Below are 144,179 nucleotides of genomic sequence, written 5' to 3'. Positions count from 1 at the left end.
TTCATCCCGCAAGCCTTCTGGAGCAGTACACAGGATTAAGCATGGGACTACACTCACTGAAAAGGTAGGCGATTCAAAACCCTCCTGAGGTGTCTCTAAAGCCTGAGGTCTGGGGATGTACCCCATTGAGGTCTCAGATTCGAAACCCCTCAAAAGCAGTTCTCCTCTGCACCCATTGAGCTGTCCTGGCTTGGGACACACTAACAGAAGCTTTCTGAGCCACTGAACTCCTCCCTCTCGGGATTCTCAGGGCCACCTCCAGACAACAACTCCCCAGATGATGTCATTTGGGGGTACCACATCATTTCTCTCTGCTACACACCGCCTAGATGATTTATGGGCAGAAGATATCAAGACGACTTCAAAAAGCAGCTGGCGAGACGTCTCAGCCTTGCTGGTCTCCGTGTAACATCGGTCTCCCAGTTGGTCCTTGTCCGCTCCTGTGCCTGCCACAAACCACAGCCACCCACTGCTGTTGAGCGCCCCTGACGGGGTGCTCGGAAGTTCCCGAGACTGTCCATCTGTAAGGGAGCAGACAGTCCCATCATTCTCCCACGGAGCCCTGGGGGGGTTGAACTACCAGCCTGTGGTCAGCAGACCAACGCTTAACCTGCTGTTCTACCCGGCTTCTCCTTTTATATCTATCTCAGAAGGGGTTAGTTTAAGAAATATCCGGCACTGACGTTTGGCCTCATTAACATAGCAAGGAACATTCCGTACCCAGGTGGGATTATAGCCACACATACAAGGGTTAGTATATACAATATATATTTTTGGAGAACCGATCTGGACTGACTGAATTAACGGTCTGTAACTTATCTCTAGGTTCTAATATCCATTGTGGGGTCTTCACGGAAACTCACACACAAACACATGATTCAAGGGTTTCTTAAGGGCGTTCACAACTTATCATGCCAGTGAGAAATTCTCAGGGTGGGTAAACACCTACAAAGTTTCAGATCTGCGCATAAATGCCCAAGGGGTTTCAGCTCAAGGTCCGTGGCTCAGCAAACTCAGCTCCATGAATTAAGTGCCCAGAGACACCCCACTCCAATAAGCCTCAGCCTAAAGACACTCAGCTCCACTTCCGTAAATCAGCAAGCTCAAATTCTACAGTCAAGTGCCCAAAGGCACCCCCCTCTCCTTACACTAGCCTCAGGCACACAAGCCTCATCTGAACTTGCTCTGTGGGTTGGGAAGTCCAGAACTCTGTTCCATGCTTGGGTTCCTGGTCCTGCCAGCACTCCTCTCATGCTAGAGATGCCATCTGGATTCAGGAGGTTTGCTGCACTGAGATCTTGCGTCCATATGACGCGCTCCGGTCCTGGTTCTTGCTGGCAATGAGGTCCCTCCTGTTTCTCAGGGCGCTCGTTTTGCACAGAGCAGGTTGGCACTCAACGGAATCCCCTTCACAATGACTCGCAAGTGTAGCCTCTCGGTATCTTCTCTTACCTTGTTACCAGATCCATACAGGGAAAGGTTGTTTGGTGGGAACTAGAGATTTTAGCTGGAGGGGCCATATTAAATAAGCTGCTGCCCCTTGGAAATTCAAATCATGAAGAGCGTTCCCAGACTGAAAACTTTTCTCTGCTCTGCACCAACTCCATTACCCTTGGTATATTTTAGCCCATTGCTGAGGCCATTGTGTTGGTCCATATAAATAAGGATTTTTCTGTTTGTGTTGGTTTATTTTTGCTCTTTCTGTCCTCCACCTCAAGAATCATGGTTTTTCTCCCCAGCGATCAGTCCCCACTGTGTCAATCCGTGCCCATCTTGCTGAGGATTTTGGTTTTCTTCATGTTGAGCTGCAATGCATGCTGAAGCCTTTGATCGTCACCAGCAAGCGCTTCAAATCTCCTGAGTTTTCAGCAAAGTTGGGTCGTCTGCACAGTGCAGCTTGTTGATAAGCCCTGCTCTAATCCTGATGTCGTGGTGCCTGCATGTAGTCCAGTTTCAGAGTCTTTGCTCGGCAGACAGAGTGGGTAAGGGTGGTGAAAGGATGTAACCGTTGGGCATTCTTTTCCTGGTTTGAAGCCATGCAGTAGCCCCTGTCCTGTCGAAAGGCCTGTACAAGTACAGACTCGGCAGGAACTCAAAGAAGGCTTCTGGAATCCCATGCTCCTCAAGGTTAACCATAATTTGTTTTGTCCCACACTCAAATGCTGTTGTGCAGTCAATGAAAGACAAGACAACATTTTTCTGGTATTCTCTGCCTTCAGCCAATGTGATGGGTACGTTTTATGCCAACTTGCTAACTCTGGGAAGGAAGGGGGTGGAGTCCAATTTATCAATCAGGTAACAGCTTGTTAACATCACTTTGGGGTGTGGCCTACTTGTGATAAACACAGAGGAGAACTGGTCTCCGCCTCTCTCAGCCTTTTCTTCTTGCTTGACTGGGGCCTGTGTCTTGTCTGGGGCTGGCAACCCATAGGGCCCACTGACCTTGGGAACTGTTGGCAGCCTGCCATGTTTCTGCAGGCAGTGGATCGATGCAACTTTTCACCCACCAGCCTGTGATCTCCCAACTTCCCACTTCATCCTCAGCAGCTTGACGAGCCAGAGGCTACCAGTTAGCATCTGACCCATGGATTTGAGTAGAACGGGGCTTGGCTGCCTTCTTGATATCAAATTCTTTCATGATATAAAGTTCTCTCTTACACATGTGAATGTCACCGGTCCATCTCAGCTTCCTAATGCCCGGGATATGGACTTTTATGCATTCCATTTCATGTTTGATGACTTCCAATTTTACTGTGCATTGCATGCTCTGATTATTAATGGGTTTATGCAGCTATTCCTCTTCATTTGGAGTCATGAACCTTCAACAAATGAAGGTCCCCAAAACATTACTCCATCAGCATCATTACGCTCAACTCTGTTTTGAGGAGGCCCCTTCTCTTCCGTCTTCCGTCTTCCGACCTAGGGGGCCATCTTCTGACACTTTTGGAGGGCAATGTTCACTCCTGTTAGGAAGTTCATAAATGACTTCTTCATAGTCTGTTCCTATTCTGGAAACTCTACTCAAGCTGTTCACCTTGGGTGACCTCGGTCTCGTTTGAAATATCAGTGACTTCGCTTCAACATCTCAGCAACATGTAAGTCACCACAGTAAGACAAACTGACAGAAAAAAACGGTGCATGTTTTATGTGTCCCAGATTATTCCTATTTGGAAAATCTCACTAAAGTCCACTTTGAAACTGTCTCCTTGGGGGAGCCCTGATGGCATAGTGGTTATGCATTGGGCTGCTAACTGAAACGTCAGCAGTTCAAGTCTACCAGCTTCTTAGGAGAAAAATGAGGTTTTCTACTCCCATAAAGAATCTCAAAAACCCACAGAGGTAGAAACCTACCCTGTCCTATGAGTCAGAATCAACTAAATGTCAATGAACTTTTTATTTTTCATTCACCTTGATAAAATGATACATTTACTCCCCCCTCTGAATATTGTAATGCTGACTTAATATGTCAGATGTATGACATTTTATATTTACATATGTATTGAGACTAAGAACATGCAATTTAAAGCCAGGAATCTGTGTGATTCTATATAAATATTACATTAGGAAGCACTCCATTCTCTAATTCCATTTTATCACAGATTAAACTAAACATATGTAGTGGTGCTATTTTAGTAGACTATTAGTCACAGTTTTCTCTCATTTTTTTCACTAAAAATTATTCTTACCACAAACTAAATTTAAAGGCACAATCAGACATCTCCAAGTTAAATATCTTGTAATAGTAGTATATTTTTCCACAACACAGATGACAAATCTACCACATTTTTCACATTGTCGGAAAGAATAATGCAAGCAGAGACCTTGTTATGATAGGGATCTCATATCGGGGAATTCATTATTGGACCAGGCTAAGTAATCTTTATTAATTAGAAGTTTCTTTTCATTGTATATGCTGGAGAACGCACACACTTAAAATTGAATTTTCATTTGGAAGACTGTGAACTGGCCGCGCAGGGAAGTTCTCACCATTCTCTCAGGAGCAACACAAGTCAAGCAAGAGAGAAACTCCTCACAGCCCTCCCATTTTCACTGGACCCTTTCTGCCTACTTGTTGACCCTCCTTGTGCATACATGTGTGCGCGCGATCCTGCAATCACACACTAGCACAGGCATTTCTATACAAGTGATTCATAAAAGAAGGGCAGCTCTGGGATCAGAAGGAAACCAGACTTGGTGCCATCTCAGGCAAACATTCCAAGGTCCAAAATTCCTGAGCTCCGGAGTATACTTTATTGTGTAGAGTTGTCCACAAATTAAGCAAATTACTGGACACTGCAATCCTAGACTCATTGCCTACAGAGGCCTCAGTGAGCCCAGTCGTCCAAAGGGGATGGCTTTGAAAGCACACCAAAGGGATGTGGGTACATAGAAATTGTGGAAGAGGATCCAAGTGGACCTGGCCAGAGAACATTGTCTGCTACTGGATCTCCTTCCAATACCAGAGATAGAAGCACAACCTGGCTTCAGATCTGTTTTCCTTGGTACCAATTAAGATTATTTTGCAAGTTACACAATAAAGAAACATAATAGATCTCTCTCCCTTCAGATGTAGCTTGGTATCCATGAAATAACACCAGGTTCTATTTCTCGGTTCTGCCTCCTCTGGTCGTGTTGCTTCTGGATTCAGTAAACTCAAGCCTCCAACTCAAATCTCTCCCCTCACAATCACATTGTCCAAGCCTTAAACTACCAAGCACAAGTAGAGAAGGAGTCCATATTTTTAATCTCCAGGTGAAACTGCTAGATTATTAAATTGAACCAGTTTAGTCCACAAGTCCAGTTCTATTCCAATCGGTACATAGAATTACATGCTACTCTGGTTTAAGTCTATGTTACATTCTCATCCCTGAATCTGGCTTAAGTCAGGAGTGGAGCCAACATACCTCATGCATCATGGCTTGAAAATTCAAGGTCATATTAGAAAGGAAACACAAGAAAGTGCATGCTCAAAAAGAAATTAATAACTCCATTTCTCTTTTCCTTATTATATATTTGGGTAAACTGTATTCTGAACTAATTTTCCTCTGTGGTCTTGAGCCAAATGGTGAACCAAATCTGAATTAGCGTCATTGGTTTTGACTGGAAAGAGTGATAAGGAAATCCAAGTAGTTATGCTAAAATATGTGAAACAGAGTGTATCACCACCATCGTCAGAATTTGATGACTGAGAAATTTTCTATGACCACATTCTGGGGCACATCAGAAGAGTGAGCATTGCTTTATTCATTCAGTAAATATTATGCATTTAAGAGATACCAGGTCATTGCAGTAGGTAAGTCTGCTGCAAAAGACCTCTTTGAAGTGTCGAAAAGCAAGGATGTTGTTTTGAGGACTAAGGTAGACCTTATGCAAGCCATGGCATTTTCAATCGCCTCATATGTACATGAAAGTTGGACATTGAGCAAGAAGACAGACAAAAAAATTGATGCATTTAAACTATGATGCGGGCAAAGAAAGTCCCACAGACTGCCAAAAGAACAAAGAGATCTGTCTTGGAAGTAGTTTAGCCAGAATGCCCCTTAGAGGCAAGGATGACTAGAATCCATCTCATGTACTTTGGGAATGTTCCCAGTCCTGGAAAAGGCCACCATTCTCGGTAAGTAGCGGGTCAGTTACAAGGGGGGAGATCCTTAACAAAATGGAGTGACACAGTGGCTGAAACAAAGGGTCAAACAGAAATGGTTGTGGAGATGGTGCATGGTCAGGCGGTGTTTGGCTCTGTGGTACAGAGAGTAGCTGTGAGTTGGAACTGCCTGGATAAGACCTAACAACAATTCAAACCAACTTCTCTGCCATCGACTCAATTCCAGATCATAGTGACCTGATCAGAGAGGCTAGAATTGCCCATGTGGGTTTCCAAGACTAACTCTTGATAGGAGTAGAAAGCCTCCTCTTTCTTCCGTAGAGTGGCTGGTGGTTCTGAACTTGCTAACCTTTTGGTTAGCAGCCCAACAGGTAGCCACTGTGCCACCAGGGTTCCTAACAGCAACACAGAGTGATACATAGATGAAGAAGTGTTTCTCTGAAGAGGAGACTTGGTTGAGAACAAGCCAGCCAGCTTTGCTAAGATCTACCAGAAGAGCATTTAGGGCAGTAGAAACAGCAATGACAGATGCAGGAAACTGGGATGAACTCGGTGCATTAGAAGAACAAAAGAACAAATCCAGCTTTTTGTGGGATGAGGGGAAAGGTTGGTACAGACAGAGAGGACACAAGGGCAGAGCCCATGAGCCCATGGACCCATGCACGAGGCCTCCATGTCTGTCTCTAGTGGATGGACATGAGCTGCAGGTGAACTTGACATTCCTCTTGTCTTCATTCTCCAACTCTCAAGGCGGATACTAGGATTCATTAAGCCACTGGAGCATTCTACCAGCCCTGCAGAAAACTAGTCAGGTGTTCTGAACACTGATTCTTTACCTTTTGTATTAGCATATCCATACTTTTTTCTGACTTTAGAATCAGTACAAGCTTATAATATTTAGGACTTTCATTTCTTTTAACAACAAAAATCTATTTTGCCGATACTATTTTATATCGCCCTCCCCCTCAATACAAATTCAAGGGGTATTGTTCCATGTCATCAAATGCAGTTTCCCTTTGTTATTTTTCAGCTCTGTAGGATGTTTCATTGATGAGTGCACCGTAATTTATTTAATCAATTATCTTTTGATAAACAGCAATGTGACTTAAAATCTCTGCTATTATAAACTGCTATTTCCACAGTCAAGCATGCTTGCACAAATGTCTTTGATTCTTGTGCATCTACTATGTAGGATAAATTATCCATGCTGTATTTATTCGGTGAGATGATACGAGAATGAAGATAAATATTGCCACCATGCCCTTTGAAGACATTCCCACGCTCTCACACTCAGCCCAGAGTGGTGTCATCCTTGTTGTTGGCTGCCATCAAGCCAGTCCTGCTCACAGCAGCCCCTATGCACAAAAGACCAGAACCCTGCCCAGTGCTGTGCCATCTGCACAATTGTCCTGCTTAAGCGCCTTCTTACAGCCACTGTGCCAATCAGTCGCACAAAGGGGATTCTTATTTTTCTCTGACCCCCTTTTTACCAAGCACGATTTTCTATTCCAGAGACTGTTCTCTCCTGAGAACACGCCCCAAATAAAGAAAGGACGTCTTGAGACCCTTGCTTCTAATGAGCATTCTGGCTGTATTTCTGCCAAGACAAGATATGTTCATTCTTTTTTTATATATCATTTTATTGGGGGCTCATACAGCTGTGCTCACAATCCATCCATCCATCCATCCATCCATTGTGTCAAGCACATTTGTGCATAGGTTGCCATCATCATTTTCAAAACATTTCCTTTCAACTTGAGCCCTTGGTATCAACTCCTCATTTTTCACATCCCTCCCCCACCTTCCCTGCCTCATGAACCCTTGGTAATTTATGAATTATTATTTTTTCATATCTTACACTGACCGATGTCTCCCTTCACCCACTTTTCTGTTGTCCATCCTCCTGGGAGGGGGTTATAGGTAGACCATTATGATCTGATTCCCCTTTCTTCCCCCACCTTCCCCTTAACTTACTGGTATATCTACTCTCATTATCGGGCCTGAGGGGTTTATCTGTTCTGGATTTCCAGCTCTTATCTGTACCATTGTACGTGCTCTGGTCTGGCCAGATTTGTAAGGTAGAATTGGGGTCATGATACTGGGGGGGGGGGAAGAAGCATCTAGGAACTAGAGAAATGATGTATGTTTCACCAGTGCTATACTGCACCCTGACTGGCTCATCTCTTCCTTGTGACCCTTCTGTAAAGGGATGTCCAATGGTCTACAGATGGGCTTTGGGTCTCCACTCCACACTCCCCTTCATTCACATTGATATGATTTTTTGTTCTGAGTCTTTGATACCCAATTCTGATCCCATCAAGACCTTGTATGCACATTGGTGGTATTCTTCTTCCATGTGGGATTTGTTGCTTCTCAGCTAGATGGCCACTTGTTTATCTTCACGTCTTGAAGGCTCCAGACGCTATATCTTTTGAGAGCCAGGCACCATCAACTTTCTTTACCACATTTGCATATGTACCCATTTTGTCTTCAGCAATCCTGTCAGGAAAGATGATCATCACGGAATGTCAGGTTATTAGAACAAAGTGTTCTTGTGTTGAGAGAGGACTTGAGTAGAGGACCAATGTCCATCTGCTACCTTAATTCTTAACATGTAAATATGTGTACATAGATCTATTTCCCTATCTTTATATAAAATATATTTATTTTTATTTATTTAGACCTGTATTTAGACATCTATAAATGTCCTTTGCCTCCTAGTTCTGTCCTCTACTTCCTTTTACTTTCCTCTTGTCCCACTCTCATGTTCAGCCTTCATTCGGGATTCAGTAATTCCTCTCAGCTACATTGCCCTTGATCAAGCCCCACCAGGCATCTTATACCCTCCTTGCCATCAATTTTAGATCATTATTGTTCCCTGTTCCCTGGGTTGGTTGACACCCCCTCTTCCTTTCCCCTACCTCCTCTCTCCCATGTCCCCCAGGAAATGTTGGTAGCATTATTTTCTCCTCCAGATTGTTTATCCAGCCTATCTTACCTAGATAGACTTGCAGAGAAAATAATAGGCACAAAAACAAGACAGAGCAAAAGAAAATAAAAAAACCAAAACAACAAAAACCAATGACAAAAAAGAAAAGCCTATAAATAGTTCCAGGTCTGTTTGTTGACCTTTAGGAGTGTTTTCCAGTTGCATCTGATGGGATGCCACACCGTGACCCCAAAGTCTATCTTTGGTATTCCCTGGGGACTTCATTACTCTGCTCTCCTTGCTGCTCTGTTGCACACCCTTAGTGTTTCACCCCAGTGTGGTGGGGTCAGATTGGGCACTGTGTCTCCAGTGTTGTCTTCTGTAGCAATGGCTCAGTGAGGGACATAATATCTCGTGGTGGGGTCAGCCCTATGGTCCTCTCTGTTCATTGGCTGCTCTGAGCAGGAATATCATCCTAGGGGCTTGGTGGACCAGGATGTGTCCCACTGTCTCTTTCTCTCTCCATCCTCTTTGTTTGCTCCTGTGTGCACTGATCAGATGCATCCCTCTCCTTGAGCTGTAGCTCCAGTGCTGTCCTCGATAGTGCATTCTTGGAGGCAGGGGGTCAGGGGGTGGAGGTGGGGGCACATCCATGTAGCTAAGATTGGGGCCAGCCCCACAAACTTCTCTATTAGGTCGCTGCTTCATGCCAGTATATAGCATTCATATCTTGGTACACCAGGTTGAATTCTGGACTCTCTCTCTCCCTCTCCTGTGGAGATATAAACAATGCCCTCCCATTGGGTGGGTTAGTGCCATGTTCCCCTGCTACCCATGTCTTTTTACCCCCTCCTTTTTAGTTGACTTCCTTATGTATCCCTGGATTGGGTCTGGCACCTGGAGCTCACCCCAGGAATGTATGCATATAGCAGCTTTTCCCCTATACCCCTTTTGATTGTTAAGCTTACCTCAGTGGACTCATGTTGTACTTGTCCTTATGCTTGGCTTACTTCACTTAGCATAATTTCCTCCACTTCTTCCCATTGGCAATATGTTTCATGCATTCTTTGCCGCTTTTTTGGGGATATATAGTACTTCATTGTGCGTATGTACCACAGTTTTTTAATCCATTTATCCGTTGATGGAAATTTGGGTTGTTTCCATCTCCTTGTGATTGTGAACTGCATCATGATGAATATTGGAGCACAGATGTCTGGCCATGGTTCATTTCTTGCCTTTTCTAGGTGTATGACCAGTAGGGGGTTTGCTGGGTCATATGATAGCTTGATTTCCATCTGTTTTAGATATCACCAAATTATTTCCATAATGGCTTTACATACCCAGAGGTCCACCAGCAGTGGACAAGAGGCTGACCTCTTTTTTAAAATTCTCTCATACTTGGCTATTATTCAAATCTATCAATCTTTGCAAATCTGATAGTGGGAAAATGCTGCAGAAGCTCTTATCGTAATCGCCTACCAATTTATGTGGTGTCACTTCATTTCTTGAATATCGGACTCCCATGTTTTCTGCTAATTTTTGGTAATGACATTGTCCTTCCACGGTAGGCAGCTCTACTTTACTCTAGCCATAGACCACAGCCCACAAGACCACACACTGAATGTTGGGATAAACCATACCAGACATCCCTCAGGGATCCCATCTCAAGCATCTCACTCTCTGAGTGCCACCTCTTATTTTTCCAGGTCACTCTCTGAGGTACTCTGATTCCAGTAGGATCTGTAGTGATTAATCTGCTTGTCTTTTAATACTTCTTAGCCTTCTCTTCTCGATTTCTTCATTTCCCAGGCTTTCCTGAAATTGCTATCATTTTTAACACTCTATGCATTGATTTTCATCTGTCTTGCCCATATCACCTAACTGAACACTTAGTACTACCCTAGCAATAAATTTTCTAATCTTTTTATTCTCTGGCACTTCTTAATGATAAGTTCACAATTTCCCTCAAATCCCACACCTCTAACACCTCTTTCTTCCTTTTGACTCTAGGATGATGACCTTAATTCCCTGAGATAATGGAAGCAATCAGATGAAATCTTCTGTACCCTCCCCCTCCATATTTAATATTCTACCTACATTGGCCTTCCTCCTGTTACTGCAGATGAACTGTCTTTGCACATATCTAAGGCCAATTTTGACACAAGGCAACATGAAGTTGCAAATAGAGATTCTGAAAAGACTAGAAGTCAATCGTTACATATGAGCAAGGCAAGGTGCAAGAGTTTGGCTGTTAGTTCTCATTACATGTAGCTCTCGTTCCCCCAAGCACATGGAAGAGAGGTTATAAACCATTTGGTCTATACCACCATTTTACAAGCTATGATCCAAAAAAGCAGAACGACTTGCATGGGGATGAGGGGCCCATTTAGGAATGATGGCAGGCAACATAAGGATGGGTTCACGGCCGTTTTCTTTTTATTTAGAACTTATCACAAATAAATAAGAAGAAGTTTTAAACATGTGATAGGTGTGACAAATAGGAAAGGGTCAAAATGCACTACCTCAATATGGAACCTTTTAATCCAAATTGAAATAAGATGATAGGAATCTACCCAGAATTCCTCTTCTTGAGAGTAATGTATTGGGGGACAAAATGTAAATGAATTTTTTGAAGTGAAAAAAAAATATTAGTATTTTTTCAATTGCATCATTAAATAGAAGGGGAGGAAATTAGAAGAAAGAAAAACTGTTGATGATTCCATTTGGGAGCATCAGTCCTTTCTGTCTCAAGAATCACCTGGAGCCGAGACTGGAAGAACTCCCAAGCTCGATCATTTCTACGCGGACCCAGAAGGAAACAGTCTCTATAAATCACAGCCAACAAAGTCAGGGGACGAGAACTTGACCAAACCATCTAGAACACACAGGAAGATACCTAGGTTCCACTGAAGAAAACAAACAAGATGAAGAACATGGTGGCATCAGACCCTAACTCCACTGATGCCTCTAGAAGTAGAAGGAATATCAAAACCAGAAGTTCTCGACACGCCCTTTGACAGCTATGAGATAAAATAACTCATACTCAACACTGGCATATCCCCACTGTGTATGTTCTTAACTGAGAACTCATTGAGTTCCCAGGCACTCAGAATAGATATCAAGCAGAATATAACCAAGTATTGTAGAGCATAGAAAGACTTGGAATAAACAAACCTTGAGAAATTAGACTGATCAAATAGATCTCATTCCAAAAAGAAAACAAGGAACAAAGAAAGAGAACATTGAAAATTCAAACAAGAGACAACTTTGAAAGAAACTACACTTCAAAAATGCTATAAAATATTTGCAACGGCTTTGGACTCTCAGTGAAATTAGAGGACTTGGATTTTATAAAAATAACAGATCAAATATGGTATATGTCAAGGAATAAGATGAAAATTAAGCTGGAGAATGAGAGAAATTAATTGAGAGGAAAATAAGCCCGGTGGGGAGGGGTTGGGGTGGGAATGTAATGTATTAGATGAAGTAGACTCAGCAGTGTGGAAAAGGCAGGCAGTGTGGCAGGAGAGGATTGCGATAGAGGGTCGACACAATAGAAATAGGTCAGAAGGAGCCAAGAGAACATAAAGAGCAAACCAGAGGCTAGGAACAGTGGATATTTAACATATGGGCACTGTCTGCTGAATGATGAAAACAGAGTCAATGAAGCCCACAAAGATTCAAAGAAAACTCTCCAGGTACCAAAATCGACCAAGATCCATAGATCAAAAATGTTGCTTGTTTCAGGAATGTATTTATGAAGAATGAACTATGAAGACATATCTTTAAGTTATTCAAACATACGGATAAATAAAGCATTTGGGGGAAAAGAAGATAATGTAGATGAAGGTGAAATGTATAGGGTCATTTTTTGCACATTACAGATATGAGCACAATGGACTATTATAGAATTTTCAGGTGAAAATCACAGATGGAAACCAATCTGGCACACAGGAAGGAAAAAAGATCTTAGATGCATAAGGACTCAGCAGATATATCGCCCCTTCGATGATTTCTCAAAATCTTATTTAAAATGGAGTTCAGATTTCCATTCCCAACAACGTGATGCATTCGATGCTAGGGTTGCAGAATTTACCAGATAAGAACACAGGACAATCAGTGAGATATTAATTTCAGATAAATAATGGACAATCTTTTAGTCTAAATATACCCATGCAATATCTGGAATATACTTACACTAAATAATTATTCCTGGTTTATCTGAAATCCACGCTTAACCAGGCACTTTGTATTTCTAATAGCATTCGGTAGTTTGAAGAATATCCCAAAACATACATGCAGACCTATTGGATTTTAAAAATGAAAACCAAAGCAAAAGAAACCTTTAGGTAAATAAATAGAGAGGAAATTGGTAAACCAAGGTCGAAACTCTGGAAATTATTGATTAATCACCATAACCAAAATATTTGTGTGTGATTATTTAAGGACAACAGCAATGGGGCGGGACGCTGCATGAAGTGGAGCATACGATCTGAGTCCTGTATTAAAGTCTCTGTGAAAGGACTCTTGATGCACTTCAATCTCTCCAGGATAGAGTAAGAATATATGCTCACCAGCAAAAGAATACAACCCAGAGCACATCTGTCTGGCCCACCTCTCTGGGTGAAAATAAAAACAAAGTCGTGCAAACACACAGATTTGTCTTCACATTTGGAGCTGAAATTCACATCTCCAATGTAATCTTGGAATCTCTAAGCAGGTAACTTCAAATACCTTCCTCCATCACCACTCCAAATTAGTGACTGTCGCCTGGTATCCTGGTTTCATGCCTGCAGAGGGGAAATGCAAGATGACACTAGAGTCTTGTAGCATTCTAAAGAAATGAACTGTCCCAGAGTCAAGAAGATGAAGCTCTATCCAACTAACAGAAGAGTCATCCTAAAAAAATCTTTCGATGGCCAAAGGTGGAACAAGGTTAGCAACAAAATCCCCAAATAAAATAAATATACATGAGTCTCTGCTGGCATAAATAATCATCTTCCCCTCATAGCTGAACTGGATTTAGTGGCTTCTTTCTAAGGAACAGAATATGGAAAGGGGAGAATATTCTCTTTATAATTAAGAACCATGCTGGACACGACTTCAATCAGAGGGTCATAGTGAATGTCACCAGAGGTGAGTCATAATTATTGCATGAAAAGGACATATGATGAGAAGGACACTTTTTATCTGTGGCATCCTTCCCCAAGACCCACGGGCCCAATCTTATTTTAAGAATATAGTTGATAAAGCTAAATTGAGTGATGTTCTGCAAAATACCTGACCAACATACTTCAAAATTGCCAAGGTCCTGGGAAACAAGGAAAGGCAGAGAATCTATCACAGGTCAGAGTCATAATGAATGAATGAGTGCATTGTAGGATCCTGGAACAAAGGGGGATATTCTTGGGAAGTCTGATAAAATCTGGAATTCAGTTACTAGCAGTGTCTCGATGTTCATATCTTAGTTTTGCAAGCTATACCATTAGCATTTAAGTTGTTAGCAGGAAAAGACTGGGTGAAAGATACATGGGAATAATTCCATGTTCTCTGAAATTTTCTGTAAAGTTTAAACTAATTCAAAATTAACTACTTTAAAAATAAATTAGTCATCCAAATCTTCTTCTTATTTTGCTAAGTGAAAGCTATGTGCTATAGCCAAGGACAGTACAATGCTACGATTGTTCTTTGTAAAATGTTTACTACTTTGTTTTGTTACAAATACTTCCTAAAATATGAGAAAGAAGTCACTGTGGCTAATATTAGGAGAGAGCTTAGCTTAGTAAAGTCTAGAGGAGTCTGTGGGATTTTGTTCTGCCTCCATTGTGGATTTCCTACATGAATCTGTGCAAAAAATATCATTTGCATTAACTCCCTGAATTACAAACTAATCTACCTTATGAAACCGATCAGACCTAGCTTCAGGGCCCAGCATCAAGGTAAAGTTATCTTATGGTGTCTGAAATATGAGATGGTAGCTGTGTGTCCTTCCTTCAGCAGAGGACACCTAGAAATGCCTGTTATCTTTCAAACAATACTCACGACACAGTGGCAGAATCAGAACAACTACTGGACCCGGTCAATGGTTTTTCTCATGTTTGAGCATGGCTTATTCACCATCCCAAATCATAATTTCATGTGGCTCACCATCTGACAATAACTCCGGTGTTGAGTGGTGCCGATTTCTCATTATAAATCTTAAATACGTAGAATTTGTTTGTTCTGTTTTCAGTCACTACAGTGTGTTAGAACAGTGTGTTAAAAATAGTATGACATTTGCATATTTATCGGTATTAAAAATCTCATAAACAGTTATGGGAGATACACAGCTGTTGTTTTTAAAGCATTTTTAAAGAAACCATATCTCCTCTTGTATATTAAAAAAATATCTTTTCAAATGTATCATCTGAGCCAAAACAGTTGCAAACCTTTAAACAGGAAGGAGATTCAGAGAGGAGATGAATTGGAAATTTTCAGTCATTGTGTCCAAATGATAAATTTTTAACCTAACACGATAAGCTTCCTCCTTTACCAAGTCAGATATACATTGTAAGCAAAAAGCAATCAGAAGACTCCTACAAATTATGACTGCATTTCCACAGAGACTGTTTGCTTAGTCTACTGAACACATTAAAGAATGATGATTTGTATCGGCAAAGCTACAAAAGAGAAAACTCCACTTTCTGTCCCAACGTGACAATTTTCCTTATAAAGAACCTTGCCTTTGCAGAGTCTTCCCATAGATTCTTGAAAACCAATAGTAACATCTTACCTTTTAGTTAACAAGGAAACTGTATGGCCTTGGCGTGCTAACTACCATCAGAATAGTTGCCGAAAGAGAGAGAGACCAAAATTGAAAAACAATGGTATTGCATTGACTTGTTTTCTCTAGAATTTTAATATAGACTTTTTTGTTTGAAGAAGAAATATATTTTCAAATCTATGCTCACATTGTGTTCAGTTGGTTAGAATTCAAATTCAGACTATCAAATTCTCATCTCATTCGGTATTTGTTTGTTGAAAGCTTTTAAACATGGGTAGTTGAAGCAAAGATTTCACATTTCATAGTTCAATTTCATCACATTAGCTAACTAAATCAGAGGGTCCTAAGGAAAAGGGGTTACCATATATTAAATTAAAAGTTTGCACTTTGCAGCTCTAATCCTGTTAGAAAAAGATGATTTGTGTCTAACTTAATCAGCGATAGGTCTTTATTGCCTTAAATCTTAATTGATCAGGTTCTCATCAAGGTCAAAGGTACACTCCACTGACCAGAGGCAGCCAATTAAGCCCATTGTCAGCCACGCTTACTTCCATTGACTGAACATAACGGTAGTTATTTGTCTGCCCAAGTCAGAAGGTCACAGAATCTTTTGTGCAATCCGTCCTCCAAAAAGGGCAGCAGTCATTCAGACCCCAGAATGCATTCCGAACAAAGACTTTTGTTTATTACTTATTGACTTAAGTCACTCTTAGAAACAGGTGTTTTCGCCCTCGCTGGACAAACGGCTGGAGGTCAGGTTGAAGCGCTGTGGCTGATTGTGTGTGAGGATTTCTGTTCAGCAAGCAGCTTGCACTTAAAACTCTAAATGGCGTTTTATAGAGCAGACTGAGCCAATGACTGTAACCCTTTGCAATACAGACATTGCGCCGCCTGCGACGGTGGCTTTGTTGTCATTGCAGCAAGCTGGGGGACACAGGTGCCGAAAGCCTCTGGCACCACTGGCAACATCGAGGGTTAAAGTCACATTTGAGCCTCACCTTAATGAGGACATTGGCATGCCTTCTAAATACATTACTGCTGACACGGAAGATTGTATATTTGCTGCAAAGCAGAAAGGAAATGAAAATTCAAAGGTTGTTCATAAACGGGTCATCTTGATTTTCTACCTACACGCGCAAAAATGTTTTATCATCGTAAAGCTGTGCACGGAATTTGTATGGTGCTGACGTAACTAGTTGCATTAGCTAGCATTTAATTATATTCTACTTTTCCTACGTAGCCTCTTCGACTTAAAGGCATCATCATTATTCCTTACATTTTCCGTGATCAATTCCAGGAGCTAGATTATAAGGCGAAAATACCTCGTTTAGTACAGAAAATCTGTACCTCCAGAGCAGAGAGGAAGCCAAGAGGCGGCCAAGTCTCTCCTTTACATTAATTTCAGTTAAATAAGTCATTGGCTTTTCATCTTCCCCTAAACTACATTCTGCCTTGCCCAAATGTGTCCTCATCCAGCAAACCTTTCCACCAACCCCTTGTTAACACTCACAAATACAGACATAGTGCCCTCCGCGACTTGGATCTGCTCCAACAGCTGGGGCTCTTCATTGGATCGCTACCTTTGCTGGCTTCTCCCTGGCCCCTCAAATGACCTACTGGCTCTCGGTGACACAGCTTACACTCGGACTCCATCAGGTCTTTCTCCCTAGGGTGACACGCCGCTGAACTCTGCTCTGCACTGGAGCTGTACACAGACCTCTACCGGTAGACAGGTCATAACTGCACCTGGGGGCCTCGTGGGGTTGATGAGCTCTCCACGTGGCGCCAGGACTACTGTGTGCGGAGCAAGCCATTCCTGGTCCCTCGTGATTCCTGCTGCTCCAACAAGCCATAAAGGACAGTCGCGTCTCTAGTGAACCGCAATGCTAACTGTTGCTAGGGTTGTTTAAGGCTCAAGCCACAGAGTTTTCCTATTCCGGCACCGAGTTCCCGGATCCTTTCCTGCCCCCGAGACGCTGTCCTCATTGTTACGATCATCAGGTTGGCCCAGACTCACGATGACCGATGTGGAACAGTAAGAAAAATGCCTGATCCCACACTAGTTTTGTGTTGAGGGCCAATTCTGTGGCTCTCGTCATCAATCGGTATCCTGGTGGGGCTGCTCTTTGGCTTTGAGCTGCTGCCTGACCACACACGATGTGCTCATCTACTAGTGATTCTTTCCTGGGAACCGGTCCCCACCTGAAGCCTGGTCTTCCTCCCTTCTAAGGAACATTCTGCTTGGATTTCCTCTAAGACGGGGTTGTGTGTCCTTCTGGCAGACCACAGTATTGTCGCTATTCTTTCCCCACACAACTCAATCCATCCATTCTTCTTCCGTCTTCCTTGACCAGCTTCTGTGCGCCTAGGAGGCGGCAGAGTTATGAGGATGCTTATGCATAACTGAAAAGATCTATTGGAACAAGTTCTTTGATGTCAACCTTGGGTCACTTCAGTTTCATTTCCCACCTCCACTGCAGTCAAAAGGGAGGAGGGTTCCTCATCTTCTCCACCTGGTCTGAGGCTCATTCTGATTAGATAACTTAGGGGGGGAAATGATCATTTTGTTAAATTATATATATGGATTAGAAAGCTTTCGCTGTTTTATTTCTTTCACTTATACACAAGACGGACTGATAAATCACACGCTTTTATTGCTTTTGACTCTCACTGAGATTCTGTCAGAGACTCTATAGCCAGACAAGAGAAGAAGGGAGTTCATCACACTGAAAGTCCATTAACGTGGCGCAGCTTCTACTCCCAAGCATTTAGTGAGTGCTTGCTATGTGCTTATCACTTAGACCAGTGGTTCTGAACCGTCCTAATGCCACAACCCTTTAGTACAATTCTTCATGTTGTGGTGACCCCCCAAAATTATTTTTGCTGCTACTTCATAACTGTAATTTTGCTACTGTTTAGAATTGGGTGACCCCTGTGAAAGGGACAGGTTGAGAATTGGCTTAGACTCTATCCTAGGTGTTGAGAATTGTGATCGGTAGGTTTATTGTGCCAACCTGGCCGATAAACACATGTGGGACTAGTAAGGTTGCAGTTTAATTGAAGGGCAAAGAGCTAAATGGCTAGGCCAGTCTCGCCTTTCTGTCTCTTGCTCTCTGGTGATCAGACCAGTGTGCGTTGTCTTAGCTAGTTCTCTGCCTCAACTTGTGAGTTATACTGCCTTTGGGACACCCAACCCGTGGACCGTGTCACTATAGTTTGAGGTTCCTTCAAGACCTGCTTCGCCACACTGCCGGTGTATACATCACTTGAGCTGGGGGCTGTCGGACCCTGTCATCTGGCTGACTGTTGGTGACCTGCCCTGTTGTTTGCTGCCTGTGGCTGGACTGCCTGTATTGTACTACAGAAGACTCAGCTGTCTGCTTCCTTGACTTGCACCCAGCAGCCCTCGTGAGTTGAAGGACTACCAGTATATTAACTGTCTCGTGGAAGTGAGTTGAACTGAGCCCTCTGTACTGCTCTGTGGACTAATTAGCTGTTTATTTCTTCATGGGTGTGTGTGTGTATTCCTAAGTGTCCTGGTTGATTCACAGCAACCCCATGACAGAGTAGAGTTGCCTCCCTAGGATTCTCGTCTAAATGGTAATCTGGTCAACAGATCTTTTCTACTATGAAGCAGCTGGTGGTTTACAATCACCAACTTTCTTGTTAGCAGCCTAGCAACCATTGCACCCTCAGGCACCTTAGGTGTTGAGGGTGCTCTCCCTGATTGCCCTCAACTCACTTTCACTCATCCTTAAGTACAAATGTGATACTGGTTTACACTCTTATTTTAGATAAAATACAGTGAATCATGCCTATTGCCAACTTAAGCTCTTGCTCAGGCATGTTCACACTTGATCACACTTCATACTAGGTATGTGATCTTAAAGGAATAAACCGCTTATATTTTACTGCTTTTAGCATGCTCAGAAGAGCCTTCTGTTGTGTCTCTCTATTGGGTTAGATGACTAACATTTTCTATCACTTTTACTCTATAATAACCAACCTTCTGATTAGCATCTGATCACATCAACCACCTGCACTGCTCAAGGGCTCCCGTGGCATTGAAGACTGCATTATTTTGAATGACCTTCGCCTTTGGCCCTGGCGTCATGAAGAGCACTCTAGTCTCTCACCGTTGGGACACACCGCACCCACTTTTATGTCCTCCGTCTCAGAGCATCAGGCCACCGTGCTGGACCACACACATTTGATGTTCACTCTTTCCTCTCCTCAAAGTGACCGCTGGCAAAATTCTGACGGCTTTTCTTTCCATTCATCTTGGAGGAGAGTTTTCATTTTAAACTTCCAACTTAACAGAAGTAAAAAAGGTTAAAGAGAAATTCAACCTCCCCTCTCCAAAAGAGGAGGGAAAAAGTCCACATTTCCCACTGAATTCGAGCCAAAAGCTCTGCCAATTTTGCTCTCATCTCTCCGAGCTGTAGCCTGACCCTCTATCTGACCAGTGGGGCTTGTTGCATAAGATCTCTCTGGGCGCCTTTCTAAAAGTGATATCTTTGTCCATATTTCAAAACACTCACAGATATTTTATCATTAATTAGTATTCATATTATGTCTCAAACAATCTGTTCAAGAATCAGGGAAGTGAACTAGCTGAACAGCCCTTCAGCTTATCTAGTAATTAACACGGATGCTGTATGGAGCACAGAGGCCTGATAAGGGGAGGAGGTGGACAAATATTGGGGAGGTAACTACTGGGTCACTTAGAAGCTTACCTTTCTCCAGGCTGGGCTTCTCCAGAAAACTGTACTTGGCACACAGGGTGGGGAGACACAGGTCTCTTTAAAAATAGACCCATGCCTCTTGGAATCACAGCCGCCTGGATTTGCTATTCATCATGTGAACATGCCACTTGGGAGCTGGCTGGACTCCCTGGTGCTATGACATAGATTTCATAGTAGATTGGTTGTTTTTTTTAAACCATTTGTTCTTTCAACTACAACACACTTTGCATTTCTCTTTCACATGTGAGGGTGTATATATAGATTGATCAAAACACTCTGTTTAACAATCCCAAACAATTTAGAAAGATAGTGGATGGGTGTCAGTTAATCTATTATGTTCCCCTCCTCCCCCTCCCCCTCTTCAGCTGCTAATCTTAGAACATGTGTGCCAAATTGTGTAAGATATTCTTCCAATAGCTACATGTGTGACTCTTTTGTGAGCTCTACCGACAGTTACGAGGACAGATTTGGAGTTGCATATGGGACTGTCACATGGTTTGATTGCCTTGTCTTCCAGGCACTGAGATTTCTTTCCCCAGAGCTTTAATATTGAGGAAATTTTCGTTGTGATAAAGTTCAGAAAAGTCTCTAGGAGAGAATAAGAACATCGCAGGAATAGGGAAGGGCTTGTTTGTTTGTTTGTTTGTTTGGGATTTTACTTTTTAAGTTCACCAGCATTCTGTATTTGTGTTTGTACTTCCTACACGGTGCAGATGTTCACTCGTTCACAGTGGCAGGAAAACTCAGGGACCATTTGGCACGCTAGAAGGGGAGGGTAGGCGCTTTATTGTCCTCCTTGCTCTTTTAGAGCAAGGTCTAGTGGGTGTCTCAACAGGAAAGGAAAGCAGATGCTTCGTTAAAAGATCCCGTAACTCCTGTCCAATTATTGAGGAAGATTTGCAGGAAAAAAAATGTGATCTATCAAATGGTAGGAGCCCCAAATGTCCTATCGCTCGTCTCTGAAATGAATAAGGTGAAAATCCACTTTCAACTTCACATAGACACTTTCTGAAATTCCCCTGAACTCCCTAATATCCCAGAACTCCCTAATATCCCTGGACTACCAGGGTTTGTTTGTTTTTTTAGTTAGTTAGTTAATTAGTTAGTTTGGGTGGGGGCATAAATACATAGCCACAAACCAAAGTCTTGATCCTAATCTCATCTCATAGGCTTAATGGATATTTTAAGAATGAATAAGACCCTCATTCTACATGTGTCCAATATATTCGAACCTAGACTAATGCATAAATACTAATTACATATACTCACAGATCGTTATTTTAAGGTCCAGTGTAGGTGTCTATTTGTCCTCAGATTGGTGTTACCCTGTAAAACATAGTGGTCATGTTTTCAGATCTGTGTTCCTGAGCCATGGGCAATCCCAGACATTGTGGTTGCTCAAAGGGCCAGGCTTCATTCAGAGGTGATAATGATGCATCTCATGCGCCGATCGTCTGCTCTTAACCGATGTTTTCTGTGCATTGTTTCTCAGTGTAGGCATTGGCCTCTCCATTTCCCAGCAGCACAAGAACTCAAGAAATGACTTGACTGAAGAGAGAAATGCGCTTTCTTATTTGGGGGGTGGTTCATCTTCTTTTTCTGTTTTAGGTTGGAGAAGTGCGGTGTCTTGCTGAGGAAGTGGGACTAGGACCTTCCACGATGAAGACTGTGCATGGGGGCTGCATGCAGAAGCTACATTAAGCCACACTCTGAAATATCTGGAGACCACACCTGCATGGCTCACTGCTGCGTGTCCTGCCGCAAGTCCACTGCCACTGCTCTGGCTAGTTGGCCGAAGAACACAAGGACTCAGACAAAGGTACCTGTGCTATCCATTCTGTGTCTCATAAGCAAAAGAGCAATTTATGGAAAGCTTCTCTTCAGGTAGTATCAAGCCTTTCTCAGCACATTTCACAGGGGGTTGAAGTGAAGCTGGCATAATAAGGTTTGATTGAGCTGTTATGTTCTGCCTCGTAAGTGGCGGTGCACAATGAGAAAGAAAATTGCTTAATAGAAAGTTACAGTCATCACTAACTTTATCTTAATTCCCCAAAGCAATAAGTTAAGAATTCTTTAAGCACAATCTTAGCGCTCTTAGCAAATGTTGAAAAGTACTCTGTTCAGAAGTATTTCTGCCCATATGTCACTCTGGGCTTTCTGGGAACAGGAAGACATCCTTCTCGTCTTCTGGTCACTTGGGGTAAATATTACCTTATTCCTCCAAGGCCCTTTTAGAAGGGCCTCCTCTTCCCATCCTTCTAAAATATTTAACAGAGATTCTGTTTTTTTCACTTGAGGTCTGGCTTAGAGTTATAATTCTTAGGGGTCCCGCAGATAAAAACGGAAATAGTTTGAAATTTGGTCCTATAATAACTCATATTATTGATTATGACATCAGAAAGGAATAGATTATAAAAATATGTTAAATTGATGATAGGAATTTATTCTGGGAATAACTCACAGTCATCTCCGTTAATATCAAAGCTACATTGATGCTGCAAGGATTATTTACAAATGGTCATATTAGCCACCCTGTGAACTGCACCTGAGTAAACATTAGAACTAGTAGGGGCTTTTAGTTAGATTCCTAGATACAGCGGCCACATGCAAATGATCACTTGCCTTCTAAATATCAGCAGTCACCAATTAGGAATGCTCCTGAAGAGTGGGTGCTGGGCATGGAGGGAGGAACCCGTGCATAAGAGCATTCACAACTGTAAAAAATTTTAGGAAATTTAGGATCTCTCTGAAGAAAACGGTAAAGCTTCAAAGCAGGGTGAAGAAATCACATCATGTTTCTGAATGGAAAATATGTATAAAGATCTCTCCCAGCCACGATTTCATTTTTTAGATCAATTTAATTTAATCAACATCAAGTCTGCTAGGGAATACACTTAGAATAGTAAGTCAATGGTAGGTGTGGAAGGAAAGAGCAGACCCAAATAGCCGCCTGCAAATTTTGAACCCAATGAAGAAGACTAGGAAGAGGGAAAGAAAGAAGAGAAGGAGGGAGAAAGAAATAGATAGCAAAGATAGAATTAAAGTCATGTAGTGTTGGCACAGTAGCAGATAATAACTATGGGCTCAAATTAATATTTCTAAGTTCTTCGAGGTCATAGGAATGCCTCTCCTGACCAAATAGAAAAACAGAAGTCTGACTGCCTAGCTCTTATTTCACAAACCTTCCTTGCTTTCTATGAATGAGCTCTCTCATCACCACATTTGCCAACAAGGTGCTTTGCAAGAAGTCAGCCTTAACTGCCTCCTACTGCAGTGTTTTGGGGTTTTTTTATTTCTTTGTTTGGATTTTTATATTTCTGAAACCGGTGGGGACCCAGCTTGGTCTCTCAGAGTGCCTGTTCCTCTTCCCTGGCTCTCTAGAATTCTCCTGAAGGGGCTTTCTTTAACTCTTGGGGAAAGCACTTCCTAGATTTGTACTCGTTTTAATTTATTTTTGCTGTGCCTGACACATTTAAATTTTAGCTATTTCACAGATTTTTTCCCACAGGCTTCATTTGGTATTCAATGAAAGCTAAAAATAAGATGATATCAAATGTGAAATTATTTAAGCAAGACTTAAGTTTTAATAGAACAAACATTTGTTCCTAATGTATTTCTTCACACTTATCCAAGAATGTGGGTACCAATTTGGAAAGAGTCTCATCAAGGAAACAATTTGGACAATGTCTTTCAGAGAGGCTGGTGAGCAATGTAAGTGCTGGTCATCTTTACAGATTTTGCTAAATGAAAGCAGTTTCTAGACATCCCAACCAAAAATCACCTTATAACTAAATGTAATGCAATTACCACATCAACTAGAACACTTGACCAATCCAGTTACTTGTATGAGTTTCCTGCCTAGTTAATGCAAGTTGAGGTATCATTTATAGTAATTTGGAGCATAGTGGTTTACTTATTGGGGTGCTAACCACAGGTCTGCAGTTCAAACCCACCAGCTGCTCTGTGGGAGAAAGATGAGGCTTTCTATTCCCGTCAGAGTTACAGTCTCAATCAAGCAGCCATCTAACTCAGAAGCAACAAAGCCCACATGGAAGAAGCACAGCAGTCTGTGTGATCACAAGGTGTGATCAGGTATCAGGCATCAAAGAACAAAAAAATCATATCATTGTGAATGAGGGGGAGTGTGGAGTGGAGACCCAAAGCCCATCGGTAGGCAACTGGACACCCCCTTACTGAAGGGTCGCGGGGAGGGGATGAGCCAGTCAGGGTGTACTGTAGCAACCATGAAACATACAACTTTCCTCTAGTTCCTAAATGCTTCCTCCCCTTCCACTATCATGATCCCAACTCTACCTTACAAATCTACCTAGACCAAAGGATGTACACTGGGACAGATAGGAACTGAAAACACAGGGAATCCAGGGCAGATGATCCAGGACCAGTGGTGAGAGTGGCGATACCGGAGGGTGGAAGAAGGGTGGGATGGAAAGGGGGCACCGATTACAAGGATCTACATGTGACCTCCTCCCTGGGGGGTGGACAACAAAAAAGTGAGCAAAGAGAGACATCGGACAGTGTAAGATATGACAAAATAATAATTTATAAATTATCAAAGGTTCATGAGGGAGGGGGCAGCGAGGAGGGAGGGAGGGGAAAATGAGGAGCTGATGGCAGGGGCTTAGGTGGAGAGCAAATGTTTTGAGAATGATGAGGTCAATGAATGTACAGATGTGCTTTACACAATGGATATATGTATGGATTGTGATAGAGTTGCATGTGCCCCTAATAAAATGATTCAAAATAAATAAATAAATATTTTTAAAAGTTACAGTCTCGAAACTCAAAGGGCAGTTCTGATCTGTGCTATAGGGTCACCATGAGTCAGAAGTGACTCAATGGCAGTGAGTTTATTGGTTTTGTTTTGTTTACGGTGTGTAGTTGTCAATGCGCTCAAAAAGATCCGCATTTTGAACCCAGCAGTCATTCTGCAGCACAAGATGTGGCAGTGTCTTCCATGAAGTTTTACAGTCTGGGAAACCCAATGAGGCATTTCTACTCTGTCCTAGAGGGTCACTGGGAATCTGGATCAACTTGATATCAAGATATCATGCCTGGGGTTTATAGTGCTTTGTAACCCTAAACCTATGTAATTTTGACATTGTAAGAGTACAGACGTAAGAAGAAAATTGGATGGGGGGGAACCATTTTGCTCACTTGAAATTTATAGCCAATATTGTAAGAATGACTTTAGTGTTACTTTAAAAAATAGCATGCTATCAGAAGTTCAGTGAGTTTCTTTAAAGTAAAAGTGTTTTTAATTTACTGTATTTTTGCAAATAGCATACCATGAAAATAATACACACACAATTAGCTAAAATGATGAATTTGTGTTACAATCATGCTTACCACCCATTGCCTACACCACACACATCTCTTAATATTTCCAGAAGACAGCTTCAGCCTCATTGACAGCAGGGCTTCAAATGGTTCAAAATGGCATCATAATCGCCATCATCGACCATGGCGGTATACAGGCTGCATGGTAATGAACTCTGTATTTTAATCCAAGTTGCAAACACACAGCTCTGCCCTGTCCAGCGGTGGCAGTCACTCACTCACTGCTTCGTATGCTTCTCTTCAGAGTCCAGTCGACACTGCTGTTCTCCAAGAGTCCTGCTGTAGTCCATCCTTTGAACATTTTAGGAACATGGTCAGGAGATGCAGACACAGGCAGGACTTAGGAGAGCTACGCATATTCAAAGCAGTGTGGTCTGTGACCATCTGGGCAGTTCTACCCTTTCCTGTTGGGCCACTGTCTGGGAGTGGGTCATAGGGGTTTGTCTCCTACTGGGGTCAAAATAACCACGGGCAGTGGGTTGGTGCTTTGCAATGCATACCTGGCCCTTGTTTATAATAGCCCTTGTTGGCGATGGCAATGTCCTTATTTTCAACCAGTTAGAAGCTCTGGTTCACTCACCTTTGATCATACTAAAATGTTTCTTTTGATCATATCTGTATAATAAAGTTATAAGCCTCGCTCAAGAAGCTTTGGTCACGAAGTCCTGGGTTTTGATAGTGACCTGGTAATTGGAAAATAAACAATGGAAGCTATCTCGTCCTAGTGAGAAAACCACAGCCCTGGCGTGGCTGAATCCCTCAGACCACTCCTTAGCATCCACACCAGCCAGATACACAAAGGACCTTGCGTGCAGCCAGCAGACTGAGGAAGCAGGATGCACATGTGTAGCACTGGACTCGCCTGCATGAGCGGCCTTCCTGACCCATGTGTGTAGACTGTGCACCTCCAGGCAGGAGCCAGCTATGTTGCCAAGGGCTGTTTCCAGGATGAAAAATGCTTTCTCCCTGCAGTTTGCAGAGCAGGGAAGGCGTTCTGCCCAGAGAGGGGCTATTTGAGAAACTTTAGGGGTATGCTGATAAGGCTCGGCTGCCAGGAACCAAATTTTTGAATCAGCAGGTACCAAGATGAACCTTATTGTTACATTCCTTGGACAAAAGAAAAATAGGTGGAAATTGATGTAAGCAACATGGGAAAGTTATTGGTATAGGGCACATGAAAACGTGCATGCGGTTATATGGCATGCAAAAACATAATATTCACATATGAATTAAAATGTGATAATTCCCCATGTCTAAACATATTTGACTATATCTTTATTGGCATAATTAGGCATCAAAACATATAATATGCTATTATTCTCTTTCCAGATTTTTATTATTATCATTATTCCGTTTTCTTTGAAGGTACCGGGCTGACACAATATTATTCAACTTGCTGATACTTTGTAGAATCATAATGTTGGTTGTTAAAACCTGACTAAATCAACTTGACAGTTTCAAATTAAGTATCATCTTGTGTTTTTCCTTTCTCTGTATCTTTTTTAATGACAGCGTCATAGAAAGTGATGGTTTTATGAGTGGTTTTGCTACCTCATTCATCAGCGTAATCAATGGGGAAAGGAGCCATATGGGTAGTAGTCAATTTGTATTGGAGAGGACAGATGGCATTATTGATAGATGGAAAGATTCCAAATATTTATTGTATAATGGTATCGCAGGGACTTTGACTTCTGAATTTTAATATTTTAGTTTCGACAGTCACTGGCAAATTAAGTAACTTATTCAATCACTATGAGTCCATTTAATCATACCAATGTGTAGGTTTTAGCATGCCTTGCTTTGTCATGAATAATTTACTATTGTTGTGTTTTACATAATGGGTATTTCTATTTCTAAGACTTTGTGTTTATTTATCTGATTTCGTATCAAGTTATCCCTTTGATCTTACGGATTTTAAGCTGAAAACAATATTTGGAGCAAGCAATGAAAGTTAAAAGACGGGATCCCGGCAGTTCTCCACCAATATCACCTGTATCTCATGAGAATTAGCGAAAGAACAGATCATCTTTACATTTGCCCATTGTTGAAGATTCTACCCTCAAGATCTTTCCTAAGGTCATTTTGATGCATAATTGCACAAAAGTGCATAATAATGTGATTTAGGGTTTAATTCTATTTTACTTTTTCAGTTTTAAAAGGGATCATTCAAGGAATCATGAATGCACTCCCCTACCAAATGTTTTGCTTGGTTCTAAAACTGTTACCATTGACCAAAATAAATGAAGTCCAGTGTGAATGAGGACTTCATTCTTTACAGTATTTACTTTCATACTGTCTAATTGTTTAACGAAGCACATAGTCATGCCTTACTTTTACAACTACAAAATCTTTAAATGATAGACTGAATCATTTCAAAAGCTCTACTGCTATTTTTTTTATTGCTAACATGCTATTGACCTTCACTTGGGAAGTCCTTAGAAGCCCAGGGGGCATAGAAACCAAAAAGTCAGTGGTTTATACCCACCAGTCACTCGGGAGAAAGACTAGACTTTCAGTTCCCATCAAGAGCACACAGCCTGAGAAACCTACCAGAGCAATTCTGCCGGGTCCTAGGTAGCAGCGAGTTCTTGTTCCTTTAAGCAATGCTGGACAGCTCTGGCAGAACCTGCATGCTGTTTGCTATTTTACTTAGAAAGAAGTAATGTAGTAGCTGAAAGGTAACCACAATGTTTCCGAAACTAAAAACAGGAACACGTTCAACAATGTGGTTATGTTTGGTTGTTTCAAGTTGTGAATTTGTTACTGTGAATCAATGAGAAACACATAAAACAAGAGGTTTTCACCTTTAAATAGACCATCAGCTTTCCTGATAGCCCCACGCAGGTTTGCACCTAATGAGCTCTGTGCTTGTTGATGGAGTGAGGGATCTACAAGGTAAAGTAGTGGACCCTTCCAAGGACAATTGGAAATAGTCACTTAGTCATACCCTTTCCAAATGGCCAGGTGAGTCCCACTAATCAATAGTACCTTATACTACATTTTGGTAAGATTGTACTTTTTAAAGATTTTTATTTTAAAAATCCGTAATTATGTTGCAAGAGCAAGCTGACCAAGCTTTATTCATGCAAAATTAGAGTGCTCAGTGGACCGTGTGAATAGAACTATTCGGAGACATCACGTTTACAATACCCTCTAATGTGTGACGTACAGCTATGATTGTAATTGCATTCCTACTAGCCTTGCAAATAGAATGGTCCAAATAAATCTGAGTAACTCCAGATATAGCCATTACTCTGGGAAGATTTCTGAAGTGCAATTAAAAAGGCATGGATCAGTTTTCTGATACAGGACCAATAACAAGCTAGTAAAAGCTGGAACTAATTGAAATTATACGGAATACAAAACATTCCATATGCATTTATCATTTCTTTAACAAAATCAAAGATAAAGTCAAAGTCTAAGTGATCTAAGAGACCTATGCATTTTGTTGTCACCAAAGCCTTTCCTTTATTTACGGAATCACATCTATAAGAGCTTGTCGATAAGATGGGGCATAGTTTTCACCTTGAATTTGTGCCTCTTTTGCAACTTTTAACCTTCCTCAATCTTAATATGTTCATTTTCTGTATTTCTGGATCTCCCTCCACTCTTCTTGACTTGATAAGCTCACACATTGAGAGCCCAGAAGTACATATGAACTACCATGTTGGGTCACCAAACAGAAAAACTCCCTGTTTGATACCACTGCTGTGTGATGATTGTCATTTGAAGAAAGCACATTTCTCTCTTTTTATTTTAAATTTTGTGTCTATGGAGAAAATTTGTCTGTCCTTCTATTAATAGACAGGGGTAAATAATCCATCTCTAAAATGGAGCTGTTTGATTACGTTACAAGGAATAAGCATTTTATTAAATTTTATATTACTACGGGTTTTTCTCATGAAACTTATCTAGAGTTTTTAAGTAGAAGCCCTTCCCAGCAAGCAACCACAAAAGCGAGTGCTACAGTTTCATGATTAAATCTCAGGTTTTAATTTGTATTGGTAAGAAAGGTATATGTGGAAGCAACTTTTCTTTGCGGGACTCCAAGAGCACTGAAATATTTATCAAAGTAACCTTCAAAAATAGAATGGTCTCAAATAGAAATATCATGTACAGGGGCTTAATATAAATATTTAAATGTAGTCATGTGGACTTTGAGCAAATCAAATTTATCAGGAAAAAAAACAACAACAAAGATGTTCTTTTTCAAGCCACCTAGCTAATTTTCGAAGGCCAGAGGATGGCAGTTGATCCCGTCTGGTGAATCAAGAAAGAGAAGTTGACATTCTCAGGCAGCATATAAGCTGGAATTCTTGAACAAAAGCAGCCTGTCAACTATGGCGCATTTAAGTACAGGAAAGATTGATGTTTGCCAAATGTAAAATCAGAGAGAAGAAAATATGTTTTCAAGCTTAGGGGATTGCCAACAATGAAAGGGAAAATAAATAAAAATTTAGATGTGCAATGTTGTTACACCTTGTCAAGGAAATGTTAATTGAAATCAGACCTCCTTTAAAAGAAAATGAAAAAAAAAAGCATAAAGTAAGATTGCCTCCAAAAGACTATGTAAGAATCTGACAAGTAATGCAAAATAGGATTTTAAAGGTACAGAGTGATGGCTGACATTAACATTAAATTGTACTGCTGAACTATCAAAAAGCTAAGCCCTAGATTTCATTGTCAATGATATCCTACTGATTAATTAATATAATCAGGTTACATGGGGGAAGCTATGAGTTTTGAAAAATGTCTACATGAACCATGTGGGATTCCATCATAAATTCAGTAGCTAAAATATTCATATTTCTGTTTATTTCCTCTGTATTATTGGGTTTGTGACATTTATTTGGTAGCTAGATAGTGTTGGAATGTGTGATGATTTTAGTTACTAAACCACAGTTCATTTATGATCCCTGTTAAGAACATGCAGTGCATTCAAATACCTAAGTAGCATCGGGCCTTTCATCTCAAAGCTGATATGTTTCATTTCCCTAGGGTTGGGATTAAATTGAGATTTTGTATTCATTTGAAGTAATTGTAATGAGAATATTTAACATGGGTCAAATGGAGAATAGTGGCACCCTAGAAGTGCTTAGAAATAATTTGCTATTTTTTAATATATTACTCCACAGTGGGATTGAAAAAGATTACCCCGCCTTATTTAATGATGTTCTGTTGTCCAATTTGTGAATCTAATGAAATCTTTGGCACTAAAGAACTCAAATTGTTCAAATGGGTTTTAGAAAATAAAAAGGCATCTGAATAAAATAATTAAACATTTGAAACAGAAAATCAAAGATTTGAATATTTTTAAAAATCCCTTAGCATTTTCTTTCCATTGTTATACTGGAAAGGAGAGGGGACTGAAATGAGTCTTTTATTTGCCCACAGACAGGGGAGAGAATTACTCAGCAGAGCTCTGTACCCACAACAGATTTTTCCAGACGACTTTTTTCCCTGAAGCAGTGTTTTTATTTGAGCACCATAAGTGATTTTCCATCTTTCTGGGTAAAGTGCTCAGGTATATTAGCACCACTTTCCCTATCAGGACATAGACTTTGCTAAAGCCAAGAGGGAATACATGATTACTTTGTGCTGATAGCTTGTGATTTTCCCTTCTTATGTTTAAACAGTAATCGTCTTTGCTAAACTGGATCAGTCATAAGTGAGAACTGGCCTAACACTGAATGATCAGCTGCTGCAAACCCTACTCTACTATTTTGAATGGCATCATGCCATCTACGCAGAAAGATCCTTTATAAAAGAAGGCAAATGTCAATAAAGTTCACCAGGTTTAGACGACATTCAAAAACTCTTTTAGAGCTAAAACATATCTAGTAATTGTGCATGGCCAGATCACATTGTCTCAGAAGTATCTGATAAATTGAATCTATGGAACAAGTTGAAGTAATACTTTCTAATACCATTGTTGGTTTCTACCCTAACTGGAAATGTATTTACGGTGGGCACATTTGGGCATGGAAACATATTTTGAATGTCCCAATAAATCCAGCTATTACGTTGAAAAACAAAGGAATGTTGCTTGTTGTAAGAATTATTTAAAAGGAGAAAGACTTCCATCTGGTAAACATGGAAGTTAGATATAAAATGTCCCCTCTTGGTCTTCCATTACCATTAAAAGAAATCAGACTTGCTATTAAATCCATACTGACTCGTGGTAACATCACTGTACTTTTGCATATATATATGGAAGTTAGGTGGGGTTTTCCATTTCAGATCATCAGCTTTGTATTCAACCGTTTACACTATTAATCAAGCTGCTGGTACCCTTCATCCGATCCTTTATTCTGATCTTTCATTTCCCTTCTCCCTCTTGTGGACAACTATTGTCCATTTGACCAAAGTTAACACCCATCACCAGTAATTATCGGTCTAGTCCATCTTTTAATCTTTTCCTCCCTTACCGTCCCATCTTGGCAATCCTCAAAATCTGTTCCCTTCGGTGTGGAAGCCCTCCTGTTGTTTGTTCCCCTCCTACCGGTGGTCTCATATACTATTCCTCCTTTTGTGAATGGCTAACTTCACTCTAGGTCTACCCACGCCATGAGGTTCTCGACGGGTTAGCATTGTTTGGTCTTCCATTACACACATGGACAAACTTTTCTTTCTCCATCCTTCTACTCTTCTCTAATTGGTAGACTTTCCAAGGAAAGCCGTCCTGCCCTTGACATTTTAGAAGTTTCATAATAACTGTTCCTTTGTCTTCTTGGGATTCCGTGTATTTCTTTTGGCATAGCTACACCAACTTGCTCCAGGGGAGAAGAGAAGCAATTCATTTCGCACCTTTCCCCGGAAAAGTTCAACAGTCAATTCTCGGGGAACCATTCTTCGTGAAAACAGCTCCCTGGAGCCTAAACTGCACGGAGGTCACAAAGTGTCTTCGCCACCAAGTCCAGGTACCCTCGTGTGGAGAGAGGCATTTTTTCCTCTTTCTTCCACTACAGACTCTGCTCTCACCTTGTCTTCTCCAGGAAGCATTTCCTGTTCTTCTTGGAGAGGTTGCAATTCCCCCAAATGAATGACCTCATTCTTTTTACATGACACCAGGACTCTCCCAATAAAAGCTTGCTAATGTGTCATGCTTGATATATAGAATAAGATAGTAGTGACATGAGAAAGTACTGGTCTAGGAGTCAAGACATTTGACTTTACTTCTTACTGCTTTTCTCTCAGCCAGAAGATAAAATGAATGGCAGGTTAGACCATTAAGGCTTTAGTTTCACAAGAATGATCTCTTATGTGCCTTCTGCCTATAACAGTCTACGATCATGCCATCCATTTATTTCTCTAAACACAAGACTATTTACTAAGTTCTTATTAATTCTCAAGCAGATATTTAGGATCTAGAATTGATCAAGACACAGTTCTGGTCTCCGTGACACCAGTTGCATGACATTTCCCTTGTGCGGCTGTGAAGAAAATGCTTATTCTAAAACAGAGGTTGAATCTTGATTTCTGATTGAGCTTCCTACATGGGATTTTTCAAACAAGAACATTAATTGATACTTTGTCAACGGACAAGAAAATTAAGAAATTATTTTTTTTAGATTTCTTTACTTAAAGGTACTGGGAATATTATTGCTTAGAAGAGTGCATTTATATTTTTACAACCACTTTCTTTTCTGTAGTTACAGGAAGGAACTACCTATATTCAATATCTAAAAATAATTTTGAGCAGGCAACTCCTCCCAAGTTGATTTTTTTTTTTTAATGAAGACTTCCGATCCCATGATGTTCTTGTTTTCAACATTTAGAAAAATGCACCATTGTTCTTTAGGAAGAACAACGTATTTCTCTCTTTTTTTTCACCTGAGGAAATTGCTTTTAAATAAAAGAGTAGCCAACTAGCATTCTGAGACAAATAGCACTGCCTTGCACTCGCTGAGAGGGGAGAATAAATGAATAATTTGGGAGGCGAGCTTCTTGGTTTGCTTACAACCTTCTGCTAAGGCTCCAGAGACGTTTAAGCGAAGGACTCAACCAATACATTTGTTGTATATGTGTGTGTGTACATTTTTTCCAGAAAGCATATGTTACTAGGGCTATTAAGCAATTAGTTTCATGCGTATAGATAGTTCATTTTGCACCAAACCATATGATGTGATTGGAATTTATAGAAAACCATCTTTCTTGCCAGGAATTGCGGCTAGTTAATTCTCTAGCTTGGAGAAGCGTGGTCTTATGGCTGCAATCTGTACCCTTGAAAAAAATAAGAGTCTGGTATTCTATTTTTGAGAGCTTTGAAAAGTCCATAAAATCCTCCCCCCCCCAAAAAAATTTTTTTTTATATAAAATGAAAAAATTGGCAAGAGGAAAGGAAAAGAGTATGTAGTCCATGGTGCATGCCCACTGTTTGTTAAGTGGCGAGAGAAAGAAGGCAGCAGGGATGAGGTTCGTTTTCTTCAAAAAGCGGTGCGGCGGGTGGGGTTTGGCTGCGAGCGACCCAGCAGGCGACGTGGATGGAGAAAAAGGCCAGCGCCATTGAAGCAGACTGCCACGGCCAGGTGCTGGAAACCGACTGGCTGCTCGGGAGAAGCCGGCCTCTTTTCAAGGAGCATTAGTAACGATTTCCAACGAGTGGATTTTGTTGAAACCTGAGAACACTTCCTTTATTCACCTTTTAAGAGAGCCTTGGGTCTCCCCATGGGCACAGCAATGCAAGGAGGAGTTAGGGCCTTCGGACGCTGCGGCTTCAGCCGCGAGTGGGCTCAGAAGAGGTCGCCTCCAGCGTCCTGAGCTGGGGCAAGAAGACAATGAGGTGGGACCCCAAGGAGACCCATGAAATGACTGATGCCACCTCCCGTCTGCACATCCCGACACTGATCAAAGATGGCCTTATCTCCCGCAAGCCTGTGACCGTCCCTTCTTGCCCAGGCCGATACGGAAAAGCACCTGCGTCCCACGAAGGGCAGGCAGGTGGGCACAGGTGAGCGAAAGGGCACTGCTGATGCTCGAGGCTCTCTGGCCCCCCCGGGAAGGAAACGTGGAGGATGGGGAGGTGACTGGGGGAGGATGAGGAGGTGACCTGGAGGATGACTGGGAGGTGACCTGGGGGAAGATGAGGAGGTGACCTGGGGGAGGACGGGGAGGTGACCTAGGGAGGATGAGAAGGTGGCCTTGGGGAGGACGCAGAGATGACCTGGGGAAGGACGAGAAGGTGCCCTGGAGGAGGATGAGGTGACCTAGGAGAGTCTGGGGAGGTGACCTGGGGGAGGACGAGAGGGTGACCTGGGGGAGGACGAGGAGGAGGCGGTGCCAGCTGCTAGGGAGGAGCGGCTCCAGACCCAGAATGGAGCGATCATCAGCACTCTTTCCAAGGAGAAAGAGGCCCAGAAACAAACGACCCCCTCTTCTCTGTATGTCGTGGTCTCGGCAGGTCTACTGAGCACTCACTCCATAAAAATGAGCCTTGCCAGCCCAGCCCTCAAAAATAAAAAATAAAGCATTTCATGGGGCTGTAGCTCAGACCAGTGGCATGATGTCACTGCAAACCTGCTTTTAAGGAACTGAGACGACACCACAACTGCCTGAGGATGTGCTGTTTTTCTTTTTTTTTAATAGAATGGAAAATCTCAGAAATCCTGAAGCCGGGGGCCTACTTCATATGCTTTCAGGCATGAATAACTTTTCCATGTGCAACAGAGGATTCATTGCTACCTTTTGATGTTCCAGTTGCACTTCATAAAAATAGTATTGATGTCTTGTCTCATTTTTATAGCACTCAGATGATCCTGGGACCCTGACAATGGCTACTAATTAGTCTTGCTTTAGCTTTTTCTCAATTCTTTTTAGAGGGAGGGAGATCAAGACCTTGAATTATTCTTAAAGTCCATGAAAATGTCTACCAAGATATAAACTTCTCCGTGATTTGGCCTTGGGTAAATAGTAAGCAAACTCGGCGAATCCGAGGGATGAAATTAGCATATTTTAGTAGACGCAGCCATAGGAGAGGGACTGTTTACATTTTTCATGCGAGCTGCTTCCCCTTCGCCGCTGCCGTTCGGATTGTGGACTTCCCATTCAGCACTTAGTTCCAGTTCTGTAAACGATGCGTTTCAGCATGCGACAGCAATATTCTTCCATTCACATGACTTTTTGGTCGCATTTTATTACATTGAAGATTGCAGTGCTCCACTGTGGGTTTCAATATTGACATCTGTACATTTTTGAGGACTGCGCTCACAAGACTCTTTATGATGGGCACTAGGACTTTTCAATGAGGTCTTTGAAGGTAAAAGACCAAGGCTATTTAACCCTCAGGAGGAATGAGGTTGTACTTCATGGCATAATTTCAAAAAAAGTCTATTTTAAAATACAGGGGGGAAAATGGATGTTCCATTCGATAAATGATTTTAAGGTTATGGCCAGATGGAAATAATTTCAATTAACAACCAATTTACCTAATCATAGTTTCTGAGGACATTGCTTTCGACTTGATTGCCTGGAGCTCAAAACACAGATTTCTTAAAGACGATGCTACAGATTCACAGCCATGTGATGGATACTTAGTTCCAAGTCTATCTCTACCCTCAAGAACTTGCTTGCTGGTGTGTGTGTGTGTGTGTGTGTGTGTGTGTGTGTGTGTATGGGGGGTTAAGAACACAAATAACTCAGCAAACTTCTTTTCAACACATTGTCAAGTGCCTTATAAGGCAAGCTCAAACATGGCAGAAAGCCACCATCTAATTTCAGAGTCAAAGAATTCATAAATGGTTCTAAGTTTATTTTATAGATTAACTACCAAGAATTTGGGAGGTTTGTACTAATATCTTCACCTCTTGTCATGTCTCATTCTCCCAGAATAAATACCTCACTGCCCAGATCCTCCCACCAAATGATAGAGCAAATATGAAGCTAAGCTTCAATTAATGGGTAATCAGACTTTGCAGGATTTACAAAACTATATTTTACTAAGCTTAACATTTTAACCCAGGATTCTCCCGCTGCTTAAGCCAGTGATAGATATGGATCCCAAAGCATTACATATTCCCAAAGCGTTGGCTACTTTTACTTCTTCACTGGAAGCACACATGAAGAATGTTAAGCACGCACTAGCAGAGTTTCTGACACGTTCATCTAATTTCACTTGTGATGTTCTTGGGTGCCTCAAGGAGCCCTTGTGGTGTAGTGGTTGCCTTAGGCTACGAACTGCAAGGTCAGCAATTCTAGACCAAGAGCCATGACACAAGAGAAAGACCAGACTTTCTCTTCTTATAAACGTAAGAGTCTCAGAAACTCACAAGGGCAGTTCTACCCTGTCCTATAGGGTTGCGATGAGTCAGAATCAATTCAATGGCAGGGGGTGTCGTTTGGTGAGTTTGGTGGGTTGCACAAACAGTTGTGTTCCACTACTAGCTGAGAGATTCCTGGAGAAATGCTTCCAAAAGGTCAAAGCATTGAGAACCCTAGGAGAAGTTTTCTACTCTGCGTTTGTGGGGCTGCGGCGAGCAAGAATCAACTCAAAGTCAACCCACAATATGGCTATTTTAGGAGACAGTGGGGAAGAGATGCTGCTGGGACTAAATAGTTCTGTTTTGAGTGATTGTTTACTGGGTAACTGTGGTTGTAAATATGTGTAAGTCTAGTGGGGAGTTGGTCTGGCTTGTCAACCTGCTGGATGTACAATGAGCCATGTTAGAAATAGGAAGAGGGGAAATTCACTACCATCAAAAGAGAAGAGCCAGCAGTGGAATGCATCCTTCTGAGCCTGCGTTGCCTGCACCTCAAACGTTCTTGATCCAGGATGCACAAGGCTGTGAAAAGTGGGTGAGGGGCAACAAAGGAGCAACAGCAGCATAACCAAGAGCCAGAGCCAGAACCAAGCAGATGGTTACCTGATCCACCGAGCAAGACAATTTGCATGGCTTCCGACAGGAGTCTTGCTTGTGAAGTGGAGTGCCTCCAGGCACTTAGGTGAGGAACCAGACTTGCTAACCCCAGAAATGGAATTGAGCATCTTTAAGTTGAGGTTCATGGCAGAACAGAATGCCCTTTGAACACTTCTCAGTAGTGATTTAAAAAAAAAATAAAAGAGGCTTTCCTGCTTTGCAGAAGTGTGTGCTGAGCATGTCTGATTCTGAATTGTAACCCGTTTGACTTCCCTAATAAACCTCATAACAATGAGAATGGGTTGGGAATTCCGTGTGGTCCTTGCAAGGAGACACTGAATGCACCTGAGAGGCTGAGAGAACATGAGAGGAAGGGCTGGCATCAGGATCAGTGAGACGGTTGATGCTGAGTTTGATACTCCTTCCCCCTTGTGATGTCAACATCAGCTCTCCTTGACTCTCCTACCTGAGTCCTGTGAAGGCTGTAGTTCCCACAGGTCGCCAAAGGAGCAAGGGGGCCAGTCAGCCTGCTGGGATTCCCTGGGATAGCTGCTAACCATGCCCAGGGAGCTCAGAAATCAATCAGCCAGCTGACCCCTCAAGATGGGGAAGCCAAGTGGGTAGGGCAGTTTGTACATGTTGAAGAGTCTCACAATATTTCAGTAATCTGTGGAGCTTAATCTGTAGATACGAAGAAGCTTTAAAAAATTTATGAGAAAGTGGGATCAACAGATAATGGAGTTTTCTCACAAACTTTTAAAGCCCTTTTGCATTGGCTGGATAGCAGACGGCTTATAATTCATTATGAGGAGCTGATTCTGCAGCTTTGAGGCAGTTGCATGGGGACAAGAGGTTATAGTTGCCTGCTATCTAACTCTTTCCTTGTCTCCAACACTTACTTCATTCATATGTAGGCTCGATGATTAAAAACGTTTTGTCTGGCTTTCCCAAAATGTTGACCAACCTCTATTGTAAACAGTTTTACAATGAATGTTTAAGTATATTGTTGCTGTGGGGTTTAAATGAGATAGTGTAAGTAAAGTCTTAGAATATTGTAGGTTATCCACTTTTCATGAGCTCTACTATTAATGCAGCCTTATGGTTGATTTGGGACATTTGATTAGAGGAAAGCATGCTGGGTATCATGTTGAAATGAATAGCTGACCAGAAAAATCGGTTACTCTTAGGTATAAGTATTCACCCATTATAGGATTGAGGGTTCCCTGACGACTGAAAGGGGAGGGGGGAGGGTTCAGGATCTGATGTCAGCCAGGGGCTTCTGAACTTTTATCCCTAATGAGGAAGATAGTCGCTCTCTCTCTCTCTCTCTCTCTCTCTCTCTCTCTCTCTCTCTCTCTCTCTCTCTCTCTCTCTTTCTCTCTCTCTCTCTCTCTTTCCCTCACTCATTTGCTTTCACTCTCGCTCTCTCTGGAAGGAGGGGATCCTCTGTCAAGCTTCAGGTCTCCCATCCTCATATATTATCTTTTCCTTTGACTTCTGCTCGAAACTGGGGAATAGAGCCTATCTTAAAAGCACCGAAGTCAGGCTACCCCAGGCTCTTTCTGTGTCTGGGTAACATGAATGAGAAGTCTGTCACAAAAGATATGGTACATCAGGGGGAAATAAATGAAAACGAATCCTAGAGGGAAGCATGAAAAAAAGTGCATAGGAAAAAAGGAAAAAAAAACTCTGTTAACAAGTAAATGAGTATTTTTAACAAGATCCCCTTGTCACTCTTTGACTGGCTTCAGAGTCTTCATTGAAACCGTGTCATATTAAGTGCTCTGAGCAAAAATCAATTATAATCTAGAGGCCTGATGAAGACTGAAGATCACAACGGGAAGGGGGAGGCGTGCTGTGTAGACCCTGTTATCAGAGCTCTTTTGCTGGGACCGGTCTGTCTGTTTCCACTTCTCCCTTTGGGCTTTATCCTGTTCCCAGTACACGTCCTTGTGTTCAGCCAGCCTTTATTTACAAGTGTGTCACCCTCCCAGCCACATATTGGCTTAGCCCTGACTAATTACTTAACCTTTTTAGGTGTTTTCTTCATCATCCTTGAGGTGGAATAAATTTCTTGGCTGCATTTCCAAAGCTCTGGCAATTCTCTAGTTGTGATTCCCAAATCAAAGCTAGTGACAGTTTTCTAACTTAAAATGTCTTCGTTCGGGGAGTACATAGGATGAATGTCCTTTGAAGGGGTCTTATTTAGACCACTTTCCTGCAGGTATTTCCAGACAATTACCTTCATTACAACCAGCAAACAACTACTCTTACTGTGAAGACGAATAAGTCAAAGCCAACAGCACAAAGACGGGAAAAGTGGAAATTGCCTTTACATACCAAAAAAGGATTAATCAATAACTTTAGAAGGTAAGTAATCTCCAAATATTATCATTGCATCTTTGGTTTGTGCATCTGTTGAGATGACTTGCTTGCTTCATTAAAGGAAAAAATCTTCATTTTTTTTTCTAAAGTCTGGCTCATTTAGCAAAGGAAAATTTACTGAATGTCCCCAGTTCTTTATCAGTGTCCCAGTTTTTTAACTTGGCATTGTTCTGATACAGGAGAGAGGCCAGTTTTCGCTAGTCTTCTAAAAGAGAGAGACCTTTTTTCCTTCTGCACTAGTGATGCTATTTCACATAAACTTTTGTGATTGCAGATATTAAACTTAGGAATTTTATATTCTCAGCATCATAGTTGCCTTTATTAGTCATAATAGTTTTAGATGAAAGCTAAGAATTTAGTGTTATAAATGTGTGAAGCATGCATTTTGATCTATTATAACTTTGCCTATAATTCAACAAAGCACAAAGCATCCTCAGTTACAATCTCTGGTTTACCTACCTGTCTGCTTCCTCCATCCTCACCGGCCTCCTCACCACTCGCAAAGATTGGCGGTTTTTGGAAAACAAAAACCTTACCTATGTTATACGCATTCTTATTATCAAGTTCCCGCATGAAGCCTGGCAAATAATGGGTGCCCAATAAATGCCCTGTAAGGAAATAAATGAATGATGTGGATGTTACAAATGCACCCAAATCATGTAGGATTGTGAGAGGAAAAAAAGGACATGGGGACCATATATGATCTCCTCTTACATCACAAAGGAGAAGTAATATCAAACTCAACAGAAGCACAAAACTGATGACTCGGGAGTCACATATGTCTCAATCCTCTACACTCCTTTACCAATTTTGACACCAGCCAATCCTCCCAAGGAACTTCTCTGCTGGGGTTTGACAATTCATTATAAGGCCACACGGAATTTACAGACCATACTCATGATGACAGGGCTGGGTAAAGAAATTAACAGGTTATAATTCAGGATCAGAAACGTTCGGGATACAGTTATTCTGGTCAGGTGCACCTTTTCTCAGGCCCACGGGAATGCCTCTCTCTCTGGCCCTTGGCCTCTGCCCTGGTGTGGCAAGTCTTACAAAGATTTAACCCTACCAGGAAATTCCCTAAAGGCACCTCAACTCTGCCCAAAGCCTCAGCCAGCAGGTTCTCTGGCTCCTTGGAGCAGCAAGCATCTCAAACTCGCTCCCATCAAGTCCATTCTGACTCATAGTGACCTTGTAGAACAGAGGAGAACTGCCCCTGTGTGTTTCTGAGACTATAACTCATAATGGAAGCAGGGAGATCTCATCTTCCTCCTGCAGCGCGGCTGCTGTTTGAACACTGCTGCCCCGGGGTTAGCAGTCCACTACACACCCACTACACCGCCAGGGTTCCTTCATGGGAAACAGCTCCCCTGAAGAAAAGGCCTGAAGCATGGTGTTGCCTGAAGATATTCGACTGATTTGCCAAATTAGAAAGCCCATCACTTTATCCTGTGTCCGTGGTTCTGCTGCTGCTGAGTGTCTGTTTTCACCACTCCTTTGTCACTTCTCTGATGTCATGGCCCTTCGTCTCTTGGATTGAGGATGCTCAGTGCAGGTATCTCTGGTTCAAATGACTCACACTGCTCCTGGCGCTTCTTTCCTGACAGTAGTGAGATACCTTTTCCTGTTTTGAGATAATTCAATTTAAACCTGGAGGGATGCTAAAACTGACTGGACTCCTCACACCCTATTTCTATGCTTCTATCTAGCCATTTTGGGGGCATTACAAAGAACATGGGCATAAAAAACATAGCAAATACTAATTTACTGGACTGCGGGTTGCTATAAATTTTCAAATCCACTACACTATCAAAGATACAGTTATCTGTATCTTAATAGACAGCAAATGGCACAGGTGAGTGCTACAAAGATCAATCCTCTAATTCATTATCAAGTGAGCCAGATTGTTTTATCCTGTAAATGTGGTCATTGAAGACCTTTCCCATAACTTAGAGTGGGAGTAACACTAGTTAATTGCTTACAAATGTGAGGAGTAATAGGTAAACTGAAAAGAAACACGACAAGGCATGTGAATAGGGATAGGCTACCCTCAAATAGGACAACTACCGCATACATTGGGAATAGTAAGGGTCAAAGGATAGAGCAGTGTGTTAGTTACATAAGCTGTGGCCAATTTGAAAATTAAGAGCAAAGGGGTAGAGTTTAGCCTGTCAATCAGGTCGCAGCTTGATGACCTCATTTGGAGATGCTAAGGAGATAAATAGCTCTCTGGAGGCGGGACACACACTCACTCCCTGAGAGACATGCTTGCTGATAACACACATGGAGCTACTCTAGAGTCCTGGAGCTGAAGGAGCCATATAGAGACCCATGCCAGCACTGAGATGCCTCTACCACTGGATCCACAAGACTTTCCAACTACTGGTCTGTGATCTTCCTGCATTCAGCATCATTGCAAGTGTTAAGTAAGTCCCAAAGGAGTTTATAGAATGGTATCGGACATATGGGTTAATATCAGACTTAATATGTGCTTATGGACTTGACCTGGTCTAGACTGAGATGTTTTCTCTATATACAATTGCTCTTTTATATAAAGCTCTTTCTTATGAGTGCCTATGAATTTGTTTCTCTAGTCTACCTGGACTAACACAAGTAGGTTACAGAAGGAATTAATATTTATTATCACCATTTGGTGCCACTCATTGCACCAGGAATTTTACCTATTGCTCCGTATAGTTCACAGAGAAAAATTAAGAATTAGGTAGTCTTCTTCCTTTTCATTGGTGAGGAAGAAGGAATGCTAGGATTTGAGTTGGTGATGGGCGATCTGAAAAACGTGCTTTTGTACCATAGTGGAGAAGATAACCTGTTTCACACTGGTCGTCAATCCATTCTGGCATCAGGTAAGGCATGATTCAGTTATACAACTTAAACTCACCTGCTTTACCAGCGGGTAGGATCAGGGACAGTCTTCATAGAAGAAGATAATTCCCTCTTCTGTCTTTTCATGACCTTGCTTGAGTTACTTACATCTCCATGCCAATACACAATTATATCATTTGAGAATATTCATATGGTTGTGAATATTCAGAGAAGAGTCATGGGTTTTTCAAATATCAAGTGGTCTATAGGTGCTGCTTGGTGGGTTCTGACGCAGAGCGAACCTATGTACAACAGAGCGACACACACTGTCCTCACAATGGTTCTGGTGGATGAGCCTGTCATTGCAACCTTCATGTCAATCTAGCTTGTTGCAGGCCTTCTTGTCACTGTTCTTCTATATCAAGCATGATGTCCTTCTCCATGAATGGTCTCTCCTGACAACATGGTCAGAATATGTCAGATGACGTCTTGGCATCCTTGCCTCTAAGGAACATTCTGGTTGTACTTCCTCCAAGACAGATTTATTTGTTTTTTTGGCGGTCCCATGGTATTTCCAACGCTTTTCCCCAGCCCCATGACTCAAATGCATCCATTCTTCCTCAGTCTTTCTTATTTAATGTTCAACTTTCACATGCATATGAAGAGATGGGGGGGGGGGATGTCAAGTAGGATACTTAAGATGAAAAGGACTTTAAAAATGGTGATTGGCTAAATCATCATTTGAATACAATGGTGCTTCATCCTTCGCCTTGAAGGTATACTCAAAGAAGGACTTGACCAATAGAGCAGAAAAACAAAAGCAAAAGCAAAAAAATGTCTTCAGGAAGAGCTTGGGTGACTTTATGAAAAAGTAGGTACACTTCAGGGGTACAAGCCAGTTTGATGTAAAATGTCTTTGATGTATAATGAACTATGGTATATCACACTGAATTTATATTTTCGTTGCTTTTTCTTCATTAAACAGTGAATGGTGGCATATCTTTTAAATTAATAATTTTTGGACTATTTTGGAGACAAAAGTTATAAAGATGCCTTCAAGAAATTGCAAATATGAGCTATTTAACATTATAATCAGCGCTATCATGGATGCAATGGAAATTTTTAAGTAGGGAGAGATGATTCCAGATTCATAATTCTAGATTTGGGCTTTTCCTGGGTCTTAAATCTTAGGATGAGTTTTTGTAAACAAAAATAAAAAGATGAAAGTGGTTTACATTAGAGGTTAATTTTCTAGTATGACATTAAGTTGAAAGATAATAATGTAGTGGAAAAAGGGGGGAAGGATACTAAGGCATAGCCAGGATTGCATGTAATAGGAACCCAAGATATTAAAAGCAAGTAATCTAACAAACTAGTAATTTGCTATACTTTATTTAATTCTATCTCTTTGTTAAAGAAAGGTGAGAAAGACGAGATAGCAAAAGTAAAGTGTAGTGTGAAATAAAGCTATTGAAAGTGTGAAAATATTTTATACTGACCATTAAACACAGCTTTTTGGAGTAAGAAACAGAACAAAGATGATCATATCATTTGGAAAGGAAGCCAAACTTAAAATTAAGAGATAAAAAGGGACAGGGGATATGATCTTTGAGGTCTTATTCTAGATACATCCTCTCCATGATGATCTTCGAATTGGGAAGAGCAGAAAAAAAATAATAAACGAGTAAAACTGAGCTCCATGTTTTTCGTAGTTTTCTCAAATAGATCATCAGATCCTTCTCGTGAGTGTGTCTAAGTGGCCTCGAACTACTAAACTTTCAGTTTGTAGAAAAGTGCATAGCCATGTGTGCCTCCCAGGGACTACTGTACTAATAGCGTTGTTGTTATTGTGAGGTGCCGTCCAGTCAGTTCCGACCCATAGCGACCCCCATGCACAATAGACCAGAGGACCACACCATCCTGCATCAGCGAATGACAACAGCCTTATTATATCTCTTCAAATCAGGAGAGACAGAAATAAATTCTAACTGTTGACAAATAGAACTGTTGCCTTTGCAGTTTCTTCTTTTGAATTTCTGGTTAAATTACCTTGTGTGACCCAGTGTTCTCATAAAGTCCGTTCGGACTCGTCTTGATGCCCAGCAGTGGAAGCGCTGCCCAGTTCTGCACTACGCGCACAGTTTTGTTGTCATAGTTGAGCCCATGGTTCCAGCAACTATCTTAAACCATCTCACTGAGGAGCTTTCTCTACTTTGCTGCCCTACCACCTTACCAGGCATGAAGTTCTTTCGGAAACTAGTCTCTCCAGATAACATGACTAACATACATGTGACAAAGCCTCCCCATCCTCACTTCTCAGGAACGTTCTGGCTGTACTTCTCCCGAGATAGATTCGTTTGTTCTCAGCAGTGCATGCTACTTTCAGTACTTTTCACCGACACCAAAATGCATCTCTTTTCTTCGGTCTTCCTTATTCAGTGTCCAGCTTTGTTTCACATGCAGATGAGGCGATTGGAAATGTCATGGTTTGGGTTAGTCTTCAAAGTGGTATCATTGCTCTTCGACACTTTAAAGAGATCTTGTGCAGTCGGTTGGTCCACTGCACTACGCCATCTGATTTCTTAAATGCTGCTTCCGTGGATGTTGATTGACAGCTTCAGTCTTTTCTCCATTTATAATAGTGTTACCTTTTGGTCCAATCGTGAAGGTTTTTGTTTTCCCTGCATGAAGCTACAATCCATGTTGAAAGCTGCAGTCCTTAGTCTCCGTCAGCAAGTCAAGTTGAACTATCATAGATGGTCAACAAGCCTTCGTTGGGTCCTGATGCCACATTCTTTTTCACCTTTTCAGATGATTTGCCCATTATACAGACGGAAAACGAATGGTAAAAGGACACAACCTGACACATACATTCCTGATATTAAATCACACAGTATTCCCGTATTCTGTCTATTCCTATCAATGCTAGCCCTCGTTTGCTATGATCCACCCAGTCTAATGCTTTTGGGTTGTCAATAAAACTCAACTAAACATCTTTTGGTTTTCTCTGCTTTCAGCCAAGATCACATCCTCCTCTGAACCTGACAGATTTCTGGCAGCTTGCTGTCCATTTACTACTAGACCATTGTTGAAATACCTTCGGCAAAATTTACCTTCGTGTGATATTAATAATATTGTTAAATAATTTCCACATTAAAATTGGGCCACTTTCCTTTGGGATGAATCTGTCCTGGTCACATGCCAGGGAGCTTTCTTCCAAATTTCTGGGCACAGATGAGTGAGTACTTCCAGTCCTTCGTCAGCTTGCTGAAGCATTTCACTTCTTCGGCCAATTCCCGAAGCCTTGTTTCCTATTAATGCTTTCAGTGCATCCTGGACTTTATCCTTCAGTATCATTGCTTCTTGATCACATGCTATGTGTTGAAATGGTTGAACGTCAAACAGTTCTTTTTGGTATATTCACTGTATTTTCAGCAGCTAATTCCACAGAAGTAGACAGTCTATTCATTCTGCGTTGTCTGTTCTTAATCTGGAAACTCTGCTGAAACTTGTTCACCTTGGGTAGCCCTGCTGGTTTTTGAAATATTGGTGATATAGCTTAAGCATCACAGCAATACACAAGGCACTCTACTCCACAACACACTGGCAAACATGGTGGGACTATTTCTTGGATTATAAAATTTAATAAATGAGAACTAATAAAAGAAACAGATATCAGAAATAAATACCTGATACTGATAATTATTGCCCCCCCAAAACAGCTGGGAATAAACACTAGAATATTTAAATACTTAAGTAATGACATTTGGAAGATTCTATCCAACATATAGATGGATTCCATTAAGCAACTTTATCCTATTCATTTTTGGCTACTGGTGGTCCATTTGAAACTGGGCCTGAGTAAACCATTCTGAGGGGACTGCTATTCAGAATTAGTCCTTACTGACATGGCATCCTGAACTGGAAAGAGGATCAGCTCTCCACAAACTTAGATTTGTATATAGGCTCCCAGAATTATTAGCAGTGATATTTCTTCTTCGTAGTCTGTTCTTAGTCTGGAACCTCTGCTGACACTTGTTCACCCGGATGACCCTGCTGGTATTTGAAACACTGGTGACATGGCAAAGTATCATAGCAAGATACAAGCCACTACACTGCAACAATCTGATAGACAAGTGGTGAGGCTACTTCTTAGATTAGAAGATTTAATAAATGCAGATGATAAAAGAAAGCACCCCCCCCCACCCAAAAAAATCACTACCATTGAGTCAATGCTGACTCATCTCAACTCCCTGTAGGTTTCCCAGACTGAAACTCTTTATTGGATTAGAAAGCCCAGTCTTTCTCCTGTGAGGCTGCGGCGGTTCCCAAGTGCTGACCAGGTGGATCACAGGCCAACATGTAATCACTCCACGACCAGGGCTCCTAATAATAAACAGAAGTACTCCTTTATCAGTTGTCATGGGATTCAGACAGATGATATACTTTAATACTTTCTGAGCTCAGAGAAGTCATCAATGTTTTCAGCTCTCCCTTCTAGGTAATAATCAGCCTGAAAGGTCCATCAATGTCTTCAACTCTACCTTCCAGATAATAATCGGCTTGAATTTTTTACTGAAGAATCCCTCTATACCTGGTAGCTACATACAAGGCTATGTACAGGTTACCTACTGTCAGAATCATCCACAGTTAACTCCAGATTGCTCTGGGCTCTACTTCAGTAGTCATTTAAAGCATTTCCCTGTCTTTTCTCTTTGGAATACTACACTTCTGAACACTATAATCCAGCTTGTTGCGTATCCTGCTATTGTCTCACCCTCATTCATGATCAGTCAGCGGAATTGTCTTGATGAACATCCCTTCACGCTAGTGGTCTGACTGCTTTCGATGATTGTGTAGTTATTGCTCTTTTCCTGTCACTGAATATTTAGTTGGGATGACAGGTAACCTAGATTATATTAGTCTGAAAAGTAGGTGTAATGCCGGCAATTGCCCACATTTTATATAACTGTGGAGTATTAGCGATCACCTTTTTTTCTAGTTATTTGTTGTGAATTGAATTTTTCTGCCACGTTAGAGTTGTATATTTGTCAATTTATGTGTAATTTGTCAACTATACATATATTTGGCATATTCAGAATTTACTGGAATCTTTCTTTCAGTTTCATATATCCAATAGAAAATCTTAGATTGCTCGTTGGATCTTTGCTGGAGATTGCTAACAGTGCTTTATTGTATTTAGAGCAATTGAAGATGCATAATAAAACACTCTCTCTACAATAGCCCTATTGTATTGTGTACTTTTCAGTCCTACTTGACTGTTACCATGGGTTCTGTTATGTCCTACCTATAGCCTATAGATTGACATTAATCCATATTTCCCAAGGCATGATCTGATTAATAATACTTGTATGCACTAGGTACCTTGTTGCATTTAAAAATGAACAAAAATATTTACATTAAGGAAATCTGTCAAGAAACCCAACTTTCTACTTAAAAAAAAAATCCAACAATTCAGAGCAATCAATCCACTTTAGTGTATAGGTGAACTTTTTCAGTCTTCTCCTTCAGCAGTCAAGAGGATACTCTTGGCTTTGTCATTTCAGTGGGCTAGTTTAGCCCCTACTCATAGATTTGATTCTGCTCTAAGCTCTGCATTTTTTTGTGTGTGCTTAGCCTCTAACAGTGAGTTGGGTGAAGATTCACAGAGCAGATCCTGAGTTTTGCATTCAACAATGCATAAATCTTTTGTCTCAAGCTCATTCATTGTACAACATCACTTTCCCATTTCCTCCCTGTTTTCTGCTTCCTTCCTTCTTTCCTAATAATGCCCAAATTTTGTCTTTGGGTAAATAGAGTCCTTTTTATTTCAATTAGTTGATTATTTTAACGTGGAAGTGAGATCAATCCAGACCCAGAGTTGTTGAGGGCCATAGGCTTGGGGGTCCCACCACTATCTATCTATTTAACCTTGCCTCATTTATAATTTTGAGTTTTGTTTTACATTAATTCTCCCACTTTATCTAATATATTCTAATGTGATCCTTTTCAAGGCATTTGGTAATAGTAGCTGGACACCATCTACTTTTTCTAGTCTCGGGGTTGTGGAAATTGATTTTTGCTTTGTTCACTAGTCTAGTTTAGATTAATCCTTCCCTGAGTCTGCTATGTATTACTCTTCATTCCTCCAGATAGGTAGAGACCATTAGCCACACCTCATTTATAAATTAGTGTCTAGTTGTGTTGTTTTAAAATAAATATAGTCTCTTTAAAAAAAGACCATTATCCACATACTTATGAGCTTTTAGGATGCCAATTGATATGCACCCAACTTGAGTATCACTTGAACTTAATGTCCCCTTGAGATTCCACTGGAACTTAATGTCCCCTGAGAATTTAGTCCTGAGCTCCCATGCCCAGTGTTTCCTTCCATCAAGGTTATGGTTATGTCTAAGAACGTTTCATAATTTTCCCCACAGTGTGCTCCACCACATACATAAGTATATTTGCACAAAAGTAAATATACATTTGCAAATGTCTTCTGTTAAACCTACATAGATATGTTTGAGTATACTCCCACTCCTTCTCCAATTATTCAGCATGTGTGAATATCTAAACATCTACTTGTCTATAACCACTCTTGCAAAATTACATTTGCATATGTTGCCTTTAACCCATGCTAACCTCTCAGTTTTTTTCCTTCACTCCATTTGTATCTGTGTTCATAAGGGATATTGGTCTATACTTTTGTTTTTTAATGACGTCTTTGCCTGGTTTGGGTATCAAGATATGTTGGCTGCATAAAATGAGAGTATTTCATTATGTTCTATAATGTGGAATAGATTGAAGAGAATTCATGCTAGCTCTTGCCTGAATATTTGGTAGAATTCACCTGGGAAATTGTCTGGACCTGAGTCTGTTCAGGTTTTCTACTTCAGCTTATGTTAGCTTTTGATTCTAGAATTTCATCCATTTCTTCGAGGTTTTCAAATTTGTTGGAGTACAGTTATTAAAAGGATTCCCTTATATTTTTATTTCAGTTTTATTCTATGGTGAGGTCCCCTATTTTCTCATTCATATTATTTGTATCTTCTTTTCTTTCATTGCTAGATTTATTAGTGGCTTGTAGGTTTTACTAATCCTTTCAAAGATGTTTCAAAGAAACATTTCTTGTCTAGACTCTTTATTTTTCTGTTTTTGTTTTATTCTTTATTTCTTTTCTTCTGGAAGTGTGTTCGTCTGGGTAAACTAGGGAAACAAATGTGAAGAAACTCATATATGTATATGTGAGAGAGTTTTATATAGAGGGTAAGTGTATAATAAGAAAGTATCCTAACCCAGTGCTGCCCAAGCCCACAAGTCTAACATTAACCCATATGTCCGACAGTGATCTACAAAGTCTTCCTCCACCTCAAAAAACACACACAATGACGCCAAGTGCAGGAGGAAAGCTGAGTCAGTAAATGTGTAAGCATTTCAGCGCTGGCAGGGGTCTCCACACAGCTGCTCCAGCACCCAGGGCTGCATCCAGGTAGGTCCATGTGGCTTCTCCTCAGAGCTGTCTTACAGGAAGTCAGCCTTGCAAGCAAAAGCAGGGAATTGGCTAAGGCAGCTGCACCCTGGTCCAACTATCAGAAAGCAAGAGACCTGAGAACTAGAAAGGCGAGGCTTACCAAGCCATGTATCTCTCCACCCTTCAGTTAATCCAACATGTGTTTATTGGCCAGGTCGGCACAATAAACATTAATTATCTCTGGAAGGTATAGGCTTATTTTGCTGATGCTATTTTTTTTTAAGTTACCGGAGATGTTGAGGTAAAGTTTTTACTTCGATTCGTTCTTTTGAGATGTACATTTATTGCTATAAATTTTCTCAAACCACTCCTTTGGATGTGTCCCATGTTTGGTACGGTATGTTTTCATTTCCGTTTAATTCAAAGGAATTTTTAATTGTCTATTTTTCCTTTACCCACCAGTTTTTAAGCTGGTATTATTCTACTTTTATAACATTGTGATCACAGCATATGCTTTGTAATATTACATTTTTAAATATACTGAGACCTACTTTGTGGCCTAACATATGTTATATTCTACAGAACCTTCCATGTGTACTGGAAAAAAGCACATATTGTGCTGTTGATGGGTAGTGTGCGCTGTCAAAATATCGGGGTCAAGTTGTTTGTTTGTGTTGGTTAGTTTGTTCATATCTATGTTGAGTTTCTTCCTAGTCCCAACCTTCGTTGAATGTGGTGTATTAAGTCCCCTACTATTATTGTAGAGTTCTTGATTTCTTGTTTCATTTCTGTAAGAGATTGATTAATATAGTTTGAGGTTTTTCCATCGAGTACATATTTATTATGGGTGTGCCTCCTTGCTTGATTGAACCTTTAATCATCATATAATGCCCTTCTTTGTCTCCTGCTGCATTTTGCCTACCAAAGAGTCTGTCTTATAGAAATTAGTATTGCCCATCCTACTCTTTTTAATTGCTATTAACTTGATACATTTTTTCATCCTTTGATGTTTTCATCTTTTGATATTTTATTGATGTATAACTCAAATACCATATAATTCAATGGTTTAAATATATTTAAAAGAGTTGTGCACTCATAATCACAATCAGTTTTAGAACTTTGCATCAATTTTTGTGTTCATTATTATTAGTTCCTGATTTCCCTGAAATGTCCCCAGTTATAATTCTAATTATTGTCTCTATAGATTTCCTTATCCTGGATTTCATTTAAAGTAAATTGTACAGACCCCACCCCCAAAATAACACAGAAAAACCTCGATCTAAAAGAAAACTATAATATATTTTAAATGGGTCAAAAGAGAAAACAAGTGATGAGGTGTTAAATTTTAACCTAACTACATCTACATTAATCCGTTTTCCAATGTACTCTGCTATTCACATTCCTAGTCAACGGTCAGAGGGGATTCAACCAGAGCCGTGGCTGCTTCCAAAAGGATTCCATCTTGAAGCTGACAACACTGTGTTAGATTATATTATGGGAGAATCCTAGCTCAGCCAAGTCAGCATGTACCCAAATCACATATGCCAATATGTTTCCTTTCCAAGTTTTATAAAGAGCATCCCATTGCCTTCTTGTCTACATGATTTCTGCTGAGAAAGACTGAAATATCTTAGTTTTACTGATTCCCCTTTGTAGGTAACTTTGTTTTTCCTAAACTGCTCTCAGGATTCCATTTTGGGTTTTTATTTGGTTTGGGAAAGCTAAATTATGGTATTTCAGAATGATTTTCCTTTGGAGCTCTAGCACGTTTGGGGTTTGGTCAGCTTGTTTTTCATGATGTAAGGGATATCTTCTTCCTACAATTCTTCAACATTTTCTCCAAACTTTTTATTGTTTTGTCCTGTTCTGGATTTCCAATCACATTGGAAGTTACTCCTTGTGATGTGTCCCACATAATTCCTAGGCTTTTTGGATTCCTGCTTGCTGTTTTGTATGATCTCTAAATTTTCACCTGTTTGGGCAGTGTGTTTTGGTGGTGTCTTCCCAATTCCTTCTAAAAATTATTTTTTTTTTAATTTTATTTATTTTATTCTTTTTTTTTCTTGAGATAGGTTTTTATTATTTTTTGTATTATTATTTTTTTAATTATTTTTTATTTTTTAACAAATTATTGGGGCTGATACAATTCTTTTCACAGTTCATACATATACATACATAAATTGTATAAAGCACATCTGTACAGTCTTTGCCCTAATCATTTTTTTTCTCCTCTTTTCTTCATTTACATTTTATTAGGGACTCCAACAACTCTTACCACAATCCATACATATACATACATCAATTGTATAAAGCACACCCATACATTCCCTGTCCCAATCATTCTCAAGGCATTTGCTCTTCACTTAAGCCCCTTGCATCAGGTCCTCTTTTTTTTTCCCCCCCTCCCTCCCTTTTCCCCCCTCCCTCATATGCCCTTGGTAATTTATACCTCGTTATTTTGTCATATCTTGCCCTATTCGGGGTCTCCCTTCCCCCCTTCTCTGCTGTCCCTCTCCCAGGGAAGAGGTCACATGTGGATCCTTGTAATCAGTTCCCCCTTTCCAACCCACTCACCCTCCACTCTCCCAGCATCGTCCCTCACGCCCTTGGTCCTGGAGGTATCATCCACCCTGGATTCCCTGTATCTCCAACCCTCATATGTACCAGTGTCTAAAAATTATTTTGTATTTTTCTTGCTTTCATTGGTCTTCTTCTGAGTCCATTGAAGGAATATAAATACCATAATTTTGAATTCCTAATCAAGTTATTCTGATGCTTTGTTTTTCTCCTTAAACAGGTGTGCTGACTGTTATATTGGTCACTAGTATTAAGCTCTATCTTGTTTCTTCAGGTAAACTAAAATTGTCGATTGTGAAACACTGTGATGTTGTATTTGTATTTACCTGATGATTTCATGTTGGAGAGGCCTTAGACACACAACACCGGTCTCCCACTTGGTGTACTAGAGATGTGTTCATAGCTCTTTGCTGTTGTTATAACATAGTTGAGGGCAGGCTCATGTTGTGTTTTCAGCTATCTCTCAGTGATCGGGTAGCACGGGGGTAGGTAGTTGTCTTTGCTTTTTTGTCATAAAAAGTATGAGTGTTGCTGGGCTGTGTGATCCCCATTGCTGTTTTTCATAAGGTTGGACAAAAAGGAGAAGGAGGGGGAAGGAAAAAGAAATGACAACAGAAAAAAATAGTAATTAAGAATAAAAACAATTTTTAAAATGTGTCAACATATCAAGAAAAATAATTCAATATAAATATATAATTTAATATAAAGGAAAAGATAACTAGCAGAGGGGCAGAGAAAAGAAATAAGTAAAACTAGGAAGGTGGAAAAGAAAAAAAGATAATAATAAGCAGTAAATAAAAGATAAAAGAATCAGAAGAAAAATTGAAAGCAAAGAAAGAAAGGATTTTTAAAAACAAGGAAAGGGAAAGAAATGGAAAAACAAAAAGGTGAAAGAAGGAAAAAAATTAGTATTGTTAGCAGGTATCTGCCAGTTAAGGAATTCCTGAGGTGAGCTGGGAAGGAGTGAGACACCAGGCCTAGATGAACTTCCTGCTGGTTTAAATGTTGTATGGTTTAAAAAAAATTTTTTTAAATAAATAAACGTTGTCGGGGGTCAGGGCACCAGACCTGGAAGTAGTTGATGCCTGCTCAGATGCTGGTTGAGCTCAGGGTACTTGTTCTGGGAAGGAATTCATTTGGGCCCAGAGGACAGTTGTCTGCTCTAGATTTTGTATGTTATCACTGCAGTAGAAGCATTAATAATTTGTTATATTGCCTAGAATACATGTTTCCACTGGTGCAGTAAAAGTGCTTCTAAAAAAATACATTTTCTTTTCTCTTTTGGTAGATTTAGAGTGGTTTTCCTGGAACACTGTTAATGCTATTCTCAAGAGGGCCTTCCTATTAGACTTGGCTGATGAATCCATTACAAAATATAAATCTACCCAAAACAGCAGATCAACACATAACATCAGCTTTTAGAATCAGTTACAGAGTTGTGAGGATAAGCAGATAAATTTATTGATGCTTACATTTCCATTGGTTGAAGTTTGATTTGTTGAAAACAACATGAAGGTCAGTCATGTAACAAATTGTATCCCAAGAAGCTATCCTGTATATCTAGTAGGTAAATTCGTACTGATGCTTCATCTTCTCCAACTGTATTTTGGTGCATCTAAGTACTGCTTTTAGTCCATGAAATGCTTTTTCAATCTCCAGAAAATAATTTTAATAAAGTCTTTCTAATAATCACAACTATAACCCATTGCTAACAAGTAGATTCCAACTCAAATCAGAGTAGAAAAGCCAAGTAGGATTTTCAAGACGGTAAATCTTTATGGCAAAAACTTGTCACATATTTCTCTCACAGAGCTGCTGGTGGGTTTGAACGATTGACCTTGTGATTAGCAGCCTAACACCTAATCCACAAAACCACCAGCAAGGCTCCTTCAGTATTTCTACAGGCATGTTATCATAGGTGCTAATTTAGATGTTGCTATGAATAAGGGCGGTTATATTTCAACCCTTTTTTCAATGGAAAAAACCCTAACTTAATATTTTGAGATTATGTTCTGCTGGTTTGTTTTTTATATCATAATCAATTTATGACTTTTATCCCTACCCAGTTATCGTTTACCTTTTCTGTAATCATCATGATACGGAATGACAGCTGATGCATGGTACATCAAACAAGTGTATCTTGAGCAATTCCTGACGTCATCAAGAACCCCTGTCAAAAAGGTAATATTTTTAAGGAAGATAAAATGACTTTATAATCTACCATTATTTTCTTATCAATTATGTTTTTATAGTTTCTGATTAGCTGGCACTTTGTGGTTAACTTCATACTTTGGCTCCACGGGGTCCTTGTAGACATTATTACTTCAAAGAAAAATTTAAAAATCAAAGTGAATTCTTAGTATTATACTTGAAACAGTGGAAGGTGCAATTGCTGAAACAGCAGCTAAGCATTGTGCTATAGAACCTGCTCGCAGCTTGGTGCCCGGGTCCTGCTGAGAAGGAAATGTAGAGGAACTGGCAGGGCTTTACTACATCTGCTCCCTGCTGCTAATGAGCTTGAACCTGTTTCATTCTTATTATGCTTACTGTTTAGATATTTTGCTTGCAAAATTAATTCTATAGCTGGGAGAACACATGAAAGAGGATCTGATTTGTAAAATAGAGCTGTTTAAAAATTAAAAGGTATCAGCAAGGGAGATTAGAGGCTGTAATGAGTGACATGGTTACTTAATATCAATTCAAGAGCAGAAGCTCAGGTGGTAACGCTGGAGTTGGTTCTTGGTTTCACTTCTCTCTGTCACATGGGCAAAAGCTACAGGAGGAGTGTGCTTTGTTTTGCGTTGTGCATCATGAATATCAATATTTTAATATCTGTCAAGGAAATGTAATTCTGTGGTATGCTTTGAAGGCATCAGTCATCCTCAAAGAGGTTCCAAAGTTTAGTGGCCATGGAAAGCAGTCAGCTTTCACCAGCAGTATTTTATCATTGCCCAGGACTAAGGGACAGCCCGCACCCAACTGCTGATACCCTGTGTCTGATCACCTGAGCAGAAACAAGAACTCAAAGAGCAAATATGACCCACCCTTATTCCTAATGAGAGAATAAGAATGGTCTATGTGTCACCATGGAATCTTGCTCCCTAGACAGCGTATTCATATTTCTTTGTTCCTTACCTCAGTTCAAAGGATAATCAGGTAGGCTGTGTTGTCCATTTTGTCTAGGTGAAAATGGAAACTTGAAAATACATGCTACTTATCATAGGGGGATGGAGACGGTCATGTGTTGTTAGATGCCACTGAATCAGTTCTCCCTCAGAACAGTCCAATGAACAAATGAATAAAATACCACGCAGTCCTGCACCAGCCTCACAGTTATTCTGCCGAGGTTGGAGATTATTGTTACAACCACTGTGTTCCTGCATCTCCTGCAGAGCCTGCCTCTTTGTCACTGCCTTAACTTGACCAAGCCTGATGTCCTTCTCCAGGGACTGCTCTCTCCTCACGTGTCCAAAATCGTGAGTCAAAATCTCACTGCCTTTGCCTCCCAGGACCATTCTGCCTGTACTTCTTCTCATACACATCTCTTGGTTCTTTTGAAAGTCCATGGTACTTTCAATATTCTTCACCAACACCAAAGTTTTAATGCATTGATTTTTCTTCAGTCTTCTTTTCTCCATGGTTATCTTTCACAACCAGGTGAGGCGATTAAAAATACGGTTTTGGTCAAACACAACTTAGTCCCCAAAAATAACACACTTGCTTTCAACATTTCAGAGAGGCCCTTGCGCAGCAGATTTGTCCATTACAATATATTGTTTGATCTCATGACTGTTGCTTCCATGAGCATTGATTGTGCTTCTAAGCAAGATGAAACCCTTAACAACTTCAATCCTTAGCCTATTTATCATGATATTACCTCTTGGTCCAGTGGAGAGGATTTGAGTCTTCTTCCCATTGGGTTGTCGTCCATACTGAAGGCTGCAGTCCTTGACCTTCATTCACCAGATCTTCAAGTTCTCCTCACTTCCAGCAAACGAGGTTGTGTCATCTGCATATCACAAGTTATCAATAAGCCATCCTCCAATCCTGATACCATGTTCTTCTTCACATAATCCAGCTTCACGAATTATTTGCTCAGCAAACAGATTAAATAAGTATGGTGACAGATTAAATAACACTGACACCCACCTTTCCTAATTTCAAAACATGCAGTACCCCCTTGTTCTATTCATACAACTGTCTTTTGATACACATACAGGCTCAGCATGAGCACAATGAAATATTTCGGAATCCCTGTTCTTCTCAAGACTATCCATGGTTTGTCATGATCCACACTGTCAAATGCCTTGGCATAGTCAATTAAACAAAAGTAAACATCTTTCTGGTATTCTCTGCTTTTAGCCAAGATCCATCCAACATCAGCAATGATATCCTTTATTCCACATCCTCTTCTGAATCCAGCCTGAACCTCTGGCAGCACCCTGTCAATGTACCAAAAGTAGGTCCTGTAACTATTGTTTGAATGATCTTAAGAAAAATTTTACTTGTGTGTGATATTAATGATACTGTTTTATAATTTGCATGTTCTGTCGGGTCACCTTTCTTTGGCATGGGTACAGATATGAATCTCTTCCAGTCAGTTGGTCGAGTAGCTGTCTTCTGAAGTACTTGCATAAGACTGAGTGCTTCCAGTGCTTTATTAGTTTGCTGGAATATTCCTATTGGTATTCCATCAATTCCTGTAGCTTTGCTTTTGGCTAATGCTTTCAGTACAACTTGGACTTCTTCTTTCAGTGTCATTGGTTCTTGCTCATCCACTAATTCTTGATATGGTTAATGTAGACTACTTTTTGGTACAACTCTTGTATTATTTTGACTTCTTTTGATGCTTTCTGCATCATTTAATGTTTTTCCCATAGATTCTTTCAGTCGTGCAACTCAAGGCTTGAATTTTTTCTTTAGTTCTTTGCAGTTCAGATGTGCTTAGCATTTTCTTGCTTTTTGCTTTTCTCTCTCTGAGTCTTTACACATTTTACTTTGTCCTCTTGGACAGCCCTTTGAAATTTCCTATTTAGCTCTTTAGAAATGACTTCATCATTTCCTCCATGGACTTTCTGAGTACTCTATGAGTGTTAGCAAGTTTCAGCGTCTCTTCTGATATCCATACTAATCTTTTCTTTCTTTTCTGTCCTTTAAATGACCTTTAGTATGATGTTTTTGATGTCATTCCACAGATCGTCAGGTCCTGTGTCCTTAATGTTTACTAGTTCAAATCTGTACTTGAGATGTTCTTGACATTCAGGTAGGACATGCTCTAGATCACATTTTGGCTCCTGTGGACTGGTTTTAATTTTCTTCAACTTCAACTTGAAATTACACATGACCTGTTGTTGGACTCTTCCACAGCGGGCCCCTGGCCTGGTTTCAGCTGCTAAGTTTGAGCTTGTCCATTGTCTCTTATCATAGATGTAGTCAGTTGGATATCTGTATATTCCATCTGAAGAAGTCTATGTGTAGGCCTTTTATGTTGCTGAAAAAAGCATTTACTATGAACAAGTCATTGGTCTTTCAAAATTCTACCATGCGATCACCAACGTTGCTTCCATCACCACAACTGTATTTTCCCATGATTGTTCCTTCCTCAACTTTTCCAACTTTCTTCATTCCAATTGTCAATAATAATCAGCACATCTTGGTTTCACATTTGTTCAATTTCAGATAGTCACGGTGGGATTCTTTGATTTCTTCATCACTAGTGTTAGTGGTTGGTGCGTAAATGTGAATAGCAGTTGTGTTGATTGGATTTCTTTGTATGTGGATAATCATCATCCTGTCACAGACAGTGTTGTCCTTCAAGGTAGATCTTGAAATGATCTTGACAATGAATGAGATGCCATTCTGGAATCTGTCATTCCCAGCAAAGGAAACCATAGATTTTCTAATTCCAACACCCAACACCAATCCATTTCAACTCACTAACACCCAAAAATATCAACTCTAATGTGTTCCACTTCGTTTTTTAACCACTTCCAACTTTCCTACATCCTCACTGCATACATTCCAAGTTAATTGATCTTTGCAGCTGTTTTTTTTTTTTCATTTTCAGTCATGCCCATCAGCAAACGAAGGTGCCAAAGGCTTCCCTCAGGCGGGCTTTACTCTATCTGTGTCTTTATAGTTGACTTTACTTGGAGAAGGCAGCTCTTCCTCACAGTTGGAGTTCCTTCTGAGCTGATGGCTTATCTTCAGCCACTATATCTGATAATGTTCTACTCTCATTCACGAGAGTTTCTGTATCTGACAATGTTTCTACGCTATCCATAGGTCTGCCAGTGGCTAATTCATCTGAAGTGGACAGCTGATTCCTTCTTGTTAGTTTGTTCTTAGTCTGGAAGTTCTGTGGAAACCTATTCACTTTAGGTGGCTCTGCTGGTATTGGAAATCCCAGAGGCATACCTTTTAACTTCACAGTCACACAGAAGCCACCATAGAAGAACAAGCTGACAGACAATGGGTGGGAGATGGCAGTAGGTCAGTATAACCCAGGACGCAACCCTATTCGTGGCGGTAAGAACAGCACCTTTAGATCTGTCGTGTCCTGAGAATTATTATCTCCATTGTCTTTTGTAATGATCATTTAGCCCAGAAATCTATGCTAGTTATTGGATTGTCCATGTTGTTTGTTGCTGTCAAGCTGGCTCCAGCTTCTGTTATGTGTCTCAGAATGCATCTGCACCAGCCCCACAGTGTCTGGGCCATTGCTGTAACCACCTTGTCAGATCATCTCATGGAGAGGTGTTCTCAGTTCTGCTAACCTTTCACTTTATTAGGCATTGAATGACAGCCAAATACATTAGGTTTTCAGTGAAAATTATACATTATTTTTGTTAATGGTATAGTTAGAAAGATTCAGGGGCGGTGGAGGTAGGATGTTGGGAAGACAGGTCCAGAACATTTCTCAAATACTTTATCCTTGAGAGTAAGACCACACTTTTGCAGATGTCAATTTTTTGCCTGCATTACTTTTAATGTACTGCACATGTCAAACTAGAAAACTAACTCTGAACTCTTCTGCCTGTAAGCAGCTATGCAACTATCCAACAAAAAATACAGTGAACCTGTAAAACAATTACAATGATAATTTAAAATCATTAATGTGACACATGCTGCAATTAATTTAATGTTAGCAACAAATGTATGCATCTTCATTTAGAAGGGTAGACATTTTAATAGTCTTCTTTATAACATTGATTAATTAAGAATTAATATTATGTATTTACCCCTACATACTGATAATGAACTACTGTATATTAATAGTTACAAAAGTCAATGTCATGTAATATACCACCTTGTCGAACAAATATGACTCCTAGGGTATAATTCTTTTCTGGTTGGCATGGCTGTATTGCAATGTGTCATGCAATGACTAATTTCTCTCACCGTTTCTCTCTGCACAAACCCTTGTAAAACCTTCTTGTATGAACTATATCATATTGTCATTTAGACTCGCCTTGGCACAAGGGCCTCATTCACATATGACCTCTACCACCATCCTTTTCCTGTCTAGTATAAGACAGTTAAAGTAGTGCACTGCTTGACGGAATTATCATTTCCAAGTGTTACATCATGATCTAAATTTATTAAACAATTTAGAATACTATCTCCTTATCCAATTAAAATATCTTTCAATGGTCAATTCTGAACCCCAAACAGCATTTTTAACTTTAGAACAGCAGAAGGAGTCGAAAGCATGAATAGTGACACAGGAAAAATAAAAGCAACACTTGCTGCTCTTGTTGCCTGTGTTGGTATTAAATGAACAATTTAACTGGTAGTAGCTTTAGGAACACTGGTACAAACAGAAGTAAACATGGCATAAATGCATGTGACAAACAAAAATAGCAACCCGTGGGACAGAATAGAACTGCCCCTGTGGGCTGATTTTCTTCCAAGAGCAAAATTCCTCATATATATCCTTTGGATTTTCTGGTGGGTTCGAACTGCTGACCTTGCAAATACTAGCCCAACATATAACCCACTACACCACCAGGGCTTTTTAATACATGTGGCAGCACCCAATGAAAAGGTGGCCATATAGATGAGTTTTTAAATGCTTATACAAGGAGACTTCAAACAGTCTGTGGGAAAATTCCATTGGGTGTTAGTTACGTCTTCCATGCACATTTCGAAGCTCCTTCCCGTGATTCTCCGAAGACTCTGTGGTTGCTAGGTGCCATCTACTTGTTTCAAACTCACAGTGACCAAAGTCCAACAGCTCAAAACATCATCCGGTCCTGCACCAGCCTCACCATGATTTTTATGTTTGAGACCATTGTTGCAGCCACGGTGTCAATCGCTCTCCTCCAGAGCTTGCCTCTGTTTCACTGCGCCTCTACTGCACCGAGCATGGGGTTCTTTCCAAGATGGTCCCTCTTCGTAACATATGTAAAGTCCATGATGTGAAGCCTCACCATGCTCAGTTCTAACGGGCATTCTGGCTGTACTTCCAAGACAGGTTTGTGTGTTCTTTCGGCAGTCCATGGCCCTTTTAAGATCCTTCAACAGCACCATCATTCAAAAGCATCATTCTTTTTCAGTCCTCCTTACTCCATGTCCAATTTCCACATGTACATGTGGAAGTGATTGAAAGTTTCACTGCTTAAGCAAAGCTACGAATAGAGGCATAAACACAGGTGTGTACATATGTAAATATATTCCTAAAATGGTGTTATTAGCCGATGAACATATATTTATATGGCAATACATTGAGGTAGTAGATGGACTTTGGGCCTCTGCTCAAGTTTTCCCTCAATGTAAGAACACTTTATTCTAACAACTTGATATTCTGTGATACTCACCCTCCTGACATGAACACTGAAGATAAAATGGATGCCCAAGCAAATGTGGTGAAGACAGCTGTTGACGCCTGGCTATCAAAAGGTATAGCATCCGGGGTCTTAAAGGCTTGAAGTCAACCAAGCAGCCATCTAGCAGAGAAACAACAACCCCACATGGAAGAAGCATACCAGCCAGTGTGATCATGAGGTTTTGATGGGATCATGTATCAGACATCATGTTCAGGCATCAAAGACACAGAACAAAAAAAAAATCAAGTCACTGTGAATGAAGTAGATGGTGGAGCGGAGACCCAAAACCCATCTGTAGACAACTGTACATCCCCTCACAGAAGAGTCACAAGGAAGACACAAACCAGTCAGTGTGCAGTATAGCAATGATGAAACATACAACTTTTCTTTAGTTCCTTAATGTTTCCTTCACTCACTATCATAATCCCAAGTCTATCTTACAAATCTAGCTAGACCAGAGCTTGTACACTGGTACAGATAAGAGCTAAAAACACTGGGAATCCAGGACAGATAAACCTCTCAGGACCAATAATGAGCGTGGTGATACCAGGAGGGGAAGGGGAAGGTGGGAGGACAAAGGGGGAACTGATTGCAATTATCAACATATAAATCCTCCCCCCAGGGGTACAAACAACAGAAAAGTGGGTGAAGGGAGACAGTGGTCAGTGTAAGCCATGAAAAAAAAATTTATAAATTATCAAGGGTTCATGAGGGAGCAAGGGAGGGGGGGAAATGAGGAGCTGATACCAAGGGCTCAAGTAGAAAGAAAATGTTTTGAACATGATGACAACATATGTACAAACGTGCTTAACACAATGGATGGATGGTGATAAGAGCTGTAAGAGACCCCAATAAAATGATTTTTTTAAAGGGTAACACTGGCTAAATGAAAGTTACGTGTCAAATTGGCTATCATGATTCTCAATGAATCAATGGTTTAGCAATTATGTAATGATGTAATTTGGTAGTTGTCTAATACTTTAGTTGTGGCCGTTAGGTTTTATGTCAGCTTGCCCTGGTGTGAACGGCCTCCAGAGGTGGCTGCAGGTGGGCCACTGACCCCATGAGTCAACCTGAGACCATCAGTGCCTTGCCACATTTCCACCAGCCTTGGATATGTATGACACTGTGTCCATTGTTCTGTGATCGCCCTGCATCCTGCTTCACCTTTCTGCACCACCAACCTATAGCCTCATGCATGTGAAGAGGATTCTGGCTAGCACTGGACCCATGGACTTGAGTTCGATTGGGCTGGGATGCTTCCTTGACATAAAATTCTTTCAAATATGTCTATAAATGTCACTGGTTTTGCTTCTCTAGACAACCCAGCCTTACACATTAGTCATCATGGTGCTCATGTTCTGTTTGCACACAACACCAATTTTCACATGATGCCATGGTCTTTGGAACCTCACCATGCCAATAAGTGAGGAGAGGTTGTGTATGTTCTCAACACTACAATTTTAAAATGTGATTATAAACAAATATTTGTTAAAACCAAGACGGGGAAGTATGAATCAAAATGTACTTCCCACCCCACTCCCATGAGCTAAGGCTGGCCATAGCAAACATTTACAGGCTTCCTTTGTCAGGATTACCACAATGCAAAGGATAAGAGAAGGGTAGATAGAAATGGCTTAACTTTCTGGGAAAGGCTGACTAGAAGCTCTTTCCCAGATAGGTAGAATAATAAAATGCATCCACAATACATACAGCCCTATGAATTCAACTATAAGTCCAGTATTCTTTTTCATCATTTTTAGCTGAATCTCAAACCATGTATTATTGATTCTGATCACGCTTTAGAAGTATAGAAAGACAAGACTCATTTTCATATTTCCTATGTCCCCTGAACAATATTGTGATCTGCATTTGTTGGATAGAATTTAATTTTTTTGTTTTTAATTTTGCATTATCAAGGCTGGTAAATAGCCCAAATGACAACAGATTTCTCAAACTTGTGAATGAGAGAGAACTGTGAAAGGCTAAGAAAAAGATGTAAGATGGCAAAGTTAGGACGAGTGATAGCAAAGCCCATTCCCTTCCTCTCATTCCATTTTTAGAAGACTAGATAGTTCTCATTTCCCCAAGTATGACAGTACTTATAGTTTTTTAAAAGTGCTAGTTATTTTAAGACTAGAAGAGTTATAGGTGGGAGGGGTAAAAAAAGAGTTATAATGGTCATGGAATTTATTTTAATAGTCCTGTCAAAATGGTATACATAAGACTTTACATTTTAAAAGAGAGCTTACGTTTACAGTGTATCACACAGGCTGATGATCATTTGCTTTCTGGAAATAAACTCCATCTTGCCTAAATTCTCATGTTTCTTCCCAGAATTGAGATGTCAACTGAGGGCATGCAGAAATTTAAAATAATTGATGTAGCAGCATGGACAGGGAGAACATATGTGAAAGTTTCTCTCAATGTTTGCCTTGACCTGAAAGAGTTTCTCTAGACATTTTCTGAACAGTATCCTAGTGCCTTAGACCAGCAAAATGACCTTTAAGCTAGAATGAACAAGACTGTGCTTTCCCTCTAATGCAAAGCTTCACTATTTCATCTTTTCAAGCTCTTTCACTGCGCTTGGTGTGGAATTATATTGACAAGGGTAGAATTTATCTCCGAGAGGAGAATGCGATGCTTCTGTTAAGTGCTAATATAGCATTTATGTGTTGGTACCTTAATAACAGCCCTGGCTTACCTAATGAAAGCTGAAAGCAAACAGTACTCTCTGAGATTTTATTATGACTGAAGTGACTGCAATTGGAGGGAAATTATCCCTAATTTTGTTCCCATATCAAAAACAGAGATGCTAAGGCAATGGCCCCATGTTTGGTGTAGAATTAGGTTCCACTCTTGTTCATCTACGGGGAAGAGCAGATTTCATGTAAACAGCTCGCAAGGGTCAGAGAGAAGAGCTGTTTCTGTGAAGAAATGCTCGTCAATAACTTTGTGAGTGAATTTTGAAATAAAGTGCCTGTAACCTGTCATTACTCCTTCCTCTCAACGTCGAGAGCGAGTGGATGAAAATTGAGCATGTGAATTGAAAGCAGGGCGAGTGTGATGGCCATATCGACTTCAGGTAAAATGACTGTTTTAACTTGTTATTATTTTTCCATTCAGAGGTCAGGCCGTGTACAGTATTACCCGTGTAAGCAAATTGGTATACAAAAAGACTGCACTGTAAGCAAATTGGTATACAAAACAGCTGTTACCCACAGTCACAAAGCAAAGGAAAACACAAGTCACTCGGATCAAGTAGACTTGTGATCGCTACCAAAACAAAACAAAAACACAACCAACAACAGTGCTTTCAAAAACAATGGCATGGATATATAAGCATAAAGCATCTAAGAAATGGAAAATGTAAACCTGTTTAAATCGAGGTGCATATGTTCAGAAGGCCAGTCCCCAGAAAAGGACATCATCCTGGATAAGCGAGAGGGTCAGTAAAAGGGAGAAACATCCTCAGCAAGCTAGGCTGACACAGTGGCTGCCAAAGTGGACTCAACAAATTGGGAGAATGGCAAATGCTGGACAGTGTTTCATTCTATTGTATATAAGGTCACGTACATTGGGTTTCTACTCAAGTACTCCCTCGATGCAAGAACCACATTAATCATGTTTTTGTTTGAAGCCAAGGAATCCAGTTGGCAGTAAGGTCAGCAGTCCAAACCCACCAGAGGCTCTATTGGTTGACATATCTGAGAAGCTCCTCCCATAGAGATTGCAGCCAAGAAAACCAGGACGCCAGTTCTACTTTGGCCTTGTTGGTCCTCTCAATCAGAATTAACTCAATAGTAATTTAGTAACTGTCTTAGGTTTTACACACACACACACAAATGCTTTCTCCAGGTAATCTTACAAGGTCCATGGAAAGTGGAAATTTAATCAATTATTTAAGCACATTTATTTTTCCATATCTGGTGACCATCTGGTGTTTTTGATACCAACATTGCAATTATAGATGCTGTTAGTCTGAAAATGGGGAGTTGGCTTAGAAACGTAAAGAAGTCACACAAGGGCTCGATGATTGAAACTAATTTTGGAGGAAGAAAGGGTTGAACATAATATTAAAGAAATATTTATGTGTCTATTACTTCTAAATATAGTTTCCCTGGATTCAAAGTAGTAAAAATAATGACCCAAGGTAAAAAAATATATTTTTGAGGACAGTTCATTGTTTCCATTTTCTTAGTTAATTATTTTACTTAAGCAAATATTAACTGGTTAACAATGTTGATTGTGACAATGCGATCACTTTAAGAGAGTCCTGGCTTTATCGGGAACATAGTGAGATGAATTCCCATGATACTGCTATAAGAATTTGAGCACCAGAAGGGCAAGGATGTATATCTTTTCTGGAGCCTAGGTAGTGTAGTGATTAAGCATTGTGCTCCCAACCACAAAGTCAGCAGTTTGAAACCACCAGTTGCTCCACAGGAGAAAAATGAGGCTTTCTACTTCTCGTTTTCAGAAACCCACAGGGACCGTTCTACCTATGTCCGAGTGTCGTTATGAGTTGGCATCTAATGGCGGTGAGTTTGGCTTGGGTTTTGAGTAATATGTTCCCAATGCTTAAACCTAAACCAGTCCCTGGCCTACAAAGACCCCGGGCAAATTTGTTGACTCTAGAAAGGGCTTGATAAGGACATACACAGGGTGTTTGGGAAGTCCACGGGAACATCAGGAAAGGCTTTTCCAATGGAAGAAAAAGTCTAACTTTCTGCATTGTTTACATGATTAAGCCAGGCAAAGTTTGGGAGCAGGGCCTTCCTAGCAAGAGGGCAGAAAATTTCAAAACCAAGAACGATTAAAGAGAGGAGAGATCTGGGGGAAATGCTCTTAGTCTCTGTGGCTCCAGCTCTGAGTGAGAGATGGGGCATGCTGAGTTGGTTAAAATAAATAAAAGGCCTTGTAAACTGTGCTGAGGAGTTTGGACTTCAGATAAAAAGCCATTGGAATGGTTTTAACATGCAGGAACCCAAAACCGAAACCAAATAAAAGGCAGATATGTCTTGGGAAAAACTACTCTAACTGACGTGTTACAAATGAATTAACCAAGGTTGGAGTTGGAGAGCCCAGTCAGAAGGCTTCCTTGAAATCTAAATGACACACAAATAGCAGAGACCTGAAGTACAATTAAAGGGAAAGAGTGGGTCCATATAAATGATTATGGAGAGAGAGATGATAAGACTAAATGATTGTTTGATATGAGCAGGGAGAATTAGTTAGAGAAGACTAAAGAGACAAAGACAAGACCCAGCACTCCAAACTTGGTCAACTGAGTAGATTGGTGGCATTTCCCAAGTAAGCAAGACATCTTGATAGACAAGGTACTGAGTTTACTTTGACATGCAAATAATAATAATTTATAATATAATAACAAGGGTTCCTTGCAGGGAGGGTCCAGAAGGGAGGGGATAAAGGAGGGCTGATATCAAAGAGTTCAAGAAGACAGAAAATGTTTTGAAATTGATGGTGGCAGCAATTGTACAATTATGCTTAATATAATTGAATTATTGATTGTTATAATATCTCTAAGAGCACCCAATAAAATGATTAATAAGCAAAAGGCATGCTGGGTTTTTTTTTTAAAGCATCATGCTTTTTAAAACATCCCGTCCTTCCTGTAGTTCCAGAGTAGATTGCACAAATCCATTATGATTTGATGAAACATCTACATATCTATCATAGTAATTACATGCACAATTTTCTTACATACAAGATAAATTTCATTTTCAAGCATAGAATATTCTTCCTTCCTCATAAAAGGCTTTATGAAATGAGAAAGTATACAAAGAAGGAGTGGTTTATGAGAGTTTGGTTATTGTAATTATTCTGAACTGTGTCTCATCAATAAAAGCACACCACCACACATCATGTCACTGAAAATAAAACTCTGTAACATTTAGGAGGCAATTATGAGTGCATCTGTGCAGGTAGAGACACTTAAACATTTTTACATCTGCAACCACAAACCATGGAAGTACTAAATGTGTTCTATTGAATATTTATGCATACATATGTTTATAAACTTTTATCTCACTTAATTCTACCAAAACCAAACTTACTGCCATCAAGTCAATGCTGACTCATAATGACCTCCTGTGTGTTTCATATACTGTAACTGTTTATGGCAGTAGAAAGCCCAATCTTTCTGCAGAGGAGCTGCTAGTGGTTTCAAACTGCCGACCATGCGGATTACGGCCCAATGTGTAACCACTACAGTACGTAAAGATGCAAGAGCTATTAAATATATACATCAGAAATCCCAATTTGCATTAGTAAAAATGATTGATTAATATGGGCAGCAACTATTGATTAATAGCTTACACATTGAAATACTGTATTTAACACCTTCAATTCAACTTAGTTCCTTTTTACTTTACTACATAAATATTTATTTTAACAAATAAACAAAAAAAAATGAAACTCACTGCCACTGAGTCAATTCTAGCTCATCGTGACCCTATAGGACAGTGTAGAACTGACCTGTGGGTTTCCAAGACTAACTCTATATGGGACTAGAAAGCCTCCTCTTTCTCCCTTGGAATGGCTGGCTGGTGGTTTTGAACTTCAGACCTTGCACCTAGCAGTTTGCAGTCCAACCCATAACCCACTACACCACTGGGTCTCCTTAATTTACCAAACACTTATGTGTAAATTATTCTAAAAAGTTTCCTAGAATACTGGCAAATCCATTCTGACATCCATATTTTTTAATCAATCATTTGTATTGGGAGCTCTTCCAGATATTATAACAATTCATAATTCAGTTAAATCAAGCGTACTTTTACAATTGCTGCCACCCTCAATTTCAAGACATTTTCTTTCTTCTCGAACTCTTTGGTATTGGCTCCCTTTATCCCCTCCCTCCCCCACCCTAATCCCCAGGAAGCTTTAGTATCATGATAATGTAATTTTGCCATGTCTTCACCATCTATGTATATGCTCACCTGCAATTCTGTTATTCTTTTTTTCAAGTGGGGTTATGCAGCCATCATTGTTATCAGCTGCCCCTTTCCCACCTCCCCTCCTCTCTTCCTGCATCCTCAGTGAATCATTACTCCTGCTACTGTTTCTGAAGGGTTATCTGTCTTGACTTTCATGTACCAAACACTCTTAATTATACAAATGAACATTTGCTGGCCTAACAAGATAAATGAGGTAAAATAAAAACCATAATCATAAGGGAAGGAAATATTAAAGAACTAGAGGATAGTTATGCATTTCATCAGTACTATACCACTCCCTAGATTTATCATCCCTTCTGTGTGGCCCTTTTATGAGGGACTGTCCAATTATCTTACAAGTGGATTTTTGGTCTGCACTCTATTCATGTTCCTTCACATCAATTTGATTGCCTGTTTTTGAACTTCTGATACCTATTCCCTTCCACACATCATGATCACAGAAACGTGTACTTCTTCAACATGGGCTTTGTTTCTTCCCTGATAGATGGCCATTTGCTTAACTTCAAGCTTTTAAGACCCCAGAAGTTATATCTTTTTATAGCTGGGCACCATCAACTTTCTCCACATTTGCTTATGCACACATTTTGTCTTCAGTAATCGTGTTGGGGAGTATCACACAGTGCTACATCATTAGAATAAGTCATTCTTGTATGATTTAAGGACAGGACCAAAGTCCATCTGCTTCCTTGTGGATTTATATATACATACATAGACAAATACACCCATCTCTAAATGTTTATGTATTTACATATATACCTATCTATATTTATACCTATATATATATAATTTTACTTTCTTCTTCTTTCCTCTTTTTCTTTCCTCCTGCCTCACTATCATGTTAACCCATCATTCACCTCTCAGTAATTCCTCTCTGGTACTTTTCAATTGATAAAACACGACCAGGAACAATATACCCTCTTTACAGTTATTTTTAGAACTCTTGCTATTCCCTGTTCCCTGAAATCCACATTCTGATCATCTTACTTTATTTTATTTCTATGAAGATCCCAAAGATTATAGCAATGCTAATGACATGAGAAGTATCCTGGTAGTAGTGGTAGTAGTTCCTCATCTTCCCAGAAAGGCTCCCATTGAGTGGCACATCATTGCAGTGGCACATGAACCACTCAAGAGGAACCTTTTGGTGTTACAGAAGATACCTGTGACCACAGGAAAGGGAGAGACCAAACCTCATTCCGGTGCACCAAGCCTTGAGGGCAATATACCTGCACAGAGTAACTCATTAACAGAAGAGGACTGCAGGGCCAGCCCCAATCAGAGCTATGTTCACACACACACACACACACACACACACACATCTCCGCCCCCACTGCTAGAAAACTGTGCTACAGAGGACAGCATTAAAGATACAGACTGGGGAGAGTGGCCTGTCTAACTTGTCCACATGAGATCAAGCTAAGAAGGAAAGAGAGAGAGAAAGAGAGTGGACCTCATCCTGGCCCACCATGCCTTGAGGGTGATGCTCTTGCTCAGAGCAGCCAATGCACAAGAGGACATTAGGACTAGCCTTAGCTCGAGACACATTGTTCCCTCTCTGGCCCACAGTGTTACAGAGGACAAAACCAGAAACAGTGCAGGAAGTGTGTCTTGTCTAATCCCCACACTGTGGGGTGAATCACAAAGGGACCATAACAGATCAGCAATCAGAGCAAAGTCAGGAAGTCCCTGAGGAATTCTGGAAATCAACTTCTGACTCGGGGCCAGTACTTGGCACCCCACCTGACCTTGTTTGGGGACAGTCACAAAGGTTAGCCAATATGTAGAGGCTTTTACTTTAAAAAAAAATATCATATATCTATCTGTGTAAGATAGGCAGGATAAGCAATCCTGAGAAGAAAACAGGGGACCAGGGGAGCATGGGAGATGAAGAGGCAGGGGGAAGGGAGCAGGGAGCTAACAAACTCAGGTACAGGGGAACATCAAGGGATCTAAAATGGATGGTGAGGAAGGTGTAGAGTGCCTGGTGGTGGTTGATCAATTGAAATGTAGCCAAGAGGAATTACTGAGAGCCAAAAAAAGAGTGAACATGATGGTGGGGCAGAAGGAAAGTAAAAGTAAATAGAGGAAAGCATTAGTAGGTAAAAGTTATACAGAAAGGTATAAATATAGACATGTACATATGTAAGTGCATTAATATATAAAGATAGGGGTATTGATCTATGTATATATTTATATGTTAAAGCACTAAGGTAGCAGATGGACTTTGGGCCTCTACTTAAGTCTTTCCTCAATATGAGAACACTTTGTTCTAATAACATGGAACTGTGTGATACTCACTTTCCTGACATGATCGCTGAAGACAAATTGAGTGAATAAGCAAATGTGGTGAAGAGAGCTGATGGTGCCCAGCTATTAAAAGATTTAGCGTCTGGGGTCTTAAAGGCTTGTTAAACAGGCAACCATCTAGCAGGAAAGCAACAAAGTCCACATGGAAGAAGTATACCAGCCTGTGTGATCTCGAGGTGTCAATGGGATCAAGTATCAGAAGATCAAAAACAAACAATCATATCGTTGTGAAGGAGAGGGTCAGGGTGGATACCCAAAGCCCATCTGTTGATAATTGGACATTCCCTCACAGAAGGGATAACTCATCCAGGGTGCAGTGTAGCACCAAGGAAACACACAACATTCCTCTAGTTCTTTAATGCTTCCTCCCCGCTCCCTATTAGTATGGCCCCAGTTCAACCCCACAAATCCTACTAGACTGGGGTATGTAGTACATTGGTACAGGAAAGAGCTTTTGACCCATGGAATTCAGAATAGATCAATCCCTCTAAAATAGCAATGGGAGTAATGATTCCATGGGGTTTTGGGAAGGGAGGGGGAACTGACAGGAATGATGGGTGTATAACCACCCCCCTTCAAGGGGGATGAATAATAGAACTGTGGGTGAAGGGATACATTGATGGTGTAAGATATGAAAAAATAATCATAATAACATACACTTTATTAAGAGTTCATGAGGGTGGTAGGGTGGGGAAGGAGGGAATAAAGAAGAGCTGATTTCAAAGTGCTCAAGTAGAAAGAAAATATTTTGAAAATGATGATGGCAGCATCTGTACAAGTTCGTTCATATGATTGATATTTGGATTGTTATAATATCTGTAAGAGGCCCCCATAAAATTATCGATTTTTAAAAAAGAAGATACCTGCAAGTTTTAATATTGAATGTGAAGTGGTAGAGATCGGCTCTACTTCCGTTGTATCTATCTCCATTTCTTTAAGATGGATGCCATCAGCTAGTTCATTACCTAATTTAAACAGAACCCTAGGAGACCTGGTGACTGTGTGTGTACCTTCAAGGAGAAGACTCTCCTTGATAACCAAGCAGCACTTTGGTATTCCAGAATTTTCTATAAGAAAGATGCAACATCAGAAAAACAAAGAGTACCTCAAGCACTTGCTGATGAAGATCAACTCAATGGAAAGATAAACAAAATCCTTATAACTAAGCCAACAGACATCATCATGATAAACTGAGAAAAGACAAAGTTAGCAAGGATTTCATTTTCCTGGATTCCACCATCAATGCTCATGGAAACAGTTACCGAGAAATCAAATGATGTATTGTATTGGGCAAATCTCCTGTACAAAACTTTGTTGAAGTGTTGAACATCAAGGATGCCACTTTAAAGACTAAGGTGAGTCTGTCCTAAGCCCTGACATTTTCAATCGCCTCATAATCATGAGAAATGAGTAAGGATGAATTAATGCATTCAGATTATGGTGCCCGTGAAGAATATTGAAAGTGCCACAGACATCCAGAAGAACAAGCAACTTTGTCGTGGAATGTTCCTTAGAAGTGAGGATGACAAGACTTCAGCTCAGGTACTTTGAACATGTCATTAGAAGAGACCCGTTTCTGGGAATGGACAGCATGCTTGGTAAAGTAGAAGGTCAATGAGAAAGAGAAAGACTGTCAAGGAGATGTAATGACGCAGTGGCTTTAGCAATGGACTCAAACACAACAAAAGTAAAAGCTGTACCAAGACAGGGCAGTGGTTTCTTCTGTTGGGCGTAGGATCGCTGTGAGTTAGAACCAACTCAGCTGCACCTAACTAACAACAAATAGGAAAGACAGTGGCCATGTCAAAGTTCTGCAAGCCAGTGAGACAATTGGAGAAGTACAAAGGCAATACAGATTGTGGGATCGCATCATAAACTATGTCAAAGGCGGGAAGAGACCCATAGAATGAATATGACACAGGCAGCAGGGGTGGTTTTGCCTCCAGTGCCGTCGATGCTAGTGAGCATAAGGTGGGAGATATAAATCCACTGTTCGCTCTGTTAATTCATCTCAGTTCTCTTGGACCTTTTTGTGAATCTGTTAAGGTATTAGAATTTAAATAAATGTAATTCCCCCCTCGTCCAAAGAGGACTCTTCATTATATTCCAAACTATGTTCTACACAGTATACATTTAACATACAGGATACCATCCCTTCATGTCTAGCATACTACTGTGAGAAAGGGCATCATGGGATTTGTACATTGTGCGAACACTATGCAAGGGAGAGGTATGTAAGTCAGTCGGTAGACTGCCCAGGATCCACCGCTGAGAGGATGAAAACTCTGACTCCACCCCTACATGGTCAGCACCAGTCTCATGAGAGTTCCCTCCCCACCCCCTTTACGGCTGCCTGGCCTTCCAGTGAGTTGCCTCCCTCCTTGCCCCAGTCCTACCACAGTCGGCTCCCTTCCCTTCTTTCTTCCCTACCTGCCTCCCAGCCCCTGACCCTCTCAGACTCACGCAGGGGTTCTCAAACTTTTTAAACGGGACCAGTTCACTGTCCCTCAGACCATTGGAGGGCCAGACTGTAGTTTTTAAAAAAAACTATGAACAAATTCCGATGCACACTGGACCATGTGGCTGCTAAGCAGGATAGGCAGTGGCGGCAAAAACACCCGGCAGGCCAGATAAATGTCCTCGGCGGACCGCATGTGGCCCACAGGCCCCCTAGTTTGAGAAGCCCTGCATGAGTCTATGCCATAGAGTCTATGGGTTTTAAACTCTTCCAGCCCCGCCCACCCCTTTCCTGCCCCTAGCATTCTTGATTCTGCTCCTACCGCCTCAACAGCCCCATTTGAGAAGAGCATGGCCTCGGCCCTGTCTTAGCCTACAGGCTACCCCAGCTACGTTGGGTAGTGGCATTCTCCTCAAAGGTTTCGGGGCATCTGCCTAGTTCCAGTCTGCGATGAACTCAGCCTCCATTGGGCTCCAAGACTCGCTCCCCATACGTCTTCAAGGGCAGGGCGGATGTGCAACCAAGAACTAGTGAGGGAACACGACGTGGTAAAGCGCCCCGCCCCCCTTTCCCATCAGGATTTCTGACTGTATTATAATTTTATGGGACCATGAAAATACATTCCTTGAGCCAATGGGATATTAGCAATGCATACTTATCCATGCATATTGATTAATTGTTTATGTATGCAGTATCATGAATGCTATACTTTAGAGAAGATTGAAGGGATTTCGGCTAAGCCCAATGCAAATATGACTCCATAGTGCAGAGGCATAAATGAGAGTCAAAATCTCATCCTCAAAATTGGCTATGAATCAAAGTGGAATGCCACCATTCATATTCCAAAAGTGTTATATGATAAGGGCTTTAATTCTTCTTCCCAAGAGATAGACGTGTAACCAGGCACACTCTGTAGCTGAAAGCTCTGATTCATAAGGTAGATTTCAGGCTCATCAAACAAGCCAGGCTTAGGGGTCAGAACTTTTAGCCAACAAATTTCCAATTTGAACATCAATTGGATGTTCTCACTCTTTCCAAGTCAATGGAATTTTGATTTTCATTGGACCAGACTGACTGCATTGATTCAGAATGGTCAATTCCAATTTGCTGTACTATTCCTTTATCATATTAGCCTAAGTTGTGTGCAATGCAGTTGCAGTCTTTCAGTAGGTGCATTTAAATTCAATATTTGCAAATTGAATGACACTTTCAACATTTATGGAGGTTAGTTTTGGAAGTGCATTATTTTCTATCACAGCTATAGTAAAGAGAATAATGCACTCTCTTTGCTTCACTTTTTCTCAAAGTATAGATTTTACTATATTGAATCTGTTTAAAGCACAAGGTTTTCAGTAGCAAACTGTTTACCGTTAGGTTTTTGGTCACTGTTTCTTTGCAGGCTGGGTGGGACAGCCATTGTATTCTGTGGCATATCATCTTTGTATAATAGGAAGAAGAGTAGGTCACAGTTGTTTCTAATCACCATTTCAAGGTCATCCTTTAGTGGGTAGTCAGGTAGAGAATCCTTATTTATCTGAGATCTATCACCATCTGATGGAAGAGGAAAGGGAACATAGTTATTTGAATACATAAAATTAGCTGTTTATCACTAATTTCATTTGAAAGCCTATCAGGCCCACTCAAGTTAGATCATAAAGGGGAAAAAAAACCCCAGAAATTTTATTAAATTGACTGACCTCTGAGCACAATTAAGTCTTTTGGCACCTGTGTGAGGCTGGTTTGTGTATAGAAACAAAACCAGTGACGCTCATATGCATATAAGGAAAAAACGTTATCAAGAAGTAGTTTTATATAAAAAAAGCAGCCCAGTCCAATGCAAGCCCATAGGTTAGATGTGAACTGGGGCTATTTTCAGACTTACTTAGCTGAGGCAGATGAAGCAAAGCGGTAAAGAGAATCAGGGAAATCCCAGGCTGGTGGGTGCAGAATCGTGCGGATGCAAGGTCAGTTGAGACGTGACAGGTTCCTACCGCTCTCCAGGTGGGTGGCCCATGTGGGGCCACCCCTGAGGGTAGACACACAGTCCTAACAAGCAGGAAAGCCAAGGGCCAGAGAGGAAGTGAAGTTCTCAATTTCTCTCTATAAAAGGGCACATCTGCCAGGGGGCATCACCAGGCTGTGATCTGATTGATAGGTTGGATGCCACCCATGTACTTCCACACAAGTTCAAGTTGACAAAGAAGCTAACTGCCATAGGATCCTGTGGATGTTCTGTTGTTTATCCCTTTGTGAATATGATTTATTGTAAATAATCATTACACACCGCTTTTTAACAACTCAGTTGTTATTGTTGGTGGTGGTGGTGGTGGTGGTAGGTGCCATCGAGTCAGTGTCAAGTACAGCGACTCTGTGTGCAACAGAACAAAACCCTGCCTGGTCCCGCACCATCCTCACACGGTTGTTGTGCTTGAGCCCCTGGTTGCAGCCACATTGAAATCCATCTTGTCTAGTTTGAAGAATATCCGTATGTCCTATATGTATATGCCTCCAAAAACACAATTCCAGTTATACCTGCAGGCTACTAATGTATGCATAGATTCTTTTTTTACAATTACATGTTTGTGAACATGAATATGGAATAGTAACATATCTCTATAAGATGCTCTAAGATCCCATATCCTACTTTCCCTCCCATTTAACTTGTAGCTTTAGTAGAAAGAAATTCAGCTTGACTTTTTAATGGATTTAAAATGTCAAACTGTGACAATGTGGAAGAAAAGAAGTTCCCCTCACTCAGGAAGCCCTAAATGGACGTAGACTCACGCCGAAGGTGGTGGTTCTACTAGGACTAATTTTACAGAAAGAAAAATAAAATCAACCTGATAAAAAGTATTTCCTTTATGCAATTCACCTACTTCATGGCTGCCATTCCACCGTCTCATACTACTATACTACTTTTCAAATAAATTATACTTGTTTTGTTTAAAAAAGAAATTTAACATATAGTTAAATGGTGCAATTTTGTGGTGGAGAAGAACTGTGCTGAGCTGTACAATATAGTAATGGTATTGGCTGCAGAATTAGTCACCATGGTTTTTATTTATTCATCCATCCTTGGGTCCTTTTAAAATGCCTCCAAGACCCTAATGACCATCATCATTATCATCAGCTTAAACTGCTTCTGGTGAAAAGGCAATAGGCATTAAATTTAGAGGCTGTATTAAATTATTGGTAAAGAGGAATTGAGATAGTACTACATGCGTCTTCCTGGACACATATACTGAAAGCTCATCGAGGGACAGCCAGGCAATCTTCTTTGTAAAGTCTGTGATTAAGATGCCTTCTTCTCCTTTACAAGGCAATAGCATTTAGTGCAAAAGAAAAGAAAATGCAGATCAGTTCCAAGTCTCCAATGTTAAACGTTGGAAGTCAGAATGGTCAGTCGTAAACCAAACCCTCTGAGTTGATTCTGACTCACAGCAACCCAAGAGGACAAATAGAACTGCTTCGTAGGGTTTCCTTGCACGAGCAGACAGCATCCTCTCTCCTGTAGAGCAGCAAGTGGATTTGAGCCAGTGACCTTGCAGTGAGTAGCCCAAGACTTAATTCATGGTGCTCTCGGGGATCCTTTTATCAGTCATACGAAAGTAACCAAAAACTTTTTAAAGTATTACCAAATTTGATTTCAGGTTAGAGTTCCTCATGTGTAGTAAATGAACACACAAATCAGAGAGAAGAGTTTTTGAGCAAAACCTTCTTAAAGCTTTTCTGTCTCAGGAGTATTTAAATATTTTATTCTCACTCATCAAATAGAATAGAGGCAATGCTTCTCTGTATAATCTCTAACAATAGAATTAGAATCAGATGCAAATTCTACTCATTTAAAGAAGTGGGTGATATGTCTGAAAGTACGGGAAATAGTACCTTGTGATAAATCCGGAGGGTCAATATGCTTGGCACATCCTTCCCTTATCAACAATTCTATCACAATTTGGGCAGTCCTTACAGTTTAGAAAGTTAGCGGGAAGAGAGCAAATCAGAGAAGACACCATCTGTCCCTTGTGGAAACATTGTCGGTTAGTGCAAAATGCCGTGAATTTGGAGCAAAGCTAACTTATAGCTCCTTTTCTTCTACGAATGGTCTAGTACAGCAGCTCCCTACGATCAGGCGTTGCCAAGTATCTGATTTTGAAGTAGTTAGTCAGATATTTGAACTGCTGGCATGTGCATATGTGTGTGCACCCAAGTGCACGTATTTTCTGTCTTGTTGTCGTGTGTATATATATATGTATGGATAAAGATGCATGTAGATGATGCTATAAGAAACCGGCTCCAAAATTATTGGAGATGACATGTGTCATGGTTAAGACTTTGTAGGCACGTAGGCTCTATGGGTCTCTGGCATTTCCTTAAGACCTCTGAAATTAAATGGCAGACCTGGAGGTCTGGTTGTTCAGAAAGATAGACTAATATTAGCTGGCTAAGTAGACCTAGGTTTTCTAATTACTAGTCAGAATGACTTAATAAAATATTTTGAAGCAAAGGTTTAAGCAGTTCCTATAGTTCAAATAGAGGAGCCCTGGTAGGGTACTGGTTACCCATTGGGCTGCGATCCACATGGTCAGCAATTGGAAACCACCAGCAGCTCCTGGGGAGAAGGACTGGGCTTTCTACCCCCATTAACCAGCTGCAGTTTCAGAAACCCACAGGGGGTTGCTATGAGTCAGCACTGACTCAATGACAGTGAGTGAGTGAGTCATTCAGTGAGTCAGTGAGTAACAGTCAAAATAACTTCTGGGCTCAGCATTCACTATGCATCACTGTGTTAGTCTGGGTACTTTAGAGAAACAAATCCACAGAAACCCATGTATAAGAGAGTTTTATATAAAGGTTAAGTGCACATCAAGAAAACATCTCAACCCAGAGCTGCCCAAGCCAAGTTCAACATTAACCCATTAACCCATACATCCAACACCAATCCACAAAGTCCTCCTCCATCTCACAAAACAGACGCAATGATGCCGACTGCAGGAGGAAAGCCAGGTCAGTGAATGTGTAACATCTCAGCACTGGCAGGGTCTCCACACAGCTGCTCCAGCACCCAGGGCTGCATCAGGGTAGATCCATGTGACTTCTCCTCAGGGATGTCTTGCAGGAAGTCAGCCTTGCCAGCTGAAGCAGGGAACTAAGGCAGCTGCACCCTGGCCCGACCATCAGAAAGCAAGAGACCCAAGAACTAGAAAGGTGCGACTCACCAAGCCATTTATTTCTCTGCCCTTCAATTAACCCCACATGTGTTTATAGGCCAGGTTGGCACAATAAACTAACCACCTCAATAACCAAACTAGACAGAAAAGATCCTAATTTTTAGAACTGGTTGACTGGAGTGCTGGCAAATTTCATGTTGTGCAGCATCTTCAAGCATATGTATAGAGATCTGAAAATATTTATATAACTCCATCAGAATTTCTATACTGGTACTTATGGAGTTTAGAATTTAAAAACCAGATCACCGTTATCTTTCTGGGTATACTTGAAAGCTCCCCACCCGTTCTCCCCTCCTTGGCATATTTTCAGATTTTTTTTTCATTCTTAAAAAATAATTTACTTCTTTGTACTAGGGGGTTTCAAAAGTTCATGGGAAAATTCCACTGTTTTTAATTCTATTTTTTCCACACACTTGAAATCCCGCGTGAGTACATCAACGAGCCTGGAGTGGCACAAACAGTGAAGCACTCTCCTGCATTACCAAACGCTGGCAGGTTGAACCTACCCAGAAATTCCACTGGGGTGGGGAGAGGCTTGAGGGTTCTTCTCTCAGAAGGATTTACAGTCAGGAAAACCCTGGGAGTCTGTCAGCTGGGGCTGCTATGAGTATAATGAAATGCAATAGCACCTAACAGCAACATAAGCAAATGAAAAAGTGATTTCTGCTGACATAAACCATATTATTAGAGGAGACTGTTACACCTGCCCAAAGCTGGAAGTTCCATTTGACAAATATTTGTTGGTATACAAAGATTTGTAAGACACAACTCCTACTCTAGTCTAAATCACAGGGGATGGGGAATGAAGTTCAGACTGAGAGCTGACCTTACCTTTTTTGATTACTGTGTTTTGGATGGTCCTGAATATGAATCTGTAAGTAGACTAGGAAAATATTTTTCCCTATAACTAATTTTTTCCCCAAAGTTGGGATGGACCTCATTTTGGAGAAAATTTTATACAGTAAATTTACCAACCAGGCAATCTGGGAAATAGTAAGGACTCTTTATTTCAAAAGAAGGCTCTTTTTCAAAAGATTCATCATTAAGATCATTTAATTGGCAATGACCTGTAGCAAAATTAACATAGAATTGATTTTGCAAAAATGAATTTACATTCAATTCTATAAACATGACAATATTTAAAAACAAAGCCTGGGCCGGTGATGCTTATAAACCGAACATTTTGTAGAATGAGAGCAGATCTCAAGATTTGACATATTCAATTGGCATTAGGTGCTAAATTGTCAGTTCGCCTGATGGCTCTGGCCAAGGTCGAAGGACAGCAACAAGACACAGGGAGAAATCATCTCAATGTAGCCCCTCAGAAATTCAGCTTTTTCCCCTGCCCCCAAGCAAAAATACTACATTACAGTTGAAACAGAGAATGTGGGCAATGAGCCATTTTTATTCTAAACCGTCAGTTCTGGATAAATACACTAAAAACAAAATAAAACTGTGAAAGTTGCTGATAGCAAAAAGGAAGGAATTGTACTGCTATTTTGTTGTTGTTAAGAAGGCAATGGTTTTGCCGAGTTTCACGGTTCAGGCATCAGAACTCGGCTGCTGTTCCAAAATAAAATAAATAATAACTAGTTAAATTCATGTTTGGGGAAATGGATTACTAGGTGGTAATGTATGCAAGCAATTAAGCAACACTGACTTGATTCACTGTGATGTCTAAAATGGCATTTTAAAAAATGAAAGTAGCTAAATTTGGCCCTGATAAAATATATAGCAGCAATGGGTTAGGAATTTTTCAGTTTTGCCCAAAGAGTCCAATCAAACAACCCATATATTAGGTGGCCGTTAACATGCTGGCAGCTGAATTTTTTACATCAGTTTCCAAGGTTGCACAGTAATTACAGCTGCTGCGAGTCATTTTTTGCAGCATATTTTATAAAACTTTTACAGGTTTGCTGGGAAGGGATTATTCAAAGTCACCTTTTATAGATTCTGCCATGAATATTGGACAATTCTCTGAAAATGTTAGTGTTTACCACTTCGCGCTGCTTCTGGTGGGAGGATGGTGGGTATTTGAGGGGTTAGTGCAGCATGCAAGTGGAGCTTCCTTTTCTGGGTAGACCGTCTGTTCCCATGCTTTGCTAGTTTATGTACCCGCAGACTTGCTGCCAGGAGAAAATAAATCCAGTAGCCTTTTGCTGCTCAAGGCCAACCAAGCAGCCATGGAAAGAATTAGCCACGCTGAACACTGGCCCTCGTGTGGCATCAGCGGAGGGTGATGTGCAGTCTTATGGCCAATAAAGTTTATATAAGCGTTGCTCGTTTAAACACCTGGGCAATTTGGGTTTAATATTTTGGTGTATACCCTCTTATTCTGATTCACATTTATATCTGGTCTGTGCCGAGAGTTGTATTTGAAATGGCGATTGAATTGACTACAGAGCATCACTTGTATGGATTGCTTATTAAATCAGATGTGCTCTCATTTGGTCTGTTTGCATCAGCGCATGTTCACAGCTGAGTGAAAACTCATGATCACTTCTTCGAGCTTGAGCCTATCCTGCGGTCTTATCTCAAGGATGGTCCTGCGGCCATTCCTAGAACATAAGATACAGGCGAGAAATAGAAAAAGACGGTGCATTGTGCTATGTAGTAGAAGGGGTGGGGGGGACGTATTATAAAGTATGTTTCCCCAGATCTTACTAGGAGGCTATTTCAATATTAGAACTAAGGATGGAGGGAGTGCACATGACAGTAAAGCTCCAGCTCCATGCGAAGCTTAGTGCCAGAGGGGAGGGTGTGGCTGGTGCCGTGCGCTGGAGTGTGTCTCATCACCATGTTCTGCAATGCTCAGCTAGTGGTAATCCTCATGAGATGGGTAGGACCAGGGGGACTGGGATGAAGAGCCACCCTGCTGCACGCACAGCAACCTAAAGTTCAGTGTCATTTGCATTTCCCCCGACTTGCCTTTGGTCACCACTCGGCACAACTGTAAGCTTTGCAGAACCTTTCGCCCTTGTCACTCTGGGATCTTCTTGATTTACAAAGAATTGTTTGTTCCATTTTGCATTGCTTTGCCTTCTTCTAACGGAAAGGGGAACACATTGTTGGAAGCACAGATCACAACCTCAAAATGTATAAAGGGCCATGTCTGCATCTTTGGAAAACCATTGGATAATTGGTCATTCATTCAACATAGGTGATTCAAAACGTTCATGGAAAAGTGCCATTGTCTTTGAAATTCATGTTCACATGACTCTCTTGAAGGCCTACATATCCACTCTGTAGTGAATTGTTCTTTAGTGAGTACTCAGCTGGGCCCCGGGGGTTTGTTGTTAGAAAAGACAAAAATCGTGCCCTCCAGAAGCTGACATTCTGGTGGAAAGGAGAATGATAGGTAAATTATTATAAATGCTATAGAGAAGAATATAGTAGATTAAAGTGGGGGAGAGAGAGAGAGAGAGAGAGAGAGAGAGAGAGAGAGAGAGAGAGAGAGAGAGAGAGAGAGAGAGGAGGCACCATTTGGGATAGGAAGTAACTTTGAGAGGAGATAACATTTGAAGAGAGAACTGGATGATTTGAGAGAACAAGTGCTACAAAGCACTGGGAAGAGAATATTTCAAAAGAAATAGTATTATGCAGTAATATTATGAAAACTTTACATCAGTTTCTGGGCTAGATGTAAGAATATACATGGGGAGTATTATATTAGGGTGTGTGGGAAGGATGAAATATGTGGAACATTAACATCCCAGGAAGGTAAAATTTTGCCCAAGATACTTCAAAAATAGTTTCAGAAGTACATTGGTTAGGGAATTGCTAGAAACTCAACCTGCATTCGGAAGAGAACAAGGAGCTAGAGATATTAACGGAAAACAGAAAATACCAGAAAGCTGTTTGCTGGTGTTTTATTGACTCTGCAAAGGCATTCAACCGTGTGGATTGCAACACCTTATGGGTGGCAGTGAAAAGAAGGGGATTCCAGAATATCGCGGTGCTTCTGCAGAACCTTTACATGAACCAAGAGGTAACCCTTTGAACAGGAGGATACCGATGGTTTAAAACCAGGAAAGGTGTGCATCAGGATTGTATCATTACAACATACTTATTCAGTTTGTATGCTGAGCAAATCACTCAAAAAACTAGACAATGTGAAAAACATGCCATCAGGATTGGAGAAAGACTCATTAGCAATCTGCCATATGCAGAGGGAACGCCCTTGCTCCCTGAAAGGAAACAGACTTGAGACGCTCGCTAATGAAGGTCAAAGACTACAGCATTAAGTAGGTATTACACCTCCATATAAAGAAAACATTTTTTTAATCTCACCGCTGAGCCAATAAGCAGCATCATGATAAACCAGAGAAAATCTGAAGTTGCCAAGGAGTTTGTTCAATTTGTATTCACACTAGCGCTCATGGAAGAAGTCGTCAGGACATCAAACAATGCATCGCATTGGGCAAGCCTGCTGCATAAGACCTCTTCCATGTGTTACAGAGCAACAATGTCACCTTGAAGACTAAGTTGTGCCTGACCGATGGTACTTTCCTTTGCCTCGTGTGCATACAAAAGCTGGACGATGAATAAGGAAGACCAAAGAAGAGTCGAAGCCTCTAAATGATGGTCTTGGTGAATATTGAATATAGCAGGCACGGCCTGAAGAAGGAGAAATCCATGTTGGAAAAGGTCCAGCCAAAATGCTCCTTCGACGTGACTATGACAATATTTCATCTCATGTACTTTGTATATGTCCCAAGAGGGACCGGTCTCTAGAGAAGGACATCTTGCTTTGTAAAGCCGAGGATGAGTAGAAAAGAGGAAGAGTCCATTGAGATGGATTGACACGGTGGCTACACCAAGAGGCTCAAACGTAACAACTGTGAGGATCAGGCAGTGTTTCATGCTGCTTTACAGTGTCACTAGATGTAGGGCGCACTCGATGGCACCTAACAGCAACAAGTGACAAAGATGTTGAAACCTAGGCTACATTAGCAGCTGGTCAGATTTGGGAAACTGGTCAAGATTCATGATATATTTTGAAGGAAGACCTGGTGGGATTTGTTGAGTGATTTCTATGGGAAATGTAATATATGGGTGGAAACTTTTGGCACTCTGACCTAAGCAACTGGATAAATACTAAAATCACAGATACAAATGGGGAAGGTTGGGAAGAAGCAAATTTAAGGGCAATGGGGAGGTATTGTTTGGACCACATCTTTGCTCTTCTGTATAACAAATGCCAACATGTATCAACCAGTGGGTGGATGTGAGTAGAGCGATAAATACACAAAGTGTGGGACTCAGGGACTGTTCGGCGTTGGGGATCTATGCTGGGGATATACAGTGTTGGGGGTACACATTGTATATCCATGCATATGCAAATGAGATGCAATCGTGTAGGGAGTTTAAGAGGAAGAAAAATGTGTCGAGGACTGGTATTCCTTCCAGAAGTGAAAATTTTGGAGGATCCGGCAAAGGAGACTAATCAGAAGGGGCCCTTGAGGTTAAAAAGAGTATTAGGTGACTATGTTGTTCCAGAAATTCTGGAAGAAAAAGTATATGTCAAGAAGGTGAAGTTTCACTGTGTCAGATGCTGCTGACTGACCAAGTAAGAAGTGACCGTTAGATTGGAGAAAGAAAGGGGTGAATAGATGGAGCATCAACATGGAAGCCCTTTGAAGGTCTTAATACACGGAAGAATAAAGAACTGGGACAAAAGCTAAAGGGAGTGTGAGATTTAGAAAGGAGTAGACAGGGAAATATCACAGGCTGTATTTTGACTGACAGGGATGATATTGTGAGATGGTAGAAACTGAAAGCACAGAGGTGAGGAGGGCTAATGACAGAGGTGAAGTCTTACAATGGCCCAGGGGGAACAGAATTCATTGCACGTGTGTAGGTTTGGGCCTTACATAGACATGTAGTTGCTCCGGTGTAAAAGCAGAGAAAGCAGGCATACAAGGCTGTAGTTCCAACAATGGGAAGATGGAGTGGTTCTTTTCTGGTTTCTCTATTTTGTATTGAAAGAAGAACCAAGCTCAGTAACGGAGAATGAGGAGGAGAGACAGAAGTTGGAGGGGAAAAGAAACGGTGTGGATATAAAACTGTTATCTTGGAAAACAGAAGAAAAAACTGGCTAGAAAAAAATGTGCTGGGGAGGCAAAGGCCCATTTAAACCAGGGAATTTAAATTGGAGACAAATGAGCATTTCTTTATTGAAAATGAGTCAGCCTTTTCTTTTTGTCTCACCAGTTTTTCTGCGTGGTGCAGGTGGGAGGTAGACAATGGAGTTTAAGAGGATTCGGGACTTGAAAAATAAGGTTGAGCTGGAGAAGAGGGTGTTCTTTATTATTTCCAATTGTCTTTTACTTAAACCAATTTCCCAGACTAAAACTGTTCCGTATGCTGCATGTAGGCGTTCATTTTCCCATCGTCGGACCCTAACTCAAAAACTAAAAAAGCAGAAAATACCTTTTTCAACTTAAGTACTATAATTTTCTCTACCTCTCGCTTATTTAATTGATTTGAGAACCATTTTCATCCTTTTTGTCAGTTTTACTTATATAATAGTATATATAATATATATAATATAACAGCACAAGATGTACAGGAATAACTATGAATGTTGTTAATATTGGTGCTTTTCTGTTCCAAAGCTAGTTGTCCTAAGAATACTGAATGATCATACTAGTGATACAAGGTTTTCCTTTTATCAAGAGCCAAGATGAAGGTAACAATTCAAATACAGATAAAGTCAATCCGGAGGACTTGGGAGGGGAATCAGCTGGTATTTAAAATCAGAGACCTCAGTCCACTCAACATGGAACACAGGATTCAAGGAAACTGGCTTACTTAGGAAGCAACTCCTGACTGAATGGCTGTCAAAAGGAAAACATTTTCCTGTTTCCTTCATTGTTCAACTTGTTCACAAGAGCAGTCATGACAACAATATTCAGAACTAAAGACTAGGCATCAGTACAAGTATCCACTGTGTTCTGCCTCACATGGCCTTGGCTGTGCAGCCATAGGCTCCAGAAGGAATCCCGGTGGGAGCAGAATGTCAAAACCAAGTGAAGACTCAGGAAGTGAAACCTACAGCGGAGTGGTATGCCCTGTAGGCATGTATTAGCAGACTTGAAAGAACTTTGCAACAAATCCTGATAAGCAACTCTACCCTGAGAATTTATTACCGGCATCAAACTTGCTAACTTCCTTAATAAATTCTTATTAATTAATTAATTACCTTCCTTAATAAATCCTTAATTAATTCTCATTAATTTTATCAGTGAGTTCAGTGTGGTCATTGCAATGGAATTAGAAACTAGAGGGGTAAAGTACAGGATTTTAATTGGGACACACATGCCCTCAATGCCTCTGTTCACACAAACATTGAAACTATTTAAAACTAATCTTAATTTGATTCCAATATGGCTTCTTAAAAACAACAGAAAAGTTATTGTAACTCTTTCTTTTAAATCATATACCCCAGTAAGGGCACTTAAAAACTGACATTCCAGATGTTTTGAAAAATTAGGTTATGCTTTCAAAATTTCTTTCTACTTGAGCCCTTGGTAGGAGCTCATTTCCCCTCCTCCCTTACCCTCCTTCCCTGATGGGCCCTTGATAATTTATAAAAATTGTTCATGTCTTACACCGACCACTGTCTCCCATCACCTACTTTTCTGTTGTCTGTCCCCCTGGGGTGGGGGGGTATCTGTTGATCATTGTCATCAGTTCCTCCTATTTCCCCCTACCTTCCCCCTTACCCTTCTGGTATCCCTGCTCTCATTATTTGGTCCTGAGGGGTTTAACTGTCCTGGATTCTCTATGTTGCAAACTTCTATCTGTACCCATATGCATGCTCTGTCTAGCTGGATTTGTAAGGTAGAATTGGGGTCATGATAGTTGGGGGGGGGGTAAAGCATTAAAGAACTAGAGGAAAGTTGTATGTTTCACCAGTGCTATAATGTACACTGACTGGTTCATCTCTTCCTTGTGACCCTTCTGCAAGGGGATGTCCAATTGTCTACAGATGAGCTTTGGGTCTCCACTCCATGCCCCTCCTCATTCACATTGATACGATATTTTATTCTGGGTCTGTTTCTTACCTTCTAAAAATACCTTCCCAAATCTTCGGTTTGGCCATTCATGTGTTCTGCTTCCTTTTGTACAATTTGTGCCAAAACTAAACACAAAACAGCAGCTCCACAAATCATTTTTGTGTTTTGTTAATTGGCTATTAAAATCTTATGTATACTATACATTTCATAAGAGAAAATATTTTATGGTTTCCTTAAATCTGAACTGTTTCTATAAGAAAAGACAGGAGTCATTAGTCTAGATTCTTTCCGTGTTTCAAATGTGAACCTCATCAGTGGTGAAAGAAGGTAGCCCCTGGATTACTGCCTGTGGAGAGGACCTAGGTCAGACACCTAGGATCATTTGCCCATCTCTCTGAAAATGTGACTGGCTCTATGGTATGACAACATTTGAAATACATCTTATTTTAAACCGTTCAAATTATGCCTAGATAAGAGAGTAGACATTAGTATGGGTCTTAATTTTCAGTGAAACAAATATGTTTCAAAGTACTGATAGAAATGGCTCATAAAACATTACAGGTGAACATATCATTCACACAAGACTAAGGTTTACCTGCAGTTCCCTTTGTTATGCCTGTGACCTAGGCTTTGTCAAGTTGCGTGTCACTTTTACATGGGAGCCAAACTCAATAAATGTCAGGTTAAAACAAAATTCAGGGCCATCAAGGCGATGCCTGCTCATGGTGACACTATCAGATAGGGCAAACCCTTTCATATTCCACGACTGTGACTCTTTACAGGAGTAGAAAGCCCTGTCTTTCTCCCTCAGACAGCACTGTTGGTTTCAAACTGCTGACTTTGGGGATTGCAACAGAACACATATGACACTAGGCCAGGACTTGGCGTGCTTTAAATGTAAAGATGGCCAAACCTGTGGCTCACACACTATAAGCTGTGGGGATGTGAGGTCTCTTTGGCTCTGGACTTATGGGATCCGTGGACCGAGACAGCATGATTTGGTAGAACAAGCAGTGGACCAAGGGTTGAAAACCCTCATCCCATGCAGCCACTTCTTAGCCCCAGCAAAGTGGGTGAACTCCTTCACCTTTCAGAGCTGCAATATGCTCCTCTGTGAAGTGGAGGCCGATTACCCTGTCTGCCTCGTGGAGTTGTTATGAGCATCAAATGACATCATGAAAGTGAGCATGCTTCAGAAGCCGTGCTGCACACACAAGGTAGAAGAGACTCTGGATTCAAATTTTATAGTTGTCTGACTCTTGTCTGAATTATGGGGAGTTTCATAAATCCAGTCCCATTTTATGACCGACTCTAATATTTTATAATGATGCGTAGGGATTGGGAAATATGCGCTATCATCGGTCGGGGGAAGATCTGGCCCTTTTCCTTTTCCAGTTCAATTAACCTTTGCTGAAGGTCACAGTCAGGCCAAAGCTAAAGGTCTGTTCTCCTTTCCCATCTTGTCATGTCTTCAAATGGAAGAGGCGGCCAGTTGTAGGGCTTTCCGTTTATTGAAATGCTCTGAGGGGGAAAAGAATCTTTTTCTCACGTGGCTCTCTTGGTCACATTACCCTAAATTGAATAGATTTCTTTTTTCTACTGTCTTCTTTGCCTCTTTGTCTCAATCAAACTTGTGAGTGTCTGATTATAATCATCAATGGGCTGTGATATTTCTGAGCGCTATCTTAAAACGGTGTCGGGCAAATGTGTCTCCAGGGCCTCATAGGTGTGATCATGTTAAGGCTACTGTAAGTAAAAGGAAGTTACTAGTAGAATATCCCCAATTTCATAACAGTTCGGCCAATTTGTCATGTAGGTGTCCCTCTCAGTCATAATCAAAACCTAAAAATGAGGCACTTCTGAGCCTATCATTTCACCCTGGGTTAGCATGCTCCTGAGGGAAAGGGTCTTTCTATTTGCTATGTAGCACATAGCATTTGAGCACCCACTATGTCCCCGATAACAAACGAACAAAGGCAATGGCAACAATATTCCCCATGGGTTGTGGGCCAACCACTGTGTGCCAGGTAGAGACTCCAAGCTGTACCAGACATAGGTTCATGTGTTCCTCACGATGACCCGGACAAGTAGGTGCTAATGTCTCCATTGGCAGATGCTGACACAGGACTTAAGCATCTTGTGCAAGCCCACGGTCTGTATGGACGACACTCGTATAATCAGATATAAGCTGACCCAACCTCTCTCGGGGGGTGTGGTTAAAGCTGTCTTAAACAATCCAGCTTTTAAGCTTTTGAGACTGCAGGGCAAGAGACAGATGTGGCAGTGGCTTCTGTAAACAGCCTCGGGAACCCTACGGGGCCATTCTACTGTGTAAGGGTTGCTCAGTCAGAATCGCCTCGATGGCAAGGTTTGGTCTTGGGTCTTTCCTCGTGGTTTTCCTCCTGGTTCTCTGCAGAACTCTGTCTTTTGCACCCTACTTCGTGTCTCTGTCTCAATGCGAGGCTTTGCCCTTTCTTGGTTTCACAACAAAATCCCTTGCATCGAGCATTTGCATCATCTACAGACTCCGGACATTGTTGAGGACTCCCCTAAAGACGTTGATATGATGCTACTCACATCTTCCGTTTCCTCATATGCATTAGCGGTTTTGTTCCGCAGACACTGTCCCCTGCTCATGCTCACTTTTCCCATCTCCTCTCTTGGGCTTTCCCCCTCTCTCTTTTTCTTCTCCAAAATGACTCTTTCCCTTCCTCCCTGCAGAGGCGAGGTTTTCCCAAGTGAAGTCTCCTTACAAATTCGTATTGTGCCTCCACCTTTGAGAATAAGTTACATACACCCATCACCCGTACATTTGTTTTTCTAGTTCAACAGCATGGCTGACAAAAGAAAACTAAGGACGCTGCAGTGGAATCCACTCTGACTCATGGGGACCCTGGAAGACAGAGCAGCACTTCCCCACAGGGTTGTCTAGTCTGTAAACCCCTGCACAAACCCCCTGCCGCATGGTTCTGCTGCCTGCTAAGAATTGGTGCATCGGAGTATGGTACTGCAGAATAGTCTCGGGGCCACGGTCTGCCCAAAGAACCAACAAATCCATCTTGGAAGAAGTATGGCCAGAATGCTCATTACTGGCAAGGATGGCAAGACTTTGTCTCATGTACTTTGGAAATGCCAAGAGAGGCCAGTGCCTGGAGAAGGACATCATGCTTGGCAAATTAGAAGGCAGCAAAGCAGGAGGAAGGCTCTCAACACGATGGATTGACGCAGTGGCTGCAACAATAGGCTCAAACCTAACTTCCTAGCCCCCCTCCCACTAGCATGGCCCCAATTCTATCTTACAAATCTGGCTAGACCAGAGCATGTACACTAGTACAGGTAAAAACTCACATCACAGGGAATCCAGGACAAATAAACGCCTCAGGGTCAATAATGAGAGTAGCGATACCAGGAGGGGAAGGGGAAGGTCAGGGGGAAAAGGGGGAACCGATCACCATGATCTACAGATAACCCCTTCCCAAAGGGATGGACAACAGAAAAGTGGGTGAAGGGAGGCATCAGTCAGTGTAAGACATGAAAAATTATAAATAATTTATAAATTAACACGGGTTCATGAGGGAGTGAGGGTGGAGAGGGGGAAAAATGAGAAGCTGATATCAAAGGCTCAAGTAGAAAGAAAATAATTTGAAAATGATGATGCAACAAATGTACAAATGTGCTTGGATGTATGGATTGTGATAAGAACTGTAAGAGCCCCAATAGAATGATTATTCTTTCTGTGGTGAAGAAACTAGATAGTTTCCAGCTATCAGAAAGAATAGCATCTGGGGGGGGGGGGGAGAGAGAGAAAAAAAAAAGAATAGCATCTGGGGTCTTAAAGTCTTCTCTTAAAACAAGCAGCTATCTCAGTGAGGTATCAACTAAGCCCGCTTGGAAGGAATACACCAGCCTGTGTGTTCCAAGGATTATAAATAATAAAATCCAGATCCAAAGGAGGGAATGGTATCAGAGCTTGGATTCTGAATACTCGGTCTGCAGAAGACTATAGATGACAATGGAAGCCCCAAATCCATAAGGAACGTCCCCAATATGGATTGAGCCTTTGGTGAATTTCCTCTGATCCTTGTCCAGGGAGGTGAATAGCCTGCTGTCAGACAGAAAGCACTGTAGAGTTGACTATGGCAGATGCAGTTAGTTACAATGCAACACCATGTGGTCTCCCTTTCCACCTATTTTAAAGTTCTTCCGGTTTTTAATATTTTCTGCTTTATTTACTAGTTTTTTTTGTTTGATTTTGTTGTTGTTTTTGTTTGTTTGTTTGTGCTTTCTATGATTTCCTTTCTATAAAACCCTGGATAGGTAAATCTGTAGAGACAGGATAGGTAAATCTGTAGAGACAGCAACTAGATTGCTCATTACCTAGGGGCATGACAGGGGAGGTTGGAGGGATATGGGTAGTTAAAAACAGTGAGTCAAAGAAAGTAAAAATGTTTTAAAATTGATTGTGGTGATGATTGCATAAGTCTTCTTAATATGATGGAATTATATGTTCATAAGATGATTTTTTTTTACATTCTTTCAAATTTTTTTCAACCATTTAAAAATGTAAAATCACTCTGAGCTCTTAGTCCATCCAACACTGGCAATGAGGACTATCATGCTATTGTTCATAGCTGTGAAAGGGACACAAACTGCTCCACCCCCTAGCTGAGTTTTAGAATGGTACAGTGATTCTTAACTTTCCTAATGCTGTGACCCTCTCATACAGTCCCTCATGTGGTAGTGCCCCCCCCAATCATAAAATTATTTTCGTTGCTACTTCATCACTGTCATTTCGCTACTGTTGTGAATCGGGCGACCCCTGTGAGAGGGTCATTCGACCCCCAAAGGGGTCGCGACCCACAGGTTGAGAACCGCTGTTAGAAGGAAATGCTGCTCTTCACACTACGTACCACGAAGCCCATCATTTCTTACCTCTATTCTTATCTCAGCAACGCGCAGTAACGCTTTCTCTGAGGAAATAGTTGGGCAGGAACAGTCTGAGTAAAATGTATTCTTTGTGCCAGTATCTCTCCCGGAAGTGTGTTTCTTAAAAAAAGAAACAAGAAAGAAAAGGAAGAGAGTCCGATAAATATACGAGGTAAACACTCACCGAAGCCCAGCACGCCCCCTTTTTATAGAACCTTAGGTTCTTTTAGAGACTTTACTAGATTAATGCCAACGGTGACGCTCTAAGAGCGGTGGTTCTCAACCTGTGGGTCGCGACCCATTGAGGGGTTGAAGGACCCTTTCACTGAGGTCGCCCAAGACCATTGGGAAACATATAAATATTTCACAATATATAATGACATACTGCTTTGTGATGAAGCACTATGCTTTCATTATGTTTAATTATGTGTAATTTGTGATCATGAAAATGCATCCTGCATATCAGATTCATAACAGTAGCAAAATTACAGTTATGAAATAGCAATGAAAATAATTTCATGGTTAGGGGTCACCAACCATAGGAACTGTATGAAAGGGTCACGGCATTAGGAAGTTTGAGAACCACTGATTGAAGAGAATGAAATAGTATACAATGGTTCCTAATTGAACAGCTACAGAACACTTCCTTTATTACAGCATCTCGTGGGACTAGTGTTTTCCAGTCCACATCCCTGCCACTCACAAGGTGGTCCTCAGAGCAGCAGCATTGGCATCGCTGGGAAAATTGCAAGAAATGCAGACTCTCATCCCAACCTACTGATTCAGAATCTTAATTTTCATATGACGCTCTGGTGTTTTAAATATACCTTGTATATCAAATGCATTGCTATAATGCATAGTTTGCAAACAATGCCTTAATTTCTGGATGCAGGATATCATTGATCCAGAGGTCAAATAAGTCACAACATGAACTACTAGTTATTTTGTTTGCTATGAAGTTAAAATTCAAGTTCAATCTACTTCTGAGTGTTAAATTTCAGTAATTCAAAGTGGTTACCCTGCATTGTTTTAATGCTCCCTTTCTGACATCTGGTTTTCCTCCTTTTGGGACGAGAGAAACAGAGTAGAGGGCCAAGGCCACTGGAAAATACACCGTGGAGAGATACAGTCATTGACTTCTTGTTCTGTCTTTAAAACTATTTTTAAAATAGCTGTGGAACCAAGGACGGCATTGACTCTGCAGCTCTGGGAGACAGACATATATGATTGGAGCACATGGGAGCAGATGAAGGGGGAGGAGGAGAGAGTGGAGCACATCCTGACCCACCAGGACGTGAGGACGATGTTCCCAATTAGAGCAGCCAGTCCACAGAGAGGACCACATGGTTGGCCCCACTATGAGACATGATACCCCTCAATGACCCATAGCCCAACAGGGGACAGCAACAGAGACAGAGTGTGGGAATTATGCCCGATCGGATCCCACCACACCAGGCAAAGCACTGGGGGAGTGCAGCAGAACAGCAAGGGAATGGAGTGGCAAAGTTCCCGGGGAATGCTGAAAGTGGACTTTGTGGCCAGGGTGTGGTGCCCCAACAGACTGGACTGGAAAACACTCGTAAAGGCCAACAAACAACGGGATCGATAGATCCGTGGGGACATGGGAGATGGGGAGGTGGGGGAAATGTAGTGGTCTTAATGAACCCAGGGATAAGGGAACAACAAGTAATCCAAATCAGTGGTGAGGAGGGTGTGGGAGGCCTGGTAGGGCATGATCAAGGGTAATGTAACCAAGAGGAATTGCTGAAACTCTGGTGGGGACTGAGCATGATAGTGGGACAGGAGGAATGTCAGGGGAGATGGAGGAGTGAGCTGGGAGGCGGAGGGCTTTTATAGAGGTCTATATAAAGACATGTACATATGCAAATATATATATGAGGATGGGGAAATGGATCTATGTGCATATATTGGTCGGTTTGCTTTTGGGGTGGTAGAGGGACGTTGGGCCTCCACTCAAGTGCTCTCTCATTTCAAGAATACATTCTTCTATTGGATTGGCATTCTATGATGCTCACCTTCACAACACAACTGCTGAAAACAAAGCGGGTGGATGGGCGGGTGTGTTGAGGAAAGCTGATGGTGCCCGGCTATCAAAAGATATAGCATCTGGGATCTTAAAGGCTGGAAGGTAAACAAGTGACCATCTAGCTCAGAAGCAACAAAGCCCACGTGGAAGAAACACAGCAGCCTGTGTGATCACGAGGTGCCAAAGGGATCAGCTATCAGGCATCATCAGAACAAAGAATCTTACCACAGTGTATGAATTGGGGAGTGCGGAGTGAAGACCCAAAGCCCATTTGTAGGCTACTGGACATCCCCTTGTAGAAGGGTCTAGGGGAGTTGACGAGCCAGTCCGGGTGCAATGTAGCAATGATGAAAAATACAACTTTCCTCTGATTTCTAAATGCTTCCTCCTCCTTCCCCCCTCCACACACACACACTGTTGTGGTCCCAATTCTGCCTTGCAGGTCTGGCTGGACCAGAGGGTGTACACTGGGGTGGATGGGAGCTGGAGGCACAGGGAATCTGAGGCAGATGATCCCTTCAGGACCAGTGGTGTGAGTGTAGATATTGGGAGGGTAGAGGGAGGGTGGGTTGGAAGGGGGGAACAGATTATAGGGATCTACATGTGGCTTCCTCCCTGGGGGACGGACAGCAGGGAAGTGGGTGAGGGAAGATGTCAGACAGGGCAAGATATGACAAAATAATAATTTATAGGTTGTCAAGGGTTCATGAGGGAGCGGGGAGCAGGGAGGGAGGGGAGGAAATGAGGACCTGATGCCAGGGGCTTAGGTGGAGAGAAAGTGTTTTGGGAATGATGGGGGCAATGAATGTGCAGGTGTGCTTTACACAGTGATGTGTGTGTGGATTGTGATGGGAGTTGTATGAGCCCCTGATGGGATGATTAACAAAAATAAAATAAAATAGTTATGGAGTTAAAATATAAACTGGAAAAAAATCTCTCCTGTTTGTTTCTGATTCTTAATGGAAATAGTAGAAACACAAATTATCATCATCAATATAATTTTTAGCACATCTACAATTCTCTCAAGGAGCATCTGAATCATTGTTGATTATCTGTATTAGTTTGAGTAAATATGGTAATTCCCGTTTAAGAAATCTAGTCCGGATTCTTACCCAGAGCTTGCATATGTAGGTGGGAGCAGCGTCTAACTTTGACTGCTGTTTACTCTACGGGGATTTCGAAGGAGCCTCGCATAAAACTTACAACACAAGCTTCTGCCTTCCAGGCATCTGTTTGTTTAAACTCCCATAATCTATGGTCAGATCGTTTTCTTATATTCGTGAGTGCTTATTATGAATAACAGCTGTGGGGTTGTCACATGCTTTGCTATTGGCAGATACTGTTTTGAAACTAAGTGAGATTCTCAAATGGGCTCGTATACATTTTCATTGTATCCCACCAGTTCAAATAGCTAAGGAACTTCTTTATTGCTATTCTCAACACACACACACACACACACCACCACCACCACCACCATCTCCACCTCCACCACCACCACCACCCCCTGCTGTTCCTGTTATTAAATTGCACCCTCTGATCAGATGCAGGGCTCAGAGTTTGCTCTCCAGTGATAACTCTGATGTGCCATCCTCCCTCAGACACTTCACAAAGAGTCATCTGATTTTAGAAGGTGGACGTGAAAACAACATTCACATTGTCTTTATTTGCAAAATCTTTCCCGTTTCCAATTTGCTGGTCCCTTTTGTAAAATGGTTCAGGAGATAAGATTAAAAAGTCATAAAACTCCCTGTGGGCCAGATCCTCATTCTCCGCCGAGAAAGCCAGGGAGCGCATTCTGCGTTAAGGAGATGTGGGGGCCCTGAAGCACAACGACCGCATCCGTACTTCACGTGGATGGATATGCGTAATAAAAACACTCCTGCATGAACCCTGCGTGGTGGCGCTGAGAAGACCCTAACTCAGGCAGTCATCTTTGACACAACTCCAGTGCAATGATGGCCTGTCAGCAGCTGACCCTACTCGTGGTTTATTACAGAATATTAAAGTCGTGCTTATTCTTGTGTGCATTCCCCTGTCATTCAAGGCCTTTGGATGTTAGAAAATCCATGCTTGAATATTTCAGCCCAAGTCACCTATAAAACTGAGATGTTTGCATGGTTAGTCTTTTAATTTATCCTATCAGAAATTCTGTAACTACCTGTACCATTCAGGTATCTGAAGTACAAGGCACCGGACAACCGAACTCACTGCTATCGAGTCCATTCTGACGCATGGCCACCCTGGGGGCCGAGGGCTCGGGGGAGTAGAAAGCCTTATCTTTCTCCCAGAACTGGTGGTTTCAAACGGCTAACCTCACAGTTGACAGCCCAGCACGTAACTGTTACGCCACCAGGACTCCTGGAAGGACATGATAACAAACCTGAATTAGACCTCAGTGTTGATTGAATCATGATGTATACAATACTTTCGTCTCATTATTACTTATCTTTCATCTTTATGGCCCCACCTTATCCTATTCTGCTGCTTCAATTAGACATTTTATTATTATTATTATTATGATTAATTATTATTTCTCCAATCTGATGACTTCGCTCTGTGTTCTGAATATCTAGAGCACCTGGTTGTATTGTCCTCGAGGCACATAAAATATGGCTTGCCTTATTGTGTTTATCTGCTCAACTCACAGAACGTGTGGTTGGTAGGAGGATGAAATAAGTAAAACCTCAGAAGATGAGCCGTCTGTTCCCACAAAGATTGACAGCCCCAGGAACCCCAGAGAGCAGCAGTTCTCCACCTTCCTCCTGCCGCCACCCTTTCAGACCGTTCCTCAGGTGGTGGTGACCCCCCCCCCCCACCATAACATTATTTTCGTTGCGACTTCATAACTGTAATTTTGCTACTGTGATGAATCGGGCGACCCCTGTGAAAGGGTCATTTGACCCCCAAAGGGGTCGCCACCCACAGGTTGAGAACCGCTGCTATAGAAGGTCTTGATAGGTCAGAATCAACTCGGTGGTAGTGCATTTGGCTTGGTATTGGTTTCTCTCATTATATCTTCTAGCTAGGTATTTGTACGAATGAAGGCTTTTAAAAATATATTATCATCAATAATAATATAATAATCCAATATATATACTATCTCCTCAAACTCTTTAAATAGTATAATAATGGTCTTGGCTCATTCTTTTGGGCTTCTGGGGTACGTCATCATATCATCGGCCAGTAGTAGGTCTGTATCGTCATTTTCCCCATTTATACCTCTATTCCCTTTCTCACATATTTATGCAGGCATAGAATGGGTGTTGAGTCGCAGTGTCCTAGCATTCTGTTTAATGTTCTCAGCAGTATGGAGAATGGATTTGTGGGGAAGACTAGAGGGAGAGAGCGTCTAGGCATTCTCATGATTGTTTAGGTGAGAGATGAAGGTGGTCTGAATTAGGCAAGTTGCAATAAGCGTGGAGTGAACTGTCCACATTTAGAAGCTCTTTCGAAGGTAGAATCAAGAAAGCATGGTGATTGGATATAAGCTGAGAAGGGATAAGAAAGAATCAATAAAGATTCAGAAGTTTCTAGATCCAGGTGGACAGGTAGGGATACAAGGGGGCTTCAAGAATTTTGTGGGGAAATGGAATTAAAAGATAATAGCATTTCCCAGTGCTGAAGAGAAGATGGTATCAAATTGTTAGGATCAAATGAGATCATGTACGTGCATATTCAGCCCTTATGTAAATTAAACATACGCTACAAATAGCATTAATGTTAAGAACAATAATATATAACATCTGCTGAAATATGGAATTCATAGATTAAACTGAAATTATCTAAGAAGAGGAGCCAAACTACTACGAGAACTTTAGTAGGTGAAGCAAGTGGAAGTAAAATAAAATAGTGTTACCATTAACTTTAAAAAGATGGTGAGGATAGATATACAAGACAATTTAGATTTTCTTGTTTGCTTATTTATCCTGAGGGGTGATTGGTCTTGCTATTTAACTTACCCATTATTTCTTCGGAAACAATTGCATTACAGTAAGAGTAGATAAATATAACCCTGGAGTACCATAGCTCACAGAAACACGGGCTGCTTTAAACAAAAAGAGGTATGAAATCAAGCCCATTTCTAGAGTGCTGTTCTCCTGGGCCCTGGTTCATCGTTCAGAGCTGTCAAAGAGTCTTGTCACTCCCAAGCTTCTGTGACACACAGGACTAATTGTGTGCAGCCCAAGACATTACATGTCCCACTTCCATGGGCTTCGAGACAAGCATCTTCTGAAATATCCAATCACTCTAATTCTTCTATATTAATGGCTCAATAATGTATTTTAAATTCCTTTGTTTTATATTAGTAATTCTCACTCACCTGCTGGGGTTTAATCAAGTATTCCTTTTACGCACAGATGATTCACATTATTCCAGACCATCTGCCTCAGACCATGTTTCACGGGCATTTTTACTCCACTCTTGTTTTGGATAGCTTGCTTTAAAGCGTATATTTAAAAGGACCCCCTGACCTTTGGTCCAGTCTTCTCAAAAGTCCCAATATAGAGCATCTTTCCAGATTTTTTTATGTTAGTGGCATGGCTACCTTAAGAATCCTAGAACATATGTCTGAAAGATTCCTCTTTCATAGTTTCTGCTGCCCAATATTATTTACAATTTTGTGTTACCTGTGCTGTCTAACTAAATTGAAGATCCTTGCAGGAAGATAATGAACCATAGGCTTTTTATTTGCACTCCCTGTGCATAAAATAACGCTGTGTACCTTCTTTTTATAAAAAATCAGGTATTTACTAACATCATACTTAAATAGAATGGTATTGTAGTTTGACTAAAGGTCTATAGAATTTGGATTTAAATTCCGGCTCTGCTACTTTGGAGCTACATAAGTTCAGGCAAATTTTTTCCCACTCATTGTTTTGATTTTGTTTCCCAAACCAGTTTATTAGGAGCTCATCCAGACATTATACCATTCCATAGTTCAATCACTACAAGCAATATTGTACAATTGCTACCACAATCAGTACCAAAACATTTTCTTCCTTCTTGAACTCCTTGGTATCAGCTCCCCGTTATCCCCCTTACCTCCCCCACCTTACCCTCCAGGAATGCTTATTCTAGTTTTTCTCTGTATAAATTCACCTATCCTGGGTCTCATATACCAAAAATATATAGAAAAAACTCATAACAAAGAGTCAAGAAGGCTACTAACAATGGCAAAATGCAACAGAGATAAACCCCAATATGAAAAAAGCACAAAATATTAAAAACCAGAACAAACACAAAGTATATCAGAAAGAAGATCAAGTCATAAGGTTTTAACTGTTCAATACCCCCTGTCTGATAACCAGGTTATTCCCATCCCTCGTTCATGGTTAGAGAGAAATCACTAGAGGCTGGCTTATTCCCTGTGTAGATCCTTCAAATGTATTTTGGGCTTCCACTGTCATCCATAGCCTCTGCACACCAGAATCTCACCAGTTAAGCTCTGATGCTATTCTCCCCTTCAGAAAATCCTTGGGTCATGGATGTTGATATGTTACATCCATGTGGGCTTAGTTGATGTCTCACTTAGATAGCTGCTTATTTGGAAATAATCCTTTAAGACCCCAGACACTGTTCTATCGAATAGCCAAGCACCATCTAATTTCTTCAGCGTGCTTTTCTATAGAACCCATATCTTCTGTGTTTCCTTCATGAGGGTGAGCATTGAGCAGAGCCAAGCCATAAGACCTAATTATTCTTAGAAGGGAGCTAGGAGTAAGTGCTAGTTGGGCAAATTCTTGATGCTCAATAGATAATCAGAGGTAATAGTACCTCTGCTTATAGGATTATTAATGGGAATAGATAGGTTAATATATGACAAATGTGTGGATCCATTTGGGGCGTAAAGAAAACATCATGTAAATCTTTCTGATGGTGATGGCATTCCCTACTTAGCATTTCAGCACTTACTTTTTCCCATCGATGTGAAGTCATGTGTTATATGTGTTAACCATTTTTTCCTAAAATACCATTGAGAGGACTCTCAACATGTTAGCATTCCCATGTGCCATTTACTAAGACATTTCTGGGTGGCGCAGATAGTTAAGTGCTCAGCTACTAACTGAAATGTCAATCATTCGAAACCACTCAGAGGTACCTCAGAAGAAAGGCCTGGTGATCTTTCAAAAGATTCCAGTCATTGAAAAGGCCGTGGACACACACAAGGTCACTGTGAGTCAAAATTAACTCAAATGCAAGTGGTTTGCGGAGGTTTTTGTTCGCTCATGCACTGTTAATACGCAGACCAAGGCCATGTAAAGACATCGTGAAGACACGTCATAATGTCCTCCCCAGTCCATCTTGAGTAGCATCACCAGTAGTATTTCTAGACTATGGTAGATTAAGGTAAAGGTTCTAGGAAAGAAAGGAAAACTGGGAGCAGAAGGGAAGAGGAGTTAAAATGATATAGACTGAAATGAAAGAACTGTATAAGATCGTGCTGAAATGATACAGAGCATATATATTATATATATATATACATAATTTCTTATCCAACTCTCCTTAATATCCCAAAGAAAAGATATTATTTTAAAATGAAGAGTAAGAGGGTATTCTAGAAGACATATGAAAAGAAATAGGGGGAAATTAGACCTGAGGAAAGGGAATATTGACTTGCTCACGAGACCCCAGTACATGTGAGCAAAGTGTCTTGATTGTCTTACATTTGCATACTAACTCTGGGTGGGGAGGGCGAAATGTCCTGTAGTGAAATATAGTTTAGAGAAGCAGAAATTAAAGGCTATTGTACTGGGAACATTTTAAATCTTTGTTCATGACCTTTTGTTCTCTCCATTGCACATGAATACATATTCAATGAGTGAAGTATTTAGTAAAGTACTCAGGCACACATATCCATATACACACATGTACATACGCAAAGATAGCTTTAGTGCATTTATGTGTATTTCGTTTTTGTGTATCTAACTTTGTGTATTTTTCTTGCTATTTGCATAGACATCTCTGAAACATCAAAATAGTATTTAAATTTCAGCATGCTACCTATTCTCCAATCAGTCTTTCTTTTTTCGAATGAAACTATTTATCAAAGGTGTTTTTTTTAACTCAACAAAACTATAGCGAGATAGATAAATGCTAATAACCTTGTTATCAGACAGACTATTAGAGAGATGACTATAGGAGATTAAAATGATAAATCTGACTTAAATGGTTAAAACCTTGTCATTTTCTACTAACTTTGGGGGTGGAGGGTTATTAATTGGGATTTAGCATATATATCATATCATTCCATATTTCAATCACGTCAAGTAGAACTGTACAATTGCTACCACAATCCATTTCCAGTCTTTTTCTACATGGATTCCTTCACATCGCCTCCCTTTTACCCCACCCCCCACTACCGTACCCTCCCTCCCCTTGAACCCCTTATTCTACTTGCTGTCCCTACGGGTTCATCAACCCTGAGTTTTATAAACCAAAAAACGGGAAAGCCTATAACACAGCATCAAGAGGGCGATCTCCACGGACATAACACCTCTGAGATACACTCTAATAGGAACAAAGAAAACAATACAAACCAAAAATACAGAAAATTTTGGAAACCAAATCAGGTCCAGCCTGCATCACAGGGGGGAATCTACTGACGCAGCTTCAACTATTAGCTCCGATTTGTGCCTTTGATTGTCTATAGCCCTCTCTCCCAAGCACTCTGCTTACTGACCAAGTTCCTCCCACTTGATCTCCCCTTGGATACGCTTTGTGTCTGATCTGTTTGTAGATATTTTCTGTGGGGTTTTTTTCATATTGGGGTTTGTCTCTGTTGTTGTTTGTCATTGTTGGTAGCCTTCTTGACTCTGTTATGTGTCTTTTTGTATATTTTTGTTATATGAAACCCAGGTCGGATGAAGAGAGACAACATCAAGAGTAAGGAAGGGCTCCTGAGGGTCCTATGGAAAGCAGGGAAGTCGGTGGGGGCTGGTATCAAAGAGTTCAAGAAGGGAGGAAATATTTTGAAACTGATTGTGGTATCAATTGTACAACACCGCTTGGCGTCAGTGAACTACGGAATGGTATGGTGTCTGGGTGAGCGTCTGATCAAATGGGTTGGAAGAAAAAGAAAGAAAGAAAGCAATATCCCCAGCCATTCTTTCCACAGTGCATAAATTTCCTTAAATGTTCTTGAGTTTCTGGATAGGAGCACGACGTCAGAAGTTGTTTTGTCTCCGTGTGCTCCAACGAAGTCAATAATTGCTCATTAATCGATCGGGACTGGATTGCTGCGACGGGGAAAACGACAGACTTTGACAAACCAAGACGCCCTCCACAGGCCGACCAAAGTAGGGCACAGGTGTTTCCTGAGCAAGTTCTTTCCCAGCCTGCAGGAGGAGGTTGCCGGCTCACAGAACACAGCAGACGCTGGCTCCCCAGAACGCTCACGCTGGCTGTATCATCTACCCAGTTCCAAAGCAGTATTTGCACATGGTAACTTCTCCAATGGATAGTATATATCAGTGATTGCTCTCTCTGAGCTCCGGGCCACTGTGTTTCACACACAGAGAAAGATTTGTCTGTTTAGCTAAAGGACACAGGCAAGGTCCAGAATGAAACTGTAGGTACCCAACAAACAAAAGACAGCCTCTCTACGCTATTATATACGTCCATGGAGAGAAAAGACTCGCTACCAAAAATGTTAAAGATGGCGGGATTGCAAGTGACGGTAGTTCTCTTCTTTATGCATTTCTCTATCCCCTTTGAAGAATCACGTATGCAGAAAAAGAAAATAATAGTGGTTTTCATGAATAACATTGAAAGAGACTAGAATATAATCAATACGTTTAGTATTAGTCCCCATTCTTACTTATTGATTAAAGTCTTTGCCTCGGAACACTGGAAACTAAAAGTTTATTTAAACAAAAAAAAAATGGGGGGGAGAACATCCAAATTCACTAAAAACAACATACCATGTTTATAGAAAAATATTGTTTCAGGGGTTTTTAGAGTCCATTTCTAAATGGGGAAATTTTTAGTCCTTCATGGATTTTCTTCTTGTTGTTCTGGCTGTCTCTTACTTCTTTGGGGTATACACCTAGCAGAAGTATTGCTGGGTCGCAGGGTACTTCCAGACCCAGGTGTTTTAGGTAGTGCCTGATTGCTTTCTACAATATGGAATTGGTGGTTGCTGGACTTTGATTCTGATCTCTTGCTATGAGGGTGTCCAATGAATGGTGGCCCAAGACTACATATATTTACTATGTTAAGGCTCTCTTTGATTTTTAATATGTATTATGTATTTGTATGTATTATTATGTAAGGCTCTACCTTTGTGAATGAGTATTACTGAAAGTTTTTTGTTTGTTTGTTTTTGTTGTTTTTAAATGTTTAATATCCACTTTATTGACCAAAGTTTTGCTTTATCCCCAACCCATATTTTTCTTGTAAAGTGTCCAATCACTTAAACTTTTCATCAGTACAAGTCAACTTCATGTATTTTGGTCTGAAGGACTGGCCTATACCTGCTTATTTCCTTTTCTCAATAGTGTTTTAGATTCTAGGTCATTGGCTAGGTTAATGATGCTATCAGTAACTTTAGTTTCTGCCCCATCAGGATCATTTATAATGTTCTCTATCATAAAATAAGAATGATGTCTCTCGCATGAACCAGAGATGTATATAAACCTTGGATACATGAATGGATTTGGCGCTTGCACTTCATTGTAGTCCTAATCTAAGAACAATCAGTTCCTATGACAGGACCCTCACTGATACCCCCTGGAAGAGAGCCTTGAAAATATGGTACTGTCGCAAAATGGGGGGAAGACACCAAATGGTGCCTGGCTCTCAGAAAGAACATCATCTGCGGGGTCTGAAAGACTTCTCTTCAAACAGGGAGCCATCTCAGTGAAGCATCAACTACGTCAACATGGAAGAGCACCCGTGAGATCCAAGCATCCTAAATAATAAAGTTATTTGCAGAAGTCTATGGAAAACAGTGGAAGCCCAAAATCCATTGGCAAGGTTCCCACGTTAATTAAGCCTCTGGTGAAATGACTCCGACCATAATCCAGGGGCGTAACTAGCCTTTCTAGAAGACCGACGGCATTGTAAGGTATTGGCAGATATAAACACACGGCAGACGTAGTTAAAATGTAGCATCTTATGATTTCCCCTGTGACCCATTTTAAAGTTGTTTTGGTTTTGAATGTTTTCTACTTTATTTCGACCGAGATTCTTCTCTGTCTTATTTTATCATTGTTGGTGGTGTTTGTCTGCTTGTTTGTGTTTTGCGTGATTTTCTGTGTATGAAATCCAGGAGAGGTCAATCAAGGGAGATGGTAACTGGATTAATAGTTGCCTACGGGCGTGGCAGTGGAGGTTAGGGCCCGGTGGGCAGCTAGCAGCAGTGAATACACAAAGGAAGAAATTGTTCTGAAAAGGACTGTGGTGATGATTGCCCAACTCTTATTAATATGATTGAACTATAGAATCATATGATATGTGAATCATATACCAATAAAACCACTTTTTTAAAAGTTTCTAAAAACCTAAAAAAATTACCTTTGTATACAATCTCTTGACTTTTGGTTATATATGTCCAGAAAGATTGTGAATACACATGCATTTGCTTCTACCAACATAAATACATATCATAAAATAACATTCATTCCAAATAAAACAGATGGTGTACAATATATCTGATAAAGCTGAATAAGATTAAAGGACGGCATAAACAATAAACATACAATCACACTCCTTTCATCAAAAATAGTTTAATTAAAATTTTAACTTAAATGATCCCTGGGATATTTCTTACCTGAAAGTTTTAAGAAATGAACATCTTGTAAAACTACCATTAATAAATAAATTTCAGGTTTTATGAAGTTTATTCTTTTGGGGAGAGATTATAGGCCATCGATAGTAAGTAGTTTTCAACTACAGTAAAACTCTTAGTGCTATCAGTATTTGGGGTTTTTCTTTTCTACATTATTAATATTTTCTTTCTTTTCTCCTTTTCCTTATTTTTGGTTGTTGTTATTTTCTTGACCCGTTTATATCAATTTTAAGATAAATCAGTTATTAAGTGGTTCTCAAAATGAGTCTTTGGTGGGGGTGGGGGGGATTGAGGGTAAGACAAGCACAATTTCTTGATCATTTTGTGATAAAATTTACATTTAGACCAGGTATATTTAAAATCCAAGATTATTCAGAATTGCATGCAGATGGGCTGAGCAGGTCCTGGATAAACCCTGCTTACTCTCATTGTAAATTTCCCTTGAAGCCCATTTGCCTAGGCCATGTCATGGTAAGGAAAGAGTCCAAAGCTCATACCAGCTAAGGTGGGGCCAGTTAGGTTAGAAGATCCAACATGGAGGTTTGGAATCAAGGTGAAGGGAGGTCTCGCAACATAGTCAAGGAGATGGTTGGAGGTCTAGCAGAAGAAAGGGAAGTCAGCCAAGTACCTGCTCCTCTGACTCTCAGAAGTCATAACTTCCCCTGCTCTTTGAGAGAATTCTGCCCCCCCCCCCCAGCTTGTGGGCTGGTTGAAAGATGGGGTCTGAAACTGTTGCTCTATTAATTCTCACAAGGATCGCATTTTCTTTGAGAAACCATGGAGATCTGAAGGACAATAAAGCTGCTAGGAAGGGCTGAGTCAAACTCTGCCCTCAGGACTCTGAGCACTTGCTTAATGGGATGAACCTGACAATCCTCCCCATGTCCTTAGTCTTCGGGGCATTTATGGCAGGATTCCAGTCCCCACGTCCTACAGGATGACCAGTCCTCCACATTTCCAGCCATAAAACCATAACAGAGGGAGGCTGTGTCTGCTCCCACCCCAGACCCTTCACTCCAGACCTCTCAGAAGGAGGGATGGCCAGCTGGAAAGAGGACACACATCCACCAAGGCCTGCACTGTATCGTCCGCCCTTGTCTCCCTTCACGTTGGAAACAGATTCCCAGCAGCTCGCCAGAGTCCTCGTCTCTTTAAACTCACACTAGCACTTCAGCAAAAACGGTTGTATCACTCTAACACTTTTCTAAATGCAGTTTTCAAGTTCCCACCCAACCCCACTTCTTCCCTTTCACAAGAGCAGGTATTGAAGTGGCTGTAAAGCTTTGCAAGGTAATAAATAACTCTTTAGGGGGAAAAATGGATGCTGAAGATGGATATACTGAGAAACTCCAGAATTATTGTGAAATCACATTTTTATCTCCCGGTTTTTTTAGAGCACATTTGATTTGTCCCAGCTTGGCATATTAGACTAGACATGGGGATACAAACAGCCTGATAGTTAAAATTTTGTCTGTGTATGAATCTCCTCTGGCTTCCTTTTCTGCCAGGAACATTTTTCCTGGTGTCAATCAACTGATCCTAATATCTTCTTGGAACAGAGCAAACATTTTAAAGTGCAAGGCAAAAGTCCTCCCCCAGCCTTGGGGAGAAAACTTTTTTCCTCTTTCCCTTTGAGCTGTTAATACCTTTAAGAGAAATGACTTCAGTTGGCTCAGTCGGATGTTAAAGGGCACAGTGAAAGCCTTCTGAAGGGAAGTGTTGGAATGCCAGTACCACTGCTTCAAGGAAGGTTTGTTTGGGTAACATTGTTTAAGAAAATCTGAGTAGCAAATTGCATAGGGACTAAATCTCTCCTAAGCAACAGCAGAGAAGTGTTATATATATATTTGAATGTTGTATCTTTTCTTTGATAAGTTCCAGCATTAAAATGCATTCTGAATGATGTTCATAGACTTAGAAAGGAATGCTGATCTCCCTGCCACAGACAGCACTGTCTTTTACTTACTGGTTGTTTTGAATGTATTTTTATAGTGCTTCAGTAAACATGTATTGTGCTAGACCTAACAAATGAAGAAAAACACAGGTTATTCTTTATTTATATATATATATATATATATATAAATCATTTTATTAGGGGCTCATGCAACTCTTATCACAATCCATACATACATCACTTGTGTAGAGCACATTTGTGCATTCATTGCTCTCATCATTCTCAAAACATTTGCTCTCTACTTATGCCCCTGGCATCAGCTCCTCATTTTTCCCTCTCCCTCCTCACTCCCCCCTCCCTCATGAACCCTTGATAATTTATAAATTATTAGTATTTCATGTCTTATACTGACCAGTGTCTCCCTTCACCCACTTTTCTGTTGTCCATTCCCAGGGAGGAGGTTATATGCAGATTGGTTCCCCTTTTCCAACCCACTATCCCTCCACTGGTATCACCACTCTCACCACTGGTCCTGAAGGGATCGTCTGTCCTGGATTCCCTGTGTTTCCAGTTCCTATCTGTACCAGTGTACATTCTCTGGTCTAGCCAGATTTTTAAGGTAGAATTGGGATCATAGGAACTAGAGGAAAGTTGTATGTTTCATCGTTGCTACACTGCACCCTGACTGGCTCATCTCCTCCCTGCGACCCTTCTGTAAGGGGAGGTCCAATTGCCTACACCTGGGCTTTGGGTCTCCACTCCAAACACACCCTTATTTACAATGATATGATTTTTTGTTCTGATAATGCCTGATACTGACCCAGGTTATTCTTAAGCTCTTGTAGAAGGTCTTGTTTTAAGGCAGACAGAGTATCGCTGTAAGGATTAGTCCAGACTCTCTCATCTTTGAGTTTATTTAAAAAATTATCCCACTGCACGTTTTTTAAATGGTTGGCAAAACATAAATTGTTAACATGATAGAAAATAGTCTTCCACGGAGCGTTTAAAAACCAGGAAGCAGTAGTGACAATCGCTGGAAAAGAGAGATTTAAATAAACAAACAAGATAAGCTATGTCATAAGGTCTATAAAGCCCCTCGCTGGTTGTGTATTTTAGAAAATTAAAATATGTATCAGGCAAAATTTATAGCTGGATGGAAAAGTTGGTTGGGGTGGAGGGGCAAAAGGAGAGCCAGGGCATCTTAACATGGGGCCAGAATGTTGCTTTTGAGCTTGACATTTTCAGTATCAGTTCAGGTGAAAAGGATACGATGTTTTAGGTCAACTTAATGAAAGCCAGTGCAAGGTGCCCAAGATGAGAACACGTTGTTGTTGTTGTTGATGTTAGGTGCCTTTGAGTTAATGCTGACCCGCAGTGACCCTATGCATCACAGAAGAAAACCCCAGTGGATCCCACGCCATCCTCACAATGGTCCTAATGTGTGAGTCCATTGTTGCAGTCACTGTTGCCAATGCCTCCTGTGGAAGGTCCTCTTCGTTTTCCTGCCCCTCTCTTTAACCAACGGGAGGCCCTCCTCCAGGGCCTGGTCTTTCTTCCCTGGAGCTGCTGGTGGTTTCAGATTGCTGACCTTGCAGACTGCAGCCCAGTGAATAACCACTACACCACCAGGGCTCTTTTGCATCCCATATAGATGTATATTTTTGAAATGAATATGTGAAACTTTTATACAAATAATTTGCCTAAAGTTTCCAACGTGATGGTTTAGTACATGTTAATGTTTCATTTTGTTTTATGTTTGCAGTATAGGGCATCAGTTGGTTTGTTGATGGGAGGGATGGTTTTTGGACTCAAATGAAAGAACTTATTTATTGAGACATAATAAAGAACCTATGTATATAAATGGGAATTTAAAAAATAATTTTAAAGAAAATGATCACTGAATTTCATTGGAATTTCGAAAGTATCAAATCTTAATAACATATAAACATCTTCACCAGCTTTTATGAAATAATGTATTTTTTTCTCTCCTCAATGGTTGGCTCTTTATTTAAATTGGATGATAAATGACTCATAAAGGAGCACCATCAAGAGCAATCATGACATATACATTTAAGGGAGCCAGAGTATCTAACTTGCAATTTGTGAAATGGATATATAAGTAGTTTAACAAAAATGGTACTGAAAGATCACAGTAATAGGCTTAAATCATTTAAATGATTAATAACATGAATCATATTAACAATTTAAATATCTATTTAACTTTTGAATTGATATATTCAAATCTCTTTCATAAGGATTCAGATTTATATCTTTATTGTAATCAAAGCCCTACCCATAACATGAACCTTTTTCCGGTGCTGCCTTCGTAAATCGTCTGGAGAACACAAGCAATGCTGACTTTGAGGATTATTTCTCTCTCTTCCCGTGTGCTTTCAACAGTCCTGGGTAAAATTGTTGGCTTCAGAAATTTGTTTTCTATGGCCTCAAAAAAAGAAATCGCCACAAATCCAGGGACTTGAGACACAGGAAGTCATGATCCTACCCTTCTGGAAGCCAAAGGCCTGAAATGAATCGTCCCAGACTGAAAACTGTCAGTCCAGCTGCCTTCCTTCCGGGGCCTGTGGAAGAAGGTGACCTCCTTTCCGACTTTGAGAGGCTGTCGCCCTGCTCCTGCTCTCAGTGCATTCTCTCACCGTAAAAGCCAGCACCCTCTGGTCCAGTCTTTCGCACGGTGTGGGCTCATGGAGCTCCCTCTCTTCTGCCACCTCGTTCTTTTAGACCAGTGCCTCTCAGCCTTCCTCATGCCGTGACCCTTTAACTGTCCTACAGTTCCTCGTGTGGTGGGGACCCCCTAACGAAATCATTTTCGTTGCTACTTCATCGCTGTCATTTTGCTACTGTGATGAATCAGGTGACCCCTGAAGGGCTTGTTTGAACCCCCAGAGGGCTCGAGACCCACAGGTTGAGAACCACTGTTTTAGAAGGACTCGTGCAATTAGACTAGCCCTCTTGCATGCTCCAGAATATTCTCTCTGTCTCAAGGTCAGCTGATTAGCAACATTTCGTCTACCTGTAACCGTATTTCCCTTTTATCATGAAACCTAACGTATTCACGGGTTCCAAAGTTTAGAACCCGGACACATTGGTGGGGGTCATGATTCCGCCTTCCGTGTGGAGGGGCCTGCAAATTAATAATTCTTAAAGCTAAACAATGAGCCCATGTGGCTTCATTATACTATTTTGTCTATTTTTTCAAATATCTTAATATTTTAACTTTTCCTTAATTAAAAAGTAGGCCATAAACAAATCCGGGCTCTTCTGTCAGCCAGAGAACTGTGTGTAGGAGAAAAGATATTACCCATTTTAAATCCAAACACAACCTTATTAGTATTGGGCTTTTTTGGAAGTTTCATGTTTATTTCTAGTAGCTATTTTAAGAGCTAAAATAATTCAACAGCTTTCAAGTTAAAAAATAAATAAGCATCGGCATGCATTTTGCCTCGAGCAAACAGCCATGCCTCTGATTAGAAAAAAAAAGTTTAAAACAATTTTATAAGACTACTCGCTACAGACTTTGAAAACATTTAAGTATACAGAACTCTTTCAAATCATCTGGTCTAAGTGCCTTCGGACACACGACTTCCCTGCCCCTGATCATGTCCTGCTGGCTGTGGGTCAAGAAGCATGAACTCGGCGTAAACCATTGCCCACACCGCTTGACCTCTCCAGGGATGAGGCTGAGTCTACTTTGTCTTTGCACAGCTGTGCTTGTTTGAATGTTGTCCCAGCAACATAGCCGTGGAGAACAAGTGTAGCATCAGTTCTACATAGCAGCCTACTGACTATTTATTAAGTAGCATGTAGGTAGCCCAAGTGTCCTTTGAACGGAAGTTAAATACCTTCAGCTCTTCCGAAGACTGACAGCCACCTGCACTTGATAGAAAATGAAGCCTGTGTCCTCATGGAACATGCCTTCTGTCAGATTAAGCACAAATGCCTTAACAGACTCATTTATCTGTTCAAGTCAATCATACTGTTTGAGGGAAACCAGAGAAGATTTTAGTCGTGGCTCTGCTCAAGAAGCCAGCCTCCCAGACTCCGTGATTCTTACCTCCCATAGAGAAGGTGCTTCGGATGGATGATCCTGGCTGTTGCGGACCCGCGTTAGCCCTGGGCGTGGCTGGCCTGCACACATGTGAGCTAGGAGTGGACAGGGCTGGTTCGGAGGGTCAGGAACATTCTGAACGGAACGACTACAGAGAGCTGGCCACCTCCACTGAAGACGCCTTGATCAATCCGAACCAGATGCATCTTTGCCTCTGGAATGAGAGGGTGAAGTTGCTCCCTTTCCACGACTCTGCAAATTTGAGAACCAAGTTAACCTGAAAAAGATTTTCGCAGGAAATATAAGCCCCATTTTTCACTTGCCTGTTTCCTAACTTGAATAGATGTGCTGAGTGACCTCAGAAGAAAAGACTGCGCAAGCAGCTATGTGACCTTGCACAATTTAAAGCTCTTAAAACTTGTTTTATTTTCCCTCCAACATCTTGGTTCTAACAGGAGGTAGAGAGGACCAGAGTCATGCCATTATAGTTCATGAGACAATAAGTATAAAATTCTAGGCAAGAGTTAACGGAAGTATGATATTGGTGAGCAAAAAACAGCAGGAGACCCAGCTGGTAGGGGAAGGGTTCATTCTCCCCATCTGACAACGCAGTTAGTCACCTCAACTTCTGTCAGCATGGCCTTTCAATGAACACCTGCTTGACAATGCAAGCCAATAAGGCCCTGGTTAAGATACTTGGCCTCAGACATAGTGACTTTTCCGAACTGAGGTTCCCCCCTTATCAATGACTTTATTGCACATTTTTATTGACTCTTGGCCCAGGTTCTACTAGTGGGTGTCTATCTATCATGTATCTCGTTTTCTAATATAAAAGGAAGGAAGGAAGGAAGGAAGGAAGGAAGGAAGGAAGGAAGGAAGGAAGGAAGGAAGGAGGGAGGGAGGGAAGGAAGGAAGGAAACAAGGAAGGAAAGCTGTTTCCCAAACCATAGATTGAATGGGCCACCTGACAGTTTTCCCAGACCATGCACAAGCCACAGGCCTGGCAACTAGAGGACTCACTCCATTACCAGGTCAATGTTCTCATTAGGAATCAGCTCCTACAGATGACCCTGTAGATCGTGCTGTTACCACTTCATGGAGCTATCTCCCAAGCCGTTTCGTCTGCAGCTTTCATTGACCTCTGTCTGGGTGGACGGGGATTGGTTGTGGGTCAAGACGCATAATCTATTCTCCTCACTGTATTTCTTTCATTAGTATTAAAACACAAAATGCCTCAGAATCCTAGCACTAGAGATAGTGTTGGGTGGATGATCTTTCAACACAGAGGGTGACAATTTTTATAGTTTGTATTCTGACTTTGCTTCTTTTGAACCTGGTTTTAAACTAATCTTATAGTGGTGCCTGAATGAATATATTTCATTAAGATGACCTTAGAACTGAGAGTGTTGGACTGATACCATTTAAACTTTGAGTCAGCAACATAAGCAACTCCTCCTGCCAGCCAATTCTTATTAAAAGGCAGGTCTATATGTCAAATGCTCAAAAACCAAAAGTTATCATACTTGTTTGCTGCTTGCATCTCTTAACTTGTTTGAAAAATAGCAAGTCAACTGGCAAGTATCTTATTCAATTGGATTGATATATCACTAATGAATCATTGTGGCAACTATCTAGGATGCGTAATTAATAAAGATAGCCATTCCACAAATGTTTTACTAAGATTGTTTTTTATTAAGGTGACATCTAGCTATATTTCCATTAAAATTTCACTCAAGCAAAAATCATACTAACCGTGCCCTAAGAAAGAGAACTTCCAGGCCTCTATCCTTCATATGTCCATCTGATTAGAGAGCTTCCAAAACACTATTTTAGAAAGCCCTGAACTCTGCAGCAAGTCCAATTTCAGTTCACAGCAGAGGGTAGTTGGGCCTTCTCTCCTTCTTTGGCTCTTTAACTTCCACAAAAAGATGTAAAACATTCCCAGGCTCTGCCAACATTCACAAATGTCTATTCAGCTGGCCTGCTTCCTAGTTCTGTTATGTCTTCTCCCTCACTTTTTTTCACCCTAATTTTTAACTCATTTGATGTGTGATTTTTGTGTGCTGCTTAAAATTCTCTCGGCAACAGACATTCAATAAGTGGGTGAAAGGACAGAGTGATTTGGCCCATTTAAAAATGAACTTGAATTTTTTTTTTTGGTGTAAAACTGTGTAGTGTTTACTATTACACACCTCTGTGACCTTTACAACTTGTCTCCTGACCATCTTGATTCCTCCCAAATCAGCATAACAGTGTGAACGCAACTCCCTCAACCTACCAGTTCTTCCTGAAGACTAGTTCCTTCACTCTTCGGGGCTCTGGTTTCTCTTGGGAGGAACAGGAATGATAACCGCGTCAAAGAGTGGTTGTAAAGATAACATGCATTCCTTCATGAAGTATTGCTGACATAATGACTGGTTCATGGTTAGGATATTTCCCTAAAGACCCGTGATTTTGCACATATCCTTTCTTCTGCCTAAAATGCTGCTGTACTCACCTGGAAAAAATTATATTTATTTCTATTAATTAGGCCCTTTCTAACTCCTGTAGAGAAAATTAGGATTTTCTTTCATGGTACTTTAAAATATTTTTATAAACCTGCCTGTCAGGCTTATAAACCAGCGTCTTGTTGTGGTGGTTTGCATGTACCTGTGATGGTGGAAACTAAGTCAACCATACTTCAAGTACCAGCAGGATAGCCCATGGTGGACAGATTTCAGTAGAGCATTTAAACTTGGACAGACTAAAAAGAAGAGCCTGGAAATCTACCCCCTTCCAGCAAAAATCAGCGAGTGAGAACCTTGTAGAAACAGTGGGGTGTTATCAGATATTGGGTTGAAAAATGAGCCACTCAAGATAGAAGGCACTTGGAAGGCAACTGGGGAAATGCTGCTGCCTCGATGGATTACTGTGGATTGAACAAAAGCTTTGGGGACCTTAATTTGCAGATGTGGCAGGACCCAAAGATGAGCAGAAACAACTGAAACATTCATTAATTGGAATGTGTAGAATTCAGGAAGTATGACTCTAAGAAAGTGGGAAGCCATTGAAAATGAAATGAAACACATAAAGATTGAAATTCTAGGCATGGGTGAACTTAAATGGACTGTGATTGGCCATTTTGAATCCAAGAATCATATGGTCACCTATGCCGGGAACACCTATTGAAGATTGGTAGCACATTGATTGTCAAAAAGGACATTTCAGTATTTATTCTGAGATGTAACACTCTAGGACAAGATACTATCTATATATCTACTATGGAAGGCCAATTATTATAGCTATCAGTCAAGTTTATGCACCAATCATTCATGCCAAAGATGAATAAATTGAAGACTTTTACCAACTTCTGTCAGGTGAAATTGAGCAAATACACTATCAAGATGCATTGGTAATCACTTGTGATGCAAAGTGAAAGTTGGAAATTAGAAGGATTAATAGTTGAAAAATATGACTTTGGAGATATTCTATCATGTAATAGAATCATCCATGACCAACACTTTATTCACTGGAAATACCTTTTCCCAACCATGTGAAATATGAGTACATACTGAGACCTTGCCTGAATTAATATACAGTAATCAAAGCAACTACATATGTGAGAAATCACCTCAAAAGTAGTTTTGACATTGACCACTAATTACTAGAGATCATATGATGTGGGCAAGCACATCATACATGAAGAATGCCAAAGGGTCACTATAAAGATATCAGAACCATCTCTGAAGCTTGCTTCTAAATGCTGAGTAGCTAAAGAGAATTGAAGCTGATGAAATAAAAGAGTTGTGCAGAAGATTTCAAAGGGAAACTCCAGATGAGGGAAGAAGCACACCAGCCTGTGTGATCACGACATGTTGAAGGGATCAGGTATCAGGCATCATCAGAACAAAAAATCTTACTATCGTGAATGAGGGGGGTGAGGGATTGCAGAGTAGAGACCCAAAGGCCATTTATAGACCACTGGAGATTCCCTTGCAGGGGGTTCCCAGAGAGGAGACTAGCCAGACAGGGTGCAATGTAGCAACGATGAAAAATACAACTTTCCTCTAGTTCCTAAATGCTTCCTCCTCCACCCCCCTACTCGCCCCTCTCCACTATCATGATCCCAATACTACCTTGCAAGTCTGGCTAGACCAGAGGATGGACACTGGTACAGATAGGAACTGGAAACACAGGGAATCCAGGGTAGATGATCCCTTTAGGACCAGGACCATTGGTGTGAGGGGCGATACTGGGAACGTAGAGGGAGGGTGGGTTGGAAAGGAGGACCCGATTACAAGGATCTACATGTGACCTCCTCCCTAGGGGATGGACAAAAGAAAAGTGGGTGAAGGGAGACATTGGTCAGGGCAAGATATGACAAAATAATAATTTATAAATTATCAAGGGTTCATGAGGGAGGGGAAAAATGAGGAGCTGATGCCAGGGGCTTAAGTGGAGTGCAAATGTTTTGAGAATGATGAGGGCAATGAATGTACAAATGTGCTATACACAATTGATGTATGTATGCATTGTGATAAGAGTTGTATGAGCCCCTAATAAAATGATTTTTTTTAATTATAAGGAAATGTGAAGAGATATGGAGTTAGAAAACCCAAAGGGAAAACGCAATCTGCTTTTTCTCTCATTCATTGCCATTGAGTCCATTTTGACTCATAGTGACTCTGTAGGACAGGGGAAACCTGCCCTGTGAGTTTCTGAGCCTACAGCTGCTGCTGGGAATAGAAAGCCCTGTCTTTGTCCCCCCACACACATACACACTGCCCTGAATTCTACAGGTCAAAAAGCATCAAAATAAAATATATGGTCAATAGACTAAAAAGACTTGGTTGACATTAAGCCAAGAGGTTTCATGAGGCAACATGATCAAGAAGCAATGGAACTTAAGGGAAATCCAAGGTGCACGAAGGCATTTGAAAAAGAAAAAAGGCTCAAGGAATTGATAGAATATCAACTGAGATATTTCAACCAACAGAGGCAACCTTGGAGCTGTTCACCTTTCTATGCCAAGAAATTTTGAAAGAGCTGCCTGACCACCTACTAGAAGAGATTGATTTTCATGTACACTCCAAAGAAACATGATCCAACAGGAGGCAGACAGTGTAGAACAGGATCATTAACATGACATTCAAACAAAACTTGGCTGAAGATCATTCAAAAACACCTGCAGCCATGCATGGATAGGGAACGGCCAGCGATTCAAGCCAGAGTCATGGGAGAATATGGCATGAGGGTGATCCTTGCTGCTGCCACATGAGTCTTGGCTGAAAGCAGAGAACACCAGATATATGTTGATTGTATTTTATTGATTATACAATCATTCCACTGTGTGGATTATAACAAATTATAATTACCATCGTTAGTAATGGCAATTCCAAAACAGTTGACAGTGCTTGTGCGGAACCTGTGCAGGTCCAAGAGAAAGTTGTTGACCAGAACAGGGGGATAATCTGTAGTTTAGAGGCAGAAACGATGGGTTACATCCTTTCCCCATACTTGTTCAATCTGGCGCTGAGCAAATAGTTCAAGAAGCTGGAGTATATGAAAAAGAACTTTGCATCATGATTACAGGAAGGCTTATTAACAACTCAATACGCAGATATACAAATTGATTTGCTGAAGTCGGAAAGGACTTGAAACACTGACAGATGAAGTTCAAAAAATAGGGACTTCATGATGGCTTACACCTCAACATAAAGAAAAAATAATCCTCATAACTGGACCAGTAAGCAGCATCATAATAAATTAAGAAAGATTGAGCTTATCAAGAATTTCATTTTACTTGATCAATAATCAATGCCCATGGAAACCATCAAGATATCAAATGGTACATTTCACAGGGACAATCACCTGCAAGAGATCCCTTTAAAGTGTTAAAAAGCAAAGATGTCCCTTTGAGGAGTAGGCTGTCCCTGACCAAAGCCTTGGTATTTTCAATTGCCTCGCATGCATTCAAAACAGGACAATGGAAAAGGAAGCTTGAGGGAGAATTGATGCATTTGAATTCCAATGATAGCAAAGAATACTGTTTACCATGGAAAATGTTAGCAAAGAATACTGAGGTAGTTAATTTGTCATCCCAACCTGGCCGATAAACACATGTGGGGTTAATTGAAGGGAGGTGGGGGGATGGCGCAGTGAGCCTCACCTTTCTAGTTCTTGGGTCTTGCTTTCTGATGGTCGGAGCAGGGTGCAGCTGCCTTACCCAGTGCCTGCTTCAGCTGGCAAGGCTCACTTCCTGCAAGACATCCCCAAGGAGAAGCCGCGTGGACCTACTCTGATGCAGCCCTGGGTGGAGAAGCTTTGTGGAGACCCCTGCCAGCTACACGTTCACTAATTCGGCTTTCCTCCTGCAGTCGGCATCATAATGTGTGTTTTGTGAGATGGAAGAGGACTTTGTGGGTTGGCGTTGGAGATATGGGTTAATGGGTTAATGTTGGACTTGTGGGCTTGGGCAGCACTGGGTTGGGATTTTTTTCTTGATGCTCACTTAACCTTTATATAAAATTCTCTCTTATACATGAGTTTCTATGGATCTGTTTCTCTAAAGTACCCAAACGAACACACTAAGTTTACCATGGAGTTTTTCTAAAACAAATAGATCTGTCTTAGAAGTACAGCCAGAATGTTCCTGTGAAACCAAGATAACTAGACTTCTTTGGCTATGTGCTCAAAAGGAACCAGTCCCTTGAGAAGGATGTCATGCTTGGTAGAAGACCAGCAAAAAAGAGGCAGCTAGATAGGCACAGTGACACAGCAATAGACTCGTGTACACGGAGCTTTCTACTCCCGCACACAGTTACGGTCTCGGAGCCTCACAGGGGTCACCATGAGCCAGCACTGACTCAATGGCAGTGAGTTTTGTTTGTTACCTACCATTGTGAGGAAAGCAGAGGACCAAGCGGTGCCTCTTTCATAGACACTAATGCCAACGCACTAATAACAATAGCCCTTCATTATTTTATCAACAACATTGTCCTCGAATGATAGGTGATGTCTTCTCATATTTATTTTCCCCACTAGATTGTTAAAGATGAACTACATGGTCTATTCCTGATGCTTCTACAGAGTAGCTCCATAACATATTTGAAGAGAGGAAGAAGTAGGGACAAAGATGAGGGGAGAAGGGCGGAAAGAAGGCACGGAGGAAAGAAGGCAGGAGCAGGGAAATGGGGGAATCCAGCCTCCTGGCAGCTCTCCTGTCCTCCATTATTCCTGGAAGATCCCCAGCAGTGATGCATTGATCTCATTTACAAATTCTGCCAGTGCACTGATTAACAGTTCCCGAGTTTATCACTCAGAGCATAAATAACTCTGCTTCTGCAAGATATTAATTCATTCGCAGTGACTAATTTGCCTCCTATTTGATGATAATGCCAACTATTGACTAAGGCAAAATCCCTCAGCTTGCCAACTCAGGGGGGGAAATCACTTATTCAGAAAATGGCTCATATAGGAAAGAGGCAGGCAGATGCTTTTGATATTGACACAGATGAGCCAAAATTTGGTTCCTTTGAAACAAATTTATCCCAGTGATTCAGTTAGCTTCAGCAGTGTGGCTTTGGTGAAGACAAGAGAAATAGAAAATGAAAGATAAGGGAAGAAAGAGTAGGTAAGTGTATTGATTTTCTTCATCACTTGCTTTCTCTTAGATGATTTGCCCTGTCTAGAGTTTCTAACTTATAGATGGAGGTTTCTTATTGACCGAGCTTGTTTTATTGGAAGGAGAAAACCGTCAGAAAAATAAAATTAACTGTTAACCGAAAACATTTCCTCATCAAGAGCAACAGTTTCTCCCTATTTTGCCAAGACAAAGCTCATCATTACAAACAGCCTGATTTAGTGATGCTGTTCATTGGCAGTAGGACTCCTAAGAATGAGTTGGGCTAACTCATTTCATGAGTATTCCAAGCTCTGAAATATGACCATATGTAAATTTCATCAGCTGGACTATCAAATTATCCTAGTAATCATCAAAAAAAGCCACCTGCCACCGAATCTATTTTCACTCATAGTCACCCTCCAGGACAGAACAGAAGTGCTCCACGGGATTGGCAAGGCTGTAATCTTTACGGGAGGAGACAGCTTCATCTTCGCCTGCCGTCTAAAGGTGTGCTATGTAAAATGGAGACATGTTACTACACACACACGCACACACACACACACACACACCTCCCAGACATGAAACAAAAAGTCTGCTCGCCTTCTGCAGCCCAGGCCCTCTGCCCAGTCATTTGGTTTGCAGGCCCAAAGCATAATGATTAATTCCTGCCTTTGGAAAGCCCTTGCTCTTCTGCTAGGAGCTTGCTGTGGGTTCTTCTATCTTCCCTCGGGGTCTTCTCTTCACAAAAACCTCCCACCAAGAAACTAGGATGAATCCTACCTCCCTCTTTCTCTCTGTGTCTTCAAGTGAACACTTGTATTTTGTGTGTCTATATGGTTTGACCTCTTTTCCAGCTTGTTTCATTTTTCTTAATTCTTTTGACTTTGTTTCTCTTCTCCACAACTCGAATCGCCGACCCTCCCATGCCTACTACAGAAATACAAGTTCTACCCTTTGCAGCTGGCCCACATCCCAATGCCAGCGTCTGTTTCCTAAGTGACCATTTGGAAGATGCTCAAATGTCATCCTTGGCCTTGTAAACATGTGGCAGTGCAGCCGCAGCTGCCTCTGTCTTCAGATACTACCTGTCATCTGGAGTCTTGAAAACCAGCCCCCACATCTACACGTGCTCCCCCTCGCCCTCCCTAAATCAGTAAAGCTCATGACCAGCCAAGCCGTCATTCAAGTGAAAAGTCTTGGAATGATCTTCGAATTTCTCTTTAATTCTCTCATCCAATCCATCATCAAGCCCCATGATGCTGCTCCTGTAGCATCTACCCAATCTGTCCATTTCTTTGTATCTGTTCTACTATTTACCTAAGCCACTGCCGTCATCCAACCGCGTCACCATCGGAGTTCCTATCTGGTCTCCTTCTGCCACTCTCCTCTCTCCACTCCACAGTCTATGTAGCAGTGCAAGAGATGTCTTAAGATATAAGTCACTGTGACTGGTGCACAAGGAGAGATGATAAAAATGGAAAGATCTGAGGTCGCTGAGTTCCACATGAGCCACAAGACCTAAAGGTGGGGGAATGGATTTTATTCTAAGAAGAAGGCAATATACCACAGTAGGGGTTCCAGCAGAGGAATTATGAAGCGGTGAGTGTTGAGTTTTTGAATTTGAGGGCTTATAATATGGCCATTCATTCACGCATTCATGCATTCAACTATTTATGAAGCACCCACAGTGTCTCAAGCATCATTCTAGTTATGGAGTGGATGGCAGTGACCAAAATAAGCCTCCCTGCCCTTGTTGAGTGTGCAGTTTATGTCATCCCTGCTAACAGTCTCCTGAAACTTTTCAAATTTGATCCAGAGATTCTTCATCTGAGGATGAGGCTCTTATTTGAGTTTGTCTGTAACTATCCCCATCAAGAACATTCTTCTCCAGTCAGGCCACTCTGTTGTATGGTTTCTGGCTTCCTATCTCCATGTCAACTCCACTCCAATTTCATGTCATCTTTCGCCTTTGTTCCTTTTCTTCTCCATCGATATTATCAGACACGTGCTATGGACCAGGCACGGAGGAACAAGGCTCATTCACTTGTTACAAACGGTCTTATTCAGAGCCAAGCCCTGTTCTCCATATAGGGGATTCAGTAGTGAATGGGATAGAAACGTATATGCAAATAAGAAGAAAAATAATCAGATAAATCGTATTCAGGGTGCGACGATAATGACCTAGCAGCTACTTTATGGAGTCGTCTAGGAGTATAGTGACATTTAAGCTGAGAGAAAAATGACATGCAAAATTTAGAGCAGCATTACAAGCCGAGGGAATGTCTATTGCTCGGGTTCTGAGATGACTGTGTTTGTACACACCTTCTCTCAACGTTCTTCTTCATAGTCCAGCTTCTTGGATCATTTGCTCAGCACACAGATTGAATGAGTATAGTGAAAAGGCAAAACCCCGATGCACACCTTTCGTGATGTTAAACCACTCGGTATCCCCTTCTGTGAACAACGACCACTAAGTCTATGGAGCCACTAGGTGATTGAAACCTCCAACTTCGAGGCTAGTGGCCAAGGGCCTTGATCAGCACAATGTGTCTCACAGTCTGGACTATGGATTGCATTTTAGTGAAATATTAAAATCCTGTCAACTCTGACTTTCTGGAGATCCACTGAATCATCTAAGGCCAAGAATAGGAATGTGTTCCGAGTTTCCTGGGTGCTGCTTATAAGCACACAGAGGTTGAGGACGGCCTTCCTAGAAGAGAGTCTTAAAAGAGGCTCTATATGAGAGAGACTTAGCAAAAAACAAGTTTCCAGGATGTTGTTAAAGAGAGGAAAGAGTCAAAAAGGCCACGTTTCCCACCAGGCAGGCTGAGAGTGACACCTGCCATTGATAAAAAATAGAAGATATGTGAGTCTGTATGAAAGGGCCTTCTCGTTTCAGAGGTGTATAAGGTAATAGGTTTTCACCTTTTGGAAGTAAGCATCAGACAAATATAAAGATGAGGTGAGAGGTTGAGCTCAGAAAAATATGTTCCCCAACCCACAGAAGGTACCACACTGTAATAAATAGCGGAGGTATCCTCATGCGCTCCACAATGCGATCATACAAAAGACAAATAATCTCGGTTCTTATTGTCAATGCCTGTGTTAAAGGCATCTTGCTCCTGTTTATTTCGTAGCGAAAGCATTGCATCCGTCTCTGGAAATAACTCTTTGTGCAATAGATCCTTGAAATTGGCTTCCTCCCAGGCACAAAACAGATAGGACATTGAAGCAATGCTCGAAAGCAAGAATGGAGTGGCCGACTGAGATCTAATTTGAGGAAAGATCGGAAAGCGAATGTCTCTGGTAAATGGTGACATTGGAGAAAGTTGCTCAGTATGCCCGAGTTCAGGTTCTGCTCCTCAGTCGTGATTGTGAGAAGTCATCCTTCGTGAATAATAATAGGATGAAGCCAAAGAACACTACTTAGGACAAGGGATCTTAAAATATGCAACTACTTCTGGCACGGGTTAGCTTTTATGTTGAGAACTTGATGTTTTAAAATGATGGGAATACCCTGCAAGTTGAATACCCCAAAGTAAATTAGCCCTTCCCCCCAACAATCGTCAAGTGTTTAACACATACTTTTAGAATATTCATCCCAAACCCCCAAGTTCCCCTTGTCAGCTTTCCATGAATCATTGACAGATGACAAAAGATGCCAGAGGAGAGCGCAGGTGTTGGAATATGCCTACAACTGGACTTAACAGCTTCACCTCCACTGCGACCATTTCAGAAGCTCTGCTGTTTTCTGGCATTGGATACGAAGGAAAAGGCCATGAGTCCATGGACTTGTTCTGCAGACAAGTCAGTCCTGTCTTTTCAAGGTTGACCTTAATTTTTTAAAAATAAAAAAGAGACAGGAGACCAAATGAAACCATGGGCTGAAAATTAATGCCAAAAATTTGGGTCACCATAATGAGAGTAGTGATACTAGGAAGGGAAGGGAAGGGGAGGCTGGGGAAAAAAGGGGGAAACTGATCATAATGATGGACATATAACCCCCTCCCAGGGGGATGACAACAGAAAAGTGGGAGGAGGGAGACAGTAGTTTTTGTAAGACATGAGAAAAGTGATAACTTAGAAATTATCAAGGTTTCATGAGGGAGGGTGGCTGGAGGAGGGGAGAAAATGAGCTAATACCCAGGGCTCAAGTAGGAAGAAAATGTTTTGAAAATGATGATGGCAACATATGTACAAAGGTGCTTGGGAAAATGGATGAATGGATGGATGCATTGTGATAAGAGCTGCAAGAGGTCCCCAATAAAGTGACCTTTTAAATATTGGGGTCACAGATCAGTTAGGCATGGGCTATAGTGATCCAGTCCTTCACTGTTCTTGTCAATGAAGTTATGAGTTTGTGCTGCTCCCTTCCCCCAAGAAGCCAAAGGCCAAGTATATCAAGACCTATTATTGTTTCGCTTGTGGAGAAAGATAAGACTTTCTTTATTTCACACATACATATATAATAATAATAATGTTTTGTTTACATATATACATAAAATTTTATATACATACAAAATGACTTTATGTATATATATATCTAAATATACATATAAATTTTTGCTGACTCATAGCAATCCCCTGTGGGTTTCCGAGACTGTTTATAGGAGTAGAAAGCTCAGTCTTTCTCCCGGGGAGCTGCTGATGGTTTCTACCTGCTGACCATGTGGATCACAGCCCAGTGTGTAACCACTGCACTACCAGAGCTGAGAGAAAGAGGGATATACACACACAAAACTACTCTTCTCCCACTAAATGATGCAAACATTTAATGCACGTGCTTCTAACTTAAGGGTTAGTGGTTCAAGTCTACCAAGAGGCTCCTCAGAAGAGGGGGCCTAGCAATCAACGTCCTAAAACATCGAAAACCCTGCAGAGCACCATTCACATGGACAGCACACATGGACTTGCCAGGAGGCAGAAGCAACTCTGTTTTATCCTGCCCTCCAAAGTGGCAAAATCACTACACCATTGAAAAGAACAGAAAATAATATTAAAAGAATCCAAAGAACTAGTTGGTGCACAGCTAGCATCACTGATTTCTCTGATCTGGGCCATAAGAGTTGGTCTCTGAAAGAATGGAAAAAGCTGATTGTGCTAAGCTATCAAAATATATAGCATCTGGGGGTCTTAAAGGCGCGAAGGCAAACAAGCAGCCATCAAGCTCAGAAGCAACAAAGCCCACATGGAAGAAGCACACCAGTCTGTTGTGATCACGAGTTGCCGAAGGGATCAGTTATCAGGCATCAAAGAACAAAAAATGAAATAATTGTGAATGAGGGGGAGTACAGATTGGGGACCCAAGAACCATCTGTAAGCAACTGCACATCCCCTTACAGAAGGGTCGTGGGGAGGAGATGAGCCAATCAGGGTGAAGTGTAACAACGATGAAAACCATACAACATTCCTCTAGTTCCTAAATGCCTCCCCCCACTATCATGTTCCCAATTCTACCTTATAAATCTGGCTAGACCAGAGGATGTACACTGGTACAGATAGGAACTGGAAACACAGGGAATCCAGGATAGATAGATGATCCCTTCAGGACCAGTGGTGAGAGTGGCGATACTGGGAGGGTGGAGGGATTGTGGGATGGAAAGGGGGAACTGATTACAAGGATCTACATATAACCTCCTCCTGGGGGACAGACAACAGAAAAGTGGGTGAAAGGAGACCTCGGACAGTGAAAGATATGACAAAATAACTAATTAATTAATTATCAAGGGTTCATGAGGGAGGGGGCAGTAGGGAGGGAGGGGAAAATGAGCTGATACCAAGGGCTCAAGTAGAAATGTTTTGAAAATGATAATGGCAACAGATGTACAAATGTGCTTACCACGATGGATATAAATCCACAGAAACTCATATGTATAAGAGAGAGATTTACATAAAGATTAAGTGTGCATAAAGAAAACATCCCAACCCAATGCTGCCCAAACCCACAAGTCCAACATTAACTTGTATGTCCGTATGTCTGACACCAGTCCACAAAGTCCTCCTTCATCTCACAAAACACACACAATGATGCCGACTGCAGGAGGAAAGCCGAATCAGTGGACTTGTAAGCATCTCAGCACTGGCAGGGCTCTCCACGTGGCTGCTCCAGCACCCAGGGCTACATCGGGATAGGTCCATGCGGCTTCTCCTTGGGGATGCCTTGCAGGAAGTGAGCCTTCCCAGCTGAAACAGGTACTGGCTAAGACAGCTGCACCCTGGTGCAACCATCACAAAGCAAGAGACCTGAGAACTAGAAAGGCAAGGCTCACAGAGTCATTTATCCCTCCGCCCTTCAATTAACCCCACGTGTGCTTATTAGCCAGGTTGGCACAATAAACTACCTCATATGGATTGTGATGAGTTGTATGAGTTCCCAATAAAATGATTTTTTTTTAAAAAAACCAAGTGGAAGGAGAAGATCATATATATAAAATCTCCAGATGACAGATGAACTGGGGCACTAGGGAACAAAGGAACCAATGAGACAACAAGCCTGCAACCCTTAAGTTCACTTTTCAGCAAAACAGCACAGTGACACAAGGTAAAAGATGTTAGCCGTAAGGTCAGGGCCCTCCCAGTGCTTTCTCGAAAGCAAGGATGAGAAGAAGAGGGCAGGGAAACTAGATCACCAAAAAGGAGGCAAACGGGATTCAAATAAAGAGAATGATGACAGGTTACAATAAATGTAACTCATTGTCACTGGAAAATTTGTGTGGAAAGTCCAATGTAAGTGTAACTTTAACCAAAAATCAAAAAATATTATTTTTCAAGAAAATATATTCATAAAATCAGGTAAATATTTGCATAATAGATGTCTATTCCTAGGATATTTTTCTTTTTATCATTTTATTGGGGGCTCGTACAACTCATCACAATCCATACATACATCCATTGTGTCAAACACTTTTGTACATTGTTACCATCATCATTCTCAAAACATTTACTTTCTACTTGAGCCCTTAGTATCAGCTCCTTATTTTCCCTTCCTTCCCCACTCCCCACTCCCCCATGAACCCTTGATAATTTATAAATTATTATTATTTTGTCATATCTTATGCCATCCGACGTCTCCCTTCACCCACTTTTCTGTAGTCCGCCCTGTCCCCCACCAAGGAGGAGGCTATAAGTAGATCCTTGTAATCGGTTCCCCCTTTCTACCTCACCCTCCCTCCACCCTCCTGGTATCGCCACTCTCACCACTGGTCCTGAAGGGTTCATCTGTCCTGGATTTCCTGTGTTTCCAGTTCTTATCTGTACCAGTGTACATCCTCTGGTCTAGTCATATTTGTAAGGTAGAATTGAGATCATGATAGTTGCAGGGAGGAAGCATTCATGAACTAGAGGAAAATTGTATGTTTCATCATTGCTACACTTCACACTGACTGGCTTCTCTCCTCCCGTGGCTCTTCTGCAAGGGGATGTCCAATTTTCCACAGATGGGACCTGGGTCCCCACTCTGCATTCCCCCTCATTCACAACGCTATGATTTTTTTGTTTGTTTGTTGGTTTGTTGGTCTTTGATGCCTGATACCTGATCCCTTCGATGCCTTGTGATCTCACAGGCTGGTGTGCTTCTTCCTTGTGGGCCTTGTTGTTTCTCAGTTAGATGGCCCCTTGTTTATCTTCCAGCCTATGGGACCCCAGAGTCTATATCTTTTGACAGCCGAACACTGTCATCTTTCTTCACTGCATTTGCTTTTGCACCTGCTTTGTCTTCAGCAATCAAGTCGGGACAGGCTGGTGTGCGTCTTCCATATGTGCTTTGTTGTTTTTTATCTTCAGGCCTTTAAGACCTCAGACGCTATATCTTTTGATAGCTGGGCACCATCAGCTTTCTTCCTGCATTTGCTTGTGCACCCGTGTCTTCATCGCAGACTGCCGAATTGCTAGAACAAAGTGTTCTTGTGTTGAGAGAGTGCTTGTGTAGGGGCCCACTGTCTAGGACATTTTCCATATAAGAATTATAGGTAAAGAAATGGATGCCTGTTGAAGAAACAGTTTAATTTCTGTATTGCTACAAAATCCCAGAAACATTTATTACTCAAAGACATCAAAATGTGAAGCTATTGTTTCTCAGTAACTTTGCCATCTAGGTCTATACATCTCCGAGAGAAGTGCTTCCGTCGCTCACCTGCCCCTCTGAGCACTTTGATTCCCACCACATCAAAGCTGTGGTTTTCACATCCTCAAGGATCTCAAGTTGTGCATCTTTTCTGTGTTGTTTGAGCATGGGGAGCCAAAGTATATCTGAAAGGGCATGATCCGGGCTCAAGGCTGTGTGTACGTGTAAGGTTTCCCAGCAAACTTCTTTTGGGACAGCCCTTGCTGCCCTCCAAGAATGTGCAGGTGCTTTTTGTGATGGGGTGGGGGTACAACAATGCTGCTCTTTTTGTTCTTAAACGTCTTCCTAATAGACCTCCATAATTGCGCTGTCTTTCAAGGACAATGTCCTGAGATTACTCCATGAAATGCAAACTAAAAGTTAAAGTTCCCCTAGTCTAAGCTCGATGCCCACCTGCCTTGTAGATCCACTCAGAAGCCACTGGTTTCTTTGGACCTTTTTTTTTTCCTAGAAGGCACCCTAGCAAGACTAAAGCTTGTATAGTATGAAAGAACTTGTCTGTAGCCATCCATTAACTTCAAGACTGGTTTAAAGTTTTGTTTTGAATAAACATGTGCATCTATGAACTGAAAATCTAGTAGCAATACTTTTTTACTGACTCATGTGTTTTTGTTTCTAGCTGGTTCTGTTCCAACCCATAGCGACCCTGTGTACAACAGAACAGAACTCTGCCTGGTCCTGCCCATCCTCACAATTGTTTATATGTTTGAGCCCAGAGTGTTACCGTCCCTGTGTCACTCCATCTCATCGACCACACTCGATGTCCTTCTCCAGGAATTGCTCTTTCCTGGTAACATGTCCAAAGGACATGAAACGAATGCTCACCATCCTCCATTCTAAGGGGCATTCTGACTGGACTTCTGAGACTAATTTGTTTGTTCTTTCTGCAGTCCACAATACTTTCCATCTCCATCACCAACACCACCATTCAAATGTATCAACTCTTCTTCATTCTTCCTTATTCACTGCCCAACATTCACGTGCGTAGGAGGTCATTGAAAATACCATGACTTGGGTCAGGTGTGTGCTTCATCCTCAAAATAACATCCTTACTCTTCAACAATCTCAAGGGGTCTTGTGCAGTAGATGTGCACAGGGCAACACTGCATTTGACCTCCTGACTCTTGGTTCCATGAGCATTGACTGTGGATCCAAACCAGAAGAAATCCTTGACACCTTCAATATGTTCTCCACCTGTCGGGATGTTAGCTGTTGGTCTAGATGTGAGGCGTGTCATTTTCCTTATATGGAGTTGCCATCATGAAGGCTGCCGTCCTTAATCTTCTTGAAGCCCCCCTCTCTAGTCCTCCTCGCTTTCAGGGAGCACACTGTGCCATCTGCCTATCGCAGGTTGTTTCTAAGCCTTCCTCCAATCTGATGGAGCATGTAGTGACTACTAAATGAAAATCCAGTTCAATATTTGTTGAACGATCTTAAGTTTAGTTATGCATTTCAATTCAAAAGATTGTATGTAACTTTATATCTGCACGACAGAATCCTCTTTGGATGGCAATCATCAGAAGTACACTCAGCTTGCTCCACCAATGAGAGAATTGTAAACTGAGGCTCTCAGATTCTCTCTCAGCCCTGGGAAACTAACCTATCCAGAGACTGTCCAATGCAGAGACAAAGGTGAGGAGCAATGGAGTGACCCTAACCACCATGAGCCCCAGAGCATGGGGAAAACGTGACAAAACAAATGTTTCAAAAAGAAAGAACTTTTCTGTGTCCTTGGCTTGTTGTGGAATGGCTAACTTAAAAAATATGAAGACCCCTTCCCTTCATCTTAATCCTGTAGAACTTCTTTCATTTTTATCGCTTTCTTCCACGTGGATAAAGATCTAGTCATAGACAACAAGGGAAAAAACTGTTTTCTTTCTCCAAAGAGCTATATTTTGTGGCTTTTCTATGTGTCAAGGACAGCTTAGTTCAGGCGGCATACATTAGATTTATTTTCAAGTCAGAAGCTATACAAGACTACATTGTGACATTTTATCTCAGTCTAGTTTGACCTGAAAACCAGACCACTTTGTTCCGAAAGTATATTTTGATTTCTGTAGCTCTTCATTCCATTCACAGAACTTGGTGAGCAAGAACTAATGTGGTAAGCTTAGGTGATTTTTAACTGTTTATCAAAGTACTAGGAACCAATTATGTTTAATAAATTAATTTCATTAGGTTTTAGAATTCAACCCTGGCTGGGCTCAAACACAAATGCAGGAGAGATTCCCTGTAGGTAGGGACAGCGAAACTAAAAAACTGGTGCTTAGCCCATTTAGAGACAAACAGACGTTAGTTTATTTGCACAGGGGCTTTCCCACCAGGAAAGCAGTCTTGCGTCCCCTGGTGGCCAGCTAGACAGAGCCGATCCACTAAGGGAGTAGCTCTTTGTTCACCAGATCACAAGCAACACAGTCACAGAAACTATTTGCACTATGACCCTAGGTGCCTGATACTTACTGTGAGGTTACTGACGCTGTGTGTCCCAGGCCGTGCCTTTGGGACAGAAAAGGACACCGTCATGAGACACTGGGCTGAGATCTGATCTGGCCACGTGTCCGGGGAGTCTTAGGACATACTCAGAACACCTGCTTAGCCGAAGTGGGGCAATTTTGGAATGTTGGCTAGTGTCCCTACAAACCCTTTTGGAAATCTCCCGTGTTAGTCCATATCTTTATTCTTGGAGCTATGATTGATCCAGAGATTGTGTGGTAATGACTAGATCCTAACTCACTGGGGCTTGCATTCAACAGTGGCTAATCAGATTCATTGAGAAAGCAAAATTTAAAATAATCTTTCCTTATTCTCAGTCAACAACTACAAATGTCCTTTTTCCATAAGATCATAGCGCCTCGTGTGAGGCAGAGGACCGTGCGGTGTGCGGTGCTGGCGACATCAGTCACTGGCGATAATTTAGTTTAAACATAATTAACTCTCAGACATGCCTCAAATTCAGTCTGCTTTGTCAGGAAAAAAATGAGGGTAATTTACAGAGGCTTAGTACCTTTTATTAACTATTTCAAATCCAGGGCCTCTGGCCACATTATCAGAGGGTGAAGCCACAACCCAGACACCCCCGAGCTATGAACCCCCATTTCGCAAGCTCAAGAGGCAGTGACTAGAGAGATGCCAGCTCTCCTCTCCCAGCTGCAACCAAGCTCAGTGGGAGCCAGTGTGAAGACTTCAGCACTCGCCCTAGGGTATGGAGATGTGAGGATTGGAGGCCCTCTCCTTTCCATTCCTTGTCTCCAGGAAGAGTTTGCACAAACTCCTCCCAGCAAGTTCACATGCTTCTCTCCACAATTGAGTAGCATTCACACCCCTCCTTCCAGTGAGGCGGCTCGTATATTAAACATGAAAGAAATGTCACGAGGAGATTCAGAAACATGTAGAAGACTTTAAAAGCCTGGTTCCACCAGTGAATCTCATGGACCACGTGGATAACATCACCAGGCGACAACAACTAAATAGGATCTCCTGGGAACTTCTGTTTAACTCTGCTGCTTGCTTACATCTTTCTCTTTCTTTCACTGTCTTCTAAGTTTTTTTTTTTTCTGTCACCAGTACTTAACATCTCCAATCCATCCTCCATAGGGCTGCCAACATGATCTTCTAAAGTCGTCGTTTGATTGTGTATTCCCTGCTGAGGAAAGGGACTAGTCCCCTCAGCTTTCTAATCCCGATAGGACCTAGACTCCTTCCCAAGTCCGGACTCACTCCTTTGAGCCCCTTTTCCACGCTCTCCCTCCCCACCACGCCATCTGCAGTCTACACACTTTCCCCTGCTGCCTCCTTTCCCTGAGTCCGGACGGTTCTTCCTCTGCGGCACGTACTTCCCTTCCTCACCTCAGGTCATTCTGTCACCTTCTTCTTGGTTGCCCCTCTGTACTTCAGTCAGGAGCCCTGAGAGTGTAGTGGTTATGAGTTGGACTACTAACCACAAGGTCAGCAATTCAAAACTACCACCTGCTCCTTGGGTAGAAGATGAGGCTTTCTAGCCCCATAAAGACTTACAGTCTCAGAAACCCACAGGAGCAGCTCTTTCCTGTCACTATGGGTTGGAATCGCCCCCCTGGCCAAGCAGGGAGTTTGAGGTTTTTTTAGGGGGGGTACTGCAGGCAGGGTTCCTGGGTGGTACTAACAGGCAAGATCCTTGGCTGCTAACTGAAAGGTTAGTAGTTTGAGTCCATCCAGAGTTTCCTCAAAAACAAACAAACAAAACTGGCACTCTCGTTCCAAATAATCAGCCATTGAAAGTCCGACAGGATGCTGTTCTACTCTGACGCACTCCTGTCTGCACGGGACAGGCCCTGGTGTTCCAGTCAGTGCTTTCTGCCTTGAAAGCAGCATATGCTTATACTTGTTTGTGATTGTGCCTCCCCAGGCGATGCTGGAAGTTTCTTGAAGGAGGGCGTGGTGTGGTTTATCCATTGTGGTCTTCCCGGCACTGGAGCACAAGCTGTCCGATTCCCATGAGCTGTGATGTTTTCATTTTGGGGCGTTGTTATTCAGGTGATTTATCTTCGTTTGTTTCTTTTCTCTCTGCCCTTCAGATTTTGAATTTTAGGAAATCACCTTAATCCTGACTGATAAGAGTTAGAACAGTGTTATTCAAAGACGTTTCTCGTGGGTTGGTAGAATTACGTCTTGAGGGGGAGTTTGGCATAATAATGTTTTTAAAGTCATCAACTTCTAAATTTCTTGAAAATGTAAGCCACTCCATGACAATTTCAATCCACCTCTTCATCTTTTCCGTACTTAAATCTGCTTCTCTTCAAGCACTGAGAGACAAGAAAATTTTAACATTCTATTCAATTTTATTATCCCTCTCGTTGGTTTTATTGCTGCTGTATTTTTTCCTGCGACTTCTTCATTTCAAACGTGTAATGTTTCTGCTACATTGTGGATTAAATGACTTCTCTGGGTTGGCCCGCCAACCCAGCGCCATACATAACTTTTTTTCTGTTGAGAAATGTATGTTAAGTTGTAAACAATCTGCCCCAAAATCTTTTCTAGAATTTAGCACATTTGTGGGTTGTGGATTCTCCACTGAGGTGAGGAAACCCAATTTGTACTAATTAAAACTATTCATTTAGCATATATATATATATATATATATATATATATATATATATAGAGAGAGAGAGAGAGAGAGAGAGAGAGAGAGAGAGAGAGAGAGAGAGAGAGAGAGAGAAACAGCATTTGTCAGGATTAACTCCAGGCTCTGAAGATGGGGAATGGAATGAACTAGTTCTCTGCCTTAAAGGGGATTCTAGTCTATACATTAATTTTATTAGAAATAAATGTTTCTCTTTCCGCTCTTCCAATATCTCCCCTTGAAAAAACAAATATACTTATGAACTCAATAGCATTGAATGTTAGAATGAAGATAATAACAAATTGACTTTCATCTTTCTCAGAAACACTTCATAACTACAAGAAATATTTTGGCATACTAGTTTTATTTAAAACTCATTTGAGATCATAATCTTCCAAGAATAGATTTTCTTATAAAGAAGTTACCTCCTGGGGGACAAGGGAACAACATGGGACCCAAATTGGTGGTGAGGGGAGAGTGGCAGGCCTGGTAGGGAATGATCAAGGGTAAGGTTACACAAAAAAGAGGTATAGCTGTAACCCAGGTGGGGATCAAGCATGGTAGTAGGGCAGGAGGAAAGTCAAGGGAGATGGAGGAAAGAGCTAGGAGTCAAAGAGCATTTATAGAGGTCTAGACAAAGACATGTACATGCATATATATATGAGGATGGGGAAATAGATCTATGTGTCTATATTTATAGGTTTAGTATTAAGGTGGTAGAAGGACCTTGGGCCTCTACTCAAGCACTCCCTCAATGCATGAATACTTTCTTTTATTAAATTGGCACTCTACAATGCTCACCCTCTCGACACAACTGCTGAAGCCAAAGCGGGTGAACAAGTAAATGTGGTGGAGAAAGCTGATGGTGCCCGGCTATCAAAAGAGATAGTGTCTGGGGTCTTAAAGGCTTAAAGATAAACAAGCGGCCATCTAGCTCAGAAGCAACAAAGCCCACATGGAAGAACACACCAGCCTATGTGATCACGAGGTGCCAAAGGGACCAGGTATGAGGCATCATCCAATATATATATATATATATATATATACACACACACACCATAGTGAATGAAGGGGGAAGTGCAGAGTGGAGACCCATAGCCCATTTGTCGGCCACTCGAGATCCCCTCACAGAGGGGTTTAGGGGAGGAGATGAGTCAGTCAGGGTGCGATGTAGTACTGATGAAGAATACAGCTTTCCCCCAGATTCTGGATGCTTCCTCCCCACAACTACCATGATCTGAATTCTACCTTGCAAAGACTGGATAGAGCAGAGGTTGTACACTGGTGCAGATAGGAGCTGGAGGCACAGGGAATCCAGGGTGGATGATACCTTCAGGACCAGGGGTGTGAGGGGCGATACTGAGAGGTTAGAGGGTGAGTGGGTTGGAAAGAGGGAACCAATTACAAGGATCTAAATATGACCTCCTCCCTGGGAGACGGACAACAGAGAAAGGGGTGAAGGAGACTCCGGATAGGGAAAGATATGACAAAATAATAATCTATAAATTATCAAGGGCTCATGAGGGGGGGAGGGGGAAAAAAGAGGACCTGATGCAAAGGGTTTAAGTGGAGAGCAAATGCTTTGAAAATGATTAGGACAAAGAATGTACAGATGTGCTTTATACAATTGATGTATGTATATGTATGGATTGTGATAAGAGTTGTATGAGTCCCTAATAAAATGTTTTTTTAATTAAAAATTTTTAAAAAAGAAGTTACCTCCTATCTGAAAGTGACTCAGGATACTTGTTATTTTTTAATATCTACACTGATTCTTGAATAGCCTTCTGCAAAGATTTCTCAAACAACATGCTTATTTTTATAACCTTTTCTCCCTCCAATCTAGACAAGAGAAGATCCAGTCGCTCCTTGGGGTCTCATAGATTGTCTTCTATCAAGAGAAAAATATAATGGTCTCAATATGTGTAGTCAGCCTGTTTTCTAGATAAACAAATCCAGTGATACTCATATATAAGAAAGTTTATATTAAGAAATAATTATATATCAAGAGAGCATCCCAGCCCAATTCAACTCAAGTCCTTAAGTCCGGTACTAGCCTATAAGTCCCTCTTCAGACTCACACAGCCACAGGTCAGTGACGCAGATTGATGAATATCAGGAAGAACACAGGCCAGGGGGTGAGGAGTCATTTGGATCCAATAGTCGCTGGAATCATGTCGGCACCCAGGCAGGTCTTGGTGTCAGGCAGCCAACATGAGGCCACTCCTCAAGGCAGGATGAGTTCTGGCGGACAGGAGAGTGGATGGGCAGAGAGAGAGATTGTCTCTGTTCACCTTGCTCCTTTGCAAGAGGTTTATACCATCAAAGAGGTTCATCACACTGCCACCTGATTGACAGGTTTACCTCCAACCTAGCCAGGAGTTTCTTGTTGACATAATCCCTGAACTACCACAATATGGAAGGTTTAGCACAAGACTTGCTACTCCCTTATAAAGAGTTATTCTCAGAGCCCACAGGGGCAATTCTCCCCTGTTCTCTAGGGTCACTATGATTGAAAATCAACTCAATGGCAATGAATAAGTGAGAACAATTCTAAGCATGTTTTATGACAGTCGGTGGCTTCAATTGATGTGTTAGGCTAGGTTTTCCAGCGAAGCATCTATATGTTGTTGCTTTTATGCGCCATTGAGTCCATTCCGAGCCATAGTGAACATGCATGGAACACTACCAGGTCCCACATCATCCTCCCCACTGTTCCACCACTTGTCTGTCAGTTTGCCACACTGTGGTGGCTTGTGTGTTACTGAAACGCAAGAAATTATGTCCTGGTATTTCAAATGCCAGCAGGGTCGCCAAAGTATACAGGTTTCAGCAAAGCTTCCAGACTAAGGACAGACTAAGAATAAACAAGGAATTGGCTGCCCACATAGCCGCTGAAAACCTTATAGAGAGAGAACCAGATTTATATCAAGGCAGTATCTCACCAAGTGGTAGAAGCTGGCAACCCCTAAATCAGGTGTCAGGCTAGTGGTTTCTCCTGACTAAGAGGTCAGGTTGCAGATGTTAGCAAGCACAAAATGGACAGTTAAGACAGCAGGCTGCTGCTGGCTAATGTTCCAAGAACCACAAAGAAGAGGATGGCAAATTGGATGCACAATCAGAAAAGAAGGAGCTATGCTAGAATCTCTCTCTATATATATTGGATAAAGGCCACACCTCTCATGAAATTGATCGTTTTTCAACTGATTGGTTTTTCAACTGATTGCTCATATCAGGTCACAACATGGAAGTTGATTATATCATATTCCATCTTCCCAGCATCTCTCAAATCATTGAGCATCACAGCCCTGTCAAATTGGCGCATAACATTGGCCATCACAAATGGTTATCCTTTAATAAGATCAGAATTATTCTTGGCAACTAGTGAATATATATTAAAATGGAATTTGTCCATTAATGATAGAGAGGCAGTTAAGATATTTTTAAAACAAGATAAATAAAGCAGTAGATCAGGGAAAGGTAGGGATATATCATAATAATTACTCTGAAAGAGCTATTTCACATAATAACCGCCCACACAGGAACGATGAGAATTTCTAATGGTCATAGCTGTAAGAGTCTCTTACCATGTAGCAGGACAAGCCTGGTCTTTCGCCACGCTTAAAATGAAAACCCTTGTTTCAACTTAGAAAATAATTTGCTAGTTCAGTCTCTAAAAATTTTAAATTAAATTAGTAAAAGGTGATGTTTTCACCGTGCAGGTTTACTTTTTATTTTCCTAGCGATTATATTTTGAAAAATTCTCCTTCCATGCAGAAAAAAAAATACCAAAATCGTATATTCCTGTTTTGGTTCCCATGGACACCTTTTCTCCCCCTATACGGCATACCTTATTTTTCTTCATAAAATTACTTCTTTAAAATCATCCTTTCTACTTTGGATGGTATTGCTTTTCTAAATACCCAGGAAATCCGATTCTATTTTGTGATCACACCACGAACTTTTATGCAAGTGTTCTGCAGCCAGTCTGAAAGAGGCGTACTAGTTGGAGTTGAACAAAGGGAAAGAAAATTAATGTGCATATATCTTTTCAATTGAAGATTAAAGCACACTAATTGTGACTCGATCCTCACCCTGAGTCAGAATAGTAATTATTGTGAGTTGGAATAAAGTCAGTGTCGGTGAGTCAAGTTTTTTTTGCAGTGGGCTGTGCATTGGGCTGCTAACGTCAGAGTCAGCAGTTCAAAACGGCAGCCTCTTCTTGATATAAAGGTAAGATTTTCCTACTCCCTTAGAGATTTCCCATTTCAGAAACCCACAGCGACAGTTCAACTCTATCTAAGTAGTCCCTGAGTTATTGGAATCAACTCGATGGCAGCAATTGATCTTGTCATGGGTCACACACTACTCTTAGAACTTTATACATATAGAAACAATAAGTATCCATTTATCTTTTGTTTTGTTTCTGTAAGCAAAAGTTGGGGTTTCGAATCCTTTCAAACTGCTTCACTGACCCTGTGAGTGAGTCTAGCAGACGGCCCAGTTTCCTGCCTCACCATTAAGCACTGGCAGCGCTAATCTAATTTGCAGTTTTCACTTATTTCCCACAGTAACTGTCATGAAACTTGGAGAAGGTTTCAGTCATAAAATAGAAACTTTAGTGAGACTAAGTAGTGGCATGTTCAATTTGAGAGCAGATCAAATTGTAACATGAAAGAATTCATAGGAATTTCCATGCAAAACAAAAGAATCCATTTGAGGGAGAAGTCCCATAGCTCAACCAATGTAATGGGGGAGAAAAGTCGGGGAGTGAAATATGAATTTGCTGCATTGGTGTTAGAAATACCTGCACCAGAAAGGGCTATCATCAGAAAATTATCTGGAGCAGAACAGAAGCCAGGGATCAGAATAAAGTTAGAATATGCATTTTTATACAGATCAAATCAGGGATTCACAAAGAATTCCAAGTCTATCTTTGTAGATTTCAAAAATATAAAAATTTACCACACTGTTTATGTAACTTGAAAATTATGTAATTTTTTAATACTATGCAAATATTTGCAATAGCAATGATGCAGTCAGTATAATGCAGCAAATCTTAGAGACATTGTACTCGATGGTACCCAACTAGCACTATTGTATATTCTGCCAAGGAACAGAATAGAAAAATCCTGGTTAGAAGGGGAAAAAACATAGAACAGAACTTCATTTTTTTTTTTCAGAAATATCTCTACTGAAAATGAACCTCCAAAAAATGAGACAGAACTTGAAAAGACAAATGCTCTCCATGTTCATTCCAGCACAGTTCACAACAGCAAGAAGCTGTAAACAGCCCAAATGCCCATCAGTAGGAGAATAAATTTTTTAAACTCTTAGACAATCAAGTTTTCTGACTGCTCCTCCCCATTGAGGAAACAAAACATATGTAACAATACTTATATAGAAACCAAAGGGAAAATATGCCTGGTACTATGTCCCTAAATGGACATTTCTGACCTAGGTCCTATCCAGACCTTGAGGACCCAAGCCACGTGCTACCGGAACTTTAAACTATTTTTTCAAGCCATTCAACACCTGGTAGGTGTGGTTGTGCCACTGTCAATGATTATTCAAAGTTTTGTCTTATCACCAACACCCATTATTGTGTAAATAGTGTTCAATCTGTACTAGTTAGCAATTCATATATAATCTCCTTTTTTCTTTTTTTAAATCATTTTATTAGAAGCTCATAACTCTTATCATGATCCATACATACATCAATTGTGTAAAGCACATTTGTACATCCATTGCCCTCATCATTCTCAAAACATTTGCTCTCCACTTAAGCCCCTGGCATGAGCTCCTCATCCACACCCTGTGGGCGCTGAGTGACGAGGCCACAGGCTTTTGCCAAGTGCTCTACTCCTGTGTCTTTGGTGCCGAGAAGTCACCTGATGGCCCAAGGCCAAACGGGGCCGAGAGGGACAGACTCCTCCGCAAGGAGCAGATCTCGGGCATTTGCCAGACAGGTGGAGTCTTATGTCCCAGCTGCAGCAGCAGGCATCTGGCCAGTCATCCTGTGGACCTGCAGCCTCTGTCATCCTCAGATGAGCCAACGTCCCTACATGATGCCCCACATGGGGCCTTACGCCTGGCAGCAGGGGATCCTTTCCGGGAGCCCCGGACAGTGGTGTGGCTGGGCGTGCTCCCCTTAGGCTTAGCGTAGGTCCTGGATGCCCAAGAGAACCTGCTTCTGGCTGAGAGTCCCCTTCGGCTGCTGGCACGCCTCCTCTCTGACCACATCTGCCTGCTGGTCCCTGGCACCAACCTTCTGCTACGGGCGGACCGCATGGAGGCCATCCTCACCCGCTTCCTGCCCCATGGCCAACTGCTCTTCCTCAGTGACCAGATCGTCCAGGGCCTGGAGTAGGAGCTCAGCACTGCCTGGCCCCTCTGACCCTCTCCCTAGAGAGGGGCTGCCCGAGAGGGTGGGGAGGGAGGACAGAGGCCTGGCACAGTCAGATGAAGCTCGACCTCTGCCTCCCGCACAGCCTGCACCCAGCTCTGATGTGCTGCCCCACACAGGACAAATGGACGGGCCAGGGCTCCAGAATCACAGCGCATCCTGGGCCCAGAGCAGGAGCATGACTGATTCCGACCCTGTGTCCAGCCCACCCTACCGCTCCACTCACCTCCCCCATTTCTGACCTGCCAACCTGCCCCATAGCGGCTGGGGCCAGGGCAGCGAGGGGGTTCGGCTCTGCACACAGCCTGCATCGCCTTCTCAAACCCATGGGCACGCCAGTGCACCTGGGGGCGCTGTGCCTCCCACATGGACAGGCCCTAACTTGGCAACCCCTGTGGCAACAGCAACAAGGATGGTTGTCAGCGAGGCCAGCTCACCGCCAGGGTCTGCCACGTTTCAGAAGCATGCCTCCGTGGGAGGCTTTTGTTGTTCCTTAGGTTCTGACCCATGTTGCCAGTAAATCCTGGCTTCCCCTCACAAGCTCCCCCAGTCCCATCTGCCAGAAGAGAAGGCACCAGTCGGGTGGGTACAAGCAGCTGGCCTCGGCGTCCTTGGCGTTCTAATTTTGAATAAAAAACCCGGCCTGTGTGATCTCACCTTGTTTCCACAGCTCTAAGTAATGCAGGTCTACTGCCGAGAGAGCGGGGAAGGGTGAGGCGATCTTCCCATACGGAGCATCTCAGGACCTTATGTGGGGTCACAGTGAGTCCGAATGCACCCCTGGCTTTGGGTTTGGTGCTGCTTTGTGAGTGAGCACCTCTCTGGATGGGGATCTGAATAAATTCCTTGTTGCCTTCACTCTCTCTCTCTCTCTCTCTCTCTCTCTCTCTCTCTCTCTCTCTATATATATATATATATATATATATATATATATATATATATATGCAGTGTGCATAAGAATTGTTCATAGTTTTTTTTATAACTATAGTCCAGTCCTCCAACAGGTCTGAGGGACAGTGAACTGGCCCCTGTTTTAAAAGTTTGAGGACCCCTTCTTTAGGTAAACCGGCTGCCCAAGATCTCTTTACACTGTTGAAGAGAAAGGATGTTACTTTGAGGACTAAAGTGTATCTGACTCAAGTCATGGTATTCTCCATCATCTCATATATATGTGAAAGTTGGGCATTAAACAAAGAAGACCATGGAAGAAGAGAGACATTTGAATTGTGGTGCTGGAGAAGAAGATTGAAGTCTCATGGACTGCTAAAAGGACAAATATCTGTATTGGAAGAAGTAAGGCCAGAGCACTCCTCAGAGATAAGGATGGCAAGACTTTGTCTTACATACTTTAAACATATTGTCAGAAGAGACCAGTACCTGAAGAAGGCCATCATGTTTGTTAGAGTGCAAACTAAGAAGGCCCCAACAAGATGGACTGACACAGTGGCTGCATCAATAGGCTCAGGCCTAGGAACAATTATGAGGATGGTGCAGGACCATGCAGTGTTTTATTTGGTTGTGTATAGGATCACTATGGGTCAAAGCCCACTCCATGGCACCTAATAACAACAACCAGTAGAATTACCTTACCCCTACAGGGAGATCGTTGATAATGATCTCTAACAAAAAATGGCAATGATGTCTGTAAGGTGAACCAAAGACATAGATAAATCAGAGCTAGATGAATGGATTTGGGGCTCAAACTTAATTCTAGCCTCAATCTAAGGACAACTAGTTCTTTTGATATGGCTCTGCTTGATGCTGGGGTTTCTTCACAAAGAATAGTGTCTGGGGTCCTAAAGGCTTGATTCCAAATAAGCAGTCATATAAGTGAGTCATCAACTAAGTCCACACAGAAGAAGCATATCAGCCTGTGTGATCAAAGGATTGTAAATAATATAATCTAAATCCAAAGGAGGGGATGGTATTAGAGCTTAAATTATGAGCACCTGGTTTGCAGACGGCGCTTCACAATAATGGAAGTCCACACTCTATTTGCCGGGTCCATGCATAGATTAAGTCTTTGATGAATGCCCCCTGACCACAGTTTCGGGATGTGGATAAGCTTGTTATCATACAAGGAGACACTGTAAAGTTGATTATGGTAGATATACTTTGGTTAAAATGTAGTATCTTATCATTTTCTCTCCCTTTGTCCAGGGAGGTCCATGGCCTTGCTGTCATGCAGTGTGCTATCAAGATCACCTTCATATTTTCTGTTTTGTTTTGTTAATGTTTTGTGTATATGAAGTACAGGATAGGTAAATCTATAAAGACAGTAACTGGAACAATGGTTTCTTGGAAGTATGGCAGGGGAGATTGGGAGAAATGGGAAACTAATAATGCATACAAGAAAGAAGTAAATCTTCTAAAATTTATTGTGGTAATGATTTTTCAACTCTTGCTGATGTGATTTAACTATCGAGCTTTATGATATGTGGATTATGTGCCCATAAAACTATATTTTAAAAAGAAGAGAGAAAAATGTGGAACAGAATTTCAAATTCTAAAAGAAACTAGATTTGTTGGTCCTGTTGAGTTTGGAGAATCTTTGATGGTACAATGGTTTAAGCATTGAGTTCAACATTGTTTGAACCCACTGCTCCATGGGAGAAAGATCTACACTCTTGGAAGCCTGAAGGAGCAGTTCTACTCTGACCAACAAGGTTGCTATGAATCAGAGCTAACTTGACACTTGTCGGCGTAGTCTGGGTTTTGAGTTATTGAGGTTGGAGACATCGCCAAGACTATGACCCTCGGGTGTTCTTCAGACTTTGAGATAAAACTATCCCATGAAATCACCTTTCAATCAAGTAACAGTTTAGACTCAAGAGTAAAAATGATCATCATCTGTGACTACTGAATTATTTAAAAATACATATGTAAGCATTAAACCGATAGCCACGGGTTGGTGGTTCAATCCCACCAGCAACTCCATGAAAGAAAGATGAGGTTGTTTGCACCACTAAAGGTTTACAATCTCAGAAATCCTATGTAGAGTCACTATGAGTGGGAATCAAGTTGGTGGCAGTGGGTAAAGGGTCAGAAGTCATTTTAAAACATAATTAAGAAGGTTGGTGGGTTAGGTTGGGTTGCCTAGAGAAAGACACTGGTGACACTCAAATATATATCAAAAAGAACTTTGTGGATGAGGGCAATAAATGTACAGATGTGCTTTACACAATTAACGTATGCATGGATTGTGATAAGAGTTGTATGAGCCCCTAATAAAATGACTTTTTTAAAAAAAGAAGAAAAATCTTTGTATCAAGAAGTAATTTATATCAAGAAGGCATTCTGGCACCATCCAAATCCAGTCCATGTGTTCAATATTGGCCCGAGTTTTCTCAGATTCACACAACTGCAGGCCAATGAAGCCGAAGTGGGAAGCATGGAGATGGATGACAGGTCAGTGAGTGCAGGGTCACGGGAATCCAAGGTGGGAATCTGAAAGGGTGTTGACAACTCCCAGAGTCAGCTCCCACATGGAGCTACTCCTGGAGGCAGACACAGAAAATTCAAATAAAGAGGAAAGCAAAGAGCAAAAGAAAGAGAAGTTCTCATTGTATCTCTTATGTAAAAGACCCCACATTCAAGGAGGCATCACCAGGTGATATAGTTAAAGTTTATTGTGCCAATCTGGCCTATAAACACATGTGGGGATAATTGAAGGGCTGAGGGATGACTCTGTGAGCCTCACCTTTCTAGTTCTCGGGTCTCTTACTTTCTGATGGTCAGACCAGGGTGTAGCTGCCTTAGCCAGTTCCCTGGTTCAGCTGGTAAGGCTCACTTCCTGAAAGACATCCCCGAGGAGAAGCCACATGGACCTACCCTGATGCAGCCCGGGGTGCTGGAGCAGCCAGGTGGAGAACCCTGCCAGTGCTGAGATGCTTACACATTCACTGACTCGGCTTCCCTCTTGCAGACAGCATCATTGTGTGTGTTTTGTGAGATGGAGGAGGACATTGTGGATTGGTGTCGGACATATGGGTTAAAGTTGGACTTGTGGGCTTAGATAGTACTGAGTTGGGATGTTTTCTTGATGTGCACTTACCCTTTATATAAAACTCTCTCTCATACATGAGTTTCTGTGGATTTGTTTCTCTAAAGTACCCACACTAATACACCAGTCTACCACCTGACTGACAAGTTGGACTCTACCCCTACCTGCACACAGACACCAACAAGTTGGCATAAAATTTGACCACCACATTGAGGACTGAGGAGCTAAAACAAATGGAATTAAACAACTAGAACAGAAATAATAAGATTGTAGATACAAAGTGACGCTTTTACCCCTGGCCATTGACCATTATCGATAGACACTGTATGTATGTAGAGGTGTCATTGAGTCAGTTCTGTCCAATTCACAGTGGCCCGATGGGCAGCAGAATAAATCCCTGCCCAATCTTGTACCACCCTCCCAAGCATGGTTATGTTGAAGCCCATGGCTGTATATTGTTGCCCCAAATAAAGTTTGGTTTTGTTCTAAATAAGATAAATACAGGTGATCATTGTTCTTATTACTGGTTTTAGTAAAAGTAGTTAAAAATGACAGCCACCTTCTAGAACTCTGATTTGCTGGTACAAATATCTCCAACAATGTCCTTTGTTTTCAGTCCATGGTGTCTCTAGTAGTCTTGTGTGCTCTTCTCTCTCCCCTGGAAACTATATATTGATTTTTCTTGATAATCCATGGGTTCTGATTCTTAATCATTACTCTATTTAGATGGCAGAAACGCAAAAGGAGGATTATCTCCTATGAAATTTGCTCATCAGAACTTAGGTGCACATTCTCCTTTGTTTGCCGTGTTTCCTTATGTTCTCATTCAAGTTAGAAATAAATGACAGTTATCATCATGGTCCATTAACCTTTGAGGCTGTAGTTTACATTTGTAATTTTTCCCCCACCCACACTTGTAAGGAACTAGTGAAATGATTGGGGATCTTTTATCCACCTGTGATTACAGAATTGTCAATAGGCTTGTCAGTGTGTTTTCTGAGTATTTTAATATAACAATACAAATATTATCCATTGGTTTGTCAATTGAGATTTTTTTCAGATTAAAAGCCTGGCTTAAGGATTCAATAGTCATTAAAATTATACATTTGCTCAGAAATAACTTTTGACCTCAAAGTTTGTAGGGGAATCAAGGGCCAGGAGAGTTGCTTAATGTATCACTCATTAATGGCAAATCTGCGGTCTCTTTTAGTACTAGAATGTCGATGACTGAAAATGGGGAACACCAAGGAACTGAAATAAAATATTGTAAAACTTTCCTCTAATTTCTTTTATTTATGGATTCAACTTTAGCCCAGCAATAACCCAGATTTCTGTAATAATATTTAGCTAGCTCGGAAACTATGAGTAACTTTCCATATTGTGATGGTTGAATCAAATTCGGTATACTGTTCTTTTCTGGAGTTGCACTTACATTCTTTCCAAGGTAAAAGCTGCCTCTGCTTCATAGCTTCAGAACTTTAAATCAACTCACACCTCAAAGTATGTAAATTTATCTTTTCTGAACCAAATTTAATCTCCCTTTTCAAGAGGGAGTGCCTACAAGAGGATCATTAATAAATTCCTAAGAAGGTGTCTTGTACTTTGGAAAACACTCTCATCATGAATTTAGTACAAAGCAACACAAAATATACAGATAAGATTTCCTATCAAGTGCACAGAGGCAAAATGTTCCTGACAAAACCAGAACGTTCTAAAATAGTTTAAAACTTCTTTAAATGCCTTTGTAAAAACAGAAAAGTCATTATGTTTATGACTTATAAACCAAAGGTCTTTGTTTCTTATGATGACTTGGCTTCAGTTGACATGCCCTCAGAAAGAGAACTTGGCACTCCTTGTCTGATTGGGTACCCAGATGCCCGTAGGACTTGAACTCTGAGGCTATAAAGGGTCTCTTTGGGGAACTGTGCACATGCTCAAATAATACATCAGCTTACAAAATGAGAGGACTAAAGTAAATACGATAACATGAGCAGGAATCCAAGAGTTATAATAATTTGAGGATAAAACTATATATATAGATATAGATATAGATCAGGCTGTGGATAAAGAATCATAATAAACACAGAACTTTTTAAGGGCAGCAACAATAAAATTTTACCTCCGGCTAGTAGTTGGCATCAAATGGAGGATTGGTGATCGTGGGAAGCATAAAAAGGATACAAGAGTTTGGGTGGTTGTTAAACTCATCCGAAGTCATCGGTTTTATTTATTTATTTTAATTGTGTGTCAACTTCATTCTCCAGTGAACTTCATATGTGGCCTGGTGCCTGGTACAAAATTTCAAGCTGACAGTTCTATGTGCTGACACCTGAAACACTGATAGTTGTATGTCACAGAATCACTGACCTAAATTGAAGCGCAAGAAACCATCTGGTCCCTTGAAAAGGGAGCCAACGATGGCAATGGAGTAACACATACCAGAGGGACTCGGCAGAATTCAGCCCAGGAGAGTTGCTTAAAGGGAAATTCAACACTGCTGGAACGGAGGAGGAGCATCATAAAGATAAGTAGGCACAGATTCACGGGGTTTTGAGGGGCTGGGGCTTTTAGCTTACCTCAGTGGAGGCCGGCTGGGGCTTGACCTCGGTCCCACCACTGTCTCTGCCTGACCCAGGACCATTTGGAACCTGTAGGGCAGCTTGGTTTCCACACAGCGACAGTTTTCCCCTGCCTGCCTCAGGGCAGGGACTAGACCCTTGCAGGGCCACTGGTGGGGATCGGGACTCAGCTACATTGTTGCTTTGTTTCCATCTCTTCACTATAGCCCCTCACCCCGGCCCCCACAGGCTCATCTGGCTTGCTTTTTAACTTTTTTTCTACTCTTTGCTTCTTTCTTGGTCTCTCACATTCTACTGCTAACCTCCAGACCAC

General features: G+C 41.3%; 1 pseudogene; it reads left to right on the top strand.

Moving 5' to 3' along the window:
• Positions 1 to 34,177: 34,177 nt before the first annotated feature.
• Positions 34,178 to 137,275, top strand: LOC142426713 (AP-5 complex subunit sigma-1 pseudogene; annotated as a pseudogene).
• The last annotated feature ends 6,904 nt before the right edge of the window (positions 137,276 to 144,179 follow it).

Source organism: Tenrec ecaudatus, chromosome 14, assembly GCF_050624435.1.
Source record: "Tenrec ecaudatus isolate mTenEca1 chromosome 14, mTenEca1.hap1, whole genome shotgun sequence".
In the NCBI taxonomy this organism is placed as follows: domain Eukaryota; kingdom Metazoa; phylum Chordata; class Mammalia; order Afrosoricida; family Tenrecidae; genus Tenrec; species Tenrec ecaudatus.
The sequence above is the reverse complement of the archived record's forward strand: the minus strand, read 5'-3'. Positions and strand labels throughout refer to the sequence as shown.